We start from the raw sequence: 144,179 nt of genomic DNA, 5'->3' as shown, positions 1-144,179 counted from the left end.
TGCAAGCCCTCCATATGCCGCGGGTGAGTGGGTCGGCCTTGAGCTCAGCATATTCTCTGCCATTTATCCTAATTAAGTCCTTGTGACAGATATCAGCATGCCAATTGACATCCTCCTATGACACATACTATTTGTCACTCCTCTAGTCCAGTGCCTCACGACTCTATTTATCCAAAGGTACCTGACATCTGAATAGGAGGGAGAAGGAAGATCTGCTCAGAGGAAATGGCACAGTACAGGTAACCATTTGACCTGGATTTACGATTCCAAGATGATTGGAGCAGAGTTTCGCTCAGAACTTTCTTCTTCTTTTTTTTTGTCTTTCTTTTTATTTATTTATTTATTTATTTATTTAGGTTGTTGTTATTATTGGGGAGCTATTAAAATTTTTGCATTGAAAAAATGTAAAATACAAGAATATCCAAGGCAGTAATTATAAATCGAACCTCACTTTTAAGTTCAAAATGTTCTGCCCGAATTGGAATATCCTCTCAAGTTTCCTCCCTTGATTCTTTTTCTTTATAGCTTCATGATTTCCAATTGATTTTATATTTAGTAGTGGTTCCCAGAGTTCCTAAGACAATAGACATTTTATTTTTAAAAGTTACATGACTAAATGAATCCTCACATTAAGGGAATTATGCCCGTGGAACAACAGATGTGATTCAGAAGTAACTTTTCTTGCCAGATGAAGGATAGCGTAAGACTGACTTTCTGTAGTGCAAGGTTAGGTGGCTGGATTAGGCAGAACTCTTTAGGATGCAAATGACAGAAAACCAACTCAAACTACTTTGGCAAAATGGCTGTGTATTGCCTTATGTATCTGGGATATTTATGAATGGATGTGGACTTCAGGCAGGGCTGGATCCAGGTGCCAGAACAAGGTTTTCAGGACTCTTACGTTCATAATCTTCCTTTCTTGGCTTGGATTTGCTCTGAATTTTTAAAAATTTTTATTCTTTCCTGTTTCCTTTAACATCTAGGGGAGGAATAGCTATGGCTCTTCTAGACCACATGCTTCTGGTTTAGAAATCCTAGTGGAAGAGAATATCTCTCTCCTAGTATGTAAATAAATCAACGTCTCAGAAGAATTTTCATTTGCCCTGATTTTGTCACATGCCCTCTTCTGCAATACAGCTGACCCTTGAACAACACGGGTTTGAACTGTGTGGGTCCACTTATACGTGGATTTTTTTTTTGATAGATACATACTACAGTACTGCATGATTTGCAGTTGATTGAATCCTCAAATGTGGGACCACAGAGACAGAGGGCTAAACTAAGGTTATTGGTGGATTGTGGACTGAGTGGAGGGTCGAGACCCCTAACTCCTGCATTGTTCGGCTGTCAACTATGCTCAGTGTTTCATGGGAATAGGATACTATGGTTAGCTGGAATGGCTCATGTATGCAAATCTGTGGAGGGAGGAGGGTGAGGAGGGTTATTTATCAGAAGGAGAATGGGGGATAAATACCCCAGTGGCTGCACTGAGGGATGACTTGGAGGAGTGGTAATTACTTACTCAAGTTTTCATTTTAAATGTACTTACTAAGCATCTACCTTGTGCTAGGTAGTGATCAAAAAGGTTAAAATGCCTGCTCTCATGAAGTTTATATTCTATTACAATAGTCTTTGTCAAGATTAAAAAGCCATAACAGGGAGCTTCCCTGGTGGCCCAGTGGTTAAGAATCCACCTACCAATGCAGGGAACACGGGTTCGAGCCCTGGTCTGGGAAGATCCCACATGCCGCGGAGCAACTAAGTCTGTGCACCACAACTACTGAGTCTGAGCTCTAGAGCCCGCGTGCCCCATCTACTGAAGCCCATGCACCTAGAGCCCGTGCTCTGCAACAAGAGAAGCCACTGCACTGAGAAGCCCACACACTGCAACAAAGAGTAGCCCCTGCTCACCACAACTAGAGAAAAGCCCGCGCAGCAACAAAGACCCAACGCAGTCAAAAAAATAAAATAAAATAAAAAGCCATAACAGCTAAATGCAAAATGTGACCCTTGATGAGATCATGCATTAAAAAAGAAAAAACTATACAGAACATTTTAGAGATAAATGGGGAAATCTGAATGTGGAGTGTACATTAGATGAGTATTGAATTGTTGCTAAATTTCTGGAGTATGTTTTATAGATATGGGAGAATATTATTGCTCTTAAGGGACACATATCAAAGTATTGTGAGCGGGCTTCCCTGGTGGCGCAGTGGTTGAGAGTCCGCCTGCTGATGCAGGGGACACGGGTTCGTGCCCCGGTCCGGAAAGATCCCACATGCCGCGGAGTGGCTGGGCCCGTGAGCCATGGCCACTAAGCCTGCGCGTCCAGAGCCTGTGCTCTGCAACGGGAGAGGCCACAACAGTGAGAGGCCTGCGTACTGCAAAACAAACAAACAAAAAAAAACAAAACAAAGTATTGCAAGCTAAAGGATAATGATGCCGGCAGCTAATTCTCAAATGAGTCAGCAAAAATTAAAATGTGATGTCCGGGTCTGTATGTGTCTGTGTTCTTCATCAGAAAGTCATCCCTAAGTCACCTTGAAAAAACATACAATCCAAGTAACAGCAGATTTTCTATACAAACCCTGGTCAAAAGAAGTCTCTTAGCCCCTTTCTAAACTGATTAAAAACAACAACAACAACAACAAAAAACCCTCAGCTCAACCTAGATAGAAATCCTAGACTCCCCAGTCTCCATTACTGTGGGAATTTAGTAAAATCAAGTTACTTTAATCAAATTAAGTCCTGATAGTTATCAAGAAGAACTTCCATATCTGGTTTTACATCATCCCAGGCTCAATTCTAGATAAGGAACAGGGCACCATTCAGGAGATCCTCTTCATTCTGGAGCATGTACACTGGATTTTAAAACCTTATTAATCCACAAAACAAGTCACATTCTTTCTTTGTCCCTCCAGCAACAGCTCTCTGTTCTCAGTAAATCCAAAGAGGGTGCAACACTTCTGTATAAGTGTCCTCTTGCTGCTGTAACAAATTACCAACACAGATTTATTCTCCTACAGTTCTGGAGGCCAGAAGTTGAAAAGCAAGGTGTTAGCAGAACTGCATTCCCTCTGGAGGCTTCAAAGCTTTTCAGTTGCTAGAAGCCGCCCACATTCCTTGGCTCTTGACCCCTTCCTCACATCACTCCAACCTCTTGCTTCTGTCATCTCATCTTCTACTGCTCTCTCTGATCTGCCTCCCTCATGTAAAGGCCCTTGTGATTACATTCTCACCTGGATAACCTCCCAATCTCATGATCATTCATTTATGCACGTCTGCAATGTCCATTTTGCCATGTCAGGTAACACTCACAGGTTCCGGGGATTAGAACATGGTCATCTTGCGGGGGGGGGAGAAGGACATTTTTCAGCACACCCCAACCTGCTGAAAATATAGTCCCAGAAGAGAGAGGGAGGAAGGCGAATGATCTGGAGCTCTCTGCCAGTGAGCAATGTAAATTGTACAGTTTGAGGGGAGAAGAGAGGCCCCCAGAGGACTGACATAGGAGTGGCTTAGAGATCACTTCCTATTTAATGCATCTCACTCCCTGGCTCCCCTACTAGGAGCTAGTACCTTTAGCAGTTAGACATATACTTCTTCAAAATTCCTTAAAAAATCACCACCACCCTTGGTGTGTTTGGATGTGTGGAATTTCCCGTTAGGTGTGGGTGGAGGTGGGTAAAAGAAGGAAAGAGGAAAAAGAAAGAGTGTCCACTGAGCCAGCCTTGGTCCTTCCCTCTAAAAGTCTTGGTCTTCCAGGGTTCCCTAGTCTAGCATTCTCAGTATTCTTATACCTCTGCCCATTGGAAACCACCACCTGAGACAGCCAATATCATAATCCTTGCCTCAAATTTACTTTACAACCTGAATCATATAACTTTGAGACTAAAGAGTCCACCCAACCATGCACAAGACACTTACGAATGATTTTAGCCCTTTATCTTTGTCCCCAAGGCCAGGGCAAGGTCCCCATCCCGTTCACTCCCAGGAGGTGACGAGCCTTTTAGGAGCTCACCCACCTGTGCACACAAGGAGGCTGGAAGAGCAGACATGTCTTTGCCCTTCAGGCCACCCTAGTCCACTTAAACTCCACCTGCAGGCAGTATCCAGGGGTCTCTTACTTCTCTGCTCTCCCTCCTTCCTCTCCTTTCCAGGACCCCCTCTGCTGCCCCAGCCCCCATTAGTTCCAGCTCCAATCTGGAGGGACAGTGCTTGATTCTCAAGGTTCCTGGTGCCTCTAGAGGCACCCCAGTGTCCTTCCGATTCTTCAGCATGAAGTAAACATGTAAATAGCGTGATTCCATTGACCACTTATGAGCCAGGCTGAGCTAGCAATGCTTTCATCTCTCCTCACCCACAGTTACCCATTCTTTCTAACCACCCTCCACAACCCACATGGTGGGGAGAAGCACACAGGGAAAGAGCTCACTGTCCTCCAACTTCCATATTTTTCTGGATCTTTCCTCAGGCAGTGGAGCAATTACTTTGCATTTGTGAGGTCATTTTCTCAGGATGGATCATTTGGATGAAATGAGGCCAATCAGATGAATTTCTTTCTTTTTCTTTTTTTTTTTTTTTTTTTTTTTGGCCTCGCTGCTCTGCTTGCGGGAATCTTAGTTCCCCGACCAGGGATTGAACCGGTGCCCTCCGCAGTGAAAGCACGGAGCCCTAACCACTGGACCACCAGGGAATTCCCTGAATTTCTTTCTTCTCGGGTGTCGACTAAACTCTACTCCTCCCTTGTCAAGATGCTCATCTGGGCAACGTAGAAAGAGAATAATAATGCATAATCTATGAGATATTAGAACCTTATAAAGAATGTCATTACTTATTCATTTAACAAATATTTATTGGGAATCTACTATATGCCAGGCCCTCGATGTTTAGCGGTAAACTAAGTAGACATAATCACTACTACCGTGGCCCTGAGAGTCTAAAGTGGTTCTCCCCCGCTAGACTGTGCAAATTAACATAGAATTACCAGTTGCCTTTTGCAACTCCTAAAGAAATCATGTATCCAGGCAACAAACATCAATGACTGATAAAACCAGTAGGTAATAGGGGATTAAAGGGGTATCCTATCACTGCTGTAACAAATTACTACAAATATGGTGGCATAACACAAATTTATTATTGTACAGTTCTAGAGGTCAGAAATCCAAAATGGGTCTCTCTAGGCTAAAATCAAGGTGTCAGCAGAACTGTGTTCCTTCTGGAGGCTCCAGAGAAGAATCTGTTTCCTGCCTTTCCAGGCTTCTAGAGGTTGCCCACATTCCTTGGCTGGTGGCCTCATCGTCCATCTTCAAAGCCAGTAATAGTGGGCTGAGCCCTTCGCATGCTGCAATCTCTCTTGTCTCTTTTTCTCCTCCCTCTTTCTTCCACTTTTAAGGGCCCTTGATATTACATTGGACTCGCCTGGATAATCCATGATAATCCCCGTATTTTAAGGTCAGCTGATTTGCAACCATAATTCTCCTTTGCCATGTAATGTAACAAATCCACAGGTTCCAGAGATAAAGACGTGGACATCTTTGGGAGGCCATAATTCTGCCCAACACAACTTCCAAATCTTCTATTCAAGACACCAGGGAAGATCTGGATCCAGCCTACGCTGTTGAGGTGCCAGTGGCCAAGAGTGCTGTCCCCACCAGCTCCACACCCATGCTCTGGTCAAGATGCTGAGCTGGGCCTCTCCTAGAGGCCGAAGTCTCTGCTTCATTATGTCCCTAGACCCTTAGGCTCCCTAGCTCTCTGGTATTTCTAATGGCTTCTTCCATCCCAACCCCCGGATTCATGCTGAAGCAAGGAAAGAAAGGAGTCCAGCTGACCTCCTGTGCCTTCAGTCCCCCTCTGCCTCACTTGTACCCCGACACCCTCAACAGAAGGCTCGGGGCCATTCTCCTCATGCACCCTCCCCCTCAGGGCTGGTGACAGACAGCCTCAGGCCTAAACCATCAGAGGCAGAGGAAGCTGCTCTGTAATTTTCTGAAGAAACCCTAATGACTTAAGTCTCCAGGCAAGGTTTTTTTGGTTTTTTGTGGGTTCTTTTTTTCTTCTTCTTTTTTTTTTTTTGCCACACCGCGAAGCATGGGGGATCTTAGTTGCCCCACCAGGGATCGAAGCCGTGCCCCCTGCAGTGGAAGCATGGAGTCTTAACCACTGGACCGCCAGAGAAGTCCCCCTAATTCTTGATATACTAAATTAATTTGAAGATTCTCCGTTCCACACTCACTCCTCTCCTCATTCCCTGGGGACAAAATCAAAACTGTTGATATATTTGAACAACCAAAACTAACCAACTGTCTTGTTGTTCGAATGGCTATCCACGCTCCAGCCAAAACCCCCAAACCCACTATTTCATTGGGTGCCACGCCCCCAGGGTAACCAGATTTACAGGCTATGGAAGCAACAGCTGAAACTATTGCTAAAGAGTACTCCGATTTTCCTCATATAGAAATATGTGTGAACCGAGGAGGTAGGAAAAGGAGGATTAAGCTAGAGCCCAATCTGAAAAGTGGTTAAAGCTGTTTCTAGCAAAGTCCTGAATTGAAAAGAGAACCTTTTCTATGAGTGGTCCATCATGTGGTTCTCACAATAGGCCACAGACATGGGGTCGGTGGAGCAGGGGCGCTTTTAGTTACAGCTGTGAGAACAGTTCCTGAGAGAGGGTTGGAAACTATTAGGCCTCTTGCTGACGCTTAGAAATTGTCTAAAACCCGCCCAACACAACCCATTGCCAAATCATTAAGTTTCTGAATTCCTTTGGCTGAATGTACTATGTACTTGAATTTAAAAGCAATAGAGCTTTCCTTTGAGACATTGTGAGGTAACACGGTTTTGTCTATTATTAAAAATGCATTCAAAGTCCCATCATTCAATGGGCCAAGTGATCTTCTTATGTAAAAGGACTTTCAACAATGTTGTGCGTGTTTTAATTATGGGAGATCTGGGATGGAGCTTGGGCCTACGGTCTCTACTGAAAAGACAATAAAGGAGGAGTCTTGAACTTGCACACGGAAGGGAAAGAATGTAAGGGTGTAAAACAGGCTTCCACTGGAGGACCCATTCGTGGTGGGTCGCATACCCCAAGCCATTGAGTGTGGGAGAACTTGGGAACACTCAGTTCAATTTTATTTTTAAGGAAGAAAAGAAAGGAGATTTCTAAGCCTTAACAGCTTTATGGGGTCAGCTTCTTCAGGCTGGGTTGCTAAGATGTGACTTGTGTCTCACCAAGGGGAGGTCCCCGGAGGATATCCCCTCACTATTTTGGTTCATCTGGTGTCTTTCTAGTGCAATGTGGAATCTGTCCCACAGGATTGTTTAAAAGTTCACTGAGCTTAATGCTGCGGGGATAAGCCCATGACATACTGATAAGTGAAAAAAACAACCAGCTTAAAATACAGTCTATACTATACCATTTTCTAATCTTGTGACATGCCTGTCTGTAGATAGGCTTTATATTTGTGAGTATGATGTTAGGAGGATATATACAAAAATCTTACTGTGCAAGGCTCATGAGTCATCTTTTGTTTTCATCTACTTTTTTATATTTTCCAATTTTTCTACAATCAACATATATTGCCTTTATTATCCTAAAAATAAAAATTAATTAAAACAGGGACTTCCCTGGTGGCACAGTGGATAAGGCTCTACGCTCCCAATGCAAGGGGCCTGGGTTTGATCCCTGGTCAGGGAACTAGATCCGACATGCATGCCGCAACTAAGAGTTCACATATCACAACCAAGGAGCCCTGGAGCCGCAACTAAGGAGCCAGTGAGCCACAACTATGACCTGGCGCAAACAAATAAATAAATTAATTTTCAAAAATTAATTAAAATAAAATGTCAGGACTTCCCTGGTGGTCCAGTGGGGCCAGTGCCGGGGGCCCAGGGTTGATCCCTGGTCAGGGAACTAGATCCCGCATGCAGGCCGCAACTAAGAGTTCACATGCTGCAACTAAGGGAAGTCCGCATGCTGCGACGAGGATCCCGTGTGATGCACCCTCTCTCACCCATTCCTTTGGCATATGATCCTATCGTCTAGTGCAGGGGTGCCCCAACCCCAGGGCCGCGGACCATACCGGGCTGCACAGCAGGAGGTGAGTGGCGGGCAGGCAAGTGAAGCTTCATCGGCCGCTCCGCATGGCTCCCCACCGCTCACATTACAGCCTGAACCATCCTGCCCTTCCCACCCCCGTCCGTGGAAAAATTGTCTTCCACGATACCAGTCCCTGGTGCCAAAAATGTTGGGGACCGCTGGTCTAATGAATTAAAACAAAACTGTGCAGAAGAGATGAAAGGGGATGATCATTCTTGGGTGAACTTCCAGGGACACTGGTAGCCAAAGGGTTAGCGCAGCTGCTGTTGCTGGGGGACCCGGAGGGTCTTCGATAGAGTGGGTCACCACTTTGCTGAGAACCTGCTCTTCTCTCTTTGGAAGATAGAGGGCGCTCATCCAGGACCCTTTGGCAGATGGAGAGGTTCTTAACCAGGGTCTGGGTGACCCAGGAGATCTGACCACAGGGTGGAGAGGCCGAGAGCCTGGCCAGGACTAGCTGGATCTTTCAGGTGTCAAGAGTGAAGCAGGGAGAGTGAAGTAACAGCCCGTGTTTGCCCAGGTCGGCCAGTTCTGTTTGGCAGGTGAGTGTGGAGGACAGAATGTCCACTGCAGCTGTGAGCACAGCCCTCCGGGCAGGGCACAAGTGGCTACCTGCCCAGCACCCACTTTCAGAACGATGCCCCCTCCCTCCACCCCTTCCCTGACTCCAGGTGTTGTGGTGTAATGAAAAAAGCACAACAGAAAGCCAATCACTAAGCTTGAATCTGTTAACCTCCTGGTGTGTGACCTTGGGCACTTAGCTTCCCGCACGTGTGGTCCTATCTGTGAAAATGGAAAGAATATACGAGGATCTCATTGAGTTGTTGCGAGTTTTAAAAGAAAAGATGCATACTAAGGACGCTTTGTATTGTATAGCAGTAAACACAGGTTTGATATTCTCAGAAGGAGATGGGGGCCTCGCCTTCTGCACCCTTTTTCCTGCACCCAACGCAGGACCTGAGCAGACCAGAGTCACAGTCGTAAGCCATCCAGACAAAGCAGCCCCTGCCCACCTTTGCCATGTCCTCTCCATCCTTCCCAACACGTGCCACCATCCGGCAGACTGTCCACTCCTAACGCCCTAGCCCCGTGATCATCAAGGTCACTAACCGCTGCGGAGGAAGTTACCACCAAAGCCCCAGCTGAAATACGGAGAGAACAGATAAAGACACCAAACTGAGTTGTGAGGCGAATCATTCTGGAGCCCTTCGCAAGGGTGAGTGGCAGAGAGAATCGACAGGAGACCCAGACTCCTCACCACACACACACACACACACACACACACACACACACAAATAAAGAGGGCAGGAGAGCGCTGTGGCAAGAGAGGGCTTGTGAAAAGGGCACGGAAGAATCCGCGTGTTGGTGAGTCCCAACCTCCCTGGAGGATGAAAGCAGGTCGGGTCCACCTTTGCCTCAGTTCAAGAGGTTCAAGAGGGCAGAGCTTTCAGGAGCTCACTCGGAGAAGGATGCGAACCTCTTACAGTCTGAGGCCAGGAGTGGAGTAGGCTGGTGTTTGAGCATCCGGTGGCCACACGCCGTCTCTCCAGGGTGCAGGAAGCTGGAGAGGGGCCGACAGCCGGGGCGAGGTGCCCGCATTGGGAAAGGCCTGCCCTCTCAGAGTTCGCTGCAGCAAAGGCGCCTGAAAGCTTCCCAGGGACCGGCTCTGGGTTGGGCAAGAGGCAACTGTGGGCGGGTTGGAGCTGCCAGAGGTGGACCGCTGGAATCCGAGCGCCCGGGAAGAACAGACTAGAGCTGCTTCTGCCCCAGTCGAGGCCACTGCAGGCAAAAGTCCCTCGTGATGAGTGGATGTGGGGAGGGGGCACCGGGGGAGAACAAGACAGCTCTAGGCTGCTGCCAGCCCAGAGCCAGTTCCTGGCACTGAGTGCCAGACACGTCGGCGCTGTCTCCCTCCTCCCCCCACCCCCTTCCTGCACCCCAGTCCCAGCGAGGTCAGGAACAACCTGGTGAGTATGGAAGGAGGTGAGCTAGAAAGAGAGAGAAAGCTGACCGCAGCCCTGCCCCGCCCGCCCCCCCCACCCCAGTACAGAGATGGAAGGTTAAAATGTTAGCCCATATCTGAGCGTGCACATTCTGATGTCTGCGTGTGAAATGACTCTACAGCTTTGCATTTCCTCAGAGTGACCAGAAAAGTCTTGAGACTTTCCATCCAGATGCCCCGGGCAGCGGGAGAGAAAACAAAGCTGCTTTGTGATGACACCCCAGGAATGTGCTTATCCAACATATCGGTGTACTAATTAGATGTTTATCGGCACTGCTGCACGCTGCAGCAAGCCCTAGCCAAGGCTTCACTTCACGTAAGCCTCATAGCAGCCATCTCATGTGTTATCCCCAGGTTGCTGAGGAGGAAACTGAGGCATAGAGACATTAAGCAACTTGGCCCAAATTCACCGAGGTTCCTCCTTTAAGCCTTAGCTAGAGCTCTCCTCCCTCGGCCATCTCCCATCTCTCCAGGATCCCCAAGCAACTCACTTCTGGAACAGAATTGCTTGTTTTGGTGCTAATGTCCCCAGTTAACAGTGATCTTCTTTAAGACAAGAGCTAGGTGGCTTTCATTTTTGTGGGGCAGGACCAAAACTCAGAACATCCTGTTTCGGCTCAAGCCTGTGCCATCTCCGCTAAAGAGAGCTCTGGGTTCTCATGCTTCGCCTCTGCTCAGCTGGCCCTTTGGGTTCTTGTGACAAAGAGCTGACAGCAGGAACAGGGTGGAGCAGAGCAGCCTGAAGGCTGGTCAGGGGAAGAGGCTTTCAGGCAGTTTGGGAGAGGCATGGGACGCCTGTGGGGTATGAAGAAAGTGGAGAAGAGAGAACACAGGTGTTTTAAGATAAGGGCCAGGATCCCACTTAGGGATGTTCACGAATCACATACACATATTTGCTTGAAATTACATTTTTGGTGGCTGGACTGTGGCTTTTGTTGCTGTGGTTTGTTTTGTTTTGTTTTGTTTGTTTTCAACACCACTCTGAGGCTAAACTGTATCTTGGCTTCGCAGTCTGCAGAATATCTGTAGTTTTAGACTCTAGTCTCTGACACATAATAGGTGTTTGACAAACGATTGTTGCATTGAATTTAAAGTAATTTGCAAAGCACCCTGTAACTCATAGCCGGATGCCTGCTTCTGAAGTTGACTGGGTGCTGGAGGAGGGCTGGCAAAACAGCCACAGAAATTAGTGTTGAAGGGCAGCCTATGGGCAACCTGACTTCAGCGAAAATCCCCAAAACCAATGGTGTGTGGTTCATGGTCAGGGGGGAACAGCTGACAAGAGCCTGGGCTGGTGCTCACAATGTCAGAGCTTGAGCAGAGTGGGTGAGTGTAAGGTACCCCCAACCCCCAGATTCAGGATTCAAATGAACAGTTGCCTCTCAGGGTGGGGTGAGTCAGAGGTGTAGGTGGGACATTTCACCTCCCACAATCCTGGCCTTGTCTATCACCCAGAGTTGGCTAGAGGATGTCCTTTCAGCCCTTTTTGATTAACTTCTATTTACCTTTTTCTATTTTTAGATGACCTTTGACAAGATCCACTCTTTGAAATAGTCTAGCCAAAGGATTCCAAGAGGTCAACATCTTGTATTGGGTATTTTATAAAAGGGCCCTTCTTTTCTACATGTGGAGCCCAGCTGGGTGGAGGTATTTTGCTAGTGAAGCCAGCCTTGAAATATCCATATAGCACATAATCAAGTCAAGACTGACCCTGGCTTTTCTCCCACTTCCTTAGGGGGATTTCTCAGACACAGAGGAGCAGAGGAGACTTTGAGAAGGGTCAATGCTCTTTCTACTGGGGGCTCAGTACAAAGTCTCATTACATCCAGCATTGAAAATAAGACAAGAGAGATCCTCTCCAGTTCCAGTTGGATAATTGTGGCCTCAAGAATATGTGCTAGCAAGGAATCTCTAGAATCTCTAATGAAGACCAGAACTGGCATCCTCAGATATCTTCAGTTTTGTTGGTCTTGAGCACAGTCTTGAAAATAACTGCTAGAAAGCCTCAGTCCACAAGAATGTTGCCAACACAAACTAAACTCACCCTGTCACACTGCTAATGCTAAGGAAAACAGGGTTTCAAGGTAGAAAAGCTCAGTAAGATAAACTGGAGAAGAAGAAATGAGACCTGAGACTTTCCCTGCCGCATGGAAAGAGGAGTTTCTCTTCCTCTGAAAATTTTCAAGAATCCCAGGACAGTGACCTTGCTCCTTATAAGTAGGCTAGCAAAGGGCTCTTTGCAAACACAAACACCAGAGAAATGTTGTGAACAGACACTTCACTGACCTTTGTCACAATGGTTTTAAATGTTTGATACAAGTGATAAGAAACGGGGACTGTTTTCCAGCTTAAGTCATTTCTGTAGAAGTGTTCTGTCTACTTTTCTGCTGAATATGGTTCTTTTTAATGCAACATGGTACTTTTTGAGGCAGAGGTTACATAGGTACCTGCTGAGAGGGATATTTATAAATTATGGCAGCCATCCCATCCCTGGGGAGAGCTCCGAGTCTCCTTAAGGGGAATCATCATTCCCCCCGAGAATCATATCTGGGGTGTCTTCTTAGTTACACATAAATAATATAGAGCCAGAAAGCATCTGCTGCCCAGAGGGAAGGGGACAGTGGAACCATCTGTGGCCAGTCAGACACAGGGCTCTGAACAACAAATATCAGAGGGTATAGCCAGCAGTTCTCTAAGGACACAACAGGCCAAAATTCATGCTTCAAAACAGCATGCAAAATGTCAAGTATGGCAGCATGCTTCAAGATGGCACTCAGCAGGAAAGCCAAGGAAGCCTCGGAAAGGATGTAGCCTCACTCAGCCTAAGGGTGGAAAGGTAGCAGTCAGGCTGGTGTTGGTATCGCAGGACTCTAGAGCTAAACCCCCCAGGACCCAGCCACTCCAGCACAGCCACCTTGCTTGGGGACCACGGGTGAGCACTGAAGAAGGTAGACAGCCCCTGTGGCACAGCCCCTTGGCTGAGCACAGTTCTGTACGAGACGTGGGGCTGTCATCTTTCGAGTAACCACTGAAGCCTGAGTCAGCTGGGGGACCATCTGAGCAGAGGGTGAAACTATGCAAGAACTTCCTCCAACAGTGACACTGTGTGGCAGCAATGAGCAACTGGGGGAGTGGTCTGATGAGGCTTGCTTCCTGCTTGCTCAGCCTGCAGAAGCAGGACTGGATCCCTCTGGCCTTTTTTAATAAGAACCTGGGAAGTCCTGGCCAGAACAATGAGGCAAGAAAAATAAATAAGGCACCAAATTGGAAAGGAAGAAGTCAAACTGTTACTATTTTCTGATGACATGATTTTATATGTAGAAAACCCTAAAGACTTCACCAAAAAAAACTGTTAGAAATAGTAAACAAATAGAGTAGGTTGCAGGGTACAAAATCAATATACAAAAGTCTGTTGCACTTCTGTATACTAACAATGAACTAGCAGAGAAAGAAATTAAGAAAATAATCCCATTTTCAAATGCAACACAAAGAATAAAATACCTAGGAATAAATTTAACCAAGGAGGTGAAAGAGCTATACACTGAAAACTATAAAACATTGTTGAAATAAATTGAAGACACAAAGAAATGAAAAGATATTCTCTGTTCGGGCTTCCCTGGTGGCACAGTCCACCTGCCGATGCAGGGGACACGGGTTCGTGCCCCAGTCCGGGAAGATCTCACATGCCACGGAGCGGCTAGGTCCGTGAGCCATGGCCGCAGAGCCTGCGTGTCTGGAGCCTGTGCTGCGCAACGGGAGAGGCCACAGCAGTGAGAGGCCCGTGTACCACCAAAAAAAAAAAAAAAAAAAAAAAAATTCTCTGCTCATGTATTGGAAGAATTAACATTGTTAAAATGTCCATATTACCTAAAGCTATCTACAGATTTAATAAAATCCCTATCAAAATACCAATGACATTTTTCACAGAAATATAACTACAACAACAAAATCCTAAAATATATGGAACCACCAAAGACCCCAAATAGCCAAAACAACCCTGAGGAAAAAGAACAAATCTGGAGGTATCACAGTCCCTGATCCAAATTATATTACAAAGCTATAGTAATCAAAACAGCATGGCATTGTCAGAAAAACAGACATACAATCAATGTAACAGAATTGAGAGCCCAGAAATAAACCCACACATACATGGACAACTGATTTATGACAAAGGAGCTAAGTAAATATAATGGAGAAAGGATAGTCTCTTCAATAAATGGTATTGAGAAAACTGTACAGCCACATGCAAAAGAATGAAACTAGACCACTATCTCACACCAGACACAAAAATAAACTACCTCAAACTGGAATACTATTCAGCCCTAAAAAAAATTAAATCTTGCCATTTGCAACAACGTGATGGACCTTGAGAGTATTACACTGAGTGAAATAAGTCAGACAGAGAAAGACAAATACTGTATGATTTCACTCATATGTGGAATTGAAAACAAAACAAAACAAACAAGCAAAAAAACACAATAAATGTCCAAATCATACCAAACAAAAACAAACACATAGAGGAAGGGGAGTGTTGGGGGGGGATTGGTAAAGGGGGTCAACTGTATGATGACAGATGGAAACTAAACTTTGATGATGAGCATGCTCTAGTGTATGCAGAAGTTGAAATATAACATTGTACACATAAAACGTGTTATAAACCATTAAAAACAAACAAACAAATAAATAAGGCCCTGCGGTCTTTGACCCTGTGCCCCAGGCTTGTGCAGCAGCTCACACCAGTTACATTCACTTCCATGTCTTTCACAGTTGCTATGTGTGTAAGCATGTGAATGGCTTTTAGCTGTACTGATTTAGGTGTTACTGGTACTGAGTTTCTCGCCTCTCCATAAGAATCAGGGTTACCCTCAAACGGCCCCATTTTTAGAGAGGGTCTCCCGGCAGTCTCTCTGGGGCAGCCAGCAGCAACAGGACACACACTGCTGGAAAAGTACCATTCCTCCCCTGGCTGGATGGCCAAGGACCCAGTGTCCCCGGAACCCACTGGCTGCTAGAGTAATATCAGACCCCTTCTCTTCAGCCCGATGACCACCTGCTTGGCCTTGGGTGGTAGGAAACTGTGACCCTAAATCTGCTCTTTGGCTGTAAGTTCTCATCTTTCTTTCCACTGGGTCTCAGGAGGACTGCAGACACCACGGCAGCTTTATCATGCCTTACTTGTACGTCGTGTGTCTGTGCTCCCAGTGCAGAGGGAAGCTGCTCCTGGTTCACCCAGGGACCAGGAGTCAGGTTTCAATCAGATAGGCATGAAGACAAATGTCACATACCTTTCTTCCCTAAAGTGGCACAAAGCTCCCTAAGAAGAGGCCAAGTGGGCGGGGCTAAGCTTTGGTACTCCTATACTTCTTAGTCATGTGGGGAGGCCACTTACAGGTGAGTTTGATGTGGGGAAGAGGAAATGGAAAGCTATTTGAAGTAAGATGTAGGTAACGCTCTACAACTTACCTCCCAGCCTCAGGTCACAGACCCACAGCTTTCCACTCCATCTCCGTGTGTCTTGTCCTTAGCTCGAAACCACAAAGCACATGTGCACACCAGGTGTGCTGGCTGTCCCAAAAGACTCTGAATGAATATGAGATTATTCATACCTCACCACCTGTCTCAGCTAAGATTCCCCAGAAAGTAGAGTCTGAGGCAGAGGGCTCAGATGCTTCAAAACTTTGTTAGGGAATATAATCTTCTAAGGATTATAGGAAGCAAGATCAAGGGAGAAGAGGGGAGGATCAATTTAAGGATACCAGTCACTGAGTTGCCCACTAGTCACTAAGTGCAAGATGGCTATATATGTGGCATTCATTCAAATATATTTCTTTAGGGCTTCCCTGGTGGAGCAGTGGTTGAGAATCCGCCTGCTGATGCAGGGGACACGGGTTCGTGCCCCGGTCCGGGAAGATCCCACATGCCGCAGAGCGGCTGGGCCCGTGAGCCATGGCCGCTGAGCCTGCACTTCTGGAGCCTGCGCTCCGCAATGGGAGAGGCCACAACAGTGAGAGGCCCGCATACTGAAAAAAAAGTATATATATATATATATATATATATATATATATATATATATATATATTTCTTTAATACTCATTAAACCCCAGGTATTATGCAAAAAGCTATAGAGTTGGTCCCTGTCCTCAAAGAGAAATCATGCAAACAGCATCTAAAGGCCGCCCATGTTAGTGTGGGGAGGGGGGAGAGTTTATTTATCAGCTCTTGCCTCCTACTGGTCGAAGGTGAGCCGCAAAGGGCACTGACTCTCCCACGCTTCCAGCTTGCCCATGTGTGGGCACCAGGCAGGTCTCATGGAAGCATCAGCAGGGGTGCCCTGCGTGGGGAGGTGAGAGGTGACTGGTGTGCATATAGGCAAAGTACTGCTGGACCCACCCGAAGTCCACTGGAGCCCATGTGCCATGGCATTGGGACAAGAGACAGGAAAGGCCAAAAGGATCGGAAACTCCGGCCACGGGAAGAGTTAGAAGGACGGGATTGTAGCAACTGTCTGCAACTCCACATTGGGGCCTCTAGAGCTCTGCGTCTCAGTGGGCAGCCAGCGTAATGTCGAAGGGCCGGACTGTCCTAAAGACGCAGAAGTGACAGCAAGCACATACCAAGTCAGGGAAGTGAATGGGATTTCACAGGCCGCCAGGACCTTCTAAAAACATTCTATACTCTGATTCATAATCCACATCCTCCCCGTTTGGGAACTCAGCAAAATCACAAGCCCCTCTCTTCCCGGGGAGGCAATCAACAAGGAAGCCTTACAAGTTTGCAGTCTATGTTCAAGTCCCAGGTCTGCCACCTACTGGCTTTAGGACCTTCTGCAAGATTCCTAAACTCCCCCAGCCTCAGTTTCTCCACCTCTCAAAGGGGAAACTGAGATATCAAATGAGAGCCATTCAATGTCATGTTTAGCTCGTTCCTGGCACACGATAAATTCTGCATAAATAGAAGCTACTGTGGTTACAAGGCCACCAAAGTCTGCGTGCCTCCAGGAATACCATGTTTCTCTGGGGGAAATTAGGATGGTATGACACTCTGAAAGGGTCCGAAAGCCTTAACTTTATCAACAACTGCTGCTATTTTAACACCCCTGGGAGCAAAGAGAAAACTTGGCAACAGCAAAATGGCCTAAAAGAGAAATAGAATCAAGTAGTAAAATTAGCATCCCATTTCATCTTCACTCCAGGGCACAAGTTCTCCCTAGCCCCCCAAAGCAGAAGAGAAATGAATTCATCCTAAAAGAATTTGTTATTCTTTCCCCACTAATCCTTCTCTTTCAGACTCAGTGTTTCAGCCTTGAGGAGGATGCTTGTGAATGACCACTTTGGCGTATGAAAAAGGTCCTGTGTGCTTAAGTTTCCATAAGCAGATGTACTCTACACTAAATGCTCCCACTTCACTTTGCTTGAGACTCTTCTTACAGCTTTTTTCTTGTAGGTCTATTGCTGATCAGACTTCAGCACTTTATTAGTCCCCCAAATGTCTACGGAGCCCCAAATTTGTGCCAGGCCCTGCGCTGGCCTTGGGGATAAAAAGGTGAGTCTCTAGGGGAAAGCTGCTTAGATGGGGAAACACATCACAGGACAGGTGAGCACAGAGGTTCAAGCATTTGTTCAACAGATACTACTGAGCACTTATCAAGCCCAAGTGATGTGCTAAAAGCTATAGACTTGATGCCTGACCTCCAGAAGCTTGCCATCTGGAAAAGGAGACTGGCAAAAAGCGGACAATTACCATACAAGGAGACTGACAGTGTGAATGGGAGAATACACCAACACGCCCTTTCTAGATTACTCCAGAAGTCTGCACCAAGCTGCACTGCAATTGAAGCCGCCCTATGCTCAACTGCCAGACACACCTCAATCTTCCTGTCTCTGGGTATTCTTCTAACCACTCGTCTCACTTTAATGACATTTTTATGTTTATCAAATAGGGCATAAGTTTTTTAAGGGTTGAAAAGCATTCCTCTACAAGATTCTTTCCTGTCTAGCTAAAAGCCACCAACCTGGATTACCAAGATGTCTCAGCACCCAGTACCGTAAGGTCTAGAAATTGGGGTGAGTTTCTTCCACCCCACAGAAGGCCTGCCTAGTATATTTCCGGCACCCAAACTACCTCTTCCCAGGTGATGACAGTGAGAAAATCCACTCCCTTCAGTGGACACCTCAACTCCATGCTAAGGCTATATCAGTCTAAGTAATACTCATGCAGTGGTTGAAACGAAGGGTGTGTCTCTATCTCCCTAAATTAGCAAAAATTACCAAAGGAATGGACAGCTCTTTTCCTAATTTTATAAAATTTTTGTTGATATACAATATACCTAGAGAAAATTGCACAAATCATAAGGCATATCTGGATGAATTATCTCAAAGGAATACTCCCCCATGACAACTACATAGGTCAACAGCTGTGTTTTCCATTTTAATACGTTTTAAAGTCTAGATTATTCTAGACTTGGAGAACCAGTGCATGTTTGCCAAACCCAGTCCAACTCTTTGTTATGGCCCCTTCTCCAGCATAAGGCCAAGGTGATGCCAGCACGCCCTTCCTGTGGTCTTGGGGTCTCAGCTCCTTGTGTCCTGCAGGCAACTGAGCCAGACCTAACACACACAGCACCACAGCCTGCATGCACAGCACAGGGTGGGTCCACAGGTGGAAAAGAAGCCCTGTCCCAAAGGAAACATGGGCTGCAGAGATACACCTCTGCCCAACACAAAGGCAGCCTTGGGCTTCCCTGGTGGCGCAGTGGTTGAGAGTCCGCCTGCCGATGCAGGGGACGCAGGTTCGTGCCCCGGTCTGGGAAGATCCCACGTGCCGCGGAGCGGCTGGGCCCGTGAGCCATGGCCGCTGAGCCTGCACATCCATGGCCGCTGAGCCTGTGCGTCCGTAGCCTGTGCTCCGCAACGGGAGAGGCCACAGCAGTGAGAGGCCTGCGTACCGCAACAAAAAAAGAAAAAAAAGAAAGAAAAAAGACAGCCTTTATATATTGTTATACAGAGCAGCAACTAACAGCTGACTGCTCTGGCTTCTCAATTTAACAGCCCAGTCAGGTGGATCTCCCTAAAAAAGCAATGGTTTCCATCAAAGGCATAGTCAAGGCCCTACCTCGTGCATGATTAAAAACAGCTCAGAGCACTGAAATGCTCCTTTCCCCATCTCAAAGGTTTCAAAGACCTGCCATTAAATTGCACTTTCCCCCGGAGGGGTCTGAAAGAAGGATGCTTCTGTCCAGCATGTGGCCAAGGACAGGGAGCTTCACCAGGAGATGGGGGCAGCAGAAAAGCCATTTCACTGGGACACTGGGACAAGTGTCCCACAAACAAGCTCTTCCCTTCAAAATCAGCTCAAACTCCATCTCTGCTCCGCCTTTTGTGCCCACTCCAAGGGCCGCATCTGGGATTTGTCATCTACTTTCTCACATGCCATACCATCACACTTGCCCTGGCACCTGATGGCCATCTAGGGCTCAGATAAAATAATTCACACCAAAGACCTCTTAAACATCAACTGGTTTCAGACACTGGGTCAGGAGCTAGGAATACAAAGAAAAATATGCCTAGGACAACTAACTGAGCAGCTCAAGGGGAAATATCATTAACAAATGCAAAAAACAAACAAACAAAACTTTAAAATAGTCACTTGCTCCCATTTACATCTCACCTGAAATCCTAGTCTTCTATTTGCAACGTTATAATTCTCTCCAGTGGTGACTGATTGTGGCGTCACAAAGGATTATAACTCTAGTTGAGGAATAAGCAGTAGAAGGAGAGGAAAGATTCTGTTTCCATGTCAGTGTTTCTGGCAAATTTGTTTTCAAAGGCGCAAAATAGACCGTCCACTTTATTCTCACATTTGATGATAACAAGAGTGTCTCGGGCCTTCCCTGGTGGCGCAGTGGTTGAGAATCCGCCTGCTGATGCGGGGGACTCGGGTTCGTGCCCCGGTCCGGGAAGATCCCACATGCCGCGGAGCGGCTGGGCCCGTGAGCCATGGCCGCTGAGCCTGTGCGTCCGTAGCCTGTGCTCCGCAACGGGAGAGGCCACGGCAGTGAGAGGCCCGTGTACCGCAAAAAAAAAAAAAGAATGTCTCACATCTCTTGAGTTTCTTGGTGAATACTTTACTGAGTACTTCTTCTCACATGTGATCCTAGTAGAAAGATGCCTTTCTGCATCTTGAGGCTTGTATCCTCTGCTCTCAGGGCACCCAGAAAAAGGAAGTCTCTTTCCCCAAAGTTCACAGAAGTTCTGGAATTTTGTCTCCCCTGCCTCTAACTGGCCTGTGTCCATTGCTGAACCAACCGCGGAGGACAAGCAGTACAGCAGTCACATTCCCCGTCAGCTCCACCCAAACCACAAAGACAGTGAGTGCAGGATAGCGAGTTTCTCAAGGAAAATCAGGATGCTACTTCCTACCAGAGGGAGGTGGAAAGGAAACAAGAGATGTCTATTGAAGGGTGAAACCGGCAGCCTAGCCTAGGCCCCCCATCAGTTGCAACAGAGGTTAAAAAGAAGTCATCATATGATACAGACTAAGTAAAGAAGCCCCCAGACTCAGAGCCCTGTCTCCCATCTTCTTTGTTGGTTTTTTTTTTAGATTTTTTTTATGTGGACTATTTTTTAAAGTCTTTATTGAATTTGTTACAATGTTGCTTCTGTTTTATGTTTTGGTTTTTTGGCCGTGAGGCATGTGGGATCTTAGCTCCCCGACCAGGGATCGAACCCACACCCCCTGCACTAGAAGGCGAAGTGTTAACCACTGGACGGCCAGGGAAGTCCCCACCCCCATTTTTTTTTAAGATGGTTTTGATGTGGGCCATTTTTAAAAGTCTTTATTGAATTTGTTACAATATTGCTTGTCTCCCATCTTCTGTGAAGCTTGGCATTGCATCCACAATACAGACCTGAACATTCATCTAAAACAATTAAGACACAGTTTGATGTAGTAGAACAGGGTTTCTCAACTTCCTCACTATTGACTTGGGACTGGATAATTCTTTGCTGTGAGAGGTCTGTTCTGGACATTGTAGGATGTTTAGCAGCACCCCTGGTCTCTATCCACTAGATCCTATCCCCAACCCACCCCCAGCTGTGAAATTAAAAATGTCTCCAGACATTGCCAAACGTTTCCTGAGAGGCAAAATCGGCTCCCAGTTAAAAACCACCATGTTAGAAGGCATGAAGACTGAAAAGAAGGGTTTTCAACACTCACCAGGAAGGACAAACCCAAGTCATCTAGTCCAGCTGGGTCCCTCTGCAGCCCTGGGGCCTGCCCGGTTGGAATTCTGGGCAGGAGAATTGGGTTACTGGACACTAGGTGCCAGAGACAGAGATTTTCCAGTCCTCTTTCAAAACTTTGCTCAGAGCTGGCCTCAGAGGGGTCAGGGTCTCCCCTCTAATTCAAGTTTCATGTAGTCATGAACAAAGGAACTGAATAACAGTAACTATTGCTCACCCTTAGGTGAATGACTGTACTTAACTATTCTCTCGAATATTTGGTCATTTTAGAGATTGGTTTCATGACTTAATTCTGTCTGAATTTAAGTTTATCATTTTCAAGACCTCATAGTATGATGAAGGGGCCTATGTTTGAGACTCAGAAGACCTGGGTTTTCCTTTTGACCCTGCTACAAACTTGCTGTGTGACCTTGGGAAACTGATTCAGTGTCTCTGAATCTCAAATTGGGTGCCTAGATTTATTCATCTGCAAGGACTCTTCTAGCAATTTGATAAAGGCACTAAATCTAAAATTAATTCCACGGCCATTTAAAAAGTCTGGAATATTTAGAATAGGTCTCAAATAGGTAGCAAGTACTGTTTCTCTGGGAGGTGGCCAGAGAGAGTCCCACCGTGTGAAATAACAGCTCGCAGCTGACTTCAGCTGTGTTCCGTGAGGACAGAGAAGGCAGCAGGCCTGTGTCACCTGAGTCTCGAGAGAAAAGGTCATTAAAAATGCATGCCCAGGCTGCAGGAGGACACCTAGTGAATTAGTGATGGCCCTCAGATGTCTGCGTTGCCTGGTGATGGCAAGACAGGAGGCGGGGCCCTGAGTGGGGCCCAGAGGAGGATGGGTGTAAACAGAGTGCCCAGCTCAGAAGCCCTCCAGCCTGGTTCTGGGTGTAGCCACAGCACAGAAGGCGCCACCTCCGAGTTTTAGGTGAACACGATTCATCTGGCGGGAGAAGCAGGGCAAGTACCGTGCCTCTCACACCACCAGAGCGTGTATGGGCCAAGCCTCCAGCCTTCCGTCTCTCAGGCTGCTGGCTGCCCAGAAAACAGTGGCACTGTGGTCAAAAAGGGGAGCCCCAGAGCAGGAAGGGGGACCCTGCAGAGATGACAGAGTGGCCCGAACCCCTGCCAGGAGCCAGAGACCTTTGAGGCCAGGAGGGAGTTTGTACAGGGGACGCCCCCTTCCTCCCTCCCCCTCACTCTCCCATCCTGAACTCAGCTGCTGAGCTCAGCTGCCGGCAAACTATTTTCTGTTGAGTCCTCAGAGGGAGTCTCCAGTGGATCCCCACAGCTGAAGAATTAGAAACCCACTGAGCTGGGGGAAGCTACCTGAGCTTCATAGTAAAGGTGGTCTGAGATCTTGAGAAGAAAACCTCCAGGGAGTGGCCAGGGAAAGGAGCCCCTTTCTCTCTCTGCCCACGTCAGGTGCCATGTGCCAGGTACCAGGTGTACTACTGGTGGGGGGACGACCCAGAGGATGCTGGGGAAACACCCAGGGCCACCCCTGGTTCCTCGAGTCCTGGGCAGATACAGAGGCCCAATAGGTAAGGACAGGCTTCTGCCCTGGTCCTGTGGACAGCAGTGGAGACAAGGACACAGCTCAGAGAAGGATTTAGCACAAGGGGAGGGAGGAGAAGTTTGTCAGAGGGCTCCAGGCTGGGCAAGGTGTCTGGGAGACCCCGGTCACCGAGGTTGGGAAGTGGACACATCCAGCCAGAGGTAGACAGAAGACTTGGAGCTCAGGGGTCAGGCATTTGGGGTCATCAGAGAGCAGGAGGAGCTGACACTTGGACGGTGGATGAGTATGCAGAGCAGAAATGCGTAGACTGAGCACAAGACACCATTTCAAAATATCCTTTGTTGAGAGGCTGGCTTTCCTGGGCCAGGTCACTTTTGGGTTATTAGAAAGTGCAGTGGTGATGATCACCACACATAAACTTCACATAACTTTAAAGTCACAATTAATAGAACAGTCACGGGACTTCTCAGTGGGTAAGACGCCAAGCTCCCAACACGGGGGGCCTGGGTTCGATCCCTGGTTAGGGAACTAGATCCCATGTGTATGCCACAACTAAGAGTCTGCATGCCACAACTAAAGATCCCTCATGCCACAACTAAGCCCCGGTGCAGCCAAAATAAATAAAAATAAAAATTTTTAAATAATAAAAGAACAGTCAGCAGTCCTCCTAGGCACCATCCAAGCTTTTACAGATAGTTGTGCTGAGAAAGCTTCCTCGACAACTCCAGGCTGAATGCATGCCTCCTCCATCCACTGGATACGTGCCTCAGCTATCTCACCCAGAGAAGGCAGGACCTTCATCGGCTCGGTTTACCCTTGCACCCTAAGTGCTAGAACAGTCTCTAGCACATGAATGACACTCAGTAACTGTTTGATGAATGAATGAATGATTTACTCATCAGTCTTTCTAGTAAATAGTAGACCCCTTTAAAAAAATCATTTCTATATCCAAAGCCCCTATACCAGTGCTTGATGCACAGTAGATGCTAAATAAATGTTTTTGAATAAAGTGAAAGAACAGCAGGCAATGTTTGCTCCCTGGCTGCCCTGGGAATCATTTACACAACACCTCCACACCACCCCCGCCCCAGTCCCTCACCTAAAATTTAGATGAATTTCTGAGTTGTTCTCTAGACAACCAATACAGTCACTTCTTCTCTAAAAATGTGTGTGCAAACCTTTTTCCTTTGTTTCTTTTTCTCTGTTTTTTTGTTTGTTTGTTTGTTTTGCTAAAAACAATCCAAGCAAATGTCTAGCCTCCTCTAACAGCAGAAAAATAAACACAGGACATAGTAAGGACATGGCTTAGAGGAAGAGAAAATGGCTACCTGTTTTAGTTAACTTGAGGAGATGATTTTATAAGAAACTGTGTGTATTTGTCAGATTACAAATGAGAGCCTCCAGACCTCATGATCTCTCTTTGATGTTGCTGAACCTCCCGCATCAACCCCCTCAGGAGTAGGCTGGCAGGACGGCACCTTAACCACCAAATCTGCATAATAGACGTAATTACTACCATCAGGGTGAGTGACAGAACCACTGTCCTTAACAATGTTGTGTAATCTTCCTTTTTTGTTTTGGCCTATGGTAAACTAAGATCATTTCCCTCTCCTCTGAAAGGATTCAGCTGTGCTGCTTCTCTCCCCCTCCCCCCTGCCTCTCCCCTCACCCTTCTCTCTTTTGTCTTCCCTCCTATTCCCACACCCATTATCCATTGACCCACCTCCCCGTTTTCCTCTGGGATCTGACCAGAAGCCTCCCCCTTTCCCTTTTAATTTAGGTTGTGACATCTCTGGTGAGGTCGCTAACCTTTATTTAGGACACTGGGAGCCATTACCCACTGCAGCAGAGCGCTGCCCAGCCCTCTAGTCTTGGAATTCGGTCCAAAGGAAGCATTGCTTCCATGTGTGGGCTTCCACTAGGAAAACTGTTGGGTGCACAGAATTCTTGGCGGTGATTTTTTGGGTGCAGTGGGAACTGAAGTTTAAGTGGTCATGTTTGAAGCCACTCTGGGGGTAGCAAAGCACGGGGCAAAGACCAACTTTTTGCTGCAAACTGATGCCAGTTCTGAAGAACAAGGAGTTCCAGGCAGAAACTACCAAGCTCCAGTGTTACTAAAAAACTAAAAGCAATAATAAAATTACCATTTGAATTAGTTTCCTAGGGCTGCGATGACTACAAATTGCCACACACTGGATAATTTAAAACAACAGAAATTTATTTGCTTACAGTTCTGGAGGCTAGAAGTCCAAAACCAACGTACTCTCTCCAAAGCTTTTGGCGAGGATACTTCCCTGCCTCCGCATAGCTTCTGGCGACACCAGCCATCCTTCGTGCTGTCTTGTAGATGCATCATTCCAATCCCTGCCTCCATCTCCACGTGGCTTTCTTCTCAGTGTGTCTCTGTGTCCTCTCCTCTCCTTTAAGGACACCGTTCAGGGGCTTCCCTGGTGGCGCAGTGGTTAAGAAACTGCCTGCCAATGCAGGGGACACGGATTCAAGCCCTGGTCCGGGAAGATCCCACAGGCTGCGGAACAACTAAGTCCGTGCGCCACAACTACTGAGCCTGCGCTCTGGAGCCCACGAGACACAACTACTGAGTCCATGCACCACAACTACTGAAGCCCGCGCACCTAGAGCCCGTGCTCTGCAACAAGAGAAGCCGCCGCAATGAGAAACCCGCACACCGCAACGAAGAGTAGCCCTCGCTCACTGCAACTAAAAGAAAGCCCGCGTGTAGCAACAAGGACCCAACACAGCCAAAAATAAATAAACTACTTAATTTTTTTAAAGCAGGACACCGTTCCCTGGGTTTAGGATCCACTTTAATCCAGTACGCTCTCATCTGAACTAATCGCACCTGCAAAGACTATTTCCAAATCTGAGATTCCAAGTGGACATGAATCTGGGGAGGACACTGTTCAACCCAGTACATTAGTTTAAAGACATAGGAATTTTAAAGACATATTTTTAAAAACATTTCTGGATTTCTTCATAGTCTCTTGCATATCTTTCAGATATCATCTATGGGAGAAGGGAAGCAATGAAAGAATATAGTATTTTACTCTGGGGTGTTTTTTTAATCCCAAAGAGTTCTCACAAAGCTAATTTAAACTTCGGGGCCTCAGGAAAAACAAATTTCACAACTATCCTCCTTAATGTTTATTTTTCAGCTGAATATACACATCTCCTCTTTCGAAAAGGGCCCTTTCCTCTGTGCCTTGCCTCTCTCATGTCCCAAATTCAGGGGCTGTTTTAGGGTGCCTCCTTATTGGAAAAGAGAGGTACATGCTGTAAGAACAGCAAAAATATCAACATGAGGTGTGGAAGAAACACCCCTTAGGGCTTTCAAAGCCTCATTTTAGAGTGAATTAAAACTTATTTGTCTAAACATCATGTGAGCTTTTCTTAAATTTTCAAACAGAATTCAGGAACTAGAACTAAGGTGGCCTTCCTACTACTTAAACTTCCAGTTCCTATGTCCACATGATTACAGTGAAAGAAGCAAAGTCAATAACCAAGATACTTCAAGTCCAAAAATCTGATTTAAAAAAAATAAAACAGGGGGCTTCCCTGGTGGCACAGTGGTTGAGAGTCCGCCTGCCGATGCAGGGGACACGGGTTCGTGCCCCGGTCCGGGAAGATCCCACATGCCGCCGAGCAGCTGGGCCCATGAGCCATGGCCGCTGAGCCTATGTGTCCAAAGAAAACGTAAAAATAACCTAAACCAATTTTTTTAAAAGCGTTGGTTCTCAACCAGGAGCAATTTTGCCCCCCGGGGGACATTTGGTAATATCTGGAGACCTTTTTTGTTGTCATGCCTGGAGGGGTTCTACTGGCCTCTAGAGACCAGGAATGCTGCTAAACATCCTGCAATGCCCAGGAAGGCCCTTCACCACAAAGTACGATCCAGCCTCAAACATCAATAGTACCAAGATTGAGAAGCCTTGGTGTAGCACCAAGAAACTCTTTCCAAAACCTTATTTTGATCATGTTTTGTTCCTGCTCAAATGGCTGAACATTATCTTTGAGAATTCAACCTCCCTGACCTTTAAGACCTTCTAGAACTTACCCCAGGTTCCCTTTCCAGCCTTCTCTCACTGCTCCCAATATGAACCCTTCTTATCTACTACCTTGAGTCTGCACTTACACTGCTCAAGCCCTTCATAGCTCACCCTACTTTGAAAATGTTTGCCCCTCACTCAAACTCAAACCTCATCTGTCATTCAAGGACCAGCTTATGATGCCCGCTTTCCAGAAACTCTCTGGGACCAGCCCTCTCCTCTCCATCTCATCTTTCGTCCCTCTCCCCTCACTCAGTACACTCCAGCCACACTGGTCTCCTTGCTGGCCCACTCATACCCCAAGCTCTTTTCCCCTCTCTTCACCTGGCTGCTTGTATGACTGGCTTCTTATTCTTTAGTTTTTAGCTTAAATGTTGTCCCCTCAGAATGGCCCTCGCTGAGCTTCCCATTCACTGCCCAATTTCTCTGTCATCACTCTGTTTGGTTCCTTCAGGATATTTATCACTACCTAGTATCCTGTCTATTCACAGGCTTGCTTCCTTCTTTCCTGTCTTTTTTTCTTTTCACACTAGGATGTGGACTTTGAGGGCAGGAACCTTGACTAGCTTTTCAACAGTACGTCCCAGCCCTTTCACAATGAGTCTGACTCATAATACATGTTCAGTAAATATTTGTTGACTTAATGGATGAACTCATGGGCCGGTGTTTTGTTACTGAACTCTTGAGAATCTCTCTCATTCTCAAGAGCAGAGTTGCCCCACCCCCATAGTACAGCATGACGCTTTGCGGAAGTTTCTAGTAATTGTGCACTGGATGAATAAGTGCCTGCCACAAATTTAATACTTATAGAGCTTACATCCCAGTAGTTCTAGATGTAGACTCCACAATGGACCTGCTTTATAGTTAATTCTAAGTGGCTGATGGATGCAGGAAGAAGTATTCTGACTGATTAGGCAAATTACCTGATAGACACTACATTCTCATGAAGATTTCAAAATTGCTCCAGTTCTGTTCTATGGCACTAACATGCCTTGCTTATTATCACTGGGCTTCATACTCTTTCTAGGAATAAATTTCCATTGATTTGTTTATCAAAATCCAAGCGGTTCCTTGCTCTGCAAAGACCTGGCAGAGAACCTCTCAATCCCCATTTGATTTTCCTCCCCTGGCGCAGCTGCAAAGGAGAACGAACATTGTACTTACAAGGCATTTTGCCACCTTTCCTCCAGTCTCCTATGGCAGAGATGCTAACTATCTCCTGATACTGCTTTTCCTCATGTTTGTAGAATGTTAGTTGGGATGTTGCCACCCCGGTTAAAGTCCACATGTCCCAGACTCCTTTGCACTGAGGTTTAGCCCTGAGACAAAGCCCTGGCCAACGGGATGTGAATGGAAGGTATGTGTGAGCTTGAAAGGTGAGTGCCTTCCCCTTCTTTCTCTTTTCTGGCTTAAATATGGATTAGGTAGTGTCCACCATGCAGATGAGGGCAGGATTCCAAAGATGGCAGAACAAGAAAATGGAAGGCAGTTGGGTCAATGACTCCATCACTGACACGCCGGCCGTTCATGCTTAGGCTCAGAAGTTTCCATGAGAGAGAACACTTTCTATCTTGTTTAATTGACTGTTATTTGGGGCCTTGCTCCAGAAGATGACCTGATAGCCTCAACTTCTCCTACCTTCCCCACTAAGAAAGTCAGCAATACCATCCCCATTTTGCCAAACCGAGATAAAGAGGAGGTGCGCCCACGTCATTCAATAAAATCGGCAGAAATGCTAGATTTGAGCCAGGACCTCCTGGGACATGTTTTTCTCTGCCTCCTCTACCACTCAAGCTCCTCACTACTGCCTATCCTTGGCCTTGTCTTAGCTCGTTCCAACCTTGATGTGGCCCATGGGCACCAATCAGGTGGGGCAACACAATCTAAATAAAGGATATTTTGAGAGACCCTGAGCAGGCTTATCTCCAGTCAGCAGTGCTTTTTACATTCCCAGAGGGAACTCACCCCATTCCTTTTTCTCAGCTTTCCCGGAGGTTTCGTTTACTGTACAAAGACTGAGCACAGTCCCTTCGACTTAAGGATGCCTCCAGAACTTGTGATCTAAGCCTGCCGCTGTGGATTGCTTTCAGGTTATCAGAGACCCCTGAAACATGAATACTCTTTGCCAATATCAAAGTGCTTTCCAATGGTCTCCACTGACCTTCCCCCTTTCACCATTTGTTGAAAATAGGTGGCCCTAGTGTCCTAAAGTGTTCTCAGCGGAAGGAGCCAAGAAAGAAGGTAAGTGAATCAACTTGTTCACGCAACATACGTGTGTGGAGAACCCGCTCAGCTGCCATCCTAGACACTGAGGATCCATCAGAGAGCTCCCATTTTAGGAGGGGAGACAGATGAGGAAGGAAAACAGGAGGAACCAAGAAGGAGAGAGAGGAAAAGGGGAGCTAGGACAAGGAGAAGGAAAAGTAGGTTCATATTATGATGAAAGTGCTACTAAGAAAATACAATGGCGAGTGGGTCAGGCAGGCCTCTCCCAGAGGAGACTGATTGAGCTGAGGCTTGAATGACGCCAAGCCAGTCGTGGGGATAATGATGTGGGGAGGAATTCTGGAAGCGGGAACAGCAGATGCCAATGCCTGGGGGTGGGAACATGCCAAGCTTGTTGAGGGGAAGACAGAAGATCCTTCTTGACTACAGTGACATGAGTGAGGAGGAGAGCATGAGATGGGGTTAGTTCAGGCTCCTTCCAGCTCTCAAAGTCCACACGTGGAGTTGGAAAGTGGGCCTGGAGGTCAGGAAAAGAGGAAGTGGGAGGCCCACCCTTAATCAATGTCCTTCCCATGGAGAGAGGAGCTGAAGGAATCTCTGAAAATCTATTTCAATTGTACCCAGTCCCTCACTGTCTCAATGTCCTTTAGAGGGGATTCTGCCTGTGTTTACACTTGGACGTGTGGTAACTATGCTGATGATGAGGGAATTGACAATTGAAAGCTTTGCTAAAGCTTGGTGTTAAATGTATCTGCTTCCAACTTCTCCAAAATATGTACCTTCCAGCACAAGCAGAAAGTAAAACTTCCTCTTCTAAGACTAAATACTTAATGGAACAACTCACCATGAAAGTAAGATCTAAAGCCTAAAAAAAGAAGATTCTTGCCTTGAAATCCTGTTTTTCTGCATTTATGACACACTGTGGACCAGAGAGCCCTACCTCAGCCTTGAGTGACCCAAAACAAAGGCTCTGATCAGATCTCTCTGGGATGAATGAGATGGGTTCACGTGACTTGCTGTATGCCTTTGGGCCTCAGTTTTATCTTTGAAATGAATATAAATACCTAATGTCAGACTAATAGACTAATGTCAGCTAATTGGTAAGTAGACTCTAGAATCTACCTTTCTCATTTTTGTAAACCATGATGACTTCTGCCTTTCTATGTAGCATACCTCCCATAATTTCCCAGAACTGACTGCTCACAGGTCTACGGTCACTCCTTCATTGTCTGGGCAGTCAATGGCCATACCATGATAGACAAGATGACCATGGTCCCTGCCTTCAAAAACCTAAGTCTAGTGGGGGGAACATGGATATGAGCAAGTAATTTCTGGAGTAAGTGCCATGCAGGGGAAATTCAGGTCCCTTTGGAAACAGCCATCTACAATGTCTAGGCCTAAGGCTTGGAGAACTCAACTCTCCTTGAGGGTCTCATCCATCCTGAGAAATTTTTTCTAGCCTTTGAAGACTGTTTTGCTCTGCGATGCACTGAAGAAAATATAAGACCAGACGGTTTTGCTTTCTGTCACCTGCCTGCGGTACACTACCCCATCTTCCTCTACATATACTTTTGAAAAGGGTAACAGAAAGGGATGTGGCAGTGTGGAAAGACACAGCATTTGGCCTCAAATGATCTGGGCTCAAATCCCAGCTTTGCCTCTGAGAAGTCCCCACGCACTCTGAGGATAATAACTCCTACCCAGCCCGCCCCCCAAGGATTACTGTGAGGACCCATGTGATCATTTACATGAAAATGCTTTGCAAACTATGGAGCATTATTCTCGTGTCAGCTGCTATTTCACAAGTCTTAGCATATTCTGGACTTCAGATTTCCTGACACTAATATACAGATTCCTGCTATTCTTTTGTGACACCCTTCATTACATGCCCCTCCTTCCATCTTTTATTTGTGTTCATTTAAAATTAAAGCTCTTGGGCTTCCCTGGTGGCGCAGTGGTTGAGAATCCGCCTGCCGATGCAGGAGACACGGGTTCGTGCCCTGGTCCGGGAAGATCCCACATGCCGCGGAGCAACTAAGCCCGTGAGCCATGGCCGCTGAGCCTGTGCGTCCGGAGCCTGTGCTCCGCAACGGGAGAGGCCACAACAGTGAGAGGCCCGCATACCGAAAAAAAAAAAAAAGGATGAGGCTCTTGGAGCAAAGAACCAAAGCATGGCCGGGCTGTGGCTACTCCCCAGCTCCCGGACCTCTGCTTTACCAGGTGACAGTAGCTTTCTTCCGAGTGACTTATGAGGAATCCTGGGAGTGTGCATGTGTTTTCCAACAAAGACGCCAGAGCTCTTTGGTTACTGTGCAGACTCAGTCTTTCTTCTTTCTTTCTTTAAAGACTTCTTAATTCAATCTACCCATCTTCCACAGTCATCACCAAATGTCACCGAATCTCCCGTGTCAGATGGAAATAACTACTGTTTGCTTCAAACACAGGTTCGTTTATATGCTGGAATATGACACATCTTAGAAATGGCAAATCAAGAGGCATTCTGAAAAATAAGCACTAGCAAAAAAAAAAAAAAGTAACTTTATATTGTTCAAAACACTCAACTGGGAAATACCATCATTTTCACTTGCTGCAATCAGAGCCATTAAATGAACTTCATCTTTGTAATTCTGAGTACTTTTTTAAAAAATGTGTGCCCCCATGGGTTCTGGCAAGCCTAAGGGTATTATTGTTGCTTTGGTGATGATTTCAGAACTGTTTAAGGGTATTTTAGAGTCGTTTAAGAAAGTTTTCCTTTTTTCTTCCCCCTCCTGCCTTTTTTTTTTTTTTTTTTTTTTTTGGTTTTATGGAAATATTGACCCATGAGGATTTACTTACTTAAATCCTCCTTGGTTATAGGCCTCCAAAGACAAAGCCATATCCATGGCAACCACAGGCCGCCCAGCAGAAGAGAGAACACATCAGACCCAGAGCATAATAGCTCTGTTTACTGATGACTAAGATCTTGAAAGCACTACTGTACATTCCGACTCCCGGCTCAGGGCAGGACTCCAGGCTGTCCTCACCCTTCAGACTCAGCAATCTATAATCAGAGCCACAGAAAGGGAGAGAAGCCCTTTTCACAGCCCTTGGATGTTCCTCCTCCCTAGAAGGGAGGAATGTGCCACTTCTCTCAAGGCCCGAAATGGTCCTGCAGGAAAGGAAATCGTGAGCCAACAGGAGAAGGAGGCGGGGCCAGGGCAAGTCACGTGGGGTGGGGTGCAGCCGCACCGGCTGGAACTTCATGGCCCTTGGGGGGTCGGGGACCTGCCTAGCTGCAGGCCCTCTAAGGCCAGCCTCATGCCGAGGCCATGCCCTAGTGGAGCTGGATTCCCAGGTCACAGCCAAGTGTTTTGTGATTTACCCTTCAACCCCGCTTCTTGCACCAGCAGGGCTAATTCCATCAGTCTTTTCCAGGCGCCAATACACATCTGGTAAACGCACAAAGCCAAGTAAAGGATTGTGCACACCAAGCACCTCCCCTGCTTTCTAACACACGGACACCAAACAGGAGCTCACGCAGCTCTCATCCCGCGACTGAACCAATCAAGTCTCTGTCTTGCTAAGAACCCTCAGGCAGCTAGCCATGCCTTCCTTCCAGAAAGTGAGTTCATCAGAGAAACCACCAAAAGGAAAAGAACTCCAGCCCAAAATGCATTAATTTCAACCCCAATCACACCGGAGCCCTCCCTGGGAAGATTTCAGGTGCCCGGATCTGGGAGGGGGAGGGGCAATGGAAGGGGAGGAGCATCGCAGGGCCCAGCGATCCAATCCTGTTCCCGTGCTCCCCCACCCAGGGTCTCCCAGTAAAGGACAAAGGCCATCCCCACGCACTTAAATTGCAGAAAACTTCTTCCGAGGAGAGAAAGACAGGAGGAACCGGGCACTTCCTTCATAGCTGCTTGGGAGTTTTATCTGTTTTCTATGCCTGACTTCTACATACATGTTTATTTGAATGTTTTAAAAGTTCCAGATGTTAAAACAGTTTGAAAGTCACAGCTCTAGAGACAAGAAAAGGGGATGGGGCTTCCCTGGTGGCGCAGTGGTTGAGAATCTGCCTGCCAATGCAGCAGACGCGAGTTCGAGCCCTGGTCTGGGAAGATCCCACATGCCGCGGTACAACTGGGCCCGTGAGCCACAACTACTGGGCCTGCGCATCTGGAGCCTGTGCCCCACAACAAGAGAGGCCGCGATAGTGAGAGGCCCGCGCACCGCGATGAAGAGTGGCCCCCGCTTGCTACAACTAGAGAAAGCCCTCGCACAGAAATGAAGACCCAACACAGCAAAAATAATAAAATAAAATTAATAAACTCCTACCCCCAACATCTTTAAAAAAAAAGAAGAAAAGAAAAGGGGATGGAGAGCACGAGGAGGAGAGAGGGTACGGGAAGGATTTTGTAGTGCTTATTGAACACCTTTATGTTAGTTTATTTGGTCATTCTTTCATTGACCTTATCACATAGGCATTGCATTTGCTGTTGGTTTTTAGATGAAGAACTGGGATTTGAAGAAAATACAGAATTCCCCCCCAATGCCACGCGTTGGCAGTAAAATCGATTCCAAGTCTATGTCAAGTTGAAGCTTTGCCCCAGGACTGTTTGATTCACCCCCAGCTTTATTCCTCTATAAAACTAGTAGCTGTGTACATATGATTACAGATAACAAAATAAAGAAAGCTTACACTGTCAGCTAAGTTTTGACAAGAAATTCGAAATATTTGTGTCCTCGCAGGCCCCAAATTGAAGCAATCACTGTGACCAAACCTTCGGTGCCAGATTTATTCTAAATTCTAAAAGCTCTCTGCTGAAAAGGGGGACTCTGTTTCTTGTCACCAGTGTCCCAGGTGCTCTTTGTTTTAGATCCCAGTACTTTGGAGATGTTTAGACTGCTCCATTTTTACCATCAAAGAAGAGAGAACCTCATAGAATTGCTAGGAAATGGAGCCAGCTCTCTATGTACAGGGAATTGTGCACAGTGTCCTTGCCAGAAAGGGAGCTCAGGCTATGAGGAGAAGTGGGAAGGATTTGGGAAGGGCTCCATTCAGAGCTGTGCCCTGGGTGACCACTAACTGCATGGAATCAGTTTTTGTGCTCAAAAAGGCTCATGGAAGCAGCCAAGGTTCTTTGACAAGACCTGCTGTCTTTTTAAAATTGGGGGCAAAATAAACTGGGGGGTCCAGTTGGGAATCTCACCAGAAAAGGTTGGCTCTAGCTTCAGCGTCGAGGGCAAACAGAACCAGTGAAGGAGTATTGCCCCATGCGCACTGCATCTGGTCACTGAGATCATTTTATTCACCAGTGGCTTGTGGCCTAAGCAGAAGTAGGAGAATGAATCCATGATACCACCTTAAAAAAGAATCTTACATTGGCTGCACACTTGATCCCTCAGAACATCTCCAGAAATTGTTGAACTTGTTTGACCTAACTCAGCCCTGGGCGGACCAAGCAAGCAGTTGGTGGTGAAGGAAAGGACAGAGGACCTCGGGTGTCTACACTGGAATTCAGCAGCAATGCCAGGGGCGCATATCTACACCTAGTCATCTAAAATTAAACAACCCAACCAAAACAAAGCAAAACAAAAAACCCCCGCACAACCAACTTTAGCCTTGCCTCTCTCCCCCATCACACCCCCTCCCAAAATATTCACAGAAATGCAACTGCTGTTTCCTCTGTCCAGTAGCGGTGGTGGAACAGGGGAAACCTAGGTTGTCTCTTCTAGTCTCTCTGTATCCCCTTGTACACTCACAAGAAGCTGCAAAACATTTAAATTTTAATGGTCGTTTACCCCAGAGCTGTATTCACACTCGCTATGTCCCCCTTCCTACAGGTCTCTGCCCTTTGGGGGACTCAACCTGAGGACAAGAGTCATTGGAGGGCTTCTCTGGTGGTGCAGTGGTTAAGAATCTGCCTGCCAATGCAGGGGACACGGGTTCGAGCCCTGGTCCGGGAAGATCCCACATGCCGCGGAGCAAATAAGCCCGTGCGCCACAACTACTGAGCCTGCGCGCCTAGAGCCTGCGCTCCACAACAAGAGAAGCCCCTGCACGAAGAGTAGCCTCCGCTCACTGCAACTGGAGAAAGCCCGCGTGCAGCAACGAAGACCCAACGCAGCCAAAAATAAAAATAAATAAAATAAATTTATTTCTTTAAAAGTCATTGGAGACTGGAGATTTATGAAGTCTTGCGGGGAGGGCGTCTAACTTTCTTGGAAGCAGAATGACTTTCTACATATATATGTCTATGTATATTTATACCACGACCTCAGAAGATCATGTTTAAAAGATAGGGCTTCCCTGGTGGCGCAGTGGTTGAGAGTCTGCCTGCCGATGCAGGGGACACGGGTTCGTGCTCTGGTCGGGGAAGATCCCACATGCCGCGGAGCCGCTAGGTCGCTGGGCCTGAGCGTCCGGAGCCTGTGCTCAGCAACAGGAGGGGCCGCAACAGTGAGAGGCCCATGTACCGCAAAAAAAAAAGGCGGGGGGAGAGCTCTCTCTAAATATCCAAGTTATTATGCTTTTATTATTGTTGAGCCTAATAGAAATGAATTCTATTTCCTCTTTTTACTATTTTATTTGTCATATCTGACACTGGCCTCTTCCCAGCTTGTTAAAGTACCTGTTGTTTCTGCTAACCCTCAAATAAGAATTCAAATTATTGTGATTCTTTTTTTTTTGCGGTTCGCGGGCCTCTCACTGCTGTGGCCTCTCCCGTCGCGGAGCACAGGCCCCGGACGCGCAGGCTCAGCGGCCATGGCTCACGGGCCCAGCCGCTCCGCGGCATGTGGGATCTTCCCGGACCGGGGCACGAACCCGCGTCCCCTGCATCGGCAGGCGGACTCTCGACCACTGCGCCACCAGGGAAGCCCTGTGATTCTTGGTATAGAATCTCATTGTGAGAAATCTCTCAGGGATTTCCACACCCAGCAGATCAAAACTCCAACTAAAAAAAAAAAATTTTTTTAAGCCACTCTGATTTTCATTTGCAAAACAGCAATAAGGAAAGGAAGCACTCTGACAAGAGGGAAGTTACCAGATGGAGAAGACTAATGGGATCTAGGTTGTGCGCTTAAAAAGTCTTTAAATGCTAGAGAAGAGCTTTCAGGGAACGGTTCACAGACAGTCTTGGTTCACTAAAAGAATGTCACTTACGGCTAAAATGGCATTTCCTGTGCCAGACCCAGGGCATCCAGGTTTTGTTTTCCCATGAGAAGATGGACCAGCCACATCTCCCTGGGTGAGGGCATGAATGGGAGGTTAGTGGGCCTGGAGCCTTGTCCCTTCAGTGTCAACCCTGCCCGCTGCAGGGGTCAGCCCAGAACCCATGTCTAAAGGGTGAGAGTACGACATAGAGGCTCACAAAAGGTTGGATGGCTCTGAAATGCCCTTGTGCTGGGGGTAGCTGAGAGCACACAATAGGGCATCTCATAGCACTCAACCCAAACTCCCAAGCTGTATGGATTTACCTGGGGGGGGGGGAAGTTCCTGACTATACTCATGTCAAAAATAATTTGGAAACTTGAAATAAGTACAAGGAAAAAGATTAAATGTAACTGTACCACGCAGAAATAGCCACCGTTAACTTTTTGGTACATTTCCTTCCTGTTTTTAGGTATGTGTGTATTGTCTTCTATACAAAGTTGGACTCAAACTATACAAAGAGTTTGGGATTCTGCTTTTTTCTGTGTCATTAGATAATTTTGGCTGTAAATAATTGGCTCTACAATATTCCGCCATATGGATGTACCATTTGTTCATTCATTCTCCTATTACAGGACCTTTTTATCATTTCAAGTATTTTTTAATGATAGATGATGATGTAAGGAAAAAAGCATCCTTGTTCATCAATCTATATCTTTGCTCTTCTCTGATTCTTCCCTTGATGTAGATTTCTGAAAGTATAATAACTAGATAAAAGGAAGAAACATGCTTACGGTTCTTGATGTGTATTACATGCTAAACAGTTTTCCATGAAATTTGTACCAACCCAGCTTTCCAGTGTGTCCCACAATCACACACAAAACATATGCAAGGGCTTCCCTGGTGGCGCAGTGGTTGAGAGTCCGCCTGCCGATGCAGGGGACACGGGTTCGTGCCCCGGTCCGGGAAGATCCCACATGCCGCGGAGCGGCTGGGCCCGTGAGCCAGGGCCGCTGAGCCTGTGTGTCCGGAGCCTGTGCTCCGCAACGGGAGAGGCCACAACAGTGAGAGGCCCGCGTACCACAAAAAAAAAAAAAAAAAAAAAAAAAAAAAAAAAAAAACCATATGCAAGAAACAATGTGCCAACATTAAAGTGCCCAATTTATAAAATAAAATAACTAGTAGCTCAGGGTCTTCGACTGATTCTTCACATAATGTAACAAGATCAGAAGGGACTAGAAATTTTGCAGGCTTTATTAACCAAGACTTATAAAAAAAAAAAAGACTAACAAGCACCCCAGAGCCCCTGAAAGCTTATATAGTATCTTTCCTCAAATTGGAAAAAGTCACACCTTTCTCAAGACCCTTTACAAGATGGCAGATAATTTTCTGCCATCTGCCAGAAAATTATCAAAATCTATGATGACTGCAATGGAACTGGAGGCCCTCGGAGCTGCACAGTGCACATTTGGTGCTCTTGAGATGTGTCACTGCAGGGCTAGAGGTTTATGTACAAAAACGTGTGTCTGTCACTACAGGCTCAATACGCGACAGAATCTCTCACATCTTCCCAAGCACACACTCTCTCGACCACACCACTGATTGCAACAGCCAGGCACCGTTCAGTTAGAAAACCCTCTTATTTGCCTGAAAATGACAATTGCCCCAGAGACGTGTGCTTTCACAGGTATTCCAGCCTGGATTGCCTGCGCTCTTCATTTGCTCCATTTAGATGTCCCAGCAGTGCCTCAGAGTTGTCAGAGGAGACAAATCTCATTCTCTCTGCCCCACTTCTCTGTCTCTCTGGGGATGCTTATCATCTTGGGGTTGTCAACAAATCATCCCTTCCCTTCACACCCCACCGCTGAGCTGTTGCCAAATTCTGATTATTCCTCATTTACTTCCCTTAGCACACCACTCTCTCTGCCTCCCTTGAATCCATTAACCCCAATCAGGACATTAATGAGCACAGGTTATGGAAAATTACTCCAGCTTCTGATAACTGGCAGGTTCACTGCTCCCACGGCAGACTCAATGAACATATTTGATGCTTACAAAATGTCCTGCCTTCCTCTGTACCCTCCCCCTCCCTCCCCAATCTCCTGTATTAGAGCTTAGAATGGAAAACAGCACTCAACAGAGGTACGCAGAGGCAAGAAATAGATGATGGGGTTCTCTGCCTTTGGCAAATAGACTTGCTAGGTTTATACACGAGTGAGTCAGGGTCAAAGGCGATGCAATCGGACTGCTGCAGGTGTTGGATCAACAGAGCTAAAACTCACCGAGGGAGGGGCATGAGGTTCCCTGATAATAACAAGGTGGACTCCCCAGGTCCACTGTCAGACGCTGCAAGATCCAGACAAAATCCTGACAGGCCTCCATTTTCTGCACGCGATTCGGCAATTTTGCTTTTGAGCTCCCCGTGGAAATCCTAATGCAGGTGACACGCCTCAGACTCACTGTGGTTCTGATGAGACAGAGATCCCTAGCATCAAACACTCCTCTAGGGTCTGCTGTTTCCATTTTAAGATGAGAGCATGCCGTGGGACGGCCAGCCAAAATATGTAGGCCTCAGAGAAAACTGCTAATCCCCATAGCCACTCCTCACCCCTCTTTTTTTAAACTTCCCCTTAGGAAGTCTGGAAAAAAGGTGGGAGAGAAGTCAGAGCCATCATAAGCTGCGGCCCTGAACACTTCCCCATGTTTTATCAAACAGTTTGCGGCTGTAACCCATCCTGTCTCCTTCATTTCCATTGAGAAGAAAACTGGGAAAAAAATGGTTCATAGTAAAGAATTTGGCCTTGCCCAAAGAGAGATCTGGCCTTTGCACTTGGCTTCTGGGAAGTAATCTATCAAAGACACTCCTACCTGAGAGGAATGTCTTTGTTCAAGGTGGGGTCTGGCCCTACCGGATAGCTTTAGGGTATCCGGAAAGACCAACTACGTGACTTAGGATGGGAGCTTTGGGTCACATGTTATCAGGTAGCCTAGAGGATGAGCTCAGCCACGTGGGTGATCAAGCAATCAACCATGCCTACATAATGAAGCCCCAATAAAAACTCAGGTGAGCATCCCTGGTTGGCAACACTCCATGCATATTGTCACACATCAATACAGGATGGGGGTGGGGTAATTCATCCTGACTCCATGGGGAGAGACGAGAGGATGACAGAAAGCTGTCCCAGACTCTGCCCGGTATGTCTCTCCCTTTGGCTGATTTCAGCCTGTATCCTTTCCCCGTAATAAACCATAACTGTGAGCGCTACAGCTTTCGCTGAGTTCTGTGGGTCCTTCCAGCACATCATCAAACCTGGGGGTGGTTTTGGCAATGCCCCAAACTTGATGACAGTGTCCAAAGTGAGGGCAGTCTTGAGGGCTGTGCCTCCAAACTTTGCAGTTTGGCTAACTCCAGGCAAATAGGCTGAAAACAAAGTGTAACGTGATCTAGGTTAGTCCACAAGGAAACTTTTTTATGACAAAGTTGCCAAATTCTGAAAATGAGGTTATGGAAGCCATTTCAAAGACCTTTTAAACATTCTCATCTTCCTGTAAAAGTGTGGTTGGTGCTGACCACAAACAGAGAGACTGGCCAGAAGATACGCAAAGCCCCTCGAATCCAGCGAGTCTCATCCTGGCAGTAGAACCCTCTCAATGCTTAAAACTCCAGAGCTTTCCCATAAAATTTAGAATGAAATCCAGACTTCTTACCTTATTCATGTGTTTTTGTGTGTGTGGAAGATTCTGCAACTAAAATGTAAATCTAGATGGGTGCTGGCCCATAATCAGTGCCTATAAATGCTTGCTGAATGAGTAGCTCAAATAAAAGGAATATGGGGGGCTTCCCTGGTGGCGCAGTGGTTGAGAGTCCACCTGCCAATGCAGGGGACATGGGTTCGTGCCCCAGTCCGGGAAGATCCCACATGCCGTGGAGCAGCTGGGCCTGTGAGACATGGCCGCTGGGACTGCACGTCAGGAGCCTGAGCTCCATGACAGTGAGAGGCCTGTGTAGCACCAAAAAAAAAAAAAGGAATATAAAAATGCTAATTTTGCCAGCAAGATTTTTACCTCTGGCTTAATTTTTTTCTTTTTTTTTAAACTTGAGATATAATTCATATACCATAAAATCTAGGCTTTTACATTCAGGGGTTTTAGTATACTCACAAAGTTATGCAACCATCACCATTATTTAGTTTCTCTGGCTTAATTTTAATCCCTATTCCTCCTTCCTCCCCACCATGCGGTTCTAATGAGGGCTACCAATCACAATACCCTACGTGCATTGACCATCAAGAGGGTACAGGGCCCACGCAAGGCCACATCCCTCCCCAGCACTTTCCAACAAAAACTAAGAAAAGAAAGACCTTCCCTCTTAGTTGGAGGAGCTGTGAGAAATAAGTATGGAGCTGGTGGTGCTCAGGTCCCTGTCATGTGGAAACAGCTGGTCCATAATAGGTGAGAATAAATCTGACCCCCAGAGAGACAGAGAGATGGACAATGGTGCTGGTTGCCCCTGAGGCCAGCCACATCACTCCACTTTCCACAGTTTGGTTATATAAGCCAATCGTTCTCCCTCAGGCCTGAACTAGTTCCAGTGGCTTTCTGTAACTTGGAACCTAAGATGTTCTTTGAGACAATACAGTCCTTGTCCGGCTCACACATTCCCTCAGCACAGGTTTATTAAGTATTTACTGCATGCAGGGCACTGGCCTTGGAGCATGCGCTCTAGCTGGGGGTCATGGCAAGTGTGGTAAATGCAGTGAGAGAGAAACACACAGACCAAAGCATCTCCCCCACCGTCAGAGAGGCAGGAGAGACTTCCGGAGGAAATGACATCTAAGTTAAGACCTGCAGTTAGAGAGGAATTAGTATCAGAAGAGAGGTATACAAGAAGCTAAGGGGAATCAGAAGATATTCCCATCAGGAGTAACCCAGCAGGAGAGGTAAGGGATGCTCCATGAAGGACAGGACATTTGAATTAAGCCTTAAAGGATGGATAAGATGCAGATATTTAGAGAAAGGACACAGGAGCATTTCAGTAGAGGAAAAATTGAGCAAAGGCCAGATACAGGGCAAAGTGAGAAATTAACTGAAACCTGGGGTGCACAGAGGGAAGCGGTAGAATCAGGTTGTAAAGGTACATTGGGAGTACATGGCAGGCCAAAGCTCTGAAGGTGCAGGGGAGCAGCGCGCTCAGCTCCACGCTGTGACGGGCAGTAGATTGTGAGATAGAAAAGATGGGTGTGATGGGGGTCAGAGAAACCAGTTTGGTAACTACTGCAATAGTCCAGGGAACAGATGATCTGCCCAGCACAGTGGCAGGGGAAATAGATAAGAACCTCGGCATCACTGAAGAGGTAGAAATGATCAGATTTAACACTGTGATTAGAAGTACAAAAAGAGGAACTAGACATGATAATGATGACAATGATGATAATGGTGGTGATGGCAACAAATTGTCATTAGCCCCAAACTGGGCCAAGCACTTTACATGCATTATCTTATCTAATCTTCACAACCTTATAAGGTAGGTCCAATGATTACCCCCATACAGTCTAGGAAACTGAGGAACAGAGAGATGATGTAATTTGCACAGAGATTCTGAATAACGCCGCGGGCCTCTCACTGCTGTGGCCTCTCCCGCTGCGGAGCACAGGCTCCGGACGCGCAGGCTCAGCGGCCATGGTTCACGGGCCCAGCCACTCCGCGGCACGTGGGATCTTCCCGGACCGGGGCACGAACCCGCGTCCCCTGCATCGGCAGGCGGACTCCCAACCACTGCGCCGCCAAGGAAGCCCAACACTTTTTTTAAAAAAAGGAATCCAGGCAGAAGAGACTTAAGGAGGACAAGGTCATTGCTGCGTAGAATGAGGGTAAGCTGCCTATCTGTGTGAAGCTGAGCCCCAAACTTCGGTTTGAATGCATGCCTGCCGGACAGCAATAGTCTTACCTACATTTTCTTCATGAGTACCCAACAAAGTACAAAATCCCAAGGTTTCTTAAGTCAGGATAGATTATCTTGACTGCTCCCCCATCCACCATGCCTGTCACTCTGACAAAAGGAAATTAGATTCATCTGATCAGCTTTGTTTTTCACAAAGCTATGTGGGATGATTACCCAGTACGCTGTGGTCTAGGTGTCTGCAGATTGATTTTTTGATTATTTGTTCCAGTGATTTTCCAAGTATTAAGTGTTTTTCCAAGTTGCTCAGCTCTACAACGTGGGTAAGTTAAAAAATTCATATTTGCCTTCCCTTTCCTGTATTAATATGAAGTGTTAATGTTGCAATTATTTAGGAAATTTTTTGCATGCAACATGTATCTCTCAGGGAGCATACATACAAATCTATGTGACTCTATATACCCATGTGGGTGAGCATAAAGCGATATCTATGCAGACTCCCCCAAAGTTTATGACCATATATAAAAATAAAAGCGTACTGAGAACTCATGATTAGTTCAAATATCCCAAATAAAGATCATCACTTTCTAGAAATGCCTGTATGGGGAATAAAAAAAAATTTTTTTTTAACTCAAAACTTCAAACAGGAAAATTGTCACGACTGTGAACACTGACCAAAATCAAGATACGACAGAATTTTTAAAATTCATCTTCTCAGCACCCAGTGGTGCAGGAAGGAGTGGTTTCAGCCAGGACACCATGAAAGATTCAATTTGGGGGACAATCTAAAACACAATCTAACAATCTAGAACACAATCTAAAATCCAGTCCTAGGGAATCAGAGGCATAAAATCCGGGACCCAATGCTTCATGGGTAAAATGAGGAGCTCCATTAAATGACTGCAGAGGGCAGTTGCAGCTCAAATAGTCTGTGAATCTAAAGACTGATTAGGAAGATGATTAATGAAAATTACTGCGAAATGTTCTGCAAAAATACAAGGCTGTAAAATGCCAAATATAACTCCAGCAACCATCTCCCCACAAACTTAAGCTCTTTTCATTTAGTTAAGTACATGTCTATAAAAGTATCTACTATGCTCTGCATCTCTTAATTATCATATGCATCCAAAGGAAGCTTTTGTCAAATCCGTGAGGCCACAAGTCTATTTTATGGAAATGAACGATTCATAGGATGAATAGATTTAACAGCCTTCATGTGAATGGAACTCACCTGCCATATGAAAGCAAGTTTTAAGACAAAAACAGAAACCACAGCCCCTCAGTGACAGCCCTCTCCATCAGCCACCTTCCCCCCACCTTACTCATTTTAGGCCCAGGAGCCCTGAGGACTGCATTGTTCCTTGTTGTTTTCCTAGACCCTAAATAAACTCTAAATAGTCCCTTTATTAAACTCTGTTAAGAATGTCATCAGTTTCCTACTGGGCCCCTGGCTGATACAGACATAATAATAATATCTGATAACAAAATAAGGATTAAATTGAAAAAGGCGTGTAAAACATTTTTCCTAGTTCATAGTACATGCTCAATAAATATTACTTCTTATTATTATGTTTTTTATTTTCCTATCAATTCTGTCCTACTCGGTTCAATAAATACAGATCACCTGCTGATGATCAATGTCTCCTCCAAGCTCTTTATGTAGGAATTTTGAATAAGCATCTATTTAGCCTAGTATTTTTCTCACGAAGGACGGCACTTTTGTGTCCCTTAAAATCCCTAAGGATTTTGCTCTCTTTAAAAAGAGAGCAAGTTTCAAACGAAGTCATGTGGATGCCAAGTCTTTTTCACAGCCGTTTCTCAGGGTTAATGACAAATTGGGGAAGCTTCAAAGAGTTCAACACCAGTGGGAAAGAAGTGTGGCTTCTAAACGCCTGTAGACTGCTCCTAATGGCATATGGTTGGAGAGGTAAGCAAGATAAACGATTACAGCAGAGGATGCACTTATTTGGATGACAGTTGGAAACTGTCTCGTCACACGTCAGTACTAAGATTTCTAACTCTAGAGAGCTTATCGAGCCTATCATGAATTCTTGAAGTTTTTTCAACAGAATGTGTCAAATAAATATGTTAGGGCATGAGAAGAAAGTGATGTTTTTGCCATTGCCTCACTCCTCAAAATTTGTAATAACCTAATTTTCTTTTTTCCTCCCTCACCGCCTCCCCTTCCCCACCCCCCACCCCCGCAATAACTGGTTTAGTGAGGTCTTTGAATCACAAACACAATTGATTGTACCCTGAACTACTCTGCCCTTAATAATGTCTTTTCTGGAAATCTTGCTGTCTTTCTCAAAGGAATGGCTTTAGGCAACTTAAAAGCCCTATAATGTCCTACAATATGGCTTTTCTTTTTCTTTCACAGAAGAGCACTTTTTGGTCATTTGTTCCATATTCACAGTACAAGGAGAAATTACGCAGGAAAACCAGCTGAAACATATATCTTAGCACGGGACCGGTTGGCTCCCTGCTCCTCAGATTTAAAGACTTATTTCGAAAGCTAACTTGGCACTGTTCCGAGTTACTTCCTTTCCTCCTGCTCCTGCCAGCGGACAGGGTTTGGGTGGGCCGTGTGCCGACGCCCGCTCCAGGGTAGACACTGATTCCCTCTAGTTTCAGTGTCTCCTGGCCGCTCTGAAATGGGGTTACAGCGTTTTCTAAAAACACTTCTGTAGTCCGTCCCCACCTAGTTGTGGGGGGCTTGAATTTTGTCCTAAAAGCTCAACTGTTCCCACACCGGGAGTCGAACCCGGGCCGCCTGGGTGAAAACCAGGAATCCTAACCGCTAGACCATGTGGGAAACGACGAAAGTCAGCGCAAACCTACACAAATTAAGTCTTCAACCTCAGCTTCCTCCCGCCCCGCCCCTTCCCTCAACCATTGTCAGACCTGCTTCTGCGCATGCGGAGATGCCTTCCGGCCCGCCCTCTATTCTTCCGCGCGTTGAGGAGGGCTCTGGAATCTCTTTTTCTTCCACGTTCGCGTCTTTTATGACCTCATCCAGTCTCCTGATTTTTCGACACCACGTATACACCGGTGTAGATTCTAGATTGATGAGTCATTATTCATAATTTCTCACAAGAAATGGGCAGACCACCAAAGGACTGACACTCCTTTGGAAGGACGTAAAAACGCCTTCACAGAGGCCGGAGTGGGCTGGGCGCCGGGTCTCTGGCGGCCGCTGACCAGCCGCGGGGCAGCCGCTCGCAGCGCAGCAGACCCGCCTCGGTGTAGCCGAGCCGACCCGCACGCCTGAGGAAACGCACGGGCCGCGACCCCTGGGCCGCGAAGCCCGGATGTCCGCAGCGCCCGAGATGTGTCCCTCTCCCCTCAGCATTGTGCAGGGCCGTACGCAGGCCCCGTCCCGTCCCCAGAAACTTTCCCTTTCCTCTCAAGAAACAGGAGGCAGGGCTGCCTGGAAGCCTGGAACAGTCCAGGTTCTGTTGACTGAACGGTAAAAGGCAGGATTCGTGTCACTGAAAGCGATGGTGGTCTGTGAACGTACTTTTAAAAACCGGAGAAAGTCTCTCATTGCCAGCAGGCGAGATTGAGGGAAGGTCCCGGCGGTTTCCCGGCCCGGTCTCAGCTGGCAGCAGCATCTCTCTGGGCACAGTTTCTGCCTTACAATCGGTCCCGTGGATGAGGAAGCACAAAGAGCCAGTTATTCGGGCAGCCTGGGTGGGAGAGCTGTGGTGCCGGTGGCCTCGTGGCGGCTTAAACTACACAGAAGTGTTTTCGCGAGAGCCGGACACGCGGGAGCCCGCTTAAAAGCTGGTTCCGGTTCTCCTTTACTTCCTCCTCTCTCCCCACCGGCCAAAGGGTCTTAGAAGGTTCCCGCTCTTCCCCTAACCGAGGCTCTCTAAGGCTTCCATTGTGACATTTATCAGTGGAAAGGGAAACAGTTCTTACATATGAACACGGATGAAGCTCCCGAAGAGGGAGTCGACATAATCCAACACCATTGGAACGTCATGAAGTCTCTGAAGGAAAACCACAACCTACCGACTGAAAACCTGCTCTCTGTGTTAGACACGTTCCAGTATGTTTGCGCAGTTAATCTTCATAGTATACCTGTGAGGTAGGTCTTATGCGCCTCTTTGGGGGGGTCCTTCCTGTACGATCTTTGCAAACTCGAACAGTTTCACTTGTTTGTTTTTCAGTCAGTCAGACAGCTGCTGCCTTCCTTCGGGGGGCATCTGTTTTGGAACAGTAAAGAAAACTCTCCAAAACAAACCTTATCAACCACAGACTGTCCTACATCTGTGCTTCTCAATCTGAGGGCGGAGATTTCACGTATACCTTTCAATTTTGTATGTCCTCGTGATAATTCTCTTTTAAAAGTACCTTCCCAGTTTTAAAGATAAAAGTTCCCCATGTAACCCATACATTGGACAGGCACCATCCTTAGGATATAACCAGAATGCAGCTTTCCTTTGGTCTCTTACTATCCCCGAACTGAAATTGGTTCCGTTTTTCCCCTGTCACTGGATGAGAACTTGAGCGGTAACAGAGACCTCTATGGTCACTTTATTTTTTTTTTTTTTAACATCTTTATTGGAGTATAATTGCTTTACAATGGTGTGTTAGTTTCTGCTTTACAACAAAGTGAATCAGTTATACGTATACATATGTTCCCATATCTCTTCCCTCTTGTGTCCCACCCTCTCTATCCCACCCCCCTAGATAGTCACAAACCACCTAGCTGATCTCCCTGTGCCATGCAGCTGCTTCCCACTAGCTATCCACCCTACGTTTGGTAGTGTATATATGTCCATGCCACTCTCTCACTTTGTCCCAGCTTACCCTTCCCCCTCCCCCTATCCTCAAGGCCATGCTCTAGTAGGTCTGTGTCTTTATTCCCGTCCTACGCCTAGGCTCTTCGTGACATTTTTTTTTTCTTAGATTCCATATGTGTTAGCATACGGTATTTGTTTTTCTCCTTCTGACTTACTTCACTCTGTATGACAGACTCAGGTCCATCCACCTCGCTACAAATAACTCAATTTCGTTTCTTTTTATGGCTGAATGATATTCCATTGTATATATGTGCCACATCTTCTTTATCCATTCCTCTGTTGATGGACACTTAGGTTGCTTCCATGTCCTGGCTATTGTAAATAGAGCTGAAATGAACATTTTGGTACATGACTCTTTTTGAATTATGGTTTTCTCAGGGTATATGCCCAGTAGGGGGATTGCTAGGTCTTATGGTAGGAGTGAAATTAAGAAAACACTCCCATTTACCACTGCAACAAAAAGAATAAAATATCTAGTAATAAACCTACCTAAGGAGACAAAAGACCTGTATGCAGAAAATTATAAGACACTGATGAAAGAAATTAAAGATGATACAAATAGATGGAGAGATATACCATGTTCTTGGATTGGAAGAATCAACACTGTGAAAATGATTATACTACCCAAAGCAATCTACAGATTCAATGCAATCCCTATCAAACTACCACTGGCATTTTTCACAGAACTAGAACAAAAAATTTCACAATTTGTATGGAAACACAAAAGACCCCAAATAGCCAAAGCAACCTTGAGAACGAAAAATGGAGCTGGAGGAATCAGGCTCCCTGACTTCAGACTATACTACAAAGCTACAGTAATCAAGACAGTATGGTGCTGGTACAAAAACAGAAATATAGATCAATGGAACAGGATAGAAAGCCCAGAGATAAACCCACACACATATGGTCACCTTATCTTTGATAAAGGAGGCAAGAATATACAGTGGAGAAAAGACAGCCTCTTCAATAAGTGGTGCTGGGAAAACTGGACAGTTATTTGTAAAAGTATGAAATTAGAACACTCCCTAGCACCATACACAAAAATAAACTCAAAATGGGTTAAAGACCTAAATGTAAGGCCAGACACTATCAAACGCTTTGAGGAAAACAGAGGCAGAACACTCTATGACATAAATCACAGCAAGATCCTTTTTGACCCACCTCCTAGAGAAATGGAAATAAAAACAAAAATAAACAAATGGGACCTAATGAAACTTAAAAGCTTTTGCACAGCAAAGGATACCATAAACAAGACCAAAAGACAACCCTCAGAATGGGAGAAAATAGTTGCAAATGAAACAACTGACAAAGGATTAATCTCCAAAATTTACAAGCAACTCATGCAGCTCAATAACAAAAAAGCAAACAACCCAATCCAAAAATGGGCAGAAGACCTAAATAGACATTTCTCCAAAGAAGATATACAGATTGCCAACAAACACATGAAAGAATGCTTGACATCATTAATCATTAGAGAAATGCAAATCAAAACTACAATGAGGTATCATCTCACACCGGTCAGAATGGCCATCATCAAAAAATCCAGAAACAATAAATGCTGGAGAGGGTGTGGAGAAAAGGGAACACTCTTGCACTGTTGTTGGGAATGTAAATTGATACAGCCACTATGGAGAACAGTATGGAGTTTCCTTAAAAACTATGGTCACTTTAAATAACAAAGCACAGTCCAGGACAGTATACCATTCAGCAACTCAATCTTCATTCTGGATAGATAGTTCTCCCCCACCACCCATCTTGGGCATGACTTCAGGCTAGGAACGGTGGGGAGCTGGGTCAGGCTCCTAGCAGCTCACCAGATCGAATTTTAGCTTCTCTTCCTAACCCTGCATTTGGTGGCATCACATGGGTAGCCTGAGATGGCCGTGCTGGAGAGTATTTACACCACGGAAATAGGCAGATACTCCAAGGCAGGGCTTTTTACCTTGGAGAGCTGGTGTGCTGCTTAAAGAATAGCGGTGTGCTGGTTCAGTATTTACCAGCAGGAAAGAGGGTGTGACCCACTTCTCACTTCTTTCTTTGGCCTTCCTCCCTTCCAGGCTCCAAGGCCCTCCAAGATTGGAGTGCAGGGAGGGCAAAGGGAAAGGGGGACAGAAACTTGCTACTGGATCGGTACTGTCCAAAGTCAGCTTCCTGAGGCTTCCCTGGTGGCAGCGCAGTGGTTGAGAATCTGCCTGCCAATGCAGGGGACACAGGTTCGAGCCCTGGTCCGGGAAGATCCCACATGCCACGGAGCAACTAAGCCCGTGCGCCACAACTACTGAAGCCCGTGCACCCTAGAGGCTGCACACCTGAACTACGGAGCCCACGCGCCACAACTACTGAATCCTGTGTGCTCTAGGCCGGTGTGCCGCGACTACTGAGCCTGCGTGATGCAACTACTGAAGCCTGCATGCCTAGACCCCGTGCTCCACAACAAGAGAAGCCACTGCAAGGAGAAGCCCGCGCACCACAAAGAGTAGCCCCCACTCGCCACAACTAGAGAAAACCGGCGTGCAGCAACGAAGACCCAAAGCAGCCAAAAAAACAACAAAAAAAGTCAGCGTCCTGCTTTCTGGGTCTGAACGTGTTTTAGGGCTGACTCGTTTCCTCAGTGGCTCTCTGTGAGTTCCCCCAAGCCCTCCCTGCTTGGACCCCCTGGACAGCGTCTCCCAGGAGGTCAGCAGTGACCTCCCAGTGTAGGTCTTACACCAGTGACACCAAGATCACCAGTGCCTTTGTTTAACTGCAGATTCCCAGCCCCACCTGGAGCTTCTGGATGAGAACTTCTAGGAGCAGGGTCTGAATTTTAACAAGCACACCCACCACCACCAAATGATTCTGATGCCACTAGAGTCTGAGAAACACTGAGCTACATGACTCTAAGTTCCCTTCAACCTCTAAAAGACCATGATCCCTGAAGCAAAATTTCTATCATTTCCCTTTCCTGCTCAAAAACCTGAAAAAAATGGCTCCTAATTGCCTGTTGAGTAAAATCTAAATTCCCTGGCCAAGCCCTCCCAGCTTTCCATAATCCAGCCCTCACATAACCTGTTAATATTATCCTCCCGTGCCCCCTCTTCAGAGACTACATTCCCGTCACTCTACTGTTTCTGTCTCACTTGCCCCTCATGCTTTCCTGCCCTGATCCCTTTGTTCCACCTCTCTCTGTACCCTCCCCACTCTTCTTCCCACATCTAACCCCAACTCCAAGGCCACCTCAGCCCCATAAAGCCCTATGGGTTCATTTCCTCTGAGTCCCAAAGCACAGGCCTTTAAAAAATGGTGATGTAGGCTTATGCCTTGTCACCCTTATTATTTAAGTTATTTAATAGGAAAGTCCATGAATAAAAATCAGATTCCATAATCCCCCTGGGAACCCAGTCCTGCACTCACTCATTCTGCCAAGTAGTCCTTCCTTTTATCTAACTTAAATACTTCCTGCTGTACTTCTGTGTGAAAGCTGCCCCCTTTTTAACCAGCAGCATGAACAAAATGTTCCTGGGAGGAGGGAAAAAACACAAATTTTTGAGGTTTAGCCAGACCAGTAAGTGAGCTGCATTTCTTTAGTTACACACACACACACACACACACACACACACACACACACACACACACACACAAAGCCTCCTTGTTGACACAAGGAACCGCTATTCCTGTTCCCATGCATCTAGGGCTGACTCTCACTGGGCAGCTCTCCCATTTCATCCACCATTTGATACATTTGATCCTGGAAAAAAGCCCCAAATACATTTTACTTGCCTGGCATCTACATTAGCCAAAGCGGTGGGTGCAATTCAGGTCTCCTGCTCGCCAGTCATTTAAGAGCACGAATGGTTTCCATTTCAGTGGGCCCAGGAGTCACCCTTTATAAGGGCATCGAAAATAAGTGCCAATTAAATTCCACTCTCCCAAGGAGAGCTCTGGCCAGCACAGACCCAGCGTACGGCATAAAGTTAACCTCAAAGCTCTTTTGGGTAACAGCATCTGCCCCTGCTGACCAGTTGGGGTGAGTTCATCTTCATGGCCTAACACTAGGTTCAATTTCTAAAATTGGATCTGAGCTCAGGAGGCCACTGGGATAACAGAGCTTCCTCGGGGCTTTTTTAGGTTATATAACTCTGCCCATCACCTCTATCCCGAATCTAGCATTGCCTTCTCATCCCATGACTCAGGACAAGTACCCTTGAACTCCCAAAACTGGGTTAGGTGCTTGTTCTGTGGGCCCACCCCATCAGTCATCAGGCTGGACGAATTTCCCTGCTTCCCTCTCCATGGTTGATTGTAAGCTCCTGATGGCACAGTCTGGGTCTCATTCTGTTGTCTCCCCAGCTTCTGGCACAGTTCTTGGCAAGAAGAAACTCTTCCTCAGCCAGGTAAAAATATCTTCACAGCGTGGTATCTTTCCTGACACATGTTTAAGTGGTTGCTTACTTGATTCATTTATTCATTTAGTAATCAAGCAATCAGTCAATCCCAGGGGAATAGTCTTGGTTTCCAGCCAGCACCTAAGTGGCAAAGCAACTGACTGAGAGTCTCAGTGGGCCACAATTTCAGTCTCTGAGCAACTACAACATAGAACATGGAACCACATCACTGTCTCCCAGTGTCCTCCCCCACCTCACAGGCACACTGCTTTCTACCCACACCTTCCCTTCATCTGCTCTGATGGCACAAGACAGGGAGAACTTTGTCAGATTGTATTCATACTCGCCCCTATCTGTCTGCTCAGCCCTGGGGCAGAGACGAGCTTTCCTCATTTTTCTGGAGGACCACACTCTGGAGTTGTGCAAGGCCAGGTACCCCATGGCCTGGCACCTAGAAAACTTGCCCAGCGTTGTAGTTTCCTGTTCCACGTGGCAGTTGCCCCAATATTGAAATTATGGCCCTCTGAGACTTTCAGTTAGCTTGCTTTGCCACCTAAGTGCTAGGTGCAAATCAAGTTGGACCTTGTATGGAAAGTTAAAACTATTTATGATTCATTTCTGGATTTCCTACCAGCAGTTCTGAGTTGAGTGAGCTTTCAAAACGCATTTTCTTCTATACCTGGGAGATAATCTATCTCAGTTTTCATCAGTAGCTCCATGGCCAGGGATTATGTCAAGTTCAGTGCTCATCATGGCACCCAGTATATAAGACAGTGCTTGGTATAAAAATAATAATAATTATCGCATATAGGATTCACTTATGTGCCATACAATTCTAAACACTTTAATATATTAACAATTCTCACAATGACCCAATGAGATAGGTACTAATATTATTACCATTTTACTGATTAGAAAACTGAAACACAGGAAGGTTTAGTAACTTGCTAAAAGTCTTACAACGTATAAATAGTAGAAGCAGGATTCAAATGCAAGCATTTTTGTCCCAGAATCTGAACTCTTAATATCAAACTGCCTCTACTATTATACATATTGCATAAAATAGGGGACTGTCACTGATAATAATAATAATGATAACGCCATCAGCAACAATGACAACATGCATTCTGAGGCCAGATGGAATATTCAGCAGAGAGTGAAGATGTTTTGGGCTCTTCCTAAACCAATGAAAATAAACAGTTCGTGATTTAAGACTTCATAGATGCTGAAAGAGATGTACCCCTGGTCCCTTCTTCCTCATCATCTAGCCATTTTCAGAAATACTGCTTTCTTCATTGTTATCCAAAAGTAATGTTTTCCCTCTCTCACAGTCTAGGATTAGAAATCTCATAACTTTTCCCCCTAACCTCTATTCAGAATTATTGTTCACTGTTGATTAACTGGTTCACGGAATCAACAAACAAGTCACGAAGACTCATGAGGCTTAAGACCTTCTGCCCTCCTGAAGCTACCACCTACTTGACATCTGCACATGGATGACTACTGAGCATCTCAAACTTAACATGTTTAAAACTGAGCCCCAGAGAGTCCACCACTTCCGTTCCCCCAAACCAGCAACTTCTGCAGTCTTCCCATTTCCATTAATGGCCGAAACATTCTCCGGTTGCTCCCACCCAAAATCCTGGAATCATCCTTGATTCCATTTTCTCTCTCATTCTACACCCAATCCCTCAGGAAACCCAACTGGCTCTATCATGAAACTACATAAAGAACTTGATCACTTCTCCCCATTGCTCTGGCCCTGTTCATTATCATCTCTCACCTGGATGACTGAAATGCCAACAAGCTCTCCCATCCCGCAGAGCTTATTCTCAACACTACAGCTAGAGAGATTCTTTAAAAACAAATCAGATCACGTCCCTTAACTCTTCAAAACCCTCAACACCTCCCGTCTCACACAAGTCCCAACGATGATCTACAAGGCCCTACCCCAACCCACTAATGGTAACCCTACCCCCGTGCACTGGGCTCTGGCCCCCCTACTCTCCTGTCATTCTTCAAATCCTCTAGATATGCTCCTACCTCAGGGCCTCTGCACTGAATGGGGAGGGAAGAGCTTTCCAGATGGAGGGAACATGTTCATGGCTTGCTCCCTCACCTCCTTCAGGTCCTTTAGAAATTATCATCTCAACGGGACCTTCCCTGTCCACCCAGCTGAAATTTCAGTAACCTGCCTTTTCCGGATTTATGTTTTCTCCTCAGCACTTAGTGACACTTGATCTACTATGTACTTTACGTATTTGTCTTGCTCGTTATCTGTGTTTCCTACCAGAAAACATTTCTGCTGTTTTGTTCACGGCTGTCTCCCCTGCCTTGAACAAAACTTGGAATTTAGTGTGGGCATTCAGTAAATATCTGTCGGCCAAATGAACGGATGAAGACAGAGCACTGCATTGCAGGGCACTCTGAGTGATATGGACCACACAACCACTGTAAGAATTCAGAGGAAAAGGATCACTTCTGATAAGGGCAATCACAGAAATGTCAAGGAGGAGGGAGGGTCTGAGCTGGGCTTTTAAAAATGAGGAGGAACCTTTGGTAAGTGTAGGTGGTGGGGAGAGCCCAGCTGTGAGGTAACAGGAGCAAAACTCCAGAAGCAGGTACATACAAGACATGTGGTAGGGGTACTGCACAGACCACCGTGCCTGGAATGGGTGTTCCTAGAGGAAGGTAATGCTGAAGAGTTAGGCTGGGGCAACAGAGAAGCCTTCGCATGCAACCCAGGGAACTTGGATGTTGCAGATCAGGATTCCACGTCGAATCTTAATTTCCCACTTCATTTGTCCAGGCCATAATCATAGCTGGCTCCACAACCACGGCATATAAAATACTTCTGTGATGATAGGGCATAAAGAAGGCAAAAAGATTTCTCATCAGCCTGAGAGTAATACTTACCACTCGCCGGTCACAGAACCTGTGTTGCCAGTTAACTTACTGTTGCCAAGAACAGAGGCAGCTTTGACTCAAACGTCTGAAGGCTGGGACCATAGCTTTTAGCAATGCACGTGTTAAGAGTTGTAAAAAACAAATAAAAACCAAACTGGGGAATTTATCTTACAGTCAGTATATTATGATTTCCCATTAGATGTAATGGCTAAGACTCAGCAAATTAGAAAGCAGCTGAACTTAGTATTATCCCAAACCTTTAAGAAAACGTGATTTTTTGGAGGGGGCATTCAGTAGAACATTAACTTCCAAGCAGCTGATCCACAGTTCCCAACAATTAGATACTGTTGAACAATAATAATATCTTTCTTCCTGAGCCATTCTCAGGATAATAAAACCTTTATAAAGAGGACTAGGCTGTAATACTTACTGAGTGCAGGGTAAGTCAACTACTAATGACTGATCCAAGAAGAGCTGGATATCCCCTTAGCAATGTCCCCTTAAAATTAAAAAGCTATTCAGACTACATCAGGACAGCACTCTCTCCCACCCACTGCCTGTTCCACTGAAGACCCTGTTCTTTCCACTCTACCTAAAAGGAAACACTCAACACCATTTCCTGGTGACCCTCAAAAAGCAGATACCCATCGGCATTGCTGTGAATCTATCTTTTTCTGATACTGCTCTGGGCAAAATTCTGAGCAAAGGCCAAACAGTACTCGTTGAAGTAGAAACAGAAATGCAAGGGGGAAGCTATACAGCAGACAAATCAGAACCAGCAGCAGCAATACTCCTGTGGAATAAATGAAGACCAAGCAAATGAGAAAAACAAAAGCTCTTTGTTCAGAGCTTGCTATAGCAAAGAAGTCAGCCACTGTCACGAGCACTTGGGCAGAGACTCAAAGGCAGGCAGGGAAGTGGGAAAGTTTCATAGGGACAGGACAGCTGCAGGAGGGCTGCCCTGATTGAAGCTGTTGGCCTGGGGAAGCTGGAGTCGGGCTGACTAGAGGCAGAGGAACCTATGTGATTGTGGAGGGGTGAATATCTGGCTCTCTCTGATTGGTTCTTTGTTGGACGTGGAGACGAAATAGGGCAACTGTCAGTTATTCATCCAGTCCTGGTCATTTGGGCTGATGGCTTCAGAAGCTATTTAGCCTCCTGGGTTGTTACTAGAGATAGCAGACTGACTCCCTACAAGCCTGGGTGGTTTAGTGTGGACCACAGGTGGGGTTCCCAGGGAAGGCTGCTTCAGGCTACGGGTCAGAGTTCTGTGTTTACCTGTGGCCTGGCCACCGTCCATTTGCACACTCAGTCTCTCGTTCCCAAGAGGGTTAGCCGTCTCCCACAGTTGTGAAGCTCCTCTTCAGGCCAAGGCACATAATCCAGCTTCTCCTCACTCCTTCCTCCCTCTTGCTGGACTGAGCTCCCCACATGTGGCCCAGCAACGGGGCCTTTCCCCTTCGTCCTTTCTGAAACATCCCTCCTACCTTGCCTGTTTGATCAAGGCTCTCCTTTGCACTCCACACCACTTTGCCATCACCCCCGGAGCAGTCTCTGATGAAGGGCCTCCCCAGAATGCGCCAGGTCCCCTTCTCTCTCTGCAGTGTTCACATGTCATTTATTTATTGACAGGCACGCATACTTAGTGTATGGTATTAACATAATTAGCAGTGACCTTGTTCGTCTCCCAAAACTGTCCAGGGCCCACCTCTCTGCCACAGCAGAGAGGTGCTTAGTAAATGGTTCTGATGCTTGGTGACCCAAGCTATGCTTTAGGAAAGCAGAGAGCAATTCCAGTCAACTGGTCAGAAGAGTTTCAGGTAACCTGCTTAACCCCAGGTGGTGTCTTTCTCTCCCAGGCCCTCCTTCTTTTTAAATTTAGAAACATAGTAAAGGCATTTCAGAACATGTGCATCCTCTATTTTTGGAAAAAAAAGTTTCCCCACTGTTTGAGTAGTAAAGTTATTACATATACATATTTACACAGATACTGATTAAATTCTAACTTATGATAACTATTAAACTACAAGTCACATGCAATAATTAGAAAGAAATAGGCCTTCCACATTCACAGTCCAAACAAAATACACTGGTTAAGTATAATAAAAGCTGATGTAAAACAAAATTTAAAAAGCTTATGTAACAGCATCTCATACAATAGTGCTGTTTACCTAGATCCAGATCAATTCCTGCAACACCTTAGAACTTACAGTTATCCACCATGAAAGCCTGGTATGGGGTGATGTTTTGTCCAATTCCTGGTACCAGACTATTAATAAATTTCATTCAATTAAAATAAATGGATTCTTTATGCAGAGTGAAGTAAGTCAGAAAGAGAAAAACAAATACCTTATGCTAACACATATATATGGAATCTAAAAAAAAAACCCCGGCTCTGATGAACCTAGTGCAGGACAGGAATAAAGACACAGATGAAGAGAATGGACTTGAGGACATGGGGAGGGGGAAGGGTAAGCTGGGATGAAGTGAGAGAGTGGCATGGACATATATACACTATCAAATGGAAAATAGATAGCTAGTGGGAAGCAGCCGCATAGCACAGGGAGATCAGCTCGGTGCTTTGTGTCCACCTAGAGGGGTGGGATAGGGAGGGTGGGAGCTCAAGAGGGAGGGGATATGGGGATATATGTATACATATAGCTGATTCACTTTGTTATAAAGCAGAAACTAACACACCATTGTAAAGCAATTACACTCCAATAAAGATGTAAATAATAAATGGATTCTGGAAAAAACTCTATCATAAAACTTTAAAATACTTATATGGTCAAAGTCAGTCACTGCTATTTTAAAACAGCCACAATTCATGAACTAGTGCTCTCTATTGAGATACTTGTCCAATGTACCTGGGTCCAAATTCTGGCTTCTAAAAGAACAGTCAGGAGAGCCATTATTTGTAAACACCAAATCTTAAAAGTATAAAACTACTCTGTTAATTTTGTAAGTTCTGAGGCTTTGCTCCCTGTTCTCTTTATCTTCTCTGAAATCCTCCTTTGGATACAGAAACCCATCACTTCCCTGGAACTCAGTTAAGGACCAGAAAGGATACAAATAATAAATAGCACTTCTCATTTGCATCATGCTTCACAGTTGTTTTTTAAAATATTTATTTATTTTGGTTGCACCTGGTCTTAGTTGTGGCACATGGGATCTTTAGTTGCGGCATGCAGACTCTTAGTTGCAGCATGCATGTGGGATCTAGTTCCCCGACCAGGGATCGAACCTGGGCCCCCTGCACTGGGAGCATGGAGTCTTACCCACTGGACTACCACGGAAGTCCCCGCTTCCCATTTTATAAATCAGCTCATATAAAATGAAGTCATGTGGACCACAAGTTATGGGTGATATATAATCAAACCTCTGTGGTGTTCTATCTCTTAAAAGATATCAGTCACTATCATGGTGTGGGTCAGACATGGGAATTTGCACAAGCTCTAAGACAAGCCCATAAAATCATATGTAATCTAATAAAGTTGCCAATGAGCCTGTCTCCCTGGATCATATGAATATGTTTCTTCCTGCCTCCACCTAATGTAGCCCACAAAATAGGCCAGGTAACTGCCCATGCTACCAAGTAATAATACAGGATTTCCAAGTCAGCTGTCCTTGGCTACTCCCTTCCCTGACCTAAAGAAAGATATTAAGTTCAAGATAATGCTGGAGACTCCTCAGGCAATTGCCCAATCGCCCCCAGGAAATGAATTCCCTCCTCCTGCCTCCTAACCTCTAGTCAAACAGGCTTTTAAAAATCCTGTGCTGGTTATTTCTCTCCTGTGCTCTATGATGCTGGGCCATCGCTCTGGAGCTGTGCCCCCTTCACCATCTGGCTCCCTGTTTGGCTCTGTCAATAGGGGGCACTAGAGGGAGACTATGAAGCTGTTTGCTTCCAGTTCCAGAGCCTGACCATGACCACACCATAACTCATCCTAGCAGCAGCTGTTGGTTCCAGGGGCAGCCGTTCCTTCCAACACTTCCAGAATCAGCATGAGTAGCACCTCCGTTCCCCGCTCAGAGACACTAGCATGGACACCAGCATCCCCTCACCAGAGGTGTGAGCACCAGCTCCACAGTCTCCCCTTTAAGCTTTTGTGGAACCAGGACCAACAAAGTAGGATGTCTTCCAGCCCAGAGGACTGAGGTCTGAGTCAGGGCCCTGCTCCAAGGCTCTAAGTTTCAGAAAATCCCAGCCTCTTACTTGTGTTATCCCAAGCCTCGGGGTGATCACTATTTCCTATCATTCTTACCTCCTCTGTGATACCTGTGTCCCGTCTTTGCCTTTTTTCTTCCCTAATACCTGTTTTTCTTCCCTCATATAAACAATCCTTTATATTAAGTTCCCTATTAAAATACCTGCTGTGGTTTCTGTCTCCTGATTGGACTCTGACTGATACCAGTCCAATAAAGGAACTCATTCAGCCTGATTTCCTATCAACACTTCTTTAAGAGCAGAGGTGTTGGACTTCCCTGGTGGCTCAGTGGTTAAGAATCCGCCTGCCAATGCAGAGAACACGAGTTCGATCCCTGGCCTGGGAGGATTCCACATGCTGGGGAGCAACCAAGCCAGGGAACCATCAACCACTGAGCCAACGAACCACAACTAGTGAAGCCCATGTGCCTAGATCCCGTGCCCCGCAACAAGAGAGGCCACCGCAGTGAGAAGCCCGCGCAATGCAACAAAGAGTAGCGCCCCGCTCGCCGCAGCTAGAGAAAGCCCACATGCAGCAACGAAGACCCAAAGCAGCCAAAGATAATTAATTTATAAAAATAGGAAAAAAAAAAAAGAACACAGGTGCTGGTTGCTATTTTCCAAGAGGTCTTTATTTATCTCTATTAATTCATGCTCCAAGGGCAGGGACTGGTCCTCAGTTTGAACGATTCAGAATTGAGTATGTCAGCAAATAAAAGCAAATCAGTCTCTGAATCTTTTATAATGTGCAGTGAGCATGTCGGCCCTATGCTCTAGAGAGACAACATCTATTTTCAAGGCTGATTGCTATAGAAAGATTCTTGAAAAGACAGTCCAGAAAAAAGGAAACACAAGAGACCCTAGGAGAACTGTCTCCCAACATTTATCTGAAGCTTGCATATAAACATAGAGCAAGGACGGTTAGTTGGATAATTGAATTGCTTACATTTCCACACCAGAGATCTATCTACAGGACCTAGAGTAGTTGAGTCTTTGGGCCAGGGTCCCCCTTTCTTATTTAGTGCCATTATGTCTCTCTGAATCTAGATTTCTCTAAATTACAGGATATTGATCCCTTTTCTCACTGACATAGAAGTAAGTTGGATATATAAATATTGTTAGTCAAGTCTTGTTCTGGCCAGTAACTAAACCATCCTGTCCCTGTAAAGTGAATGCACTGTCTGGATGTTACCCATTATGAGATTTAACTATATAGAGAGGACAGTCATATTTGCAAGTAAAGTAGTCCCCGCTTATCCATGGGGGATGTGTTCCAAGATCCCCAGTGGACACCTGAAACCGTGGATAGTACAGAACCCTGTAAATACTATGTTTTTTCCTATACATGCATACCTATGATAAAGTTTAATTTATATATTAGGCACAGTAAGAGGATTAAGAACAATAACGAATAATAAAATATAACAATATACTGTAATAAAACTTATGTGAATTTGGTCTTTCTCTCAAAGTATCTTATTGTACTGTACTTACCCTTCTTCTTGTGATGATGTGAGATTCTTGTCCTGGGCAGGACAAAGTGAGACAGCATGAGATTTCTTCGTGCTACTCAGAGCAGTGCACAATGTAAAATTTATGCATTATTTATTTCTGGATCTTTTCATTTAATATTTTTGGACTGTGGTTGACCACAGGTAACTGAAACTGCAGAAAGTGAAACAGTGGAAAAGAGGGGACGACTGTAGCTGGAAATTACCTTACTCTCCCTTGGTACCACCCATGCTCAACCTCAAAGACCACCTTAGAGATCTAGTTTGAGCATAAAATTGCTTTCTGCTGTTTTTCCTTAATATAGTGCTAAGGAAATCTATCTTCTATCTATAAATATCTTTACAGTACACATTGGTTCTTAGAATCTTAGGAGAAAGTAATGCCCTAGGTATTAGTAGACTAAGATTCTTGACCTCCTAGATCAATGTCAAATGTGAGATCATAGCTGGTGCCTGACTTATATAGGAAGCAATCAATAAATAGTAGTTGTACTGTCAGGGCTCTGGCAAATAACCAAAACTGAGTACATTTGTGCAAAATAAAGAATTTATTATAAGAATAACAGGGTGTCTTCTAGAAATCCACAGGCAGGAAAGCAGCCTGCCTTTGCCTTTCTGTATAACGTGACCTCATTCATTGCCATTCATTCAACTCCTATGTGCCAGGCACAGTATTTGCAGCTGAAACACAATAGGAAACACAAACTGATAATTTTTTTTTTATAGTTTAAGTCCCAGAGCTTACAGTCTAGTGAAGAGAGGCAAATCAAATGATCACACAATATAAAACTGCAACTTTGGCAATGCTGAGGAAGACAGGTACATGGTGTGAGTGTGTAAAAAAGGAGGACCTCACCTACTTGGGGAGGTCAGGGAAGGCTTTCCTGAGGAAGTGAGGACTGAGCAGAGATCCAAGCTGAAGCAAGCAATAACAAGATGTTAGAAGAAAGGGAAGAGCTTTCCACGCAGGGAGAGGAGTAAAGGCCTCCTGGCAGGAGGAAGTATGGCTGGAGCTCTATGGCTGGAGAGCAGAGAGATCAGGTGACCTGCCCAAGGTCACAATAAAACCAGGGTCAAAGAATGGGGACTTTAGCCCAGCTTTACACAATGCCTGGGCTATTTCCATTCCACTACCAAGCCACCCTAGCCAGCAAACATCATCTTCTTTCCACTCAAAACTTTCCTTAGGGACAGAGGCTCATCAGTTAATGCTCACTACAAAGGGTAAAAATGACCAAGTAGAACATGAAAAAGAAATGCAAAACTTGAGCCAGAGAAACTGAGAACCTTGCCATAGAATTCAGTTTGTTGTTTCCTTGTTGAGCTTGACTAGTCGGGGACTGGGGAGCCTTGGGGATTGTCTATGTCAGTAGTACTCAAAGTGTGGTCCCTGGGCCAGTAGCAGCAATAGCAGCAGCTCCTGGGAACTTAACAGAATTGCAAATCCTCAGGACCCACCAAAGACCTATGAGTCAGAAACTTGGGAGGTAGACCCAGCAGTCCGTATTTGAACAAGCAAGACATCCTGCAGGGGCTTCTAATGCACACACAATGGTCTACGTCAGAGGTTTCCAAACCTGTCAGACCATACTAATCACCTGAGGAACTTGTTAAAACATTCCTGGGCTATACCCCCGTATCTACAAAACTCAGAATCTCAGGGTGGGAACCTGTATTCAGATGATCAGCCTGGTGTGGGAGCCACTGGTCTATAACAAAGTAATACAGTATCTGACACGGTGAACAATTAATTTTCAAATGCCATTTTTCCTTGCTAGGTAATTAAAGACAATAAGCACCACAAGCTCTACAAGCCAGACTCAGTACATAATATTTTTTTAAATATATTTATTTATTTATTTTTGGGTGCTCTGGGTCTTCGTTGCTGTGCGCAGGCTTCAGTAGTTGCGGCCGTGGGCTCAGTAGTTGTGGCTCGCAGGCTCTTGAGCGCAGGCTCAGTAGTTGTGGTGCATGGGCTTAGTTGCTCTGCGGTATGTGGGATCTTCCTGGACCAGGGCTCGAACCCATGTCCCCTGCATTGGCAGGCGGATTCTTAACCACTGTGCCACCAGGGAAGTCCCTCAGTACATAATCTGACTGATAATCTTCTATCTTCTCAGCTTTTTGATTTTAAAAAGTACCTTTCAGAGATTCTTATTTTGATGAATATTTCTTTGTCGCAGTCTCATATATCATATCCACCAAAAACCATGAGATCTAATAAGTGCTTACCAAATTCAAACCTTGTTATTTTAGTTGTGGTCAAAAATCCTGTTCTTGAATATGTCCCCAAGTTCCAAAATATTCAAAAGAAAAGTGCCCAGCCTTGTAACACAAATATGCATCTAATTCAGAGCTTTTTTTTTTTTCCTGCTTCTTCAAGGAAATAGATTTCTATCACAGTGATTTGGCATTGTTTTAAATAAACATAAAAATAAATATGGAAAGAAATGACACAATATTATGTCTAAAAACAAAAACCAGAAAGTATTTCCAGAGCTGAAACCATAAATGTCATCCTAGATTTATTTTCAAGCAACAGAATTTTCAAGAATCTTAAAATTCTTCCATATCCTGGGATTTATGCAGTTCATCTGCAAATAATATTGACTGGTGTACTGTAGGTAATTTTATATGTCTCAGAAACTCTCAAGTAAGACAATGATATATGACTTACTTCCCTCAAGATACAAGAAGGTCACAGTCCCATGAGAAGGGACAAAAAAATGAGTGGTTACTGTAACATAAGAAAAGGCCCCAAGTACTCGTTATCTTCAGATAGTTTAGTAGTTAGGGTCAGCAATCTTTGATTGTGTAAAACCAGAATTTGTGAACTGGCTGCTGCTAACATTCCAATAAAACAAAGAAGTGGGACGTCCCCGGCGGTCCAGTGGTTAAGACTCTGCATTTCCACTGCAGGGGGCGCGGGTTCGATCGCTGGTCAGGGAACTAAGATCCCGCATGCCACGCAGCAAAAAAAAAAAAGGAAGAAATTTCAGTAGTTTTAAGAAAATGGAGAAAAGAGCATAGGAAGGAAAAATGGTAGCCTTGATTAAATAACTCTGCCTTTGAAGATATTAAAAGGAAATCTCTAACTTAAAAATTACATAATAATAATTGTTTCCTATTATACAGTATCATCTTCAAAGAAAAGAAAAACAGAAACCCTTCTGTAGAGCACAAAACGTAGAAGGCAGTATCAGGAAGGTAAACCATTTTAACTGTAAGAATAAAGGGATGAGAGCAAAAAAAAAAAAGTCTTAAGTTCCTCCTCTGTAGTTCTACAGAATAGTGAATTTTTTTTTAAGTAACAAATTCCTATCTCATACTACACACAAAATAAAGACCAAAATATAATATCACAAACATATATTACAAGAAAAAAAATATATTTTTGTATGACACAAAGCCCCAAAGCCATCAAAGAAAAAGCAATAGATCAAACTTCCCCAAATTAAAATACTAGCAAGAGACTGAAATATTAACAAAAGATTGAGATCCATAATAACAAAGTGTCTGTACAGATCAAAAAGAAAATGTACAAGCAACCAACAGGAAAATAAAGTACTAGAACAGGTAATTCACAGAATATAATGGCCAAAAACAAGAAAAAAAAAAAGGCTTAGCTTCACCAATGTCAGGGGAAAAAAAGCCATTCTCTCACCTGACAGACTAACAAAATTACTGTATCTGCTGTTTGTTGGATGTTCTTGTCCCTCAAAAAGGTCATCTAAGTATAACCTATGTCATATTTGACAGGCCCAGCACTGGGGACCACTCCACTACCGCAGTGAGAGGACCGCCTCTAGGGGTAGGAGGGTTCCAAGGAAAGGTACACGTACCTCCCCACCAGTGCCACGAGGGGTATGGAGACAGAAGCCTGCACATCACCCAGTCCTTCTTACAGTCTCACATCCTCCTCACGCACCTGAATGGTAAGCCCCAACTGAACTAGGACGAAATGTTTACTTTTTTTTTTTAACTTTTAAGTCTTTAAGCCTTACATACTGGCACATTTCATGTATCAGCAAAACTAGTAAAAGGGTTTGTAATACACTGGTAAATTCCCATGTACTTGTCAAAGAATAATTTTCAAAAAGTTGGAAACATAACACAGTAAAGCACAGGTCAAAACAAAGGTTTAACTTATTACCAAAGGAGCCTGAAGGGTGACAAAAGAGGATACCAGAAAAGAATGTGGGAATAAAGTCACAAAGTTAGATGCTAAAGCGGTTAATGTCCTACAAGGCTAAACAACTGTAACATCCTTTCTACTAGAGAAAAATAGCATGTCACTCCACCAAATAAAGATCACTTGCAGCTTATCAATAATGTATAAGTTAACATCTGGCTTTACAGAGTCTGGGCCATAATCAATCACAAACAAAAAGTGGCAGTTAGGACTTCCCTGGTGGCGCAGTGGTTAGGAATCCACCTGCCAATGCAGGGGACATGGGTTCGAGCCCTGGTCCGGGAAGATCCCACATGCCGCAGAGCAACTAAGCCCGGGCGCCACAACTACTGAGCCCGCGTGCTGCAACTACTGAAGCCCGCGCACCTAGAGCCTGTACTCCGCAACGAGAAGCCACCACAATGAAGGGTAGCCCCCGTTCACCACAACTAGAGAAAGCCCACGTGCAGCAACAAAAACCCAACGCAGGGCTTCCCTGGTGGCGCAGTGGTTGAGAGTCCGCCTGCCGATGCAGGGGACACGGGCTCGTGCCCCGGTCCGGGAAGATCCCACATGCCGCCGAGCGGCTGGGTCCGTGAGCCATGGCCGCTGAGCCTGCGCGTCCGGAGCCTGTGCTCCGCAACGGGAGAGGCCACAACAGTGAGAGGCCCGCATACCGCAAAAAAAAAAAAAAAAAAAAAAAAACCCAACGCAGCCCCCAAAAAGTGGCAGTTAAACATCAGCATCTAGCATTGTTTGTTAGACAATACTCTAGTACAGTGATTTCCCAAACGTGTCTCAGGACTCTGTCACACTCTTAACAATTATCCAAGAGCTTTTATTTATGTGAGTTGTATCTACTGATATTCATGGCATTAGGAATTAAAACAAAATTTAAACGTATTAATTCACTTTAAAACAATAAACCATTTACATATTAACATAAATAACATTTTTCCAATACAAAATATATTAGTGAGCTGAATGGCAGCATTTTAAAGCTTTGCAAATCACTGGGATTTCAAAATAACAACTTATTGATGACAATAATTACAGCGGTTACAGAGACTACATAGCAGGGATAACCGAAGATAGCTAGTAAAAATACAGTAAAAGTCCTGAGAACAACCTGAGTTAATATCTAAAAACTCATACACATATCCTCAACCCACCACCTTAGAAAATTCTAGAAAACACAAGAATAGGCAAGCACATAGTGATGACAGCATCACACATTGTGTAGCCTTTAGGAAAGCTCCACTGTACTTTCATAAAAGAAATGAGAGTGAAAAAGGCAAATAATGTCTTAGGATTAGGAAAATAGTTTCAATTTCATAGCCTCCATGAAAGTGTCTTAGACACCCCCAGAGGTCCCCGGACCACACTTTGAGAACCACTGCTCTAGTATGACACTGAAAGGGCATACAGTAATCCATTTCTCTTATTTCAAGTTTTAATCCTTTTTAAAACATATTTTCAATAAGAATGTAATTTGATACAGCCTTTTAAAGGTCATTTGATTTTTGATCCTAACGCTCTTTTCCACAGAAGTATCCAGAGGTGCATACACATACCCATACACACAGAGTGTGTATCACTGTAAATTTAGTAGTGTTCACTGTAGTATCATTAACCTCAGAGAAATATTGGAAACAAATTTCCCCATTGGGGAATGATTTAAAAAGTGAAAGCTATGTATACATACATGCATATATATGCATATATTTATATACACATGCACAAATATTTGTGACATATTGTCAAGTGAAAAAATTTGCAAAGCATTATCTATGATTTTTCCATTTAAACACAAAGTTTATACAAGCATATTTAGATAATTATATGTGTTTTGAATGTCTGGAAATACACACCAGTGAACAGTGGTTCTCTGGGGAATATGAGAAGGGAATAGGACAGAACAAACCTCACTTTTTAATCTTATATACTACTGGATTATTTGAATTTTTACAATGAGCATATTACTTTTGACATTGAACAACAACAACTAAAAACAAGATAACTAAGAGACTCAGCAACTAAATGCAACGTGGTATCCTGGACTGAACCATCAAAAAGGATATTCTTGGAAAACAAGTAGAATCCAAATAAAGCCTATAGTTTAGCTTTATAAATTAAATAAAAACATAAAAATAATCAGAAAAACATATATACACTAAACTGCAAATACTTGACCCAGGAAACGATGGCATTCGCTGCTAATAACCAGAGATGAAGCCGCCAGAAACTGTAATGTGGAAACCTTCACACAATGGGCGAAAGGTCCTGAAGAGAAGACATCATAGTTTCTCCAGGGTGTGTACAAAGACTTGTTTAAGTTGGCTGGGTACGGAAGATCGATAGAAGACATTTGCTTTCTTTATAAGAAGACCCAGAAAGTGTTCCAAGCATGAGCCACGACCGGTGTTTCACAGGATGCACTGCACTGCAGGGCACAGTCTATGGCAACAGCTGTAAGAACAGAATTTCAATTTGGGGTCTTTTCTCTGTACATTCTGAGTATCTGTCTTCTTTATTACTCCGTTTATTCACACTTACTGATGTTCTCCTCTTCCAGTTTTGAGGAAGAAATAATCATTTGTTCCCTAAGCCACTCCCAAGTTGCCTCCAGGTATGCTAACGGTAGACTGTTCTGGAGCAAGCCTGCCCTCCAAAGCTACGCTTCCACCACAGATGAAGTGGCTTATTCCCTCTCGGTGACCACACAGTCCCTTTCAGCCTTGTAAAAGAGGCAGTCACTGGACAAAGGAAGTCAATAAGGCAACTTTCAAATGCTAATTCAGAGTGTGGGCTGTGGAGGTTAGAAAACCATCAGAAGAAAAACCACCCTGGGCTGTTCCATCAGTGGGGCTCTCTCCTCCCCTCTCCCTGAGGACTCACTGACCACCTAGCACCCAGCAGCACTGGATCGCTCTATTGCACAGAGCACCACCATTTTCACATTTAAATTAAAATACTGATACATTGTCCACCTCAGAATTTAAATGTCTGTTTTTTTAATGGAAAAGAGGAAGGTGTTAATAATAGTAAATACAAAAATAGGTTGAGCTTTTTAAAATATGTCCAAAATATAGTTTTCCAACATGGTACTTTTGATATACAAAACAAGGCACAATATGAAATATACAGAATGATCTTAACTATGTTATCATAAAAAGTTATAAAAACTTAATTTGTCTGATTGGACAGTTGATGATCTTAAGGAATTGATTTGTAATGATAGGTGTCTTTTTTTAAGTCCCTATCTTCTAGAGATGTATGCTAAAATATATAGGGATAAAATAATAAGATGCCTGAGCATTTGCTTCAAAATAATCTCAGGTGGAGTGGGGTAGGGTAGGGTGGGTTGGAATGGGTGAGGTGTAAATGAAAACATGATTGGCAACAAACTGATAAAGTATTGAAGCTGCACGATGGTTAGGAAGAAAGGAATCATTACATTATTCTCTTTTTACACTTCATATACTTTTACATGTGCTTGAAATTCTCCAAAATAAAATGCTTTTTTAAAAAGCCACAAAAAGGAGAAAAAAAATTACACAAAGATGTTTACCCAAAAAACTGAGGACTATAATGAATAAAGAGATTCAATTAAAAGTCTGGATTAAAACAATCGGGTCTTCCCTGGTGGCGCAGTGGTTAAGAATCCGCCTGCCAATGCAGGGGACGTGGGTTCAAGCTCTGGTCTGGGAAGATCCCACATGCCGTGGAGCAACTAAGCCCATGCGCCACGACTACTGAGCTGCACGCTACAACTACTGAAGCCCGTGCACTTAGAGCCCATGCTCTGCAACAAGAGAAGCCACCACGATGAGAAGTCCACGCACCACAGCGAGGAGTAACCCTCCCTTGCTGCAACTAGAGAACGCCTGCACACAGCAACAAAGACCCAACACAGCCAAAAATAAATTTAAAAAAAAAACCACAAAAACAATTGACTACTGTCTCCATATGCTCCAAATTCCTTGAAATGATATTTGTAAAAACAACTGAAGATTTATAACAGGGAAGAAATTAAAGGAGGATATCAGGAAACCAGTGGTTTTGAGAAACTCCTATAAAATGGTTCTCAAAATGTGGTCCCCCCAAACAAACCTCATCAGCATCACCTCAAGCTTGTTAGAAATGCAAATTCTCAGGCCACATCCCAACTCCCCTTAATCATAACCTTTGGGGGCAGAGCCCTGCAATCTGGTCTTAACAAGCCCTCCAAGTGATTCTGATGAACCAAAGTTTGAGAACCACTGTAAAACTGATCAGGCTGACAAGAAATAAGAGAGGAAGGCCTCAGTCCAAACCAGCCCCAGAGACAGCAATAGGAAAGGTAAAAGCAGTTCCAGGGATACTCTGAGTCCACAAGTGACAGAAAGCTGGAGGCCTCTAGCTGCAATAGTCAAGTGCTAACCTTGCCCACCTCCAAAACCAAGTGGTTGGTGGGAGTGGGAGATAAATTCTGCCCGGGATTAAACCTCAGATTAAAACCCTTTGTATTTTGGCAAAGAGATGGGAGTGAGGCTGAGACAATAGCCTAGATCTTTTGCCCACTCCCCATCCATGTATTCTAAAAATTCTGCGTGAACAAGCTCCCTTTTCTCAGTCAAGGTAAACATCTATGGGAGCAAAGAAGGCTTTTACAAATGTGGGAAAAATCCATACCCACTACCAACCCATTAATCAAGTGAATCTCTTTCATATGTAAGAGTGGTCCTTTAAGGACAACAAATAGTGATAAAGATAATTAGTAAATTGAATAAACAGAACAACTGACAATCAATGGGGAAAACAAGTAATTCAAGGAATAGAAAATAACGTGAAAATTCTAATTGATATCTTTAGAAATGTAAGGGTACTACACCTTTGAAAAAAGCAATTAGAACATGCAAGCAATCTTGACTATTTAAAAACAAATTACTAAACTTAACAACTAAACAGAAAAGCTAAATGATGTAATGGACATACTTGAAGAGGGAATTAGTGATCTGGAGGATAACATTTGAAGAAATCTTTCAGAATAGAGCAAAAAGACCAAGACAAATTATATAAATCCAGTGAGAGGATCAAGTCAGGAGGTCCCATATTCACTTAATAAGAAGTCTAGAAAAACAAAAGACAAAATGGAAAGAAAATAAAGAAATCATTTTAGAAATTGCCCTTAGTCTAAGAATGGTACAATTCTTCACAGTGAAAGAACCATTAGGTAAGCAAAATGAATGACATATATTATATCCCACATACCTGGGTGCATTACTGGTGAAATTTTAGGACTCCAAGCATAAAAAGAAAACCCTGAAAGTTTTTCATGAGGGGGAAAAATAAGTTTTTACCAATAAATAGAGAGAATCAGATTGGTGTCTGACTTTTCGGTACGCGGGCCTCTCACTGCTGTGGCCTCTCCCGTTGCGGAGCACAGGCTCCGGACGCGCAGGCTCAGCGGCCATGGCTCACGGGCCCAGCCGCTCCGTGGCATGTGGGATCTTCCCGGACCGGGGCACGAACCCGTGTCCCCTGCATCGGCAGGCGGACTCTCAACCACTGTGCCACCAGGGAAGCCCGGTGTCTGACTTTTAAGAAGCAATACTGGATGCTAGCAATCATGTTATAGCTTCAAAATTCTGAAGGGAAATGATTTTGAACCTAACACCCTAAACTTTTTTTTTAATTGAAATGAGGATTCAACATTTAATTACTTGATATGCTGCAGTAAACAAAAAAACTAACCCTGGGATGAAAGAAAAAGCAGTGAGAAGGAAACAGTGAAACTTATAGCTGTCTAAATAATGATGCATAATATCAAGACACAAACACACACAAAGACCAAGATAATAGAGATTAATCTAAAACAAATCTCACATGATTACACCAGGAGAAGAGGTCCAGGTGGGGAAGTGACAGAATGCTAAGGTAACTGACTTAATTGGGAGATGGGTGGAAAATAAGGCTACTGATTAACTGTAAATATAGAGAAAAAAGGTAACCCTTAAAGGAACAACAATAGGTTGAATTATTTCCAAAGCACTAAGAGGAAAAACAAGGAGAAAAAACACAACAATCAATCAAGCCAATAAAATGGTAAAATAAAAACAAGCACGATATTCAGAAAATACAAAATACGATGGGAGGAATAGTCCAAACATTTCAACAATTTCAATTAACATGAATGGATTAAACTTCCCCAAAGCTGTTTTGACTACATTAACTGGGGAAAATAGAAGCCAATGCAGAAAGTATTAAGGACAAAAGAGAATATCTGTTATAAAAGGCACAGCTCACCAACAGTCACATAATGCTTTCACATCTCAGAAATCAATTCATTAAATGGACAATAAGAATGTAGAAGGTCTGACAATTAAGTTAAATCCAAAAAAGAACAGGCAAGTCACCCCTCCCTCCACCATAACTCATAGACTATTTACAGATATTGACTATGCATTCCATAAAGAAGAAACCATACAGGTTACACTCTATCTGCTTGGAAATTTTAAACACATTAAGTAATTCCTGGTTTAAATATAAAGGCAACTGAATCTGAAATTACCCATTAGAAATAAACAACAGTCACCACAGCTTAAGACTGTCAGACACAGCCAAGGCAGTACTCAGAGGGGCATTTTCAGTTTTAAGTACATTTATTAGAAAACAAGAAAGATTGAAAATAAAACATTGCACAATATACCTTAAAGCAGTGATTGCCAACACCCCTGGAGATAGAGTGGTTCTTTGAAAGTAGCCTAGAAGTCTGTGAATTCCTTTATATATTTAAAAGCCTATGGAATTTGCATGCTAACCTGTGATAAAACTGCAGACCAGTCAAAATCTGAATATTAAGTCAGTTTGTAACGTTGGTTACTTATCCATCCTGATAAGATGAATTGGGTTAAGAGTCACATCTCTGAATAATGCAAGGCCTTATTCATTTTGCTATCTTGAATCCACTGAAGTAGTATACGAACTGAATTAATGAACTGGACAGATAATTTTCCAAAATATGGGGCTCACTGGAGGAATAGAGTAAAGCAGAATAAAAAGGTCTGTATGGTGGTTACCAGGTTGGGGAACACTGACTTCAGTACGAATCTTAATTTCAGGTCTGTGATGTCATGGTGTTTCGTGCCTGGTGTTCCAGGATTTGGGATGGCATCTTACAGATGTAGGGGAACAAGAGGGCAGAGACCTGCTACCAGCTTTCTTGCCTTATTTCTTGAAGGCAAGATTCATGGATTTCAATAATAACAACGTCAGATAAAATTAATTTTCCAACTACAACAAGAGACGAATTTATAAAAATCCAGTTCCTTTGGCTGTACATCAAAAGAGCAGAGCTCTAGCACTAGCTAGCACAAATGACTAGAACATAAGACCAGAACCTCTGGTATTATAGGAGATAAAAAGATCATAGCAGCTATTTATTTAAAACATTTTTAGAAGGTTCAATTACTATCTTTATAGGACAAATTTTAATTATTTAAAACTCAAGTACCATGATTTCACAAACTACTGTTTATGCTAAAAGAAACGAATTGAACCTCATCAAGTACTATACTTTACATAATTTTTCAAAGGAAAAATTTTTTAAAAGGTCCAATTCTGAACCATACCAAAAAGAAGCACTTCAACTGAATTGAAACACACACAGAGGCCATATCTGTAATGTTTCAAATGATCAATATTTGAGCTACTTAAATGCCAATAGGTGAATTTCAACATGTCCTTTGAGGGGGCTTCCCTGGTGGCGCAGTGGTTGAGAGTCCGCCTGCCGATGCAGGGGACGCAGGTTCATGCCCCGGTCCGGAAGGATCCCACATGCCGCGGAGCGGCTGGGCCCGTGAGCCATGGCCGCTGAGCCTGCATGTCCGGAGCCTGCGCTCTGCAGCGGGAGAGGCCACAAGAGTGAGAGGCCCGTGTACCACAAAAAAATAAAAAATGTCCTTTGAAATAAAGTGAAAATTAAAATTTTAAGACCTTCTCATTGTATTAATTTGCTCTGGTTTATTTTTAATATATCCCCCTTTGCTGAAGTTAAAGAATGACTCTTCCTCTCCCGTATTAAAAACAAAATGACTGTATTTCTCTCCCCAACCTATAGCTCTGCTCAGCTGAATTAAAAATTTTTTAAAGTTTTTTCTTTACCACTAAACCAGTACCTTCAATTCTTACCTGGCCCAAGGGCAGACTTCCTTACATGACAGCAATAAACACAAATAAAAAGTAGAATTTTGCCAGCAAATATTATGTACGATCCCAACAATACAGACACAGTCTTAAAAATCAGTTATGTATTTATTTGTATAGAGTCAAAGGAAAGACTTGAAAATCCTACATAATAGCCCATGAGGCTTACAATTTAATTACTAATCCAGTTTTAAAAAAAAAAAGGTTTTCTTCCACAAACTTGAAGATGCTACTATTTTACATGCTTCAGATATGTGTGCTAAAACACCAGACACCTATTCGTCTTTAGTTTTTGCAGAAGTAGTATTAAGTCCAAAAAAGTCTTTTTTGATGATGTACCGAACACACTGCAAAATCACGTTTCTTTCATGTCGAATGTCTGGAGCTAAAAGCTAAAAAATGATAAATAAAAAGATTAGCTGGTAAATAAAATATATCCAAGAAACACCATCTAAAATAGCATATGTGCCTTCTCTATATAAAGAACACAGAACAATAAAGATGTGTATTATATTTACTAATTATTTTACTAAAACACAATGCAAGAATATTTCCTTTAAACTAAAACTATCTAGCTTTTTTATTTTTAAAGATGATGTTGGGGGTAGGAGTTTATTAATTAATTTTTGCTGTGTTGGGTCTTCGTTTCTCTGCGAGGGCTTTCTCTAGTTGTGGCAAGCAGGGGCCACTCTTCATCGCGGTGCACGGGCCTCTCACTATCGTGGCCTCTCTTGTTGTGGAGCACAGGCTCCAGACGCGCAGGCTCAGTAGTTGTGGCTCATGGGCCTAGTTGCTCCACGGCATGTGGGATCCTCCCAGACCAGGGCTCGAACCCGCCAGGGAAGCCCCAAACTATCTAGCTTTAAGCAGAAATGTTCACATTTGAGGTCCTCTCTAGGACTATCAAGCAAAGGACAGGAAAAATAGGTTTAAAAGTCTACAATTCTTTAAATCTAAAAATCATGTCCAACAGGATCCTCCCAAACCCAAATCTATAAACAGTATAGAAAGTGGTAAGGAGATATGGTAAATATAGTAATAATAAAACTAGCAGTAAAAAATCCTAACACTGCTGGTCTTTCAGAACTTCCCATTTTTGTGTTTACTGTAATTGAAAGAAAGCTGAAAATCCCTGGTATCTAGAATACATAACCAAGGAATTATATGTGATTCGCCAAAAAGATTTAATGGAACTACTCATTTTACTTCTGATGTCATTAATGTAGTTCAGAAACACCCACACAGGACCTTTCAGTAGAAAGATGATTTAATATACCACTTATAAGGTAAACATTTAAAAAATGCAATTTACTTTAAATAGCACCAAAATTTACAAAACAGAGTACATTTCAGATCAATTTTATTAAGAAGCAACTGTGTCTACATGTATTACAACATGTCATAGAGTGTAGTCACAGAACACTTCAGCTACAGCAGAAGCATATATCTGACCAGGCAAAATCAGATTTTGCACAGAATGCCAATAGATAGTTTTACAATGCCACTAAAAATTTCAGAGTATTTCTATCACTCTTAGATATGAAAGTCTTGGATCTTTGAAGAGCTTCATGTCCATCACTTAGAATCGAAAGAGGCATTGCTTCTTTACTATTTGAAGACATCATAAATTTTTGAGCACATCATGCTGAGAATAAAGCCAATAATGCACAGAATAAACATAAAACCCTTTCTCTCCCTTCAGCCTGCACTGTATTTAGCTGTGCTTTCAACAGGAAAACTTTAAAAAGGTCAGTACACTTCAATACATACTTCTTCACCAACCACTTAAACCTAGATTCCTTTATTTTAACCAGTTTTGAAAATTGTAATTATTCTACATTTACCAAATATCAGCTATATTTCAAATGCAGCTTCAGAATTAAGATACATAGATAACTCTTCAAGGAGCATATGTCTCTGGCAATCTTAAAATACACACACACAAGCCCAGGAGCTCTATCTTCAAGAAACAAGAAGAACACAAAGATCAGAACATAAAGAAAAATCACTTACCATTTCCAGGAGATATGGATGGTGTGTTCTTGGTTCAAATAATGTTTGATAATTGCGATAATTTTTTTTCCTCTTAGGATTTGTGGTTTTAAAACTTTTCTTTTGGCTCTCATACTTGGCTTCTGAGAAATTTCTAACAGTTGCTTTAACATCTTGACTTGGTTTCTTAGGAGTATTGCTATGAAGAACCTGGTCTTCTGCCAGAATGTCTGCTTCAGTCTTGATGGGAGCTTCTAAATGTGATGAAAAATAAACACAAAAATAAAAAACAAATTAAAAAACAGGGAAAACTTCCAAAGATAACCAAAAAACCCCCCAAATATTCCCCTTCCCCAGCCATAATACTGGCTACTTATTAGTTAAAACTGAGCATGTACAATGTATTATACAAAATTTTTCAAATTGTGAGCTATGACTGCCAATAATTGAGAATACCACAAAGAACTACAGAAAATGATCCCTATGAAAGAAATAACACCAGATGGAAACTTGGATCTACACAAAGGAATGAAGAGTGCCAGAAAGTCAATATGTGGATAAATACAGAAGACCTTTTTTCTCATTTGAAAAAAATTTTAAAGATAATTGACTATTGGGCTTCCCTGGTGGTGCAGTGGTTGAGAGTCCGCCTGCTGATGCAGGGGACACGGGCTCGTGCCCCAGTCCGGGAAGATCCCACATGCCGCGGAGCGGCTGGGCCCGTGAGCCGTGGCCGCAGAGCCTGCGCGTCCGGAGCCTGTGCTCCGCAACAGGAGAGGCCACAACAGTGAGAGGCCCGCATACCGCAAAAAAAAAAAAAAGATAATAATAACAATGTATGTGGGGTTTATAACATGTATTGAATTAAAATCTAAGATAACAATAGCACAAAGGAAGGGAAGAGGAAAATCTAAGTATATTGCTGTAAAATTCTTAAGTTACAGGAATACTTCATTTTACTGTGCTTCGATTTAATGTTCTTCACAGATAGAGCGTTCTGTACAAATTGAAGGTTTGTGGCAACATTGAGCAAATCTATCAGCACCATTTTTTCAACATCATTTGCTCACTTCATGTCTCTTTGTCACATTTTGGTGATTCAATATTTCAAACTTTCACTGTTATTTAATTTGTTATAGTCATCTGTAATCAGTGATCTTTGATGTTACTATTGTAATTGTTTTGGGTCACCACAAACCATGCCCATATAAGACAACAGACTTAATTCATAAATATGTATGTTCTGACTGCTTCACCTACCTGCCATTCTCTCATCTCTCTCCTTCTCTGCAGGCCTCCCTATTCCCTAAGACACAACACTGAAATTATGCCGGTTAATAACCGTGCTACAATGGCCTCTGAGTGTTCAAGTGAAAGGAAGTGTCTCACGTTTTTCACTTTAAGGCAAAAGCTGAGACAGATCAGAAGCTAGGCCTCTTGTACCAGTTAGCCAAGTTGTGAAAGCAAAGGAAAAGTTTTTGAAGAAAATTAAAAGTGCTACTCCAGTGAACATACAAATGATAAGGAAGGGAAACAGCCTTACTGCTGATATGCAGAAAGCTGTAGTGGTCTGGACAGAAGATCAAACCAGCCACAACATTCTCTTAAGGCAAAAGCCTATAATCCAGAGCAAGGCCCTAACTCTCTTCAATTCTATGAAGGATGAGAGAAGAGAGGAAACTGCAGAAGAAAGGTCTGAAACTAACAGATTTAAAAGAAGCCGTCATCATGACATAAAAGTGCGAGGTGAAGCAGCAAGTGCTGATGTAAAGCTGCAGCAAATTATCCAGGAGACCTAGCTAAGACAATTAACAAAGGTGACTACACTAAACAATAGAGTTTCTATGTAGACAAAACAGCCTTGTATTGGAAGAAGATGCCATCTAGAATTTTCATAGCTAGAGAGGAGAAGACAATGCTTGCCTTTAAAGCTTCAAAGGACAAGCTGACTCTCTTGTAAGGGGCTAATGCAGCTGGTGACTTAAAGTTGAAGCCAATGCTCCTTTACCATTCTGAATATCCTAGGGTCCTTAAGAATTATGCTAAATCTACTCTGCTTGTGCTCTATAAATGCAACAATGAAGCCTCGATGATGCAGCACATGTTTATGACATGGTTTACTGAATATATCAAGCCTATTGATGAGACCTACTGCTCAGAAAAAGATTCCTTTCAAAATATGACTGCTCACTCCTGGTCACCTAGGAGTTCTGATGGAGATGTACCAGGAGGTTCATGTTGTTTTCATGCCTGCTAACACAACATCCATTCTGCAGCCCATGGACAAGGAGTAATTCTGACTTTCAAGTCTTATTATTTAAGAAGTACATTTTGTAAGACTATAGCTGCCATAGATTAGTGATTCATCTTATGGATCTGGGCAAAGTCAATTGAAAACCTTCTGGAAAGGATTTACCACTGTAGATGTCAGTAAGAACATTCATGATTCATGGGAAGAGATCAAAATAGCAACATTAACAGGAATTTGGAAGAAGTTGACTACAACCCTCATGGATGACTTTGAGCGGTTTAAGACTTCAGTGGAGGAAGTAACTGCAGATGTGGTAGAAATAGCAAAAGGATCAGAATTAAAAATAAAGCCTGATGTCTGACTGAATTGCTATAATCTCATGACAAAACTTTCACAGGTGAGGAGCTGCTTCTTAGAGGTGACCAAAGAAAGTGATTTCTCAAGATGAAATCTACCCCTGGTGAAGACTGTTGAATGACAACAAAAGATTTAGAATATTACATAAACTTAGTTGATAAAGCAACAGCAGGTTTTGTAAGGACTGACTTCAATTCTGAAAGAAGTTCTACTGTGAATAAGATGCTATTAAAGAGCACTGCATGATATAGAGACACTGTTCATAAAAGGAAGAGTCAACTGATACAACAAACATCACTGATGTCTTATTTTAAGAAACTGCCACGGCCACCCCAGCCTTCAGCACCCACCATCCAGAGCAGTCAGCAGCCACCAACATCAAGGCAAGACCCTCCAGCAACAAAAAGATTATGACTCACTGAAGGCTCAGATGATGGTTAGCATTTTTCAGAAGTAAAGTATTTTTCAATTAAGGTAAGTACACTGTTTTTTTTTAAGACATAATGCTATTGCACACTTAACAGTCTACAGTATGGTGTAAACATAACTTTGATATGCACTGGGAACCAAAAAATCTGTATGACTTGCTTTACTGCAGTGGTCTGGAACAGAACCCACAATATCTCTGAGGTATGACTCTATATATGCAGTGCTATAGTATCATTTGAAAGTATACTGTGATAAGTTAAAGTTGTATCCTATAAACTGTAGACCAACTCCTAAAAAATAAAACAAAGAGATACACCTAATAAACAAACAGAACCAAAAACAGATGAGACAAATAGAAACAAATATCGATAATTACAACATTGACTATAATTATTTGTTTAAACACCCCACTTAAAAGGTTAGGTGGTATACAACCCAGCAATCCCACTACTGGGCGTATACCCTAAGAAAACCATAATTGAAAAAGAGTCACGTACCACAACGTTCATTGCAGCTCTATTTACAATAGTCAGGACATGGAAGCAACCTAAGTGTCCATTGACAGATGAATGGATAAAGAAGATGTGACACATGTATACAGTGGAATATTGCTCAGCCATAAAAAGAAATGAAATTGAATTATTTGTAGTGAGGTGGATGGACCTAGAGTCCGTCATACAGAGTGAAGTAAGTCAGAAAGAGAAAAATAAATACCATATGCTAACACATATATATGGAATCTAAAAAAAAAATGGTTCTGAAGAACCTAGGGGAAGGACAGGAATAAAGACACAGACATAGAGAATGGACATGAGGACACGGGGAGGGGGAAGGGTAAGCTGGGACAAAGTGAGAGTGGCATGGACATATAAACACTACCAAATGTAAAATAGCTAGCTAGTGGGAAGCAGCGACATAGCACAGGAAGATCAGCTCAGTGCTTTGTGACCACCTAGAGGGGTGGGATAGGGAGGTTGGGAGGGAGACGCAAGAGGGAGGGGAATATGGGGATATATGTATACGTATGGCTGATTCACTTTGTTATAAAGCAGAAGCTAACACAACATTGTAAAGCAATTATACTCCAATAAAGATGTTAAAAAAAAAAGTTAGGTGGTCAGACTGGTAAACAACAACAAGACCAACTACATAATGTCTACAAGAAACCAACCTTAAATTGCAGGCAGTCCTTGCTTTGCACAATTTGAACTGAGATTAAGTCTCAGTTACCAAGGAACAATGCAAGGTAAGGACTGCATATATAAAGTCAAAGGTTGAAAGTAAAAGGATAGAAGAAGATACAGTGTATACAGCAATCATAAATTTGGAATGGCTATATCAATATCAGACAGTATCAGGCTATATCAATCAGACAAAGGAGACCTCAGAACAGGGACTATTGACAGTGATAAAGAGGGACAATTCATAATGATAAAGAAGTCAATTTGTCAAGAAGACAAAACAGTAACACCTAAAAACAGAGTTTCAGTATACATGCAGCAAAAGCTCACAGAACAGAAAGGAGAAATAGACAAATCCATTATTAAGGTTGGAGACTTGAATACTCTTCTCTCAGTAACTGAAGAACAATGAAACAGAAGATGAGCAGGGATATGAAAGACCTGAGTACCATTAACAACCAATTCAAATTGACAACACCCGACCCAACACACAGTCTTGTCAAGTTCACATAAACATTCACCTTGTGTTGGGATGTAAAACGAATCTCAATAAATTGAAAAACTGAAAGCATACAGAATATGTTCTCTGACCATAACAGAAGTAAACAAAATCAATAACAGAAAACTATCTTTAAAAACCCTCCAAAAATTGGAGCTGAACAACAGACTTCTAAATAACCAGAGTTAAAGGACATATCACAAGAGAAATTAACAAATATTTTGAAATAAATAAAAATGAAAACAAAATGTGTCAAATTTGCGGGATGCAGCTAAAGCAATGCATGGAAGCAAATGTATAGCTCAGAATGCTTACATTAGAAATGAAAAAAATCTAAAATCACTTATCTAAGTTTCTACTGTAATGAGGTAGAAAGTGAGGAGGAAAGAAAGAGTGAAAATGTGAAAATCAATTAGAAATAGACAACAGAAAATATCAACAAAGCCAGAAGGCAGTTCCCTGAAAAGATTTATAAAATTAATAAACACCTAGCAAGATGATCTGATCAAGAAAAAAGGGGGAAAAACCCCAATTAATAGTATAAGGAATCAAAGAAGGAACAGCACTATAAATCCTACATATATCACAAGAAAATATCACAAACAACTTTATGCCAATAAATTTGACAACTGGTCAAATTGAAACAAATTCTTTTGAAAAGTACAAATTACCAAAATTGGCTCAAGGAAAAAGTAGAAAATCTGAATAGCACTATACCTATTAAGGAAATTTGATTAATTTAGAATCTTCCCCCAGAGAAAATGCCAGGTACAGATGGCTTCACTACTGAATCCTACAAACAAGAAAAAATTGCAGCAATTCTACACAAACCCTTAAAAGAGGAGGATGAAACAGATCCCAACTCATCCCAAATCCAGACAAAGCCTATAAGAGAAGAAAAACACAGACTAATACTCCTCAAGAACACAGATGCAAAAATCCTTAATAAAATATTGGCAAATCAAATCCAGTAATGTATTAAACAGGTAATACACCAAGACCGAGTAGACTTTATCCCAGGAATACAGGGTTGGTTTGACATTTCAAAATCAATTGGTGTACTTCACCATATTGAGAAAAACAACAACAACCATATAATCAGTTGAAAACTCACAAGTATTAAGACAGGAATTCCCTCCTCTCAGCCCCAAATGGTTTTTCTATATTTTTGATTACCATAAATTATAGGCTGATGTGATATAAAGAGTTCTATTCTAGAAGTCGGGAACTGAGTTCAATTGCCTGGACAAGAGTGTAACAGGCTAATCATATGCCTCAAAACCCTCAACATTCAAGCATTACATAGGACTGAATGTGGAAATTACACTTGAAAGGAAGTACAGGGTAAGTGCTAGAAGCACAGACTCTGTTACAAACTGTTAGGTTCAAGTTCTAGATCCAAGACTTCCTAGCTGTGTGACCTTGGAGCAGCTACTTATCTCTGCCTAAATTTCCTCATAAGTAATGGCACCTACTTCATGAGGTTACTGCAATAACTAAAGGAGTAAAGCACATTAAACAGTGCCCGAAACAGAGTAAGCACTATATAAGAATTTGCCCTGATAGTGATTTTAATGTGCCTTCAAACTAATGGGGAAAAGAGGAAAAGAAGAGAAATATAACCATAAAACAATGGAGCTAAGAATTCACAAGTGGTTTGCAGAGTTCAAAACTATGGAAATAATAATTAAAGGCAAAAAAGAAAAACTAGGGCACTATTTTCTATGATTCCCTTTCCCTTCAAGTATTGCTCTCCCAATCCAGGAATAAAACAGTCAAATGAATCAGAGCCTATATTGTCAATTCCCTGCTAAGGAATGAGGAACTGGGACCATTTATATGTTTCTTGAGGTACACAACATTTTCCAGCTTAGTATCATATTTTAATGTAATATTTATCAATCCAAATAGATTCAAAACATAGCCACTGAGTTTTTTCAAACCGAAATCACTCTTTTTTGGTTTGTGGCCTTTTGAATCAGTTTTCAGTAAGTATGGAGGTCCCTCAGTCATAGCCAAACCTGTTTGAAGAAACATAACAATTTTGGGGAGTTGTAAAACTGTGCTTAACTTCTCATATGGCTCAAACAAAAACAAAAAACTAACATGCAAGACCCAGGATGGATAAAACGTTTGGAAATACTGCTCACTGAAGTTTTCTTTCCTATCTATATCTTAATGATTCTGACAGCCCCAGAACCAAGTATATAGCCTCTTCTTTTGCTCAGTCTTTCTGGAAGGACCTTTTCCTTGTCTAAAATTCATTCTGGAAAAGCACTATTCATGTTTAAGATCCTCTACACACTTCTATGTTAATTCCTAAGTTAAGACAGGTCTTAAATATGAAAATGCGGTCGTTAAAATCTGTGAGAAAGAATCAGACTGTTTCTCTCCATTTAGAACCCACTTCAATAAGCAGCCTTCTAGATGCTATTTCATGGTTCAGAGAAGGCTCACTTTATTTCCTTGGTTTATTTATTCTGAAGTCCCTCTGTGTCAATATCCTATCCTATCCTATAGCCCAAAATTAGCACTGAAAGCTAGAAATTTGCTAGTGACCTGGATGGCTTAATAAAGCTGAATTCAAATTACATTTAAAAATTCTTAAGGCTTAGGAATGTGAAGCAAGGAGTTTTTCCTTAAGGCAGGACATGTTAGACAATTAGTCAAAATGAATTCATACAAAATCAAATATATCTTTTAACAGACAACATCTTCTGTTATGTACTAGAAAAGAAAAGCTATGTATTACTGTGCAGGAAGATAGCAAATGCCACACAAAGAAAGACTGTAATGGAAGGCAATATAGTTGGCTTCTTTAGACATTTAAGTCCCTAAACCTAAGCTTTACATCAGCTTTGCCATATACTAGCTTTGCAAACCTACCCTCTCGAAGCTTAAGGGTCTACAAAATGGAGGGTTGAAACCTCAAAGATCCCTTCCAGTTTCCTTTCTTCCTTCTAATTTAAAAAATAGTGGCAGGCTTCCCTGGCGGTGCAGTGGTTAAGAATCCACCTGCCAATGCAGGGGGCATGGGTTCGAGCCCTGGTCTGGGAAGATCCCACAGGCCGCGGAGCAACTGGGCCCGTGAGCCACAACTACTGAGCCTGCGCATCTGGAGCCTGTGCTCCGCAACAAGAGGCCACAACAGTGAGAGGCCCAAGCACCGCAATGAAGAGTGGCCCCCACACCGCGATGAAGAGTGGCCCCCGCTTGCCACAACTAGAGAAAGCCCTCGCACAGAAACGAAGACCCAACACAGCCAAAAATAACTAAATAACTAACTAAATAAAAAAATAGTGGCAGCCTCAAAATGAAGACATGAGTATAAAATGTTTTATCTTAGGAATGAGAGAAGAAAGCATTAGTACAGCTTGTTTTTATGGGATTCAGTGATCTGGTAATAGCTTTCTTTGCTATCACCTGTCATAAATACAAATGATAAGCAAGAAATGTAATACGTGTTTAAAGAATAACTTCATCTTCATATCAGTATAATGGAAATAAGAGTAAAGAAATAAATACTGTTTTTCTTAAGATTAAAAAAAAAAATAAGAAGAGGCAACCATCTGCTAAGGAATACTCTGATAAAGCCAAAGTAGTTTATATTTCAAAATTCAACTAGCTTTTAGCCAGCTACCATAGTAAAAGGAAAAAAGGGAAAAAAAATTCCTGTTATAGATAGATCTAAACCTTAACTTTCGTATTAAAGCCCAACTCTCCCTTCAACATCTCAACTACACAAACATTGATTTTCTCTAGCCTAGCCAACATTAAAAGTCCTGCCATCTTCATCCAATTACATTCAAACCTTCCCTTCATCCTACATATTCACTTTTAAGACCCTCTATTCTTATCTTGAGTACAGCCCCTACTGTGATTACATATCTGAGACACACACTCATGAATTCTCTCATGGTTGGTTGGTGAAGCCTAGATAAAATGACCGGGCAGAGCCAGGTACACAGGCACAACAGGACACATGCTTATTCACTAAACAAATGCTGGATTACTGATATGAACCTTGGGTTAAGAACTGCCATACTGCCAAGCCTACCTGCAGCTCTTTTAGGTGGCCCTAAAAGAGACGCTAGTGATTGAGCTAGTTTATTATCATCTTTAAAGACTATCTAAAGGATTCCGTGTCTCTCAACATTTAAAGTACATACACAGGTGAATGCAACACAAGTAAAGGGTTACTGTGTTCTCCAAATCAGATAATTTAGGTAAATGAGCTCTATAAAGAGCAATGCCTCATATACATGTAAGGAATATTATCCTCTTTGTCACAAAGGACCTCGCTCCACCTACTAAAGGTGCAAAACATGTTAAGACAAGGGTTCTTGAGAGTAGAGAGAAGTAATTAACCTTCTTCACTATATCTTTTAGAATTTTCTTTGATTTCACTAGTGGATATTATCTCTTCCCCTTCCTATTCTTTCATTATATTATTTTTGCCCTTTTCTCCTAGAGGAGCAATACATTTCTCCATTTCTCTCACTTCGCTTCATCCCATGTTAACTTCTGAATCAAATGAAGAAGGAACTTGAGGATCAAAGAATGTGCATGACACGTCTTGTCCTCCGATACACACACATGAAAGGATGCTACTGATGCATAGTGTACATCAAAGGCAACGAAACAAACCTAACTGTAACAATTGAGGCCATGACTTACCTTCTGGCTCACTCTCTGACCCCGAGAGGCTGCCATAGCTGCTCATTAGGGAGCACAGGGCTGGTGTCACTTCCTTAGGTATGACAGCATTTTGTGGTTTCTCCTCTTTATCAGACTCTGGAATAGAAAGACCTAAGAGTAAATCTGTATACCAAAAATATCTACAGCCATAAAAAAGAAAGCTGACAGCCCCTCACTCCCTCATGTGTTAGTGAAAAGAAAGTAGATTCTGATCATTTCCTCAATCTTCCCAAAAATGAAATCCAGGAGACTCGAAAAATTTCCCCTTGGTTTAAATCTTTATGGTCAGATAAGCTATCGGCCCCGAAGAGAAAACAGAGGGGCAAATGGAAGCTATACACAACTCAGTTTCTTACCATGCTTCACAGGTTATGGAACTTGGGCCTTCTCTAAATTAACTAGACAGTCTTTGTTATTATTTTATTTAGGCTATTAATTACTTTTATTAAGGTAGCAGGAAGGCCATAAATTTATTTGACTTCACTGGATTAGGATCACAGACTCTGAAAATTAGATTTGGAATAAATAAAATATAAAATATCCACTCTTTTTGTTGTTTTTAAGACTGGATTAGAGGGCACATATAACATTTCAACCATTCTATAGCTAAAGGCACAATGTGTTATGCTGAACTGAATCTGCCACAAATTTTTATTATTTAGAACTTCTAAGAACTTAAGTAAACAAGCCAACTATGAGAATTTACCAAGTACTAAGAGCCTGCCAAAGGTAAAGTGTTTGATCAGAGCCCAGTAAGCCTAGCTATAGCCCCCGGACACCACCTATTACATTTATTTTTGGCAGCTCTCAAAATGTATTACATCTATTCTAAACAAGTCAGTAATGCCTGACTGAAGAATGAAGACAATAAGTAACTTGTCTGTGTAATGACCCAACTCAACCTACAACCAATATGAAATGTTTCAAGACAGTACTTAACGTTTACCAAGTCAGTCTAAGGGAAACCAAGACATGCCAGTAGGAAATAGGAGGAAACTTTTATGTGAGTATGGAATTACCACCTTCTGGTGGATGAAGTTAAATCCTCTCTCCTCCACCAACCCACAGTGCCCAGCAGCAGCCCCTCCAAAAACTGCTCCTTGTCGATTTTTAGCTAACTTATTACCTTTTCTCCTGAATTAATAAAGGGAAAGGAAGATATGCAGTTATATATATATAAATAAGTTACTAGTGGATAAAACAGAATCTGCAACAATATTAGTATAGACACTGGTCATCTCATTGTTTGAATGATGATGTACCAAAGTGTAGTATCTCCTTCTAAGACCCAAAGAGAGGCACCAAAAAGTACAATACAGTTGACTATATAATGCTCTTTTTTTTGTTTGTTTGTTTGGGGTTTTTTTTGTTTTTTTGGTGGGGAGGGTACGCGGGCCTCTCACTGCTGCAGCCTCTCCCATTGCGGAGCACAGGCTCCGGACGCACAGGCTCAGTGGCCATGGCTCACGGGCCCAGCCGCTCCACGGCACGTGGGATCCTCCCAGACCGGGGCACGAACCCGCGTCCCCTGCATCGGCAGGCAGACTCTCAACCACTGCGCCACCAGGGAAGCCCTATAATGCTCTTTAAAAGCATGAGCTCATTTAATCCTTATGAAGTATCACCTTCACTTTTTTTTGGGTCTTTGTTGCTGCGCGTGGGCTTTCTTTAGTTGTGGCGAGCTGGGGCTACTCTTTGTTGCACTGCGTGGGCTTCTCATCACGGTGGCTTCTCTTGTTGCGGAGCATGGGTTCTCGGAGCGTGGGCTTCAGTAGTTGTGGCTCGCAGGCTCCAGAGCGTAGGCTCAGGAGTTGTGGCGCATGGGCTTAGTTGCTCCATAGCATGTGGGATCTTCCTGGACCTGGGCTCGAACCCGTGTCCCCTGCCTTGGCAGGCAGATTCTTAACCAGTGCGCCACCAGGGAAGCCCCGCCTTCACTATTAATTACAGGTGATGAAACCGAAATTCAGAGAATCTGAACTGGATGATCCTTCAGGTAACAAATCTATAGAACACATGGGTCAAATTTAAATTCTGGCTATCTGATTCCAAATCCCAATTCTTAACTAGTGGGCTAGAATATCTCCTACAGATATATAAAGTCCTCTTCTTAAAATTAAGTCACCCTACCAAAAAGTCTCTATGGTCAAGAATGTTAATAAATGTCTTCCAGCTACAGCTAATTCCTCTGTTCCTTTTCACAGCAAGACACCAAATAACTATTTATATAATTCACCAGGGAACACCTGGGCCTGAAATTTCCTACAGCTATCTGATACGTGCCAGAATCTACTCCAATCTGTCTTTCAGGCCCACCACACCAGTGAACCTTTTTCTTCCAAGTTCACTGGATTCCTCTGTGTTGCCAAAGAGGAATACTTGTTGGTGCTCATCTTATTTAACTTAGTGACGACATCTGACAGTCCAACTGACCCTTGAGCAACACGGGCTTGAAGTTCATGGGTCCACTTATGCACAGATATCTTTCGATAGTAAATACTATTGAAACTGATCTGCAGTTGGGTGAATCCATGGATTCGGAACTGTGGATACAAAGGAACTGCATTACATGGAAGGCAGACTACAGGTTATACTTGAATTTTCGACCACGTGGAGGGCTGGTGCCCCTAACCTCCCAAATTGTTCAAGGGCCAACTGTAGTCATGTTTTACTTTTAAAAACATTTCCTTCACTTGGCTTCCAGAACCCTTTCACTTGGCTCTCCTATCCCAGTCTCCCTACTAAATTCTCTTCATTGACCAACTTCAAAATTCTTGAATGTCCCTAGGTCCAATCCTCAGCTACCTTTTCTCTTTATGCCTCCTCCTCCTCCTCCTCCTCCTATGACCTCATTTTATCTCAGAGTACTATCTAGGTGCTGGTAAATCACAAATGTATACCTCCAGCCTTCAATTATCCCCTAAACTCCAGAATAACCTAACTGCTACTCAACATCTCTAGTTGGGTATCAAACAGGCATCTCAAAGGTTAACATGTCCAAACACAAGCATGTGATTTCTCCTCCAAACATGGCTGCCAGTAGTCTCCATCTCAATAAAAGCCAGCTCTTCTTCATGGTTACGCCAAAACCTAGCAATCACCCTTGACTCTTCTCTTTTTCACATACCATATCCAATCTAGCAACAAATACGGTCAGCTCTATTTTGAAAATATATCCAGAATCATACTCCTCCTCATTACTTCCCTTCTATAACCCCAGTCCCAGTCAACATTTCTTACCTGGACAGTTCTAGCAGCCTCCTAAAAGGACACCCTGATATGACCTGCCCACCTCTGCAGTCCATTCTCCACCTTAACACATCACATCACCTCTCTGCTCAACCTCGGAGTAAAGTCCCAAGTCCCCTGCTGCCTACAAGACCCTACTTGATCTGATCCTTCACCACGTTCTTCCTGGCTTACTCTACTCCAATCTTGCTGTTCCCTGAATACACAAAGCATGCTCTCACCATGGGGTGTTCTCACTTGTTGCTTTCTCTGCTTGGAAAACTCTCCCCTCAGGTCTCAGCCCCTAATTTTACTCAGATTTCTTAATGTCACCTTATCATACAGATGCCGCTGCTGACTATATAAAATAGCACACCCCTTTCTCCAACTGCCATTCTCTATCCTTTTCCTTAGCTTTACTCATCGTTATGAAGGATATCAACCCCTATTTACTGCAGCTGCCCCAAGCAGAACATAAGGTACAGGAGAGAAGGGGTTTGGCTTTGTTCAGTACTGCATCCTCAGAGCCTAGAACAGTACATAAGTGCTCAAGAAATATTTGAAGAACAAACTATTGCATGAATGAGTTAAGGACAAGTTCAAAAAGGCTAACTGGTACAGAATGATAGAGCTATGTCGAGGTGATGCCACAAAAGAAACCTGATTTTGTCTGGATTCAGAGCTTATTCTTTTTTCTTTTCAATAAAATGATTCCATTTTTCTTAATTTCCATATACCCCTCACCTAGCATCCCCTAATATTAACATCTTACAAACCACAGTACATTTACCATAGCTAACAAATTAACATTGGAATAGTACTACTACCTAAACTACAGACTGTAATGTAATTTCACCAGTTTTTCCATTAATGTCCTTTTTCTGTTCTAGGATTCAATCCTCCATATCACATCAGGTTCAATCACCATGACTCCTTGATATGTGTCTTCTTCAAACCTGTGACAATTTCTCAGTATTTCCTTGCCTTTCATGAACTTGATTGTTTTAAAGACTACCGGTCAGTTATTATAGAATATCCCCCAGCTGGGTCTGTCTGACGTTTTCTAATGATTAGACTGAGGCTGTGGATTTTAGGTAGTGACCTTCTCATCATATATCAGGGGGTACATCTCAGCCTATTACTGGTGATATTAACCATGATCACTTGGTAGTCTCCACCATGACATTACTATTCTGCTCTTTCATTATTCTATCCCTAAAAACAAGTCACTAAGTCCAGCCCACATTCAAGGGGAGGGAAATTAAGCTCTACCTCTTGAAGCAAAGAATTTTAGACATACATTAAAACCACAATGTGAGTGGCTGGTGTACTTATTACGAGGAGTGTCACAAAGCTCACTACACTTAACTGCCTTCCCAAGGGTAAGAGCTAGAACACCTCTTTTCCTATTTCGTCCCCCTCAGTTATGTTTTGGGGACCCACCACATGTAATGACACTTTTGGCACTATCAAAACATCTTCTATGGTGACTCTTCATCTCAAAAACAGAAGGCTGTTCACAAAGACGCTCAGATCTACTTGGCAGTTCTAATTTAGGCATTTCTAGCAGCTATCTTGGAATGACTATACCATAGGCAGAGCTGATAAAATAATACTCAAGAAACTTCACCCACATTTTAATAAAAACAGCCAAAACATCTCTCTAAACTAAAAATACCAGTATATTTGCAGCAACATGGATGGACCTAGAGATTGTCATACTGAGTGAAGTAAGTCAGACAAAGACAAATATCATATGGTATCGCTTATATGTGGAATTTTTAAAGAGTACAAATGAGCTTATTTACAAAACAGAAATAGAGTTACAGATGTAGAAAACAAACTTATGGTTACGGGGGTGAAGGGAGGGTGGGATAAATTGGGAGATTGGGATTGACATATACACACTACTATATATAAAACAGATAACTAATAAGGACCTACTGTATAGCACAGGGAAGTCTACTCAATACTCTGTAATGACCTATATGGGAAAAGAATCTAAAAAAGAGTGGATGTATGTATATGTATAACTGATTCACTTTGCTGTCCACCTGAAACTAACACAACACTGCAAGTCAACTATATTCCAATAAAAATTAAAAAAAAAAACCAGAAACCATAAAAAATAAAAATAACAAAAAAGATCCCTGAGTAATATTTTAAGTTCTTATACAATTTAATATTAACGTGTGTTAAAAATTTTGATGGGCCTAATTTAGGATAATAAAAGTTTCTATAATTGAAAAAAATTTAAAAATTAAGAAAATTTTTTAAAACTTAAAATAAAAACACCAGTACAAAAATAATAGCAATGAAGATTATAAAATCAAACTTTAAAAGCATTATAAATACCAACTCCAATAATTTCTCTTACTGTTAAAAAAAGAAAAATAGTGACACCTTTCTTAGGGTAAATCTCACCTCTCTCTCTCATACATACACATCATGTTCCCAATGACCAAAAAAATTTTTTTAAATCTAAAATATATCAGTAGACTATGAGTTTCTTGAAGGCAGGGAAAGACTTCACTGAATTATAGGCCTGGGCAAGCAAAATGTAGGACCTCAGTAAATCCCTATTGAAATGAAAATAACAAAAAACAAACTGCCCTTTGAATGTCTCACCCAACTCTAAACATTAGAAAAAGCTCATCTGGCTTCTTTCTACAACTTATTCCTTTATTTGTGCCACCCTCCTCTCCCCCCACTATTTCCTATTGCCTTTATGGAACAAAGCACAATTATATGCTGTAACCCCAAGAAGATTTATAAATTCTCACAAAGAAAAAGCTATATATTGAAAAAGTCATTCTAAAAAAATGGGAACTTTGGTTTATAGTTTCCAAACCTCAAAACCAGGTATTTAACAATGGGCACTCATGATTTCTGATGTGCTAGGCCAGCTTACTTTCTTACTTGAATGTCTGCCTTTTTAACAACAGAAGCCATCTAGCTTACCTCAATGCATATAGGTAGACTGATGGCCCAGTGTTCTATGACAATAGCTATATCTGTTATAATGAATGACTAGCAATGAGAAGCCTGCGCACCGCAACGAAGAGTAGCCTCTGCTCACCACAACTAGAGAAAGCCCACACGCAGCCGCAGGGACCCAATGCAGCCAAAAATAGATAAAATTAATTAATTTAATTTAATTTAAAAATTCTCCATCTTTAAAACTAAATAAATAAAGCATCTGCACAATTAATGAGGGTTCACATACTACCAACTACTTTCAAAAAAAGGTGGCTCAGGCAGTGATTTTCTAAATGTGACATGAGGTTTATAGAGATTCTCAAGAACTACCATCTTGTCTAAATGTGAATGCTGCTGTCTAGATAAGGTTCTAAGCCCAGAAAAGGCAAAAAATAAAAGAAATTGGGATCTTCACTTTTAAAGTGAGCTTAGTGCTGAAAAGTGTCAACTGTGACATTTGAGCATGAATAGGGCCACGCTGTCACAATGCTGCCCTGCCACCGACAACTTGAATAACAAGCACAACGAGATCTTAATGAAGGTTGACTGGCTCTGGCCCATGTGAAGGAAGCTGCCTCCAAACAAGGTAAAACTGATAAATTGGAAAGTCGAGAATCTGAGAATATCTAGGGCATGTGAAAAAATGGTACATAAGGTTTTCTGTAGCTATACCTGGAGTGAAAAGTTGAAAAACCAACACTCTGAAACATTGATTTGGAAAATGTGAAAGTCCAGAAGAAATACTAGGTAAAGAATAACATAAATTTAAATGGAATCTTTCCTACAAAGTTAAGCTACCATAATTTGATTGTTGGTATTTTGATTTCCTCAAAGAACAATATTATAAATTTACAGCTTACTTTTAGGATTTTTATATTCAAGACTTACATTTTCATCTCTGACCTTCAGAATAGGTTACAGTTTCAACATTAAGCCAAAACAAAATTATTTGCTATCTCTCATTCAACTGCTCGTAGATCTGACTGAATGCTTTCTACTATAAGGATGAAAGGCATTTAACTATTGTTTCTCAGGTCTAAGGTGTCTCTTGAAGATCTAGATACAAATAGAGGCAATATATACCATCTTTTTGTTAGTGTTTCACCAGATTGACACACTGAAACACTTCTTTAAAAATAAGAAAACAGAATTACCCAACCAAAGCTAACAATGCAAAAACAGAGTATTCAGTGCTACAGAGTCCTTCAAATGTTCATTTAGAAAATTGCATAAAGGGAAGAATTATGTAATTTTCAAATTAGCAACACTGTTTATTAACAGTAGTCTTCACATTTGTGTTTCAAGTATTTTAATGACATGGAAGTTTATATTTAGGTACAGATTGTATTTCATTACCAAGGTCACAAACTGTATAAGTATGTGGGCTCTCTCCAACATTTTTTGAAGGAAAAAAAAATCAGTGCCCAAGAGTAAATTCAACCCTGGCCTAAAACGTCTTCTATCTTTGCCTTGCTAGCAGCAAGGATAAGAAGATGCCTTTTTAAAACTCTCTCCCACATCTCAACTATCCTAGACTCCTACAATATTTTTTTGGCCAAATTCAGACTTCACGTGTAGAGGTAGTATAGTATACTAGGAGTTAGACACCTAAATTCTAATTCTGGCTCTGCCATTAATTAGCAGCATGACTAAGGTAAATTACTCACTCTAAGTTCCTTGGTTCGAAAACGGAAGTAGCATCTGTACATAAGTAAAACGTTGTCAGGAGGAAAAGAGCTAATATATACAAAGCATTTAGAGCACAGTAAGTATTTGGTTGGCCAAAAAGTTCGTTTGGGTTTTTCTGTAAGATGTTATGGAAAAACCCAAACGAACTTTTTTGCCAACCCCAATACCTTACTCAGTAAGTGTTAGTTGGTGTTAAAATAATTTATTATTATTATTCCTACTAAATTTTATCTTGTCACTCTTAGCCAAACATTCCCTTATGCCAAGATCTTTTTCCATCCTGATTTAGTCAATGAAGTAGTTATCCCCCTGTTTCTTCCCATCCATAAATTCAGTAATCTCCACGGGACTTCCCTGGTGGCACAGTGGTTAAGAATCGCCTGCCAGTGCAGGGGACATGGGTTCGATCCCTGGTCTGGGAAGATTCCACATGCCGCGGAGCAACTAAGCCCGTGTGCCACAACTACTGAGCCTGTGCTCTAGAGCCCATGAGCCACAACTACTGAGCCCAGGTGCCACAACTACTGAAGCCTGTGCACCTAGAGCCTGTGCTCTGCAACAAAGAGAAGCCACCGTAATGAGAAGTCCACACACTGCAGTGAAGAGTAGCCCCCGCTCGCTGCAACCAGAGAAAGCCTGCGTGCAGCAACGAAGACTCAACACAGCCAAAAACAAATAAATAAATTTATAACATAATATGTGATTGTCGTAGAAGCTGCTTTCCCCCAAGCTGAGCAGAGCCTGCTAGCAAACCTGCAATGTAACATCAGTAATACCCCTTTGCAAAAGAAGAATCACTAGCAACTGGATAAAGCCTCACATCGTTATTAGAAGGAAAGGTGGTAAAATATTTACATAAACATTTTTATTTTTCAGAAGAGAAATGAAGGCTTAGCGGTATCTTTCTGTGACAGCAACATTTTGGTCCTTTAATTTTGCAACTTATAAGCAAGAATAAACTTATCTCCTAAATTCTAGAAGGAATTTAAGAAAAAACAATAAACACACATAAATATATTCTATGCTCTGAGGAAGAACAGTATTATTTAAATATATGGAATTAATATTATTTAGCCAAAGAGACCATGTTCATGCTGAGCAGCATAAATACTGGCTTCCACTGGAATTCCTGCTTTCTCGGTGGGAAAATTCACATAATTGTGCAAATCGGAATCCACAACATCTGTACATTCAAAGTAATCTTAAGAAAATTTCCAATATTCTACGATACTAAGGAAATTATCCAATAAATATAATCTTTCTCCCACATTCTGCCTGCCTCATGCATTCATTCCCAAGATTCAGAAAAATTTCTTTAAACAAGGTTTTTGACAAAACACTCCGATTAAGAACAAAAGCATCATTCTACCATTTTACATTTTTTGCCATCAAACTCTCCCCAAACAAGGATGTGAAGAATCAATTTCTGCATCACTGGCTATACTCTTAAAAACACGGTGTTTTCTTATTTAGCTTACCGGAATCGGTGTTTACCAAAACACCCAGAGGGTCTGAATTTGCCTTGGGTGTACTTTCAGGCTTCGAATCACACGAAGGATTGCCTGACCCAATGGCTGCTCTCTGTCCAGCATGACCATTTTTCCATTTGTGACATTTGCTAGGACTTCTGATTTTTGCCATCTGCGAACGTCTGGCCATCCCCTTCATCTTGCTGGAGTAAGAAAAATGCGATTCTTAATATAAAAGGCACTGACCTTTCAAGAAAAATTTGAAAAAGATTACTGAATGCAAAAGAAATTTAGCTGTCAGATAAATCACCCATCACCTAGTACATTAAAGAGACCAGAATAAAATAAATTCAATGGCTTCCAAAGTAGAACTTTAAAAGGATAACATACCACAATATACCATACTTTATCAATTCCAAATTGCACATTTCCTCCCATAATGTAATCTCTCTGAAATTGGGTTATGTTGTACAATCAACAGCAAGTGAATTTAATTGGAAACATTCTTTCATTCCTATTATACATTAAGATTAAATGTTCCTTAGACTTTACAAAGTGCATTAACTCTTATCTACTTAATTGTAAGTAGCCTTAAAGTTTCTGACGCTTTTACAAATATGCTACCTTGTTTCTTGTTTAAACTTCATGGTAACTCCTTGAAATAGATTAGACAGGTATTATTCTCTTCACATTACAGGAAGTTAAACTTAAAGATCATAGACCAAGCACAATTTCACAGCTAGCTCAAATCAAGCGCCCTCTCAAACCACAGCAATTACTACTCTTAGGAGGAAAACAAACACTTATGTAAGTACATGCTTATGTAAACTATGCATAGGAAAACAAAGACCATTTAAAAAAAAAAAGCTTCATTACATATACTCTCAATGGACAATAAAACAAAGTAAGAAAATAATACCAAGGCACATAATAATCAAATTGCTCAAAGCTAGTGAAAAAGAGAAAATCTTAAAAGCACTCAGAGATAAAAGGTATTTTATATAGAGGAACAAAATGATGACAGCAGATTTCTCTTGGAAACAATGAGAATAAGAAAACAATGGGGCAACATCTTTAAAATACTATAAAATTTTTAGAAAACTGTTAACCTAGAATTACGTATCTAGCAAAAATATCTTTCCAATAGGAAGGTAAAATAAAGATCTTTTCAGACACACAAAGCTGCAAGAAGTCATCTCCAGCAGACCCTTACTACAAGAAATGTTATAGGAAGTCTTTCAGGAAAAAGGAAAATGGTATCAGAAGGAAAGATGGATCTACGCTAAAGAATGAGGAGTACCACGAATAGTAACTATATAGGCACCCCAACCATCAGCTAACAAACCCCCAGCTGTGACTAAGCCTTGTCAAGATCACCAGATAACCCCCAGCTGACCCCAGATATCTGAGCAGTTAAGACTTATCATATGGAGAAAAAAAAAAAAAAAGACACCTATTAAGGGTAAAAAGGCAAGTCACAAATTGCAAGACTATATATATCTGTACTACCTATACTCTATGCAAAAAAGGATTTATACCTAAGTAAATAACTCCTACTAATCAAGAAATGCAACCCAATTAAAAAGTGGTCAATAGCACTTGTGTTTGTTTTTGTTTAATTTCTGGACAAAGACTTCTAGACAAGGGCAAAAATAAATCCTCTTTTGCAACCCAGAACTCATTGTTCATTATGAGTTTTGATACAGGTAAGAAGGAACATGATACCTAAAAGAGAATCAAATGATGGGGGTGTATTGATAAACATAAAGATTGCTTCCAGGGGCTTCCCTGGTGGCGCAGTGGTTGAGTCTGCCTGCCGATGCAGGGGATGTGGGTTCGTGCCCCGGTCAGGGAAGATCCCACAGGCCACAGAGCAGCTGGGCCCGTGAGCCATGGCCGCTGAGCCTGCGCGTCTGGAGCCTGTGCTCCGCAACGGGAAAGACCACAACAGTGAGACGCCTGCGTACCGCAAAAAAAAAAAAAAAAAAGAAGATTGCTTCCAGGACTACAGAGCTGATAATTTCCCTCATACCTTAAGCTTTTAAATTATCAGTTGTATTGATTTAGTACTCTAATTTTAATGTTGACATGAAACAAAGATGGCTTCTTTTTTTAAGCTTTTATCTTGAACACAGTGTCTGGATTTTAAAAAGGTATTGGCATATCCCAATGATCTGTACTGTTCTAGGGTGTGATGGCTTAGGAGTGAATATGATTTGAACCTAACACATTTTCAGAGGATGTCAAATTCAGAACCAAGCAGATCCATCTCCTGACCCTAAACATGGTCCTGAAGTAAATCGCTTGAGGAAATTGGATCCCAAAGATTACAGGTGTGGAATTTTGAAGTGTGTCCATATTCTCCTGGAGATCAAAGAAGCCCAACTAAAAGAACTGTGGTCTAACATAACAACTTCTTTTTGAAAGGGCTATTTTACCTTGAAGACTATGAGTTTGGAGGAACTAAGGTGATTGGCAGTGGAAAGAATCAGAACACGTGAAATTCCTTAAAAATTTATTGACTTAAATAATTTTGTCTATGTTACACATAATTAAAAAAAAAAAAACGCTTTAAAAAAAATGGTCAAAGACTTGAACTGGCACTTCACAAGAGAACATCGACATGACGGATAAGCATATAAAAAGATGTCCAACATCGTTAGTCACGAGGGAAATGGTATAACATGAGGAAAAGGTATAACAATACTATGCATTGACCAGGACACACAGCAATTAGATGCAGAGTCAGAAGGAGTATAAACTAGTACAAGTGTTTTGGAAAACTGTTTGACTATATCTATTATAACTAAATATCTAGTATGACCTAGTGTGTGTGTGTGTATGTGTTTGTGTATATGGCCAATGTAAACAAGAAACAAGTACTTATGTCCACAAAAGACACTTAAAAGAATGTTCATAGCAGCTTTATTCATAATAGCCCAAACTGGAAACAACCTAAATGACCAATAGTAGAGTGAATATATATTCTCACAATTAAGTTCTATATAGCAATAAGAATGGATTTACAGCTATACACAACAATATGGAGGAATCTCACAAGATAATTTTGAGCCACAGAAACTATACACTAAAGAAGACACATCAATACTATATGATTCCACTTATATAAGGTTCTAAGAACAGGTAAAATAAATTTATGATAGAAATCAGAAAAGATGTTACCTTTGTAGGGAGGCATGGAACTAAGGAGGGCCTAAGAGAGAAACCTTTGTGAGGTAAAGACGTTCTATATATTATTAATGTGTGGAAGTTACATGGGTATGTAGGTATGTGAACGTATATAAATTCTTTCAGTTGTACACTTCAATACAAAACAAAATGGAAAAAATTCTATGAATGTGAGGCATTGGGGAAAATGGGATGTCTCATATACTGCTGTTGGGAGAGTAAACTACAATAGCTTCTACGATAGGTATTTGGCAGTTACCTATCAGTATTATAAATACACATGTCTTTTGACTCAGCAAAACCACTTCTAGGAATCCATGCTCAGAAATATCTGCACATGTGTAAAATGTATGTACAGGGCAATAATGGCAACTTTTTATTAGTAAAAGATTGGTGAAAACTTAAATGTCTGTCAATAGAGAACTGTTGTTTTTTATTTTTTTAAAAAAACCCCGTGGGATATTCTTATGCTTCTTACACACCTCAGAGAATGAGGAGTCTTGTCTATATGTCAATATAGGACAATCTCCAAGTATATTATTTGGCTAAAAAAAGCAAGATGTACAACAATATCAAAAAAGGAAAAAAAAGACTATTATCTATGTGCTATATAAAGATGAAATATCTCTAGAAAGATAAAATGGGTTGCCTTTGGGAAGGAGAACTGTTTAGCTAGGAAACAAAGATAGAAAAGACTTGTTACTGTAAATCGTTTTGAAAACCACATAAATATAGGGTAATACTTATTTTAAAATATAATTTTAAAATTTTTAAGTAAAAAAGTTACAAAAGCAAAGATTTCAGAATTGAAAGTATAGAGGTTTTAGGATTTGGGTGTATGCTCTTTTTTGTTATTTATAAGTACATACATTCATTTAAAATAAGCATTGAGGGTGCAAGCAATTTTAAGGAACTTACCCATACTGTGTCGTTGTCAACACTGCTCCTCTCTTTTCCTTTTCAATTTTTAACTTTTTCTTCCTTTCAATATTAGCCAGAGTTGGGTAATTTCTAGAGAACAATAAAAGTCCATTATAAAAGGGCTTTTAGAGTAAATTTTAATTATGCAATCAAGCAATTGCTGCATTTAACAATTTTTGTTTAATGACCAATACAGTAAATTGATATAAACTTTTAATTCCTTCTAGAATTTTTTTAAGGGTGAAAAAGTAGATTATAACAATGCTACTCAAAGTGTATACCAGCTGCCAGTCCAAACTCTGCTACCAGTCTGTTACCAAGTAAGGAGCTTACAACAGAATTTAAATCATATATATCATATAATGTGCTGAAACTGATATATAGTTCATTTATTTGGCACATACCCGTAAATACTATAAGCAAAAATGTATTTTCTTATGCATCTACTCATGCAAATACATACTAGGAGGTATATCCAAAGTTACCAAGATGAGGAAGAGACAGTTCTTAAAAAAAAGCTACAGTCTATCAGGAAGGTTAAGAAAAGCACGGTTATTTCTAAAGACTAGTTATAATGAAAGACAAAATATAATAAGCACCCTAAGGAGTATAAGGGAGTGTGGAAGGAAAGATCATATCTAGATGGAGAAATCCACAAAGAAAGGAACATGAAAGACACTGGTCTTAAATGGTGTTAACAGACAAAAATCTGATGGAAAAGCATCAGCATGTGCTTTTTTTTTTTTTGGCTGCGCCACATGGCCTGTGGGATCAACCAGGGATCAAACCCATGCCTCATGCAGTGGAAGTACAGAGTCTTAACCACTGGACTGCCAGGGACCTGAGTGTTCTAAGCAAACAATGCAGACAAACCAAGGCCTCAGAAAGTGTGAGAGAATGGCAAGTGGTTCATTCTTAAAGAAATAGTTACAGGCAATCAGACAGAAATGGAGGCTGAGGCCAAAATGTGCCTCGAATGCCAGACGAGAAAGCTATTTTTAATTCAGTGGTGTTGGGGAGCCACTGAAAGTTATGAACAAGGAAAGATATGAACAAGGTAGTGAAAAAAATTAAATCTGACAGCAGCACGCAAGATGAATTGCTCTGACAAAGCTTTCTTTGTTCCTTAGTACAGTTGTGTGGTGATGGAGGCACCAAACTTTGGTGGTGAGAGAAACAGATCCTAGGAGCATAAAAAGCACGAAAGGAGGGGAACACAGACAGCCCTCTACCACTCAGCCTGGCTGCTCATTAGAGTAAATTTTGAGAAACATCAACACATCATGTTCTGCCATCATTTAGAGGACACTGTCTCTACCCCCTTCTTTTTTTAACATCTGCCTCAATGACTGGGATAGCACAGACAATAGAAGCCCATGGGCTGGGCACATTGGAAGATAAGAATAGAAATGACACTGAGTAAGTGGTGAAGTAATCAGAAAAAGAAAGGCAATGAATTTCAGTGAGGACAGTGCAAAGCAATCTATCCAGCCAAGAAAAATAAACTCTACAAATAAAAGATGATTAATGTACAAGTTATAAATAAACATAAGAGGAAAAGATCAAGGTCACAGGAGATAAGAATCTGACAGGCAGTCAGCACCACATGAGTACAGTTTTGGAAAGCAAACATAATCTAAGGTGATATGAAATGGACTCTGGCACAGGTACAAGTGTGAGATCATCCTCTCATGACACTCAAAGGTGATCAGAAACTCTCAGGCACTGCAGCCAGTTTTGTACTTCTCAACTGAAAAGGAATGTTAAGGAAAAATAAAACTTGGAGGGGATTCAAAAGAGACTCAAAGATGATTAACAGGATGAAAACATAAAACCTCTGAAGAAAGATGAAAGGAGCTGGAACTATTTGCAGCCTTTAAAAGAGGAAGAGAAGTGACAAAAAATGATCTTACAGAGAAGATGGCAGCCAGCTGTTCTCAACCTGAAGACAAACTACACAGAAGCAGGAATGATGAGGAAAAGGTGATGACTTTCACAGGCACCAGGGTCTAGACGTGTAACTCACAGCTAATCAACACTCTTCACACCTCTGAAATTCACTTACTCTTACTTATTCTTGAAAATGTTAAAGAAACACAAAATGTGTTTCTTTAACGTTTTTCTTCTGAGTGTTACAGAGCAACCCTTAACGTGTTGGGCCATACGCTAAACATAAAGACTTGGTCCTACAGTGTTTCATTATAAGCAAGGAGCTATGTAAATGCTTCTCAATGGTAAGGAATATAAACAGTGTGTTACAGCAAATGGATTTTAGGTGAGATATAATAAAGAATTCCTTAAATGAGACATCAAGAATGTTGTGGAAACTCCTTTGGTGGAAGTCTTTTAAAACAGCTCACTTTTTCTTTCTGGCTGACTAAAGTGTCACTTTCCTAAAGGCAGGGATCTTTATATCCCTTCCAAAGTTATAAGATTCTATTTTTCAGGGCTTAAATTAATAAAATTTTCTTGCAGAAGTTATACCATTCTTGTTTACATAGACCCTAGAGACTAAAAACTGGGGAAAACAAGGGTACCAGAGAGCAAATTATCCCCCCAAATGGGAAACCAGAAACACAAGGCCTAGTTATACATACAACAATAATCAGAAGCCCCTTCCAGCAACATACTAGTGAGATACAAGAATAAGGAAAAGTCTGGATCTTTGATAAAAGACACAGTTCAGGTTTCTAAAGTACACAAATCCAGAGAAAACTGTTGAAAAAAATCACAAATTGTCTTACATTGCACAATTACATACCAATAAAATTTAGTCCAATATCTCCTGGTAGAGAATGGATGTTATAAAGCTATAAAGACTGTGACAAGTGGTACTTTCACAGTTGGTTTCTCTATTTTTATCTCCTAAAATCACTTTTCTCCTCACTTCCATCTTTTCCCAACACCCCAAAAGGAATTGGCCCTGAAACCGTATGCTCTTTATCTTGCTCTCTTCTCCCTCTTTCATTTCTTACCTCCTCTTTGTCTTCCCCTTGCCTAAGCCTTAAGCCTCCAGTGACAATCCTTAAGCCCCAGAGTCAATAAATTGGCAACATGGAACCAACCATTATCTTAGCACATCTCACTCTGGTTACCTTTCTCTTTCCTTATCCTCAAATCACCACCCACCCCTTGGTTTTTCCCTTAAGCCTCTTCTGTAGAAAAACACAATCCCTCTTTCTTTATTCTCCCTGAATCACGGATACTTCAACACTACTGCATTTTTATTTCAGTCTTTCCAAACTTCAAAAAGATGTAGCATTCTTTAGGAGCACAGCCCCTCTGCTGGAATTCTGAAAGAACTGGGGACACAGCTGTAAAGTGTTTCCTCAGAGCCACAGTAACTGCAGTATTAAAATAAATAACACAACTACTCCACCTAGTGGACTCCAAATCTGCCGTGAAGTATGTTTCAAGTCTCTAAAATAGAGGTTTGGGAAACGAACCTCTACCACTCATTTTTCTAATGCCAAATCATACAGCATTTGCACCTGACAGGAATTAAGAAAGAATCACTACGGGGTTTTTTTTGGCTAGGATTTCTTTTTTTGCAGGTTATTAGTGGAAAGCCTTAAAGTTTTTAATTAAACACAACTATGGATGTTTGTCAGAACTATGCATTAAAAAAGAATAAACTTCACCTTCAGATAAATTGGGGGGGAGGGAAGGGGTGGCACGACCCCTCTCACAAGAAGTCTTGCAAAACGAACTGATTGCCCTGCCTTCCAAAGACGCCAGCTATCCCTTGACCAGACACTGTTACCCCCACACGCAAAAATTAAAGCTTCAGTTGCCTGTGCTCTCACGGCCACCTATGGATATTCTTCCCACGTCTCCCATTAGAGTGAGGGTCTTAAAGGCAAGAGTCTACTCCTATCTCTTTTCAGTGACCTTGGCCATATATAAAACAATCTTTGCCTTTTCAAATACTGAATGTTTACCTCTAATTTCAAGCTAAACTCTTGTCAGGAAGTTATTCAAAGATACAATGTACATCAACATAAATTCAAAGGTGGCTGAGAGTTCTTAATTACGTTACAAAACCAAACTAGTCTTCTACCAGGGACTTTATAGAAACACGTGCTACCTAAGCTAGTGTGCATCTTCAAATGTTAATATTCTTTAAGTTTCTCTAGCCAGCGGAATTTTTTCCTTTAAAGCACTTATTGCACAAAACCACAAGGTGGCAGAGTTCACGTTCAAATCGGGAAAGCTACTGTAGAAAGTAATGCATTCAAATACAGATCAATTTGGTTTGTCTTGGTGATGATCTGTCCTAAGTGGTGAGAATTTATTGTTCAAAACCACAGCAGTTTAAGTACCATTAGTTATATTACTGAATTCCAACTACAGTTATAAATCAGATCAACAATGCCCAATTTCTTTAACAATGACAAAGGTATAATTTAAAACATAAATTAAAAATATGGGGCTTCCCTGGTGGCACAGTGGTTGAGAGTCCGCCTGCCGATACAGGGGACATGGGTTCGTGCCCCGGTCCGGGAACCACATGCCGCGGAGTAGCTGGGCCTGTGAGCCATGGCCACTGGGCCACGCGTCCGGAGCCTGTGCTCCACAACGGGAGAGCCCACAAACGTGAGAGGCCCGTGTACCGAAAAAAAAACAAACAAACAAACAAAAAAAAGAATCTCAGCAAGATTTCTCCAACCACTTACTTGTATATACCAAAATAGAATTACACCCATAATAAAAATATTTTCAAGCCCCGTTTACATATATCAACATTTATAAACATCCCTTCTACCTATGGCACCATGGGATATAACAGTCACACAAACCATGGTTCTTACATTTCTAAAGCTTGTAATTTATATTTTTAAAAAGACACATAAGCAAAAAAGTTCATCAATAGTACCATAATGAGGGGCATCTACACTAAGGAGGCAGAGGGGATACCACATTCAAAGAGGGACAAGATACCCCTCTAGGCAGATAAGGAAAAATACTCCCAAAATTTTAGTCTGGCAGGATTTCAGCTGGACTAAAGCAGTGGGCAGAACTTCAAGGATAGAGAAGGGAGGATTTTCTGGAAGCAGCATGATCAAAACTGAGGTTAAAAGTTCAAAACACTTGTTTGGGATATGAAAAAGAAAAAAAACAAGACTGGCTGGGACAAAGAACTCCTATAAGCAAGTAATGTGGGATTAATCAGGAAAGATATGTTAAGCCCACATTACAGTACCCTGACTGTCAGTTCTAAGGTGTTGTTTTCACTGGCATTTTAGCTGGCTAAAATAAAATCAGTTTAACAAATTTATTTTTAAATTTTATTCTACATAGTCACCTATGTAACTAAGAAATACATGCATACTAGCATCTCATTTTGCATGAAAAAAGAACAAACACAAAGAGAATAGCCTAACCTCGTTGGTCAAAGTCAATTCCTTAAATGTGATCAACACTGCTGAGCACTCCCCTGCAGAGTGTACTTCAACTGTGAGGTTTTCTTGAACAACACTTAGCAACTGAGCCAGAGCTGAGATTTTGCCAGGTGGGTGTAACGAAGGCCAATGGACTGAGGGAGCTGAGCTTCTGAGAGTGGTGGAAGTGACTTAAACTTGGCAGAGAAGCAAAGACAGAAGGGGGATGAGAGAAAAAGAAGGTAAAGGGGGTAAGAGGTGGGAGGCTTCAACTAGTCCGGGACCAGGTACAGGTGACAGTGAGACAGTTGGATGGAATGAAAGTTATGACCAAAGAGGAGTAAGCCCAACTTCAAGATTTCTGGGGCAGAAAGCCCAGAAGATAAGATCCACAGGGTGGCCGTGAAAGTAAGTGGCAGAAACTGCATGGAGGTAAAGGACACTGGAAATTGGAAGGTAAAAAGGTGCCAGATGAAACTCCTTATTGTAAACTGTGAGTCTCAAAAAGTCAGCGGAATTCAAAGGATACACACTTCTGTTGGACCATCTATATATATGCCAAGGGCAGGGTGGTAAAGGCAACTGCAATCCGCCTTGTTAAGAATCACGGGGGAAAGACTTCCCTGGTGGTCCAGGGGTTAAGAGTCCGCCTTCCAATGCAGGGGATGTGGGTTCGATCCCTGGTTGGTGAACTAAGATCCCACATGCCATGGGGCAACTAAGCCTGCACGCCGCAACTACTGAGCCTGAGCACTTTAGAGCCCACACACCACAACTAGAGAGCCCATGCGCCGCAACTACTGAGGCTGTGCGCTCTAAAGCCTGTGCACCACAACTAGTGAGAAGCCCGCATGCAGCAACAAAGAGCCTGCGCTCCACAACAAAAGATCCCATATGCTGCAACGAAGATCCCGCTGCTGCAACTAAGACCCAATGCAGCCAAATAAATAAATAAATATATTTTTTTTAAAAAAAGAATCATGGGGGAGGCTGTCAGAGCTGCAGAGAGCTGTGGAGACAGATAGCAGGAAACTCCAAGAAGAAGGGCCAAGGAGCAATCATCTGGAATCCATGTCAAGGGGGCCCTACAAGTCACAAAATCAGTCACTTTTTGTTGTTTTATTTGACCTTTCCACAGCAATCTGCACTGATAATCACATTTTCCTTCTTGAAATCCTCCCTTCTACTGGCTTCCACGACAGGTCATATTCTGAGTTTTCTTCTACATCTCTGGCTCTTGCTCAGCAGGCTTGTTGGTTTTAACTCCCTTCTAGGCTATCTTCCCTTTCCACTCTACCCTCTCTCTCTGTGGGGAATATCTTCTGCGTTCATGGTTTCATGATTTTAAAATATCTATCTCCAGCCAGTCTGGTCTGAGTCCCAATGCTTACACAACATCTTCAAATAGATGTCTCAGAATCTCCTCATACTCAACGATGTCCTAAATCAACATCTCCAAATGTGATTCTCTTCCGGGGTTCCCTGTCTGAGGAAGAGGCACCACCTTTCACAAAGGTGCTTTCACAGAGGAACTTGGACATCTCCTCAAAACCTCTTTCCTCCTCAACCTCACAAGTGCCCAACTATCAAACACTGCCCATTTTTATGTTCTATATCCACCTAGTTCTCTCTGTTCCCATAGCTGCCATCTTTCAAAAGCTTCTATCATCTCTTACCTATATTCAAATTCCTATATTCATGCCAATCTGTCTGTGCACTAGCCCCTGCCTCCCCTTATTTCTTCCTAATTAGGTCTAAGTTCAGCTCAACTGCCCTTTGTCAAGGAACACCCAACTCCTCCAGACTAGATGAGGTCCTTCCTCTTATATGCTGAGGAGGGTAGAGTGAAGGACTGTGGGAGAGTAAAACAGCTAGAGACATAGTAGAACAGAATCACTGAAGCTGGCTACCATTAATTTAATAGTGGGTCCAATTTTCCCAGTTTACAGAATGACTTAATTTAAACACTCATTAGATATAAGAGAACCAAACTTGGTTAATCAGGAACTCATTTCAGAACTTTCCTATTGCTTTAAGTGAACTCAAAACTTGAGAGATTAAACAGCTTACTTAATTAACTTCTCAGTTGCTTTATAATCATTGCTGACTAGTAGCCATCATCATTCTCCTCAAAAGAATTAAACATATACAATAGGGGCTGGCACCACTGAGCTGCAACAACTTCCAACTGACCAAAGTCATGGCAAAGTACCAGGGAAAAACCTTTGCAGGTAGGCAATTTCCAATCCATCTAGTAGGATATAATCTTCAATACTGTCGTCACCAGCTAGCTCTTTAAAAACTAAGTATCAGGAAGTAGAGCCAACTCTTCTTGTTTGATTATTCCTCTGTGCAAAATAGTAAGAAAAAGATACACCCAACAGATAAAAAACAAATAAGCAAAGCAAACAGAAAACAAAAAACCAGAGTGAAGTGGAATCATGAGAAGAAAAAAACTGTACCTGTAAAGAAGCCACCTAGAGGAGGCAAGGAGCTTTATATGAACTTCTTCAAATTCTTCACTAAGCCAAATCATGTCATGGTCCCAACTCCTTTGACTTGTAAGTTTGACCATGCAATTGGCTAAGGCTCCTTATCAATGCCAAGACTGGTTCTTCCCATACTGCACCATTTAACAGTAATTCAGTCAACAAATATTTATTCTCCACATACTAAATCCCAGGTACTATGCAAAATGCAGCAGAATCAAAGATGTCTAAGACTAGGGACACCAACAATATCATGCAACAAACGCTATTGTGTTTGTATTAATCAGCTATGTATTCACACAGGAAGTAGTGAATAATGCTTTAGGGGAGGTTGGTCCATGGACTGGCAGCCAATCCACACTTATGTCAGGGTATAAATCAGCTATGTCCCTAAGCAAAATATATTTAGTTCAGCTGACATTTTCTTCTTACCAAGACTTTCTCAATGAAGGAAGTAAGGTATAGATTTATATTCTGGTACAAGTTCCTTATCTTGTTATAGACTAGCCCTCTGGCAGCACTGAGATAGAGGAAATGAAGAAGAAGAAGAGAATGACAAATCAGGTGACGCTTAAGACAGGGCTTGGGACTTCCCTGGTGGTGCAGTGGGTAAGACTCTGCATTCCCAATGCTGGGGGCCTGGGTTCAATCCCTGGTCGGGGAACTAGATCCCGCATGCATGCAGCAACTAAGAAGAAGGACGCATGCCGCAACTAAGATCCAGCGCAGCCAAAATAAATAAATAAATACATGTTTTTTTAAAAAAACAACACAGGTCTTACAAGATAAATAAGATTCTGCCAGGAGATAAAGAGGAAAAGGCATTCTAGTATACCCTACTCCTCGTGGCCTAGATTCTTACCCTAGATTCTTAACATTTGTTAGCCAAGGATGCTCTTAAAATTCTATTAAATCCATTGAGTCCATGTTGACTGCTGACTGGCTGGACCCAGGTTTACTTGCTTAAGAATTAAATTCCTCTGATTGTCCTTCACCCTCATCCAACTCTTTAGAGAGTATTAATAACGGGTAGTTACATACACATTTACTGAATTCTATTTGTTCTCGGTTGGTTCTAAATCTTTATGTTTATGCTGGTTTTCCTCAGAATTACCTTTCAAGCTTTAAAGGGCAGTAACTAACTCTCTCACGTAACAGTGCAACATTTCACACAGCTCTTCATATACACACATACAGGGGCTTTAAGCTGAAAACTTTAAGTTGAATGAAGTACAACTTTAACCTGCTGGTTAAAAGTTTTTAAGTATCTTTCTTGACCTTTCAAGGTAACTGTTCCTATCTGAGGATCTCCTCATTTTTCAATTCCAGAAAAACAGCTATTGACTTAACAGTGCTGCTGACCATCCTAATAGTTCTGACTTGGTCTTCTGTTTCAGGATGAGGTATCCTGGTCCTATCCTGAGACAACAGCATCCTCATGGGATTTTTCATTAGTAGATTCAGGCTACACATCTATTAAGCTTTCTTCCCTTATAAGTATAAAGCTACAAGTCACATGGTAAGACTCAAATTTCTTAGACTTTAATTACAGGAAAACATTTCTCATCTTTTTATGGATAAGGACAGGCACGTGTGCAACTTGTCACTGCTGTTCTCCCTCTGCCTAGCACACTCCAATCATTCAACAACATTTTTAAAGTAATCAAAACAATAAACATAGCAAAGTATTATACATTTTTTTTTAAATAGCACCCACCCATCACTGCCTCAGTATTGAATATTTAACAGAGGGGGCATGTAGTGGCTCCCCTCAAAGAGCAAGGTCCCATTATGACATCAGTTATTTATGAAGAGTTCCTATTAGGTCTATCAAAAGCTACATTCAAGGGCTTCCCTGGTGGTGCAGTGGTTGAGAGTCTGCCTGCCAATGCAGGGGACGCGGGTTCGTGTCCCGGCCCAGGAAGATCCCATGTGTCACGGAGCGGCTGGGCCCGTGGGCCATGGCCGCTGGGCCTGCGCGTCCGGAGCCTGTGCTCTGCAACAGGAGAGGCCACAACAGTGAGAGGCCCGCGTACCGCCAAAAAAAAAAAAAAAGACACTGATGAAAGAAATTAAAGATGATACCAACAGATGGAGAGATATACCATGTTCTTGGATTGGAAGAATCAATATTGTCAAAATGACTATACTACCCAAAGCCATCTATAGAGTCAATGCAATCCCCATCAAATTACCAATGGCATTTTTTACAGAACTAGTACAAAAAATCTTAAAATTTGTATGGAGACACAAAAGACCCCAAATAGCCAAAGCAGTGTTGAGGGAAAAAAAACGGAGCTGGAGGAATCAGACTCCCTGACTTCAGACCACACTACAAAGCTACAGTAATCAAGACAATATGGTACAGGCACAAAAACAGAAACACAGAACATTATAGAAAGCCCAGAGATAAACCCACACCTATGGTCAACTAATCTATGACAAAGGAGGCAAGGATATACAATGGAGAAAAGACAGTCGCTTCAGTAAGTGGTGCTGGGAAAACTGGACAGCTACATGTAAAAGAATGAAATTAGAACACTCTCTAACACAATACACACAAAAAAACCCTCAAAATGGATTAGAGACCTAAATGTAAGACCAGACACTATAAAACTCTTAGAGGAAAACAGAGGAAGAACACTCTTTGACATAAATCACAGCAAGATCTTTTTTGATCTACCTCCTAGAGTCATGGAAATAAAAACAAAAATAAACAAATGGGACCTAATGAAACTTAAAAGCTTTTGCACAGCAAAGGAAACCATAAACAAGACGAAAAGACAACACTCAGGATGGGAGAAAATATCTGCAAACGAATCAACAAAGGATTAATCTCCAAAATATATAAACAGCTCATGCACCTCAATATTAGAAAAACAAACAACCCAATCCAAAAATGGGGAGAAGACCTAAATAGACATTTCTCTAAAGAAGACATACAGATGGGCAAGAAGCACATGAAAAGTTGCTCAACGTCAGTAATTATCAGAGAAATGCAAATCAAAACTACAATGAGGTATCACCTCACACCAGTTAGAATGGGCATCATCAGAAAATCTACAAACAACAAATGCTGGAGAGGGTGTGGAGAAAAGGGAACCCTCTTGCACTGTTGGTGGGAATGTAAATTGATACAGTCACTGTGGAGAACAGTATGGAGGCTCCTTAAAAAACTAAAAATAGAATTACTATATGGCTCAGCAATCCCACTACTGAGCATATACCCAGAGAAAACCATAATTCAAAAAGACACATGCACCCCAATGTTTATTGCAGCACTATTTACAATAGCCAGGTCATGGAAGCAACCTAAATGCCCATCAACAGACGAATGGATAAAGAAGGTGTGGTACATACATACAATGGAATATTACTCAGCCATAAAAAGGAACGAAATTGGGTCATTTGTTGAGACGTGGATGGATCTAGAGACTGTCATACAGAGTGAAGTAAGTCAGAAAGAGCAAAACAAATACCGTATGTTAACGCATGGATGTGGAACCTAGAAAAGTGGTACAGATGAACCAGTTTGCAGGGCAGAAGTAGAGACACAGATGTAGAGAACAAACGTATAGACACCAGGGGGTAAAGCCACAGGGGTGTGGTGGTGGTGGTGGTGGTGTGATGAATTGGGTGATTGGGATTGACATGTATACACTGATGTGTATAAAATTGATGACTAATAAGAACCTGCTGTATAAAAAAATAAATAAAATAAAATTCATTGATGACCAAGAACCTGCTATATAAAAAAATAAAATAAAATTTAAAAATAAATAAATAAAAAGAAAATAATATTCAAAAATTTAAATAAATAACAAAAGACCAAATTTCCTTTTTCAAATTGTTCCTTAGGGCCAGAACTGTCATTATTTTCAAGTACTCAGCCTTGCCACAGTAAAAGAAAATTGTTTCACTAGTTCTTAACTCTTTACTCACTTTCTTCTTTCTTCCCTCCATCTTGCAATCTCCTCTGGAGTGTCTAACTTGATTTTCTTCATACCAGGAGCATGCGTCTAAGGGGAAAATGTCTGCTGAATATCAAGAAGCGTATTGTATGCTTTTGACTAAATCTCAAGTATTATGGGGGATAATGGAGATTGTGTATCCAAAAGTAAATTTACTAGCAGAGACAATTTTAAAACTAAGTAAGCGGGTTTTATCTATCTTTATTATGATTTTTCCTTTAAAGGAAAAAGAATTTTTCTCTTGTCTTTAGATTAGTACTACTGATAAGAAAAAAGTCATAATATCATTTTGGTTACAAAGTAAATACCACCCAATACTTGATTGATATTAAATACCCAAATGAATTACCTACCAACCAAAGTTGAGAAAGTTAGCTAGAGAAACAATGAATACACAAAACAATCTGAAACAGCATGGTACAGTAAAACAGAATTTGCCATCATGAAATTCAAGTGCAGGGGTCAGTTCTGAGACCCTGGGCAATCATTTTACCAATCTGTTAAATAGGGCCAAGATTTATTTACTTTACACAGTGGCTTACAAGGATAAAATTGAATAGTAGATGTAAAAATGCCTTACAAAGTACAGTGTTCTATAAATGTTACTTATTAGTAGGCTATATAAATAGAGAGCTATGAAGATAATAAATCAATGAAATAAAAAGAGCATGTATCAAACAAAAAAAGAACTTACATTTTTCCAATGGAATTGGACAATCTTCTCATGTGCACTAAAAGAGCAATCTACCTCAGGGCACTGTAAGAATTTTTAAGAAAGGCTACTCAATGTTTTCCATAAAAAATTTACCTTACTACTATATATACACACATATCTGGTCATATTACATAGTATCTCATCTATGTGGTGTTATCACTGAATATCTAAAACAAAAATCACTCCAAAACAGAGTTGCACTCTCAAAGTATATAGTACAGTAATGCATATCATTTACTTCTCCACTTGAGTGAATGCACGACATCAGCAATGTTGTAAAATGTCCTTAATTCCTAAAGTTAAGGGGCATGCCTACAAACTGAAAGAGAACCTTTCCAAACTAAGAACTTTCCTTTTAACTTTTTTACTTCTCAAATATCCTGGTTAAAAGTACTTAATAAGGTCTAAGCCATCCGTAGAGGGTGCTGGGCCAAGGCAAATTACACTGTGCGGTTAAATAATCAAGGGCAACCTTAAAGGAGAAAGAACTCACAAAGGTGCACGGAGCAACTGGAGGGGAGGCCCAGCCTCTCACAGAGCAGAGGAGGCGCATACATACAAACAGCTGCCAGACCTCCCTTTTCTTTTACTGCCATCTCACACTTCCTGAAGCAGTGGGCTTCCCACGCTCAAACTGCAAATCCCAGGGTCACTGTCCCAATTTGGCAAGGCATCAAACCACATTTCTATGAAAACTATAAACTTTTAAGGGAAGGAAGCTCAGAATTTCTACCAAATAAACCCATTTTGCTAAATAAATATCAGGACAAATAAGAAAACCTACTTTCATATGTTCGGACATGTGTTTATCATACTTCTCTTGATTTTTAAAACCACGATCACAGGTATCACAAAAATAGTGAAAAACTGGTTCCTTTCTTTTCTGCAAACAAAAACGAAGAGGCATTAGGCTTTTGGTGAGAACTCTTTAACCATCAGTAAAAATATAGTACATATTTTGATTTTTTCACACAACCCTTACAGGTGGCAAAAACTTCTGAATACATTTCTAATGAAGGGATGAGTCTGTTTTTATTTTTAACAAATACATTAGGAAAAGCCAGGCTTGTTAAAAAGTTTAAATCTGAGTAAAGCTAATATAAATTGTGAGTAGATTTCAAATTGGTAATCTAATTAAAACTTAATAGAGCATATGTCAAAATGACCTAAAAATAAATATTCAGGGTAAAAACAGTTATTTCTTCTTTTAGGAAAAACAGGTGTGTGTGTGTGTGTGTATTTTAACTACAGAATGAGGAAAAAAGAACTATTTAGGTACATATTAGTTTATTTTAATTCCTTTTTATGTTTAAACATAAAACAAAAATGATTATTACAATGATAGGCTATATAGGGCCCCAAATGTTCAATGTTGAGATTATGTTAATAAACATACTTTCACAATATTTTGTTAATATTAGTTACATAGTTTTGATGCCAAAATGAAGGGTACTAATTTCATACTGTAGATTTACTCAATTTATTCTAAACTAAAAAAATTATTTACACATCTTAAAAGTTGAAAGACCAGATTATAAGCTACACCAGAATAAAAGAAGCCTATTTTAAGACTCAGTTTCTGAACATAATGAAAGGTTGTTCCTCATTTAAAAAAACAAAAATTTTTAATTTCATCCTTCTCCTACCAATATGCTAGTAAAGTAAATAAGCTAAATATATAATATATATTATGTATAAAATATATATTATACTTTTGTTTACTTCATTGAAGTTTAATAACATTTACATTTATCTGTAATCATAATTCCCCATTATATTTACTCCTAATACTATACTAAAATGGATTAAATGTTTTCTTTTTCTACAATTTCTCCACTTCTCAAAAAGATCTTGCTTGAAGTTTTTACTTACAGCCAAGACCCTTAAAGATCCTTTTATGCAAGGCTCTGCTGTGTCAATAATGAATGCAAAACACTGAGACAGTTATGATTGAAACACAAGATATGAAACAGTGACATAGAGACCAAAGTGTCACATTCAAGAACATCTTAAAAAATACCCTTTTTTTCTGTTTTCTCCTGGGAGAGATGTTGAAGTCATTGACTTTTGCATCATGTTTTCGTGGAAGATAAGAATGTTTAACTGAAAAACAAAAAGATCCAGAAATGTTTGCAACTATACAATTATTTAAAATTTTGCTACAGAATGTCATAAATACTTGAATAAAAACAGTGGTAAACTACTTCTAGGCAGAATAGTAACTCAAACAAATTAACAAAGATTAAGACTAGTTTACCAAATAAACATTTTTCAAATTAATACATATTGGTAAGATTACATGTCCATAGATGCTTTGGATGTCTAAGTAAAGGAATGGACAAGCTAACCTGGTAAAATTCCTTGTAGTTATTTCAAGCATTAGAAATGTAAACCGGGGACTTTCCTGGTGGTCTAGGAGTTGACTCTGTGCTCCCAAGGCAGGGGGCCCAGGTTCAATCCCTGGTCAGGGAACTAGATGCTGCGTGCTGCAACTAAGAGCCCACATGCTGCAACTAAAGATCCCACACACCGCAATGAAGATCCCATGTGCTGCAACTAAGGCCCAGCGCAGCCAAATAAATAAATAAATAAATAAATAAATAAAAATATTTTTGAAAAGAAAAAAGAAATGTAAACCATAAAATCCCTAATGGAGCTCTTTCAGCATCAATTTTACACCAGGAAAACAGACCCTTGTGAAATACATTTCTTCTCAAATATTTTTCCTTTCTTATTGCCATGACCCAACTCTGAAACCTTGATCTTTCACCCGTATCACTGTGACAGCCTTCCAGACTGGCTTCCAGTTCCTAAGCCCTCTCTTCCAACAGACCCTGCACACTGACACCACAAAAATAATCCTCCAGTCATCACAACCCTGCTCAAGACCCCGGAAGCAAGTAGCTTCCTAGAGTCCTTCGATGAGATCCCTCTTTATTTTTTCACCCTGCTCTTCCCTGTACCTTCCACATACTACGCTTCAGTCACACCAGAACACTGCAACCTTCAGAACTCACCTTGCACTGACACCTCTTTGCTTCCACCTAAAAAGTATCTCTTCCAGAATATTAAACATCTTCCAAAAGTTTTCCCCAACTTTCTCCATACTCTGAAATCTCCTTTTATATGCCTCTATCACCAGTCACACTGCATTGTGATTTATATTTATGAGCCCATCTCACCTTGCTTGGGACTGTCTTAGGCACATTCATATCCCCAGCATTAGGCATACAGTAAACACTGATTTGGATTCAACTTAATGTAAATTGAATTGTTCTAAGCAAACAATTTCATGGCTTTAAATATGATCTCTGTGCTAATGACACCCCGATTTACAGCTCTAGCCACAAACCTCCCCTGAAAGTACAAACTAATAGCTAACAGCCAGTTCAGTATCTCTACTTGACACAAATCATATTCCAAACTCAACTCCTGGTCTCCTTTCCAAATCTACTCCCTCCACATCCTTCCACTTGCTTGGCAAAAAACTTTAAGTTATTCTCATCTCCTCTTTACATCCCATCCTACACCCAATTCCTTAACAAATCATGCTGGCCCTACCCTACCTTCAAGATATATCTAGAATCCAACTACTTCTCATCACCTCCTGAGCTCCACCTTGGTCCAAGTCCCCAGTATCTCTCACCAGGTTAACCGCAAAACCTTCTTAACTCATCTCCCTTTCCAGCATTTCCAATCAGTAGCCATATTAACCCTTTGAAAACATAAATCAAAGCATGCCACTCCCCTGTACTAAACATATCGTAACAGTAGAAGTCCCACGATCTACAAGGCCCTCTTCCTCTATTGCGTACAACTCCACCCCAGGCTTAGTCCTTTCTTGCCTCACTGGGTTCCATTCTGATCTGTAGCTTCTGCCTCCAGGTCTTTGCACTTGCAGGTTCCTCTGCCTGTATCACTATATCCCACATACATGCACTGCTCTGATCCCTCACCTCCCTGAAGTCTTTGCTCCAATGTCACCTTACTTACGACTGACACTGACATTTAAAACTGCACTGCCTGTCACTCTGCTCTCTTTCCATAGCATTCACTGCTTTCTAATACACACTGCTTTCTTTTGTTTATTGTCTGTATTCCTACACCAGGAGATTTAAGCTCAAAATAAGGATATTTGTATGTTTTGTTCACTGCTATATCTCCCCTTCCTGGTTCATAGTTCGAATTCAATAAATAATTGTTAAACTAAATGAACAGGCAGGAAAAACATAACCGTGGAACGAACTGTGAGACATTAATGACAGACTCCAAGAGTGCAAGGCAGTATCAGAAGCGGAGAGAGCAACAAGGGTAGAAAAGGAGAGGGAAGAGGGGAAAAGGAAAGGTAAGGGGTGGTACAGAGAGGAGCAGCAACCTACCCGGAGGGTTGTGGGGCTGCCAATGCCAAGGAAAAACACCGGGAGACTGTGGCCAGTACCATGATGTTGAAGCCTGGAAATTCCAGGAAGGCTGGCCATTGAGTTGACGCTGAGAATCAAGGGGGGACTGGGCGTCGAAAGGGGGCTGTGCCCCGGGAAGAATCTGGGCGTCAAAGGGGGGAGGCGCCTTGGGGAGCCTCTGGGCCTCCGCGGGGGGCTGCGCCCCTGGGGAAGGTTCGGACCCTGCTGCGGGAAGCGACGAAAGTGGTGGTGGCGGCGCCGGCAGCATCGTCCAGGACATCCAGTTGTCCGGCAGCGAGGAACCGTCGCTCAGAGGTTCCAAAGTGGGGGTCACCTCGGGAGCTGAAAACCACCCCGTGCGAGTCACGAAACCACTTGCCGACTCACCCATGCCATCCGCCTAGTAGGGAAGCCAGCGTGCAAATGTGGAGCAAGCCTTAGGCGTCACTTCCGTTATCGCTAATTACAGAGGTCAGCCAATCACAGGCTGCTACGTCATTGGTCGGGGCCGGAAAAGCTTCCCTCATTTTCGGCGTATGGCGGGCCGCCTAGCGGGGAGGTTTGACTCGGCGTGGATACACTTGTGTGTGGGACCAGTGTCTGCCACCGCGGATGGCGAAGGATCTTATCGGGCCGGCACTGCCGCCCGGCTTCAAGGCCAGCGGGTCAGCGGAGGACGAGGAGCGGGACCCCAGCCCGGGTAAGCGGCGGCGTGCCCCCTGCCCGCCAGGCCCTCCCACCCCGTCTCTGGCCCGGCCCCGTTCTCGGAGTATTGGTCCCGAGGCCCGGGAGGGCGGAGGAGTGGCGAGTGGGCGCGGCCCCACCCGAGCTAACTTTCCTTCCCAAGCGTGGCCGTAGGGGCTGTAGAAATGAGCTTTGGCCTGGTAATCATTATCACCAAGAAGTATTCGCATTTAGTTCTCGATGGGCTGTACGCTGTGCTAAACGATCGATACACATTCAATACTCTAGGCCACTGTATAAGGTAAAGATTATTATTTCGTGTTGCAGATGGGGACACTGAGGCCCAGGCTGTTGCGCATACCACACAGTTAAGTGGTGGAGCCCGACTTAGAGCGAAGCCCGTACTCGGAACATCTGTGCCTTCTTGCCTTCTAACGTGCAATGAATGCCCTTGGCTCTTGCAGAAGATGCTCTGCGCCCTAGCCCCCGACCTGCCTTCCTAGCCTCTCGTCCTCTCCTGACACACACGGCTCAGAGCTCAAACCAATCCGAGTTTCTGCGCAGTTCTTCAATTCTCTAGGCTCCTTCAGCCCTCGCCTGACAAACTCCCACCTCATCCTTCAAGCCCTAACTTCAGTGTCACCTCAGTGAAGGCTTTCCAAACTCTCCCAAGCATTGTCACGTCCTCCTCTTTACCCACACGTTTTTTGCCTACTTAGTTACGTCACATATTTAATACACTGTTTTCGAATAACTTGCTGACATATCTGTCTCCACCATTGCACTATAGTCTTCTAGCCTTAACACATAGCAGGCACCTTGTATTTGCCAAATAAATGTTTCTCAGACTCCTCCGTGATGAGTATCTATCTCCTTTCATGTTTGTACTAATTTGTAGTCTGGGACTGACTGAAGTTGGCAAAGAGTAAAGCTGGAAGAATAACTCTTCCATTTCTGAATCTAATTTGCATTCTCTGACTACCCAGAGGCCGTGTTTCCACCTACAGGTTTCTTTCCAGGTCTTGTTTCTGCTATAGCTGTTAAAAAGTTAGGCTTTTATTTTAGCAAGGAAGGTTCCATTCAACTAAGGTTGAAGAAAAGTGGGGTTAACCAAACTTTTTATTTAGCACACAGGTCTGAGATGGACCAATTTAATTTTATGTGAATACTCTGGAAAATTGAGTGCTGCAAAATTGAGTGCCCTGAGATCATGTTAAAAACACGGGGGTGCAGATGTTTTCTCAAGACCAGTCTGCATACTCCAGACACTGCTTTGTGTAAGCTGAGTGGAGCCGGGTCTCTTTTGACCCTGACTTTATGCTCCTCATCTGTGGCAACCTTCACGCCACTCTTCCAGCTGCATTTCCAGTCACACACTGGATCCTATTCCACCTCTGAAAACTTTTTTTTTTTTTTTGGCCATACTGTGCAGCTTATAGGATCTTAGTCCCCTGACCAGGGATTGAACCCGGGCCCTTGGCAGTGAGATCATGGAGTCCTAACCATTGGACCACCAGGGAATACCCCTATCTCTGAAAATTTAAATTAAGATCTTATTCTCAGCCAGAACCCCTTATTCATCCATCATTCTTACTCAGTTACTCTCATTACATTTTTTTATTTTTTATTTTTGTTTTTAGTCTCATTGAGCCATGTGATCTCTGCCTCAGTCCGTTTTGGCCTTAAGTTTCCTTTAATTACTTCTGTCCCTGCTCAACTTAGCCTCCATGGTCCATCCATTCATACCTTCTCTTGCCAGTGTTTTCAACTGCCTTATCCCATTTAGTATTCTGTTAAACCCATCTAGCAAAAACTCAGCCCTGGATCAGTCTAGTCGTTCACCTCGATGAGCCCACACCCAGGCTTCCAAGTGCTGCTAGAAGAAACCTCACCCCTCCACAGGCTAATGCTGCTATAAACTACAGTCTCCTCCCTGGCTGGGTCCGCAGTTCTGCCCAGCCATCCTCAGACGTTTCCCCACGCAGGTCTCCTCCCCCATGATCAACCGTGGCTTTTTAAAAGCTTCTCTTTCTTCTTTACACTCTCTCTCCATCTACTTCACAGAAAAAGTAGATGCCATCTTAAGAGAACTTCCTCACTTTTCTGACACAGTACCTAAAAACTTTCCCAAACCTCTGCCCAACTCTTTCGTCTTCCCTTTGATTATAATGCAAGAGGGGAACTACCTCCTCCCAAGGCTAATCCTTCCATTTTTACTCGGAACCCCTTCCCTCACTTGTCCTGGGGGCTCCTTGCCCTTAGCATTTAACCAGAACATTCAAATCGTTCCCATCTTCATGAAGACTAACTACTCCACATCCCCCGGTAGCTACTCCTCTTTCTCTCTGACCAGCTCTGGATCCTCCCCGTTTTCTCCTTAACCCACTGCATTCTGGCTTCTGTTCTTGCCAACCCACGGAGACCTCTCTCACCAATTTCACTGTGGAAATAAGTGAAGACCACCCACCAATTGTCTCGGCACCTTTTTGCGAAATTCAAGGCACCCTCTTCAGTCCTGACCTTGTTTGACCTCACAGCCACATTTCCCCCTGGTGATCCCTCCTTCTCTCTTCTGTTGGTTCCAGCCACTCTGAACACATTTCTAGATGTGCCAGGCCCTTAGGCTTTCAGTTCTTTGCAGATGCTTTTCCCTCTGCCTAGACCACTCTTCCTCCAATCCACACTCCCTTTGCCCAGCTAACTCAGTCTCATCTTTTAGCCTCAGCCCAACCATCACGGGTTTTTTAAAAATTAATTAATTTATTTATTTTTGGCTGTGTTGGGTCCTTGTTGCTGAGCGGGGGGGCTACTCTTTGTTGGCGGTGCCCGGGCTTCTCATTGCAGTGGCTTCTCTTGTTGCGGAGCATGGTCTCTAGGCGCATGGGTTTCAGTAGTGTGGCACACGGGTTTAGTATTTGCGGCACACGGGCTCTAGAGCACAGGCTCAGTAGTTGTGGCGCACAGGCTTAGTTACTCCGCAGCATGTGGGATCTTCCCGGACCAGGGCTCGAACCCTTGTCCCCTGCATTGGCAGGCAGATTCTTAATCACTGCGCCACTGATGTCACTACCTACTCCCACCAAAAGACAGTTGGATGCTCCTTATTGACATTTCCGTGACTTAATCCTGTCACAGGATCAGCAAGCTTTTCCTGAACCAGATAGTAAATATTTTAGACTTTGCCAGTCAACAGGCAAAATCAAGATTATTATAAAAAATGTATATAACAAGAGAGAAAACAAATTTCCACAAATCTTTATTGTTGAAATTCAAAATATAATATAACAGTATAATTTTTTTGTAGTTTAAGTCTACTAATGAGAAGAATGGAATTGGTTTGGAGGGAATAACGTTTTGTTTAATTGGGGTTCAGAGTCAGTGTTTCCTATTATAATCGATTTTTGATCTATAATGAGATTTAATGTGCTTTACACTGAGTACTTCTTTCTGTATGCATAATTCAGTGTGATAGATATTATAAGGGGAACATAATGGAATATATGACATAATCTCTATTTTCATGAAAGTTGTAACCTACTTGTAAAATTACCATTGCAGTAGAAGAGCTACCTTAATGACGCGTATCACTGCTTTAGGAAAGAGATGGAATAGTTCATTACAAATGCCTGAAACAATTTTTGAGACATTTTATATAGTTCTGAAGAATGATACCTATAAAAAATGTGAAGCTAGGGGGCTTCCCTGGTGGCACAGTGGTTGAGGGTCCGCCTGCCAATGCAGGGGACACGGGTTCAAGCCCTGGTCCGGGAAGGTCCCACGTGCTGCGGAGCAGCTAAGCCTGTGTGCCACAATGACTGAGCCTGCACTCTAGAGCCTGTGAGCCACAACTACTGAGCCCTCATGCCACAACTACTTAAGCCTGCGTGCCTAGAGCCCGTACTCTGCAACAAGAGAAGCCACCGCAATGAGGAGTAGCCCCCGCTTGCCACAACTAGAGAAAAGCCCGTGCACAGCAACAGAGACCCAACGCAGCAAAAAAAAAAAAGAAAGAAAGAAAAGAAAGGAGCTAAAAAGGACAAAAAACTTCTGTCTTTAATACTTAGGAGCAAGATAAAGATGGAAAGAGCCAAGAGTGAAATGTAATCCCCTAGTCTCTTTCATGTTAAACTATAACCGCCTAGAATTTTGAAGAAAGGGATATTTATGGAAGGTTGTGTGCTCCCTTGCTATATTCTAAAAGGTGCTTTCTCTAAGAATAAGTAGTACATACAAAGATAAACCAGAAATCAGTAAAGGCATTATTCATTACGGTCAGAAGTCAGATGTAATCTCCACTTATAGTTGGGGAACATTTACAAACGAAGACATAACTGTTCTTCAGTCTTAAACAGCAGTTGGAGATATGAATTTTATCTTTTAATTATTATTGTTTTCCTCTTTTTGCTCATGAATTGTTCTTTTCTAAGCATGCCGTATTACCAGTTTAGCTTTTTAAAAATATATGTAAATTTATTTATTTTTGTCTGCATCTGGTCTTCGTTGCTGGGCGTCGGCTTTCTCTAGTGCAGCAAGCGGGGGCTGCTCTTCATTGCCGTGTGCGGGCCTCTCATTGCTGTGGCCTCTCTTGTTGAGAAGCACGGGCTCTAGGTGGGTGGGCTCCAGAGCGCAGGCTCAGCAGCTGTGGCGCACGGGCTCTAGAGCGCAGGTTCAGTAGTTGTGGCACATGGGCTTAGTTGCTCCACGGCATGTGGGATCTTCCCAGACCAGGGCTCGAACCCATGTCCCCTGCATTAGCAGGCAGATTCTTAACCACTGTGCCACCAGGGAACCCCCAGTTTAGCATTTATTTTCTGTAATTCCTTCCTTTATTTAATGATACATGGGAGAATGTAGAAAAAATGCATCCAATTTTTTAAGATAAAAGTTTGGATTTTTTTAAGTCAATTTGTTGTATATTGAGCACTTGTTCTATGGTAATACAACAAGGAGCAATAGGAAAAAAATTTCCGAAATAGACTCGTGGTTCCAACACTGAGCCTGCTTTCTCCCCTGAGTTTTATATTAATATACCCAAGTACCACTGATCATACCACTGAAATTTCTAGTGGGCATGTTAAACTGAAGATGTGAAAAACAAGCTCTTAGCTCTTCCCGCAAACATGCTTCCCTCCTAGTCTTCTCCATATTAGAGAATAGCATTACCATCCTCCTGGCTAGCTAATCAGGCCAGAAACCTACGACATCCTCAGTTCCTTTTTGGCTCTCACTTCTCACATCCAAACCATTAGCGAATCCTGCTTCAAAGCAGTTGCAAATCAAACCATTTCATATCAGCTTTCTAACTCATCTCCCCTACTCCCGATTCCCTATTGTCCACAAGCTGAGTTTTTTGATTTTGTTTTAATAAAAAAGCTAACTCAGATTATATCTCTCCAGACTTAAAACCTTGCAGTGACTGCCTGTTATAACTAAAATCCAAACTCAATTACCACAGCCTATGCTCACATTTATAGAGTGCCTACTGTATGCCAGATACAGTGTTATATGCTTTGCAGGTATAATATGTATTCTTCACAGCAGCCCTATGAGATTGGAACTACTGTTAACCTCACTTTACAGATTAAGAGAGTAACACAGGAAGGTTAAGTAATATCCACATCACACAGCTAGGAAGTGGCTGAGCTGGAATTCACAGCTGGAGTCTGGCCCCAAAGCATATAGTGTGGCCCCTTTGTACCATCCAATTTTGTCTTGTCACTTTGCTTACTTTGCTCTAACCACACAGGCCTTTTTGTCCCTCAAGCACATCAAGCTTGTTCTCTCCAAAGGACTTCCACACTAGTGATTTCTCCATCTTAAATGTTTTTCATTTTCATTTTCATTTTCAGATTGTTGCATAACCACTGTCATCATTTAAGTCTCCCTACAAATGTCTTCTCAGGGGAACCTTCCCTGATTTCTGTCTTTAAAATTACCCTCCCACGTATTCACTATCACCTTTTTTTATTTGTTTCTTTTTTAAGTTGTTTCTCTATAAGTACGTACTCAATAAATATTTGTTGAATGGATGGATGTTGACTTTGTTGAATGTTGTTTAATATAGCGGTTAAGAGGTTCATATCCTAGCTGCACTATTTAGTTGTGTAAAATGGGGCAAGTTACTGTCTCTCTGCCTCAGTTTCCTCATCTGTAAGCTAGAAGTAATACTGCTTTCCTAATAAGGTTGTTGTCAGAATTAAATAGGGAAATGCATGTAAATCTCTTTTAAGTTTTTGTTGTTATTAATACTGAAGGAATAGCATACCTGGGAAGCTCTTTGGAAAATCATATTTCCAGGCCCTACTCCAGGCCAACTAAGTCAGAATCTCTGGGGCAAGGGCCCAGTAATCTCTTTTTAAAAAATATTTTGTCAAGTCTGATAAACACCCAGGCTTGGGAACTATGTCAGTAGAGTTTTAGCACCACTGCTGAGGATCGACATAGACAGTTGTGTCTGTGTGACATCACACAATGACATCATGCAATAATTTATAATTTTGCTAAGCCATGAAGTGAGAGCAGTTCACTCTGGTGAGTGGGCACAGAACACCCTTACCTCTTCTTGGCATCTGCATCCGAATGTGACCTCATTCTCTTCTCTGAATCTCTACTAGTAAGCAGGAGAATTTAGAATGCCTCTTCTTTTGTTTCTGCTTGGAAAATCATCTCGAACAGAAAGCTAACTGAGAAGTATGGTAATACCAATAAAGATATGTTTAAGTGGTGATTCTTAGTCAGAAACCAGAATGGATAATTTTGATTTTTACTGTGTTAGACTGTGGAATGGCAAATTGTTGTTTGGCTAGCTCCATGATATAAATATTGTCTACCATATGCTGTCCGTAAGGAAGAAACAAAGTCATGAAACCATTTTGGCAGTTGCACCAACCAAAATTGCAACCAATGCAAAAATTGTAAGATGTCAGGGAAATTATGTGCTATTGCTATATTTATAAGTTTGGATAGTAAAGCTTTTGTGAATCTCATAGTTAACACTGTGTAAGACATGATTTCTGCCTTCCTGGAGTTGGAAAGACAAGCCCACTGTACACAACAGGAGCAAATGAGATTAAAGTCCATAATAAATGATAGCCAGCCAGTGCTGAGAATTTCAGGAAGAAAAGTGTGAAATGTCAGCCAGGGAGTTCATTGAAACAGTTGTGGCTACTTGTGACACACACAAGACATCTTCTTTAGTTGCAGGACCAGCTCTGCCCCCTAATTATAAAAGCAGTAGTTCAAAGTCATCAGACAGCGACGAGGACAGTAGTTCTTTGTCTGAAGAAGGAAATCAAGAATCTGAAGAAGATGACACTGGTCCAACTGCAAGGTGAGTCACTTATTACATTAAATGGTAAACCAAGCTTCAAATCTGGTGTATGCTGGCTAGAACAGAGAGCTAGTAAGGGGATATCATAACCTGCATTTATATAGCACAGGAAGAAATTACTTCATATGGCATTTCCTCGTGAACTGTACCTTTCAGAAAGAAATTTATTTTAGTAGTATATAACTCTGGAGATATCTAGAATTTCAATAAAAGTCTTATATAAAGGATTTTTCCTTAAGGTATTATTGAAGTGATTAATATTCTAAATAAACCATACATCTTCTTTTTAAAATTATGTATGCAGGGAACTCCCTGGTGGTCCAGTGCTTAGGACTCCGTGCTTCCAATGTAGGGGGTACAGGTTCGATCCCTGGTTGGGCAACTAAGATCCCACGAGCCGCACAACCAAAAAAAAAGAATATGCTTAAAAAAAAATTATATATGCAGTATGTGCTTTTTGTTTAAGTAAACGAATGATTCCCTCTGACCTAGCCTTACTCACCACAGGTCAATGTAAATAAGATGTCAAATCTTTGTTTATTATTAGATAGCAAGGTCTTTTTTAAAGCATTTTAATGAGTAAGAGACAGAAGTAGCAACTTAAAGCCTTTAGTTAAGTGAATTTAAAAACCAGTGCCATAAACTTTTTGCTCAAAAATATCTATCAAGTAGAGTATTTGAAACTTCATTGAATGGACTCTTAAACAACACAGAAAATATAGAAAATTGATATATTACTGCTGTAAAGAAGTAACCAATCTCTATTTTTAGACCATAAATGAATTTCAAGAAAAGATTAGTACAAGATCTGTGGTAGATTTTTTTTTTCTTATTTGGCAAGATTAATTTATTGTTTCAGTGTTTGTACAACTAGTTGAAGTTAATGTTCTTTTAAAAATGGAAATTTCTCTATGAAGAAAATTTTGACATACATGCATAAAATTACACTACTGTGTTTTCAGAAAACAGAGGAGAAGTCAGGATGACGCTGATGATGATGATGAAGGGTTTTTTGGACCAGCCCTTCCTCCTGGATTTAAAAAGCAGGATGATTCTCCTCCAAGGTGGTAATTTATACTACTTCCGGCCAGTCTTTTCTAGTGTCCGTAAATTCATTAAAGGGTTGTCTGAAATTGTTTTTTAACTTACGTGTTTATATAACATTTGAAATAAATTTGAAGGAAAAGTAACTGTAATTTTAAAATTCATATAAGGAAAATAATTATTTACATGTTTATGACACTTTTATAATTCATAAAAACTTCCACATCTCTTATTTGATACTCACAAGAGTGTTCTGTGGCAGGCTAGGTGAAACATGACCCTTCTTCCCCCTTTTTTTTTTTTTTTTTTGCGGTATGCGGGCCTCTCACTGCCGTGGCCTCTCCCGTTGCGGAGCACAGGCTCCGGACGCACAGGCCCAGCGGCCATGGCTCACGGGCCCAGCCGCTCCGCGGCACGCGGGATCCTCCCGGACCGGGGCACGAACCCGCGTCTCCCGCATCGGCAGGCGGACTCTCAACCACTGCGCCACCAGGGAAGCCCCCCCTTTTTTTTAAACAAGGTTACACACATAGTTAGTGGTACACCTGGGGCTGGAATCCCGGTATTTGACTTCTAATTCAGACGTCTTCTTAATTATTTATTGAAAGAATAGACAAATCCCTATGTACCAAGTTACACAGTTAACTTCACCGAACCTCAAACTTGTCATCTGTGGAATAAGATAGCAACACATACCTTACAGAATTGTCATGGTGATTGAGATTTCATATTTATATGCATATATATACATGTGTGATTCTTATGTAGTGCCTGGCACAGAATAAACCTATAGTAAATACTGATTCCTGTCTTCTCAGAATTATAAAATGTTTAACTGCTGAATATGAAATTGCACACCATATTGTTTATAATTCATAACACTGTATCCCAATATGCAAGAACAAGTAGAAAAGGCTGTTGTACATTTTATATTCAGAGGTTATAATCACACTTGTCAGCTTCTAATTTTCATATAACTTTTGGGGAGTAACTGCCTCTGACTTCAACTCAAAAACCACTTTTTGTTGCGAATGTATTCAGTTTCTATAATGGCATCAGCAAGTAAAGAGATGCTTATTATTGAAGAAAAGAAAGAAGAAATAAAAGGAATAGGCAGTCCACTGCCTGTTTTTGTATGGCCCCGAGCTAAGAATGATCTTTAGGGGGTCATTAAAATACAAAGACGAATATGCAACAAAGACCAAATGTGGCCCTCAGAGCCTAAAATTTCCTGTCTGGGTTTTTATGGGAAATTTGCTGACTGCTGGGATATAACATTCCTTTCAAGAAAATAGATTGTTAAATACATAGCGATTTCTTTCTGTTTTGACAATAGTAAAATATATGTTTGAAATAAACAGGTGGAAGCATATATTGGAGGCAAAACGTCATACACGTCCACAGCATGTGCTGTGGTTATGTTCCTTTACTATATTTTAAGCTTTTATGTGTTAGTGGTTTTATCCTCACAAATTCCCTGAGGCCAGAGAATTGAGCTGTAATTGCATTTGTAGATCTGCTAAAAATGGTACTCAGACAAAAACCCATACAGCACTTCCTTATACTTTATAAATGATAACTAATTTGATCTTTCTAACAATGCCGCACTTCCTTATTTTTCATTTGCAAAATTGTTTTGGTTCATAGCAGTTTTATGAACCAAGACAAGAGGTAATTAAATGGCCAGGATCAGACCCCAGGCCTTGTGACTCTAGTACTATTTTTGTCCTACAGGGAAACCTGTCAGACTTTAATTGAACATAGTGCAATCTGGAAAATGCAGCTTAGGGCATCAGTGCCATCTTGGTTGGTAACACTTGCACAGGGACATCTCTGGACAAAAAGAAAGAATGGAGAGACCTAACAGTATGAAAGAGAGTAGAAAGTATCGTTCTTCTTTTGTTTTTTCCATACATAAAGTAGGACTTTTTCTTTTTAAGGCCTAGAATTTAGGCAGTGTTCTCTTAGATGTCTGTTCCCTCAGAATGTGGCAGTACGGCAGCTAGAAAGAAAATGAACTTTGGCATCAGATAGACCAGGGTTCAAACTCCAGCTCTGCCACCTACTAGTTCATGTTGTCCTTGGGTGTTATTTTGCTCAGATAGAAAATGGAGTGACTTATACCAACCAGGGTTTTTTGAAGGAAACAGAAAAGTACACTGGTTGAAATGTGCTTAGCGTACTACCTTTTCCTTTCTGTATAGGTCTTAAATGAACTATTTTCCTTCTTATATGCTTCCACATCATTATTGGATTGTTAGTTAGGACGATGTTTAGGTTTTTATACTGCCTTGGCACACATAACCATAAATTACGAACACCTGTTGTATGCATTTGCTACGTATATCCTTAGAACTCAATTTATACTTAAGTAGTTCTGACTATAAATATAATGCCACTAAGGTATTTTTCAGTGGACGGTGAATATCAAAACTGAAAGCCAAGGCACAAAATAAAAAAGATCTTCACAGGCTTTAGTCCATAATAAGGACTTTTTTTTAAAGTTATTTTTATTTAACATAGTTCTTTTAGGAAGTGGGTATACACCATTGCCACAAAGATTGAAAATTACTGGTTTAGCATCTAATCATTGACTAACAAATAGAAGGTTAAAATACAAAAAATTAGATTTTTATTTTTATGATACTCAGTGAAAAAATACTAGGTTATAGAGTAAAAATAATATGTTGAATATGATTCTCATTTTCAACATTTGTTATTATCTGGCTTTTTATTATTTGTGTGAGCTTTTATTCTGAAAGCTGACTTTTTAAAGTCAGGGAGAATGATAAAGGTACATTTTATTTTTCAGGCCTATAATAGGTCCTGCATTACCACCTGGTTTTCTTAAATCTGCACAGAAAAGTGACAGAGGCAGAGATGATCCAAGACAAGTATCATCGTATTTCAACTCTGAGGTTTGGAACTTTTTGTATTAATGAATAAGATGTAAGAAACTCAAGACTTTACATAGGAATAACTACAATCATTTGACTCAATCATATTCAAACTAATTTAGGATTGTAGCTAGGTAGATGAAATCAAAAGCTGTCACAGACCTGAGATTCTGTTAGAAAAATAACAAGGCAAATTACATGTGACAGGGTGTTACCTATTCATGCTTCTTGTCCTTGAAGGGAAGCTTTAAAGTACTAGAAACTAGAACATGATGAAAAGTTTAAAGAATCACTGTGATTTGATCCAGAAGAGAACAAGCTAAAAAAAATTTTAATAATGAAATAATTATTATAAAATATTGAAATTAACTTTCTCCTACCCAGCTCTCATACCATTGTATAACAAGGGCACTAGTGGATACATGATGTTTTGAAAAGAAAGAACAAGTAATTTTGGAGTCAAGGAGAAAGCCTATATTCTTACAGGGGGCCAGTCCTTAACAATAGCTGAGATATGCAGAATACCTTATAATTTGTAATGCATTTTCCCCATATATGTATTTTCAGCTTCTCCAGAGCCTTATGAAATAATCACGATCTGTATCTTAGAGATGCTAAAAGCCAGAGAAATTGGGTAACTTAACTCCAAATCACACAGTTTCTACTCATCAAAAGTCAAAGCTCAAACCCAGTTCTTAGGATTTTATATCACCTGTTCAGTCTGCTAATCTACAGTGATTAATTCATACTGCAGATTAGCAGACTGAACAGGTGCTAATAAATTCATAGAGTCCTGTGCATCTCCACTGAGAATTCAGCAATTCCACTGAGGTTGTTACTAAAGGAAATATATAATGCAGTGGTTAAGCTCATCAACTCCAGAGTCATTTACTCATTCTTTCAGCATATGTTTATAAAACACCTACAGTGTGTCAGGCCCTTAGTCAGAGAAATCAGTCTGACAACAAATTCTGTTGTTCCCACCTTCAAAAACGTCCAGAATCCAGCCACTTCTGCTGCTACCCTGATCCCAGTCGACATCATATTTCACCTGTTTCATTGGTCTTCATGTCTTAGCCTTTGTTCCTCTGCTACCTCTTCTCAACACAGCACCTAGAGTGGCCCAGATAAAACAAAGTCAGATCATGTCATTCACGCTCAAAACCATCAATTTGCTCCTCCTCTGTCTGCATAAAAGCCAAAGTCCTTACAGGGCCCTCTATAATCTGGCCTCCATTAGCTCCCTGAGTTTCTCTCTAAGTTTGATCTGACCACACTGGGCTCCTTGCTCCTTAAATATGCCAGACAGGCTCCTACTCCTGAGCCTTGATACTTGCTATCCAAGTCTCTCCAAAATGGTTTTCCCCTAGATACTTATGTTGGCTTGCTTACCACCAGCCAGAGTGCTTTTAGCTGCTAATAACAAAAAATCCAACTCACAATGAAATGCACTCTTAACCTTGTTAGTTAACAAATTGGTTGTTTATATAATTTCCTGGGTGTTCTGTAATCTGTATTCCCCAAATGAGAAAAATGTGTTTCATACCTAAGAAGAGGTCTAGAGGAAGGGTCATTCCAGGCTTGGTAAATTCAACAGACTAATGAGATCATCCAGGGCCCAGTTTTTTATGTCTTCTCTATCATTTACAGTATGTTAATTCCTCTTAGGCTGACCAAGTGCTGAGATTCACATGCAGATGGCAGTGTCCAGACATAGGGTCCCTATCCTGTGCCCCCTTTTTAGAGAGGAAAACCTTTCCAGGTTTCCTGTAGACCTCTCCTCACATTTCTTTGGCCAAAATTGAATCATATGCCATGCTCAAGCCAATCAGTTGACCAAGAGGCACGAGACCAAAGTGATTGGCTTAGAATTATCAGCATTTTTGCCCAGGAATTAGAGAAGGTCCCAGTTTCCTGAGAAGCACATGATTCCGAAGAAAATGAGCAAAACACAGGGTTCTCGTAGCGATAGAGTAGTTATTGGTTGGGGCTGTTACAGTCCCTATCTGAAAGACAAACCAAGGCCTAGAAAGATTAAATAATATGCTTGACAATCTTGAGAAAGAAAAATGGAGCTGGAGGAATCAGGCTCCCAGACTTCAGACTATACTACAAAGCTACAGTAATCAAGACAGTATGGTACTGGCACAAAAACAGAAATATAGACCAATGGAACAGGAGAGAAAGCCCAGAGATAAACCCACACACATATGGTCACCTTATTTCTGATAATGGACGCAAGGATATACAGTGGAGAAAAGACACCCTCTTCAATAAGTGCTGTTGGGAAAGCTGGACAGCTACATGTAAAAGAATGAAATTAGAACACTCCCTAACACCATATACAAAAACAAACTCAAAATGGGTTAAAGACCTAAATGTAAGGCCAGACAGTATAAAACTCTTAGAGGAAAACATAGGCAGAACACTCTATGATATAAATCACAGCAAAATTCTTTTTGACCCACCTCTTAGAGAAATGAAAATGAAGACAAAAATAAACAAATGGGACCTAATGAAACTTAAAAGCTTTTGCACAGCAAAGGAAACCATAAACAAGACAAAAAGACAACCCTCAGAATGGGAGAAAATATTTGCAAATGAAGCAACTGACAAAGGATCAATCTCCAAAATTTACAAGCAGCTCATGCATGCAGCTCAGTATCAAAAAAACAAACAACCCAATCCAAAAATGGGCAGAAGACCTAAATAGACATGTCTCCAAAGAAGATATACAGATTGCCAACAAACACATGAAAGAATATTCAACATCACTAATCATTTGAGAAATGCAAATCAAAACTGCAATGAGGTATCACCTCACAACAGTCAGAATGGCCATCATCAAAAAAATCTACAAACAATAAATGCTGGAGAGGGTGTGGAGAAAAGGGAACCTTCTTGCTCTGCTGGTGGGAATGTAAATTGATACAGCCACTATGGAGAACAGTATGGAGGTTCCTTAAAAAACTGAAAATAGAACTACCATATGACCCAGCAATCCCACTACTGGGCATATACCCTGAGAAAACCATAATTCAGAAAGAGTGATGTACCACAATGTTCATTGCAGCTCTATTTACAATAGCCAGGACATGGAAGCAACCTAAGTGTCCATCGACAGATGAATGGATAAAGAAGATGTGGCACATATATACAATGGAATATTACTCAGCCATAAAAAGAAATGAAATTGAGTTATTTGTAGTGAGGTGGATGGACCTAGAGTCTGTCATACAGAATGAAGTAAGTCAGAAGGAGAAAAACAAATACTGTATGCTAACACATATATATGGAATCTTTAAAAAAAAAAAAGGTTTTTAAAAACCTAGGGGCAGGACAGGAATAAAGATGCAGACGTAGAGAATGGACTTGAGGACGCAGGGACAGGGAAGGGTAAGCTGGGATGAAGTGAGAGAGTGGCATGGACATATATACACTACCAAATGTAAAACAGATGGGGGAAGCAGCCACATAGCACAGGGAGATGAGCTCGGTGCTTTGTGACCACCTAGAGGGGTGGGATAGGGAGGGTGGGAGGGAGATGCAAGAGGGAGGAGATATGGGGATATGTGTATATGTGTAGCTGATTCACTTTGTTATAAAGCAGAAACTAACACACCATTGTAAAGCAATTATACTCCAATAAAGATGTTAAAAATAATAATAATAATATTATGCTTGATGTCACAGGGCTGATACAGTGGCAAATTGAGGCCTGGAAACTAGGTCTAACTCTGCAGTCCAAACTATAAACCAGTAGGGTATGTAATTTCTATTATATTTCTGGATAAAATATTATAACTCACCTTTTAAAAAAAATTTAAATAACTCATCCAGGACACCAAAATGATTTAATACCTAGATTGGATTTAGGTTTGTGATTCCGGGTTCTCGTTTTATTTTAGTGTATTGGGCCTGATTTTGTTTGTTCTTCCATCCACCCATTTAGTTTCTGTCTCCCAATATCCTAAGTGATTTTTATTTCTAAAAATTTCAGGCATCTACCTTTTAAAAACCATCTCTTGTTGGATGGGAGTGTAACTATCATTAGCTTATCCCATCCTAAACTTCAACACTATATTGATATCATGTCTCTTACAGTATTAAAAGTTTATTATGTCTTCTTTATCTGCTCATTTTATGTCACCACGTATTATATTTGTAGAGGGCTATAATATGTTTAAGACAATGTCTTTGCTATCAAAGAGCTTACTGTTGTAGAGATAAGCTATAAACATTTAAAGTTAGATCATTAGCAGTTGAAATAAAGAAAATAATAGAGGAGCTGCTGTAGTATAAGTAGAAAAAATACGGGCCCTGATCTTAGAATATTGGAGTCTTAGATACTAGTTTTATAACCTCAGACAAGTTTAACCTTTCAAAGTAGGTTTCCTCAAAAAGAAAACAGGAATAATAATGCCATTTCCCAGTCTTCAAATGAAGCAAAGTCCATAGTTATTGAGAGAGAGAGAGAGTGTATGTGTGTGGCTTAGAATAAGCCACAAGACAATATGTGATTATCTAGTTATTTGTAATAAGAGCAATTTTTATAAGGGTTCAGAGAAGAAGCCACAGAAAGTTAACCATTAAGTGGTTAGCAGGGAAAATGTAAAGAACACAAATTAACTTGCCTAATCCTGGTAGTTTGAAAAAATAAGAGGAAGAAGCTTCCTGTCACAGCTGGAGGACAAACATCTTATTGTTGTTCATCTTGTTGTTTATCTTTCTCTCCTTGTTGAGGACAAGGACTGTTTTATTTATTTTTTTATACAGCAGGTTCTTATTAGTTATCTAGTTAAAACATATTAGTGTATATATGTCAATCTCAATCTCCCAGTTCATACCACCACCACCACCCCCCCATGCCACTTTCCCCCCTTGGTGTCCATACGTTTGTTCTCTGCATCTGTGTCACTATTTCTGCCCTGCAGACTAGTTCATCTGTACCATTTTTCTAGGTTCCACATATATGCATCAATATACAATATTTGTTTTTCTCTTTCTGACTGACTTCACTCTGTATGACAGTCTTTAGATCCATCCACGTCTCTACAAATGACCCAATCTCATTCCTTTTTATGGCTGAGTAATATTCTATTGTATATATGTACCACATCTTCTTTATCCATTTGTCTGTTGATGGGCATTTAGGTTGCTTCCATGACCTGGCTATTGTAAATAGTGCTGCAGTGAACATTGGGGTGCATGTGTCTTTTTGAATTATGGTTGTCTCTGGGTATATGCCTGGTAGTGGGATTGCTGGGTCATACGGTAGTTCTATTTTCAGTTTTTTAAGGAACCTTCATACTGTTCTCCATAGAGGCTGTATCAAGTTACATTCCCACCAACAGTGCAGGAGGGTTCCCTTTTCTCCACACTCTCCAGCGTTTGTTGTTTGTAGATTTTTCTGATGATGCCCATTCTAACTGGTGTCAGGTGATACCTCATTGTAGTTTTGATTTGCATTTCTCTAATAATTAGTGATGTTGAGCAGCTTTTCATGTGCTTCTTGGCCATCTGTATGTCCTCTTTGGAGAAAGAAGGGGCTATTTAGGTCTTCTATTTAGGCCTTCTCCCCATTGGGTTGTTTGTTTTTTTAATATTAGCTGCATGAGCTGTTTATATATTTTGGAGATTAATCCTTTGTCTGTTGATTCGTTTGCAAATATTTTCCCCCATTCTGAGGGTTGTCTTTTCGTCTTGTTTCTGGTTTCCTTTGCTGTGCAAAAGCTTTGGAGTTTCATTAGGTCCCATTTGTTTATTTATGTTTTTATTTCCATGACTCTAGGAGGTGACTCAAAAAAGATCTTGCTGTGATTTATGTCAAAGAGTTCTTCCTATGTTTTCCTCTATGAGTTTTATAGTGTCCAGTTTTACGTTTAGGTCTCTAATCCATTTTGAGTTTATTGTCTTGATTACTGTAGCTTTGTAGTATAGTCTGAAGTTAGGGAGTCTGATTCCTCCAGCTCGGCTTTTTTCCCTCAAGGCTGCTTTGGCTATTCGGGGTCTTTTGTGTCTGACAAGAACTGTTTTAAACCCAAGTGCATATAGCATCTAACACAGTCTTACATGAAAACCCTTTAATAAAATGATTTACTAATGGGACTTCCCTGGTGGCTCAGTGGTTAAGAATCCGCCTGCCAATGCAGGGGACATGGGTTCGAGCCCTGGTCCAGGAAGATCCCACATGCCACAGAGCAGCTGAGCCCATACGCCACAACTACTGTGCCTGCATTCTAGAACCCATGTGCACTGCAACTACTGAGCCCATGTGCTGCAACTACTGAAGCCTGCACGCCTAGAGCCTGTGCTCCGCAACAGGAGAAGCCACCTCAATGAGAAGCCTGCACACCGCAATGAGGAGTAGCTCCCACTAGCTACAACTAACTAGAGAAAGCCCACACACAGCATTGAAGACCCAACGCAGCCAAAAAAAAAAAAAATTAAAATCTCTGTTCTTTAAAAAAATTAATTAACTTAAAAAAATGATTTGCTAAGAACTACTTGAATTCAATTATTGCAATACTATTGTGTCTTTGGGGTAATGAGAGAAATACTTTGGGAACCAAATTAACTCGTTCGGGCCAGTATTTTGTAAGGCTTTGCACAGCATTTCTGTTTCAGTGGACTGTACTAAATCATGAAGGCTGATACAGCTTCCAAGAATGTCTTATTTGTGTGCATCTTATTCCAAAGAGCTCTTTCTGTACCAGGAAAGAAAATGGTTTCAACTTGTGTCATCTCTGATGAATCATTAATAATTCTCTGGAATATTACAGAGAAATTGTGAGGCCACATCTACGTCCATCAGGAAGAGGACTGAGATGAGTTAATGAGCTCTGCCATGGACATAGGGAAGAGGTGGGACAGTCCACAGCCCCTGGATTTGTCATTTTTGTATGGTGCACTTGAGGAAAGCACAGGAAAGGTGCTCAGTGATCAGCCAGCAACACAGTGTTTGCTTTTTGTTCTGTTTCTAGGTTATCAGTCACAGTTAAATTTTAAGTAATTTAGGATCATTTTCTTATTTCAGAAGGAAACAGGTAGCAGTGAAGAGGAGGACATTATTGGGCCGATGCCTGCCAAAGGACCAGTTAACTCTAGTGTAATGACAGAGTTTGAAAAAAGGGCCCAGAGAATGAAAGAAAAACTGACTAAAGGAGACGATGTAAGTTTTAAATACATAGTACACTTTTCTCTGAGAAATTGACCGAATATATTAAAAATCTCAGTTTTAAAAACAGACATTAAAAAATGTATATGTACATATGTAAGTGTATAAAAAATTAGGCTCTAGGTAATTCCGAAAGTATAAAAGGAAAAGAGTAAAAATTTTGCCTACTTAAAAATTTCTGTATGGCAAAAGATAACATTAAGTCAAAGGAACAATAAATTAAAGTATTCATAACATATATGACCAAAAAAAATAGTCTATTAAATCCTTTCTCTTAAAGTCTGTTAATTAACTTTCAAGCCTTAGTTGAGAAGCATAGTCACTTATACAGTATTCTACACCCATACACACATACATGTGCACACACGCACACATACACATTTTCCAAGGCTACTTTTTTTTTTTCTTTTTTTTTTTTTACTTTTTATTTCTCTTAAAGGATTCATCTAAACCAATTACAAGAGAGTCTTGGATGACTGAGCTTCCTCCGGAGCTGAAAGACTTTGGTCTTGGGCCCAGAACTTTCAAGAGAAGAACTGAGGACAAATCTGGAGATCGATCAGTCTGGACAGATATGCCAGCTGACAGGGAAAGGAAAGCTAAGGTAAGAGGGTTGGTTTGTTCCTGTATTTTTGTCCATGTTGATTCTATTTTGAAAAAATAGGAGGCAGAATTATTTAAGAGTACTGTTTTTTTCATTATGATTCCAAACGGAAAAGATTTCCCCTGAAGGAAACTTAAAGTGATGCCAGTTGCTTCCTGTGTATTTACTTACTATTTCCCAATAAATTATCTCATCTAAATCTCAAGAGAACCTGGAGACATAGGTTCACTGACCTCATTTTATGAAGGGAGACACTATCCTCTATGAAGTCACCTTTTCTGGAATTAAATGCTGGTGAGCGATGAATAGTAATTCCCTTCTAAACCTTTCTGACTGCAAATCCCCTGGTCTTTGTACATCATACTATCTCCATGAAAATTTCTTTTTAAATGTCTTGAACAAGCCAAGGCACAGATTAACCTAGCAAGTTAAGTGATACATAGGGACTGTCTCTCAAAATAACAGTAGCTCAAGTGCACTGAACTTCATATTACTGTCAAGATAGGCAAAAAGCCCTTTCATTAATACATTGAATAATGTATTTAAAAAATACCCACAAAAGTATGCATAAAATATTATTGTTAGATTTTCTTTTCGTGGATCTCTCCATTTATTATGAAATATTCCATTGTAAGTTAGGGGTCCAAGCAGTGTCCTCAGCACTAGCTCCTTAAATTCACTCCATCCCAAAGTTTCAGTTTCCTTCATATGTCCCATTCCAATCTTAAATGCTTGACTAATTGGCACCTTATGATTATAGCTTTATCAGTTCTGACTTAAATTCACACCCCTAACTCTGTTTATCTTGTTCATCGGTACCTAGAATTATGAGGATTTCCATCTTCATTCTATAACTGTAAATTGAATATCTCCTCTGCCAGGTATTCTGTTTGGTGACAGGTAATAGAAAAAGCTCCTTATGGCGCTCTCATTTTAGTGGAGTATTGGTTGTGAAATAGTGTCATTCTTAAAATGTGGATGATACGTGGCAGTCTCCACATTTTAGCAGAATATGTGGCAAAATCATAAGTTCTCCTTTGCCCAGAGGATTCAAGGAAATCTGAGAGTTGTAACAGAAAGGTGAGGTGAACCAACACACCTGAGGGCAGAAGAGACAACAGAAGATATGGTATAGAAGCGAGCCATATACCGTGAATGACTAGTGTTGGAACGCCTGTCTGCTCTTTCTTAACTGGTCTTTTATAAAAGTAACATACTGACATTTTTTATAATTTAGCCTTTAAGATTGTTTCCAAAAAGACATTTAATCCCCTTGCTTACATGGACTTTTTATTTGTGCTTTTTTCAGTGCTTGTGTTCCTCATTGTATGTGAGTAGATGTCTAGCCTACAGCTGGATATGCAGCGAGTCTTCCTCAAAGAAAAATACCACAGAAAAACGGAACAAACAGAAACTAGCCAGTATAATTTGAACTCAAGTGATTTTAGGCCCTATGACTGAGTTCTTTAGATCTGGTCATTCTTTTCAGGGCTGAAAGTGTTTTGTTCTGTGTTTACAACAGACTCCCAAAGGGATGACTAATACCCCTTAAATTTTATGTGACACTGTATTACAGCATATAATACCACAGACTTATATTTGTAGTACAAATTATATAGTGTCACAGAGCTGTCCTGTATAAAGGTCATGACTAATTTTTGATTTTTGTAACAGATCTTAGTCAAGTTTCCTTTTTTATCTCTCTCCAAATTACCTTTTTGTAGATTTTCTCCACCACTTCATCTTACTTTTTTATATTTGACTCCCCAGCATTCATCTCTCATACTACTAATGTTCGCACATTCACTTAACCAACATGCCCAAATGAAGTAAGATTGCTTTTCAGAAAGAAATGGCAGTGTTATGCATAAATTAATTGAATAAGATCTGTTATGTTCCCATTTCCCAGTCTTGACTAGATTTACTAACAACTGGTCAGGTTTTCACCTTCAGCTTATTAGAACATCATTTTTTCTCTTAATATTTACAAGTAAAAGAATCTGGGGAAATTTTTATGGAAAAATAAGAAATGAGCTACTCCTATGTTTTTTAACATACTTTATTTATTAAGTACAATGTTGTTTTAGTCCATCATTAAGATAAAAATGGTGTGGGGACCTCCTTGGCTTTCGTAAGCAAACAGCAACAGTATAAAAACATGCTTTGAGGAAAGTGGTTTTCAGCTGATTTCATATGGGTCTTCTTCTTTCCTGGTTGGGACTGTATACTCCAGAATACTTTTTTTTTCCTAACTAAAATTTATTGGAAATTTACCTAAGTATTCCATTGGTGTGTGTGCGTGCGTGCGCGCGCTATGGTAAATGGTATTTCTTTTTAAATTTCAAATTCCAATTGTTCATTGCTGGTATATTTTGTATGTTGGCCTAGCATCCTGCAGCTTTGCTACACTTATGCTTACTAATGCCAGGAGTTTTAAAATAGATTCTTTGGCATTTTCTACATTGCCAGTCATGTCCTCTGTGAATAAAGATAGTTTTATTTTTATTTTTTCTGTACTCCATTTATTTCTTTTTATTTTTTTTCCCTCAAGAGTCCTTTTCCTAGCTTTGGAAACAGATAATATAAGATTTCTTTTTAAGCCTTATTTTCTCTTCTACATTTCATTATTGTTTGTCAGTCTCATTTCTGAGTTTGATAAAATCCAGTTAGTTGATTGGTTAGAGGTTTTGGGGGATTTTTTCTTGTTTTCAGACAAATATTAGAGTAGAACACTAACAGATCCCTTATCAAGTGTATTAACATTTCTAGTGGGAAGAGATTCAATGGGCCTGGCTTCGTTTAGTCTCCTAGTACTCAATCTGAGTTAAAATAATAGTATTTCTTTTTTATTTTCTCTTAATTATATGGTTTAGTAATGTGTTTTCTGTGTTCATTCCTCAGGAGACACCAGAAGCAAGAAAGTCATTCAATAAGAAGGATGAAGAACATATATTGACAGGAATGGAAAAGAGACTGGCCGAGCAGGTATCCGCATACAACGTAAGTCAGGGGATAAAATATATGGCCTTTCATTTTTTCCCATCTTTTAATGCTCTTCTCATTTTTTCTCTTTTTCTTGTTTCTCTTTCTTAGTCTTCCTTTTCATCTCAGTCTTTTTCTATACATCTGTTCTGAAAAATACTCTCATCTGTATGTGTATATATATGTGTGTGTGTGTGTGTAGTCCTTTAGTGTAGGCTTTTTTAATGCATCTCATAACATTTTCAGTTCACTTTTTACTTAAGTCATATATCAGAAATTCAATTCCTAGAGATGGGTAGCACATGATTATAAAGTAAGAGCCTTACTAACTCCTAGAGAGCCCAATTCATACATTTTAAATAGTAAGCTGATTTGGAATGTTTGATGTAATGATTTAAATATGGGAGAAAAATATAAATCTATATAAATATAAAAATTTCAAATATGGTTCAATTTAAATTTATAAACTAAACAGTATTCATTGGGCATATTATTATTTTGTAATAGTCTCTTACTCATTAAAAACAAAAAAAAACCAAAAAACAAAACACTAGTGTTCCAGCTCAAAGAATAAATGTAAACCATTGAACCGTTTGGTCCCTGAAAGGTATTCAGGAAAATTACCTGCTGTTCCTAGCATATTAGTTCATGAAATTTTCCATAAGCATTAAAAATATAGTTAGCATGATTTATTGGGCATATGTAGACCAGTACCACAAACAGTGAAGCATACATGAAACATAGTTGGAAACTGACCAGAAACCCAACCCAAATGGAACATCTTTGAAAACTGACCAGCTCAAAGTCAAGTCTCAACAAAATTGAAAGAATCACTATCATTCAGGCACCACAAAGAATTTAAGTTAACTTCAGAATAACTTAAAAGCCCTACACAACTGGAAATTAGAAAATTCAAAATTTAAACTTTACATCAAAGAAGACATGATAATGGAAGTTAGAAAGTACCTAAACCTGAATGATAAAAAAATATTCAGTACAACATATCAAAATGTGTGAGATGTAATATAAAGTGGTACTTAGAGGCAAAATTTATAGCTGTAATGAGTTATGTTAGAAAGGAAGAATAGCTGAAAATTAACAAGCTGGGCCTTTTTCCAAACAGACATTTCTTATAAAACTAAACGAACACCTACCCTATAATCCTGCAACTCCACCCCTGGGTGTTTATGTAAGACAGATGAAAACATGTTTTCACAGACTCGAGCATGCTTCACTCATAATAGCTTCAAAAAGACTTATACAGGAGTGTTCATAGAAGCTTTATTCATAACAGCTAAATACTTCAAGCAACCCAGCTGTCCATCAATAAGAGAAAGAAAAAGCCAACCTGTGTTCATGATAAAATACTACTCGGCAATAAAAAGGAACAAATTACAAATAAATGCAACAACATGGATTAATCTCAAAGTCATTATGCTGAGCGAAAGGAGTCTTACGCAAGACTTCCTACCCAAGTACTACTGTATGATTCCATTTATATGAAGCTCTACAATAAGCAAAATGAATCTATGGTGGGAAAAAAATCAGAATAGTTGTTGTTGGAGTGGGATTGTGGAGATGGACTAGGAAGGGGCATACAGAGCTTTCTGAAGTGATGGAAATATGCTCCAGAAATTGCTAGGAGTTTGAATTGTAAAACTCAGTGAATGTAGTATTAAGATTTGTGCATTTCATTGTATGTAAATTTACTGTAAAAGAAAAAATTGTAAACAGATATTGAACTCTAGTTAGTGAAATCATGCTGAAATACTAGGGATACATGTAACAGTGTCTGCAGTTTATTTTAAAACACATCCAAAAAATTAGCATTCTAATCTTATGCTGAAATTTTGGTTACTTATGAGATATAGTTTTCAAAATATTAATATGGTCTTAAGACTAAACCACCTTATAACTCATAGTATTGTTAAATTGAACACTCTTTAAAATATTACCATGAAGGCAAAATAAAAACCAAACAACTAGAATCTTAGCATGAATTTTCAAAAACTGCTGAAAAGGGCTTCCCTGGTGGCGCAGTGGTTGAGAGCCCGCCTGCCGATGCAGGGCACACAGGTTCGTGCCCCAGTCCGGGAAGATCCCACGTGCCGTGGAGCGGCTGGGCCCGTGAGCCATGGCCGCTGGGCCTGCGCGTCCGGAGCCTGTGCTCCGCAATGGGAGAGGCCACAACAGTGAGGCCCGCATACCACCAAAAAAAAAAAACAAAAAAAAAAAAACTGCTGAAAAACTAGCCCATTCAAAATAAATTGCCCTGGCTTTTTGTAAATTAATATAAAACCTACACATTTTTGTTAAATGATTAAATTTGGTAAATCAGCAAACCAGTCATTTAGCAAATTGATCTCTACATAAATTGGCTTTTGGTGTGATTTCTAATTACTTTCTTAAACTTTATAATGATCTATTAACAAAAAATTATTATTAATGATCTCTCAACTGTCAACTCTCTCTTAACTTTGATTTTTTTTCACATTGGTCTTTTTTTTTTGCATTCAGAATGGCTAGACATTTAATAACTTCTCAGCTGAGGACCGTTTTCCATCTTCTTTCCAAAGGGCACAAGCTGGCAGCATTGCCACCCTACTGGATACTGAGGAACAGGGTAAAGAGAGTGAGGAAAGGCTATAGTGCCCTGATTCTCCAGCCCCCCGAACAGGGCTTATTTTCTCATTCTCACTTTCCAAATCTGTATAATGCTAATAATAACATTTAATTTATTGAGATGTTGTGAGGATTACAATATAGTATGTGCTTAGTAAATTGAATACTTAACATTTATTGACTGATTTTTTTTTTTTTTTTTTTTTTTTTTTGGCTGCGTTGGGTCTTTGTTGCTGCGCACAGCTAGGCTTTCTCTAGTTGCAGCGAGCTGGGGCTACCCTTCATTGCGGTACACAGGCTTCTCATTTTGGTGGCTTCTCTTGTTGTGGAGCACGGGCTGTAGGCACACAGGCTCAGTAGTTGTGGCTCGCGGGCTCTGGAGTGCAGGCTCAACAGTTATGGCTCATGTGCTTAGCTGCTCCGCGGCATGTGGGATCTTCCTGGACCAGGGCTCGAACCCACGTCCCCTGCATTGGCAGGTGGATTCTTAACCACTGCGCCACCAGGGAACTCCCTTGACTGATTCTTATGAACCCCGCCACACTACTAAATCCTTTGTATTCATTAGATTACTTAACTCCTACCTCATCCAAATATTTAGACATTATTACTATTATGATTTATTATCTTACAGCTGAGAAATTGAGGCTTAAATAACTTGCCTAAGGTCACCAGTGTTGAAAATGTCAGAACCGTCATTGCTAACCAGATTTTTCCAAATGCAGAATTTTAGTTCTTAACTGTTTCTCCATGCTATGTGTATTGATAGGTCATTTTTTCTTAGCAACATTTGATTTTTTTCACCTCCAGTTTTCGTTAAAAATAAAGAATTTGAAAGCACTTAACTTGCAAATCAATTTGTTTCCTAAAGACTTTACCAAGATTTATGAAATGACCAATTTATGAAATGAAAGGGATTGAGAACATGGAAATAGTGCTAATTCAAATAAATATTTACTAATACAGCATCCAGATAGAGCTCAATTTATAGGAAATAGCAACCACATAACTTGACTGATAAAGTCAGATCTCACTGTCAAATCAGACAGGTGATTGAGACTAACTTTCTGTGAGAAAGTCTGACTTCATTTCTCTGTTCAAATAGATGTGATTATGATCATTCCTATGACACTTCTGAATTGTAACGTAGGTGGGTAGGTGCCATGAGTTTGTCTTCTGATAAAATAAGATGCTGCCACCTTCATCGTTTCTTACCAGTTATTTTGCTTTTACTGAGCTCTCCTCATGTCTTTGCTCTCAAATATATTCCCTGACAGGAGGCAGGGCCTGGAAGAGATGTGGTTGTTAAGCAAAAATTGTCTTTTCTTTCATTGCCCCATTCTGCAGTGTATCTGCAGCATATCTGAATTCAGAACATTCCAACAAGAGGCAAACTACCCATTCCGAAAGGACATTACACTCTTAAGAGAAATAAGTTTGAGACACAAAAGGACACAAAGCCTCCTGGGTTTACAGTTCCTTGATTAGAAGAAGTTTCATTCATACAATATTTCAGGTTTTTTTATTTGATGCTCTGGAGACTTGCTGTCCAAGACAATATTCTGTAATAAGATTCTGAAAGGCCTCTCCTTTGTTAAATGGGAAAGGGCTGTAATGAAAGGGGAGACATCCTCACGAGATGCATTACCAGGCAAGTCAGCTTTAAGTGAGGCTAAGAAGTTGAGAATCATGGGTAGGTAATGTTGAAATTCTCCATGCCTTCATACCGCGTGGAATCCACTCCGTGTGGCCCCCAAACATACATATATCGCAGTTTGATGGCTGCTGATCTGTATGTACTACCCGCATCCACTCCTGCATCCCACTCCCTGCTTCTCCAGTCCAGGGCTATTCTGTCTTTTAGTTTAACCAATACTGAAAGGTCTGTAAAGAATCTCCAATTTATGAAACCAGTTGACTTTGCTCAGACCTCATCCTACTAGATATATTTGAAAATGTGAAACTAATATATTGTAAATCAGCTATACTTCAATTTAAGAAAAAGGAAAAGAAAAAGAAAATGTGAGCACCTACCCCAGCTAAAAAGAAAGAAAAGGAAGGAGATAAAGCTGAAAGGACAAAAATTCTCTTGGCACACAGACTATGCCAGCTTTTCCTGCACCGGCCTTGGATTTTGTCATCTCTGTGCCGTGGTTTTTCTGCTTTGCACTTGCTTTAGCTTCAGCCTGGCAGTGCCCGTCTCTTCAGTTCCACCCGTTCAGGGTTCATGGACCAGCCCATCCATGAAGCTTTAACCAGGCTCTCAAGTGAGAAAGTAATTGCTCTTCTTTCTCACCTGTGTTCTTGGTTCAGCCTCTAATGTTGACTAATCACACAGTGATATTCATGATGGTTATTTAAACATTAGTTTACTCTCCGTCTTGCTCTTTTTTTATTGTGTGGCATATAGTTGGTATATACCTTCATTTTGGTCTAGTTGAATTTGCCTCTGATAACAGATTTTCTTCAGAGATGCTGTCTTAGATTTGGAAAAACCTATTGCGTTTGTAAATAGCCCTCCTTAATGTTTACCATTACTACTTCATTCTTTTGTTTCATGATTATATTCTGTCAGTGATCTATATAAGATTTTTCTTTCTGCTGTCTTGCTCTCCCCAGGAATCAAAAAGGTCAGAATCGCTTATGGACATTCATCAGAAAAAGCTAAAGAATAAGGCTGCTGAAGATAAAAATAAGCCCCAAGAAAGAACACCATTTAACCGTGATACGGATCTCAAAGTTCATCGGTTTGATGAAGCTCAGAAAAAAGCCCTGATGAAGAAATCTAGGGAACTAAACACCAGGTTTTCACATGGCAAAGGCAATATGTTTTTATAAGTAAGTATATTTCAGTGAGGTATATTTTCGTACTGATGAATTTGAACTTTTCTAAATACTCTGTTACATATAACTGTGTAAAAATTTATTTCCTTTTATAATAGATTATAAACCTGCAGATCTTTATTTTCTAAGTAAACTGTGAGGTTTGAAAATTCAGCCTTGTGGAATAAAACATGTTGTATACTGGGAAAGTAGACTTGTCCTCATAATAACCTAATAGGGCATTACTATTCAAAATGCTAAAATAAAAGCTTTTCATTTGTGAGACATGGCAAAGGAAAGTGTGGTTTGAAACTTGGCTAATATGCATGCTTTATTAAAGAATGTGGTTTGCTAGCAGTCTTTTTATGTTAAACAAGATCACAAAAGACGTTCATTGCTTTTGAAATGTTCTCTGTAAGTTAAGGTTCAAAACTGTTAACATCACTCATACATAGCCCGAACTGACAAGGGTTCATAATGGTGTTTACATAAAAGCTAAGGTTGCTTCTTAAAATCTTTGTGATTTTTAATTGTATGAAACCTACATCAATATTAAAATGTGACTTTCAGGGAAAATACGGTTAAAGTGAGAAATATTTTCCAACTTACTGAATTTTCTTATTCTTACTTCAGGGGGATTTCCCTGTGCAATGAAGAAGAGTTGAAGAATACTCTTTTTTTCTGTCTGTCCATCTTTCTTCCTTTATTTTGAGTTTCTTAAGATTACATGATTAGTCTTACAAACCACACGTCCTTTAAAGTCACGTGGAAACATGAAATCAGTGTGTCTTATGTGGAGTAGAATTTTATGTGTCTTTGGCTTCTGACGAAATGTGGGCTTTTCTTCAAATAAATTTTTGAGGATTCCCCCCCCTCCCCGCCACCCGCTAATTTTTGTGCTGTCTCACAAGTGCCCTGTTAAGATCTGGTCAGGACCATCCACTGAGTCTCTCCCACAGCTCAGACCCCCTCGTCAGATATTATGAACTTGCCCTTAGTGAGTGTGTCGGATCCTCACAGTAAATCCATGAATTTGAAACTGTTTGGATTTCCCTCTAAACTGCAGCCAGTGAATACACAATATTTACTTGAAAATAAAGGGTATGGAGGTTTTGTCCATTTTGTTATCAATTTGCTTGTTGTGGCAATCAGGGCTTTTTATTTGTGGTTTGGATTTTTTGGTTTGTTTGTTTCTAAGTCAGAAAGAGGGACCTTTGCATTATTTCATGTGCTAAGGAAAAACTATTTTGATTTTTCCAACTTCAGTAAGTATTTCTAGGAAAGGCAATCTGAGGGACAAGAGAACATCATTAACCGTTAACCAGTGTAAAGTCTGAGACCTGGTCTCTGTGATCTCCACCAAAGCTTTCGAAGTCTTTAACCTGCTTTGGGATGATCTGACTTGATTCATTTATATTTAACATGCTTTAGCTAATTTATTGGGGACAGATCTTTTATATCAATCATAAGTAACTTTTTAAAAAAATCAAACTCATAATCCCTGAATCCAAAAATGGAAATGGAAACTGTAATCAAAACCACCCTAATGTAAGCTGGGACAAAGTGAGAGAGTAGCATTGACATACATACACTACCAAATGTAAAATAGATAGCTAGTGGGAAGCAGCTGCATCGCACGGGGAGATGAGCTCGGTACTTTGTGACCACCTAGAGGGGTGGGATAGGGAGGGTGCGAGGGAGACACAAGAGGGAGGGGATATGGGGATATATGTTTATGTATAGTTGATTCACCTTGTTATACAGCAGAAACACACCACTGTAAAGCAATTATACTCCAATAAAGATGTTAAAAAAAAAAAACCACCAATGGAGTATTGTAAGT

At 41.6% G+C, this 144,179-nt stretch overlaps 2 protein-coding genes and 2 non-coding genes across 5 annotated transcripts; 2 read left to right on the top strand and 2 right to left on the bottom strand.

Moving 5' to 3' along the window:
• Positions 1-44,920: 44,920 nt before the first annotated feature.
• On the bottom strand, positions 44,921-44,992 carry TRNAE-UUC (transfer RNA glutamic acid (anticodon UUC)). The gene has a single exon. It is a non-coding gene; the product is annotated as a tRNA-Glu (tRNA).
• Positions 44,993-72,417: 27,425 nt separating this feature from the next.
• NUFIP1 (nuclear FMR1 interacting protein 1) lies at positions 72,418-114,634 on the bottom strand. The gene is made up of 10 exons (XM_059041867.2): positions 114,153-114,634; positions 111,794-111,876; positions 110,558-110,656; positions 109,753-109,815; positions 109,030-109,106; positions 97,215-97,307; positions 93,117-93,310; positions 83,722-83,838; positions 74,349-74,581; positions 72,418-72,727 (listed from the first exon to the last, which is right to left on the bottom strand). Exons 1-10 carry the CDS (start codon positions 114,562-114,564, stop codon positions 72,611-72,613), a joined length of 1,488 nt encoding a protein of 495 aa, XP_058897850.1. The 5' UTR covers positions 114,565-114,634; the 3' UTR covers positions 72,418-72,610.
• LOC131743608 (small nucleolar RNA SNORA40) lies at positions 94,702-94,828 on the top strand. Its single transcript, XR_009331876.1, has one exon. It is a non-coding gene; the product is annotated as a small nucleolar RNA SNORA40 (small nucleolar RNA).
• A 17-nt stretch (positions 114,635-114,651) lies between the features above and the next one.
• Positions 114,652-143,467, top strand: GPALPP1 (GPALPP motifs containing 1). Of its 2 annotated transcripts, XM_059041873.2 has the most exons (9): positions 114,652-114,873; positions 122,055-122,187; positions 123,150-123,251; positions 126,044-126,149; positions 133,165-133,299; positions 133,745-133,909; positions 136,811-136,909; positions 142,133-142,351; positions 142,970-143,467. In XM_059041873.2, exons 1-8 carry the CDS (start codon positions 114,786-114,788, stop codon positions 142,349-142,351), a joined length of 1,047 nt encoding a protein of 348 aa, XP_058897856.1. In that variant the 5' UTR covers positions 114,652-114,785; the 3' UTR covers positions 142,970-143,467. The 2 variants fall into 2 exon arrangements, with proteins under 2 accessions (XP_058897856.1, XP_066872623.1); XM_067016522.1 differs by lacking the exon at positions 123,150-123,251 and having other exon boundaries at positions 114,681-114,873.
• The last annotated feature ends 712 nt before the right edge of the window (positions 143,468-144,179 follow it).

The sequence above is a fragment of the Kogia breviceps genome, chromosome 16, assembly GCF_026419965.1.
Source record: "Kogia breviceps isolate mKogBre1 chromosome 16, mKogBre1 haplotype 1, whole genome shotgun sequence".
Lineage (NCBI taxonomy): Eukaryota > Metazoa > Chordata > Mammalia > Artiodactyla > Physeteridae > Kogia > Kogia breviceps.
The sequence above is the reverse complement of the archived record's forward strand: the minus strand, read 5'-3'. Positions and strand labels throughout refer to the sequence as shown.

What these genes read in the sequence shown, in the direction of transcription:
- NUFIP1 (XM_059041867.2), bottom strand. Translation starts at nt 114,564, where the DNA reads ATGGGTGAGTCGGCAAGTGGTTTCGTGACTCGCACGGGGTGGTTTTCA. An exon ending in ACATGTCCGAACATATGAAA is followed by an intron (nt 109,816 to 110,557) that starts GTAGGTTTTCTT and finishes AAATTCTTACAG; the next exon opens with TGCCCTGAGGTAGATTGCTC. An exon ending in TGGAGGGAAGAAAGAAGAAA is followed by an intron (nt 97,308 to 109,029) that starts GTGAGTAAAGAG and finishes ATTGTTCTCTAG; the next exon opens with AAATTACCCAACTCTGGCTA.
- GPALPP1 (XM_059041873.2), top strand. Translation starts at nt 114,786, where the DNA reads ATGGCGAAGGATCTTATCGGGCCGGCACTGCCGCCCGGCTTCAAGGCC. An exon ending in GACACTGGTCCAACTGCAAG is followed by an intron (nt 122,188 to 123,149) that starts GTGAGTCACTTA and finishes CTGTGTTTTCAG; the next exon opens with AAAACAGAGGAGAAGTCAGG. An exon ending in AACTGACTAAAGGAGACGAT is followed by an intron (nt 133,300 to 133,744) that starts GTAAGTTTTAAA and finishes TTTCTCTTAAAG; the next exon opens with GATTCATCTAAACCAATTAC.